At 38.8% G+C, this 144,179-nt stretch overlaps 2 protein-coding genes across 4 annotated transcripts; both read left to right on the forward strand.

Moving 5' to 3' along the window:
- The first annotated feature begins 33,302 nt into the window (after positions 1-33,302).
- Positions 33,303-55,980, forward strand: zgc:85858 (uncharacterized protein LOC405879 homolog). The gene is made up of 3 exons (XM_028798296.2): positions 33,303-33,577; positions 40,925-41,000; positions 51,812-55,980. The coding sequence occupies exons 1-3, from the start codon at positions 33,494-33,496 to the stop codon at positions 51,850-51,852; spliced, it is 201 nt and encodes a 66-aa protein (XP_028654129.1). The 5' UTR covers positions 33,303-33,493; the 3' UTR covers positions 51,853-55,980.
- An 11,630-nt stretch (positions 55,981-67,610) lies between these two features.
- On the forward strand, positions 67,611-116,464 carry srrt (serrate RNA effector molecule homolog (Arabidopsis)). 3 transcript variants are annotated; one of them, XM_051925296.1, is made up of 20 exons: positions 67,611-67,739; positions 68,780-68,907; positions 71,286-71,414; positions 71,546-71,692; positions 72,458-72,646; positions 77,483-77,652; positions 78,967-79,151; positions 80,685-80,777; positions 82,320-82,474; positions 83,826-83,988; positions 84,957-85,018; positions 86,363-86,441; positions 92,290-92,484; positions 92,987-93,154; positions 98,782-98,935; positions 106,722-106,915; positions 107,974-108,130; positions 108,747-108,836; positions 112,970-113,066; positions 116,247-116,464. In XM_051925296.1, the coding sequence occupies exons 2-20, from the start codon at positions 68,789-68,791 to the stop codon at positions 116,320-116,322; spliced, it is 2,622 nt and encodes an 873-aa protein (XP_051781256.1). In that variant the 5' UTR covers positions 67,611-67,739; positions 68,780-68,788; the 3' UTR covers positions 116,323-116,464. The 3 variants fall into 3 exon arrangements, with proteins under 3 accessions (XP_051781256.1, XP_028654130.1, XP_028654131.1); XM_028798297.2 differs by having other exon boundaries at positions 82,320-82,470; positions 83,819-83,988; XM_028798298.2 differs by lacking the exon at positions 116,247-116,464 and adding an exon at positions 113,362-113,980 and having other exon boundaries at positions 82,320-82,470; positions 83,819-83,988.
- The last annotated feature ends 27,715 nt before the right edge of the window (positions 116,465-144,179 follow it).

A 144,179-nucleotide genomic window follows, 5' to 3' on the forward strand; every position in this document is an offset into this window, starting at 1 on the left:
ATAAGACTGAACATCAATATTGGATAATCATGATCTTCGGGCCCTTGAGCGGCACTGCATTAAAACAGGTCTGATTCGGTCATGAAAATCACTGCATGGGCTCAGGATCACTTCCAGAAATCATTGACTGTGAACACCATTTTTCCATGCCATCCACAAATGCAGGTTAAAGATCTATCATGCAAAGAAGACGCCATATGTAAACATGATCCAGGAATGCCACCGTCTTCTCTTGGCCAAAGCTCATTTAAAATGGACTGAGGCAAAGTGGAAAACTGTTCTTTGGTTAGAGAGAGAGGTTAGGAGCATGCTCTGATTACAGCATGTTGCCATACCCACCACACGACAAACCACCCAGATTTTGATCTGAGTGCAGCAATGGGTGACACCTGAGCACCACACTGAACTATATGAGGATTTTTACAGTGGCTGGAGTGCCAATCCTATCACCAACCCCAGGTTTTTTCCTGCAGGTTGGAGGGCCTACATGCAGGGCTGGATGCAGATTAACATCATACCAAAGTTGGAGCAATTGCAGGTTAAGGGCCTTGCTCAAGGGCCCAATGGAATGGAGTAACTTCAGGTGTTTATGGGATTTGAACCAGCAACCTTCCCATTGCCAGTGTAGATCCCTAGCCTCAGAGCCAGTTCTGTGGTTAAACAATTCGAAATTTGAAATTTATTTTGGAAAACATGGACGTCACGTCCTCAGGACAAAATAGAAGAGGGACCATCCAGCTTGTTATCAGCGCTCAGTTCAAAAGCCTGCATCTCTGATGGTATTGGGGTGCATTAGTGAATATGGAAAGGGCAGCCTATGGAAAGGCACCATCTGAAAGATATATAGAGGTTTTAGAGCAACATATGCTCCATTCCAGGCAATGTCTTTTTCAGATAAGGCCTTGTATATTTCAATAAGACTAAACCGCATACTGCATCTATTAGAACAGCATGGCTTTATGGTAGAAGAGTCTTGGTGCTGAACTGGCCTGCCTGCAGTCAGGACCTTTCACCAACTGAAAACATTTGGTGTATCATGAAATGAAAAATTCGACAAAGAAGACCCAAAGAAGACTGCTGAGCTGCTAGAATCCTATATCAGACAAGAAGGCGACATCATTCCTCTCCCAAATGTCCATCAATTGGTCTCCTCCGTTCCTAGATGTTTACGGTTTTCAAAACCCACTTGATGGCATACCACATATAGAATTACCCTCGGGCCTGAGTTGCCTCGAAAGCTTGCATATTGTAATCTTTTAAATTAGCCAATGAAAGGTGTCATTTTGCTTGACTTCTCACTACATCCATAATGGCTAACACAGTACAACACCATAGTACCTCAGTATGGAAGAAAATAACATAACGTAAAACAATTTTCTTACATTTTTTGCCTTTTGTTGATCATTTTCTTTGTTTTTCATATTGTTTTGTGTTATAAACTAGAGTTTCTCCACAGCAAAATAAGGGGAGGCCTCCAAAAACAGCTAGGGAGCAGTCCAGAATTTTACCTTGACTTCAGCTAGATTCCTAAGGCTCCCTCCTGGCTTCAGCTGAAGCAGGCCCAAAAATGTGTAGCTAGCAAAACAGCTCTATATGCCACAAAAAATAAAGTGAAACCCCCGACAAGAAGGTGGCTCACCATCAACCTTTATCTTGTGCAAAAAGCTACAGAAACAGAACAAAGCAAATACTTGTCTAAAAGGCAAGGTCCCAAAACACCATCCAGTAATCAGAATCCTTGAAATAAAGTGAAAAATAATTTGAAAATTAAAAAATACAACAATAAACAGCAATACTTACAGAACAGAAAACTCCTTAAAACAATGAAGTGAGTGATTCTCACTCCTAGGCCGTCTCTGCTCACTTATATAGCCAGAGTGGTGATGTCAGGGTGGGCCTGCCTCTTATGGTTCCACCCACAAAGGACATAGAACATAAAAACATTTGAATGGTGTGGAATATGGCTGGCCGTTCATCCTGGCCAATACCCCCAAGCCGCCAGGTGGAGCTCTCCCTGAAGCATGGAGGTGCCCCAAAGGCTAGCAGGGAATCCTGGACAATGGAGCTTTTATCCACAGCCCTGCTGGATACCATGGGGGCCGCTAGAGGACGCTGCAGGGAGGCCCAAGGATTATTACGTGCCCTAAGCCCCGGAAGTACGTCTTAGTCACAGCGACAGGAGGAATGATGTCCTTCCGGGATGAAGAAGAGAACTTTTTATCTGACTCAGAAGTGATGGAAACATAGGTATGGGACATATAAAAGGACCATGGGAAATCCCAGACGATGAGCTGAGTTGGGAGGCAAGGTGGCTAAGTGTCTGGGAGTGGAGGATTGTTATTGATTATTGATTTGTGTGTTATTTATGAGTATAGTGGAGTGGAAAGTGCTAGGTGCACATTATTATTATAAAATAAATAATAATTGGACTTTTATCTGGTGTCTGGAACAAGGGTTCAAGGGAGCGATAGTGCCTCTATCTGTTACAATGGACAGTACACAATTATAAATATAACAGAAAATATGTCAATGTAAAACACTTTATAACTCAAAAAGATCAATAAAACACATAAACATAAGTAATACCATAACATTTTGTCTGGCTAGTGATATTCCATTGGGTTCTTGAAAACAACATGGATGCTATTTTATGACATTATAGGAGGTGTGGCTATTTAATGTGGGTGTGGTCACATACATTGCATTTGAAGTCATGGTGGCCTAATCTCAGGGCCTGTGAAGATTTTTAACCCCATGTGTCATTCCCCTTGCTCAGTCTCTTCATCACTATAACAATTCTGGCTATTTGGATCTAAATATATTTTTCAACCAGAATCAAGGAACTGGCTGCCACATTTGGAGCTGTGATGAATGAGCCAGCACTCAGCCTCCATCTCCTCTATTCCCTTCCTGATATCTAGTTTTGACTTTTTGCCTAGGTTTGGCCGAGTTCACGCCACTGTTCCTACTTTTTCTTGTACCCCTTCCTATATGTAACTGTAACTACACAACACCTGTATGAGAGGGCAGGAGAATATGAAAGTGGGGCTCAGATGGTGGCATCACACGAGGGATGCATTACCTGTGCTGCAACCTCTATTTAGAGCCCCATAGTGTCTATTATTTTGTGATTTTTTAAGATAGAATTTTTGTGTAGCACTAGGTTCTTGTTTTAACGTCCAATTTATGATCCTCTTCCTGTTTTTAGATTTTGTTGCCTGATAGTGTATTGCCTTCAGCCTTGTTTCTTTTACTTAACAGACATGTTAATTAAAACTATTTAGATAATAAATGACAATGTTTTTGCCCAGCCAGTTTTCATGTAAGCTCCTCCTGATGTGAAGTGAAGCCACAGTGTGAACCATTGGCTGTGCCTAATGGGGTGGCACACAGCACTGCAGTCAGCTTTTCCAGTGGGCTGGGGGCCCAGTATTTCTAGCCTCAGCGGTAATAATGAGCAAGACAAGTCAGTCTGGTTTTGCATACAGTTCATTTTTATATGCAATTTTTCAATCACAAAACTCTGAAAAGAGTTGTTTGGGGTCTTCTAAAGTGTTTTTGGGAATGAAAACAAGGACAATTGCTCCCTAAAGCCTTGTTCACACTTCAGCAATTTTTTCAGCAGCTGCATAACGCAGGTAATCTGGAGCACAGAATTAGTATTACATATCATTTTTGAGCTCTTGTTCCCATCACAGTAGAGGATTGCAGTACATTATTTAAAGGTATGACATGCTGCTCATTTTCTGTACTAAGATCCACCAAAGGGCACCATCATGCACATTACTGGTTTTTCTTCACAGCAAAAGACACTACACAGGAGCCGACCCCTTGACATTACCTAGCCACTACCATTACCTGATTCTTGAGTTTTGCAGATGAAGCTGAATATGTTCTTGCTCCAAGGTAGGAATCGAGTGCTGTCTCTGTTGGTGATGCATCTTTAGGATTGTCACTCAAACTGGATAAGTAGGCATTGCACTAACAGAATAGCCACGAAGCGCACATTCCACAGCTCAACAAAATGTCTTGACATGACAGGGAGTAAGTCTGATGATTTCTTTTTAATTTCAGAACTTTATTTAAACACTAAATGATTGACAGAAGCATGCAGAATTAATGGAGGAAAACACTTCCAAACAGGAACTACAATGGAGACAGAAAGTATTCAGATGTCTTCACTTTCTGCACATATTAAATTGATAAATTATCCATTTTTGACCATTAATGTGCAGTCAATGACACATAATGACAAAGAGGTAATATATTTGCAGAAAGGTTCACAAATTTATTAAAAATCAAAAACTAAAATATTAAATTCATATTAGCATTCAGACCCTTAATTAAGTACTTTGTAGAAGACCCTTCGGCAGCAATTACAGTTTCAAGTTTTCTAGGGTAAATTTCAACAAGCTTTGCTTTCCTGTATTTGGCCAGAACATTAGAACAATCTAGACGAGAACAGGCCATTCAGCCCAACAAAGCTCGCCAGTACCATCCACTAGTTTATCCTGTTCTTCCTAGTAGATCCTCTTAGCTCTGTTAGATTGGACAGGAAGCCTCTGTAAACTGACATCTTTAGGTCTCTGCACTGATGATCTGTGAGATTTAAGTCTGGGCATTGGCTGAGCCACTCAAGGACCATCAGAAATTTGTCATAAAGCTTTGTCTTGGCTATATGCTTTGGATCATTGACATGATGAAGGGTGAACTGTTGCCCCTGTGTTAGGTTGTGTGCACTCTGGTGAAGACTTTCTTCAAAGACGTCTCTGTATTTGGCTGCATTCATCCTTCCTTCAATCCCCTACTGCTGAGATGCACCTTCATGGCATGATGCTACCAGCACCATGCTTCACCATAGGTGTATTTGGCTGCATTCATCCTTCCCTCAATCCCCTGCTGCTGAGATGCACCTTCATGGCATGATGCTACCAGCACCATGCTTCACCATAGGTGTATTTGGCTGCATTCATTCTTCCCTCAATCCCCTGCTGCTGAGATGCACCTTCATGGCATGATGCTACCAGCACCATGCTTCACCATAGGTTACACTGCAGGTGACGACCAGTGCCTGGTCTTTGGCATACATAGTGTTTGTACTTCTGACCAATGAGTTCAATTTTTGTCTCATTAGACAAGGGAATCTTTTACTTCATGCTCTCACAGTCCTTTAAATGCCCTTTGGAAAACTGCAAACAGGAGTTAGCTACTGTACTGTCAACGCTTGATTGATGGAGTGCTGCTGAGGCAGTGGTTCTTGCAACAGATTCTCCAACCTCAGCAGAGGACTCCTGAAGCCATGTTAGAATGACCATTGGGTTCTTGGTCACCTCCCTGACCAATGCCCTTCTAGTCTGGTTACTCAGTTTGGACGGACAGCCAACTATAGGAAAAGAGTTTTTGGGTGGGACTTTTTTGTTCACGCTGTACAGGACAGCTTTCTTTGGGGGTCTTTAGATAAGTAGTTAAACACACCATACCAGTAGATTGTTTGTTTTCTGAAGTATTGCTGTCTTTTTTGGGAATTCTCTTCCCCATGGTCAGAATTGTAACACTCATGTTTTAGCTGGCACTGTGTACAGTTGGTCTGGATTGGTCTTTCACAAGAGCTTTCTTTAAATGCAGGTTTGCACTAAACAGACAGCCAGAAATCCTGCCGACTACACCACTTGTGACTTGTAGAAAGTGCCACAGATCCCCAAACCCAACCACACAGTCACAAGTCCTGGATTCAAAAGCAGGTTTTTTTTAAATTTTATTGATTTTATTAAAATCAAATAAAATTCCATACAAGCAACTCAAATTTTGCAGAAGTAAGAATCAAAAGCAAGGTTTATTACAATAATAATACCTTACACAGACATCTTTCTCCACAATCAGATAAAGCAACATGGTTCTTTTCTCTCCTTCATTTTTTCTGTCTTTGTCTTCCTTCAGTCCTCCTAGGAGAGCTTTGTTCATCTTCCACACCCGACTCTGACTCCTTTTATCTAAGATCCAGGAGTACATCTGGTGCTAGGACATGGTCCTTTGGAAAAACTTCCAGGTTGTGCAGAAGTCTCATAAAGTAGGGATTGCAAATTCATGCATCCCCCTGGCAGCTCCAACAGAAATCCAAGAGGTCTACACGCCAGGACTCCAGTTCCCAGTATGCTCTGAGGGTATTGGGGCAGACAGCATTCAAAAGTCATAATCTCCCCCAGTTCTTCCATTTTACTGGGCTCTCATACAGGTAAAGGTTTCTGTTCCATCCCGGCCAAGATGCCACATACAAAACCATATATGAAAAATATTTACTGCCATTTAAATTATTAGAGAATTGCATTTACTCATTTGCCAGACCATGCATGAGCCACTATTCCCCCACCACCGGATTGCAAAATGGCAGCCTCCCTGGGTTGTAGCAGTGCCTCAGATTCCCACAGGGCATCATGGGACTTGGACTTTGTTGTCTCTGTCCTTTTGGGTTCTGTGGGTGCTGCCAGTGGGTGCTGCAGGGATTGCAGAGCCCTACTTCATTAGGCTTCTGCCTCACCTGGACCACGCTAATGGGCCACCGGAAGAGCTCCCAAGTGCGGCATAAAAGAAGCCTGCTGACTTCATTACAGGAGCCAGAGTCAAGCGGGAGAAGATGAAGCTTGCTGGCAGGAATGAAGGTAGAGAGGAAGACAGAGAGAAAAAGAAGAAGAAAAGGCATTGCTGTGTGTGCTTATCAGAAATGTGTTTTTGCTATGGGAAATGATTGGGAAGAGTTTCCCATTAAATAAAACCTTTGTGTGTTGCTGAAGTTGTGTCTGTGTCTGGGGGAGCTGGTGTGCCCCCTTCAGGCCACAATATGCACATCCTGATAGTATTATCCATAGCTAATTTAATGCATATGCCATAATAAAAGTATTTGTCCAACACTGGAGGACTAACAGGACACCAGAATATCAAGGAGTGCATAAAATAACCTCACACTAGTTCCACTCCATCTGAACTAGTGTGGTGCTGAGGTGTCACCCATGGCTGCGCGCGGGTCCTAATCTGGATCCTGAGTTGGTTTGTCGTGTGGTGGGTGCGGCAATGCGCTGTATCAGTGCATGCTCCTAACCTCCTCCTCCTCCTCCTTCAAACACTGGATGCACGCCTTTTTGTAATTTTTCATAGGCACAAGGTTGTTGATATCAATGAAGATTGTGTAGGAAAATAAAATATGTAGCAAATATAGCACATCTGGTTAGCCTATAATGAAATTCAAACAATTTTAGAATAATTGGAATAAAAAGACAAAATTGCAAAACAATCAAGGCCACCACTGTATATTACAAGGGCCAACAGTATGGCCAACAGGTGGAACATGACAGGCTACAAAGGCGGTAAATATGGGTCAGAAGATGAAAAGTGAGTAGTGATGAGTAGAAACAACAAGTTTTGTTTTTTCTGCAGTTTTGGAAAACTAACACTAAAATTAATATCACAGACAATTGCAATAATGAAACATGAAATTCAGTCTCGAGTTTTTAGGAGTTTTAAAGGTTTTCTTTGGGGTGAAACAAGGAATTCTACTTCCTAAAGCCTGGTCCCAACCTTTATGTGTGTTTTGTTCTTTAGCTGCATATGATATTTAATCCAAACCACACCAGTTTTGTTTCTTCCTGCTGTTCATGTCACTTCTGAGAAATGCCGTACATTTTTATTAAAATGTAACATGGTGCATATTTTCTACGTGTGGACACATAAAATGCACCTTTGTGCACATTACTGTGTCTGGGAAAATTGTATCTGCCAAACCCCATGCCCACCAATGCCGTTACCTAGCAACCACCTTATTCTAGTTGTTGAGATGCACACTTTTTCTTTTTTTTCCACTAGGGATCCTTATTGAAATACTAAATGGCAGACGGAAAAAATCTCTCCCAGACAGTCACTAAACGCCTTTCTTCATGTGCAAGTGGCATGAATTTCATTGTAAGTGAAATGCAATTATTTTTTTGGAAAGAGAAGCATTCGGTTTTGCTGCAAATTCAGTCTCGGATGGATTGCTTTGCTCATCACTAGATTTGGGTGATAAACATGTTAAAGTCAAAACTTGTAAATTAATCCTAACAATATTAGAATGTTAACCAAAATTGTAGTCAATAACACAGTTGCTAGTTTATTTGATTTAAAGCAATAACCATAACTACACTAAATATTAAGAGAGAATCCAAAAACTCGGGCAAAGAGCATTTCATACTGCCAAGTTTTAGTGCCACTCGATTGTACTTCTGGAAGCTGTCACCTTAAATGTGTCCTTAATTATGGTGTAACAACAAAACACCAAACAAATAACACTTAATTGTATAATTATCGTAACAATAATTAACAGCAAAAGTAATCAAATATTTAGAATTGTCAAGTTTGAAAACGTAAAAATTTTTCTATATTTGAATGTACACACGAAAAATTTCTGAAACCAGGAAATTAACAAAAATCACAACCCCTGTAAAGAAGGACTCTTTCTTTCTTTCTTTCTTTCTTTCTTTCTTTCTTTCTTTCTTTCTTTCTTTCTTTCTTTCTTTCGACATTTTCACATCAACAACATGCCTCGCAGGCCCAAGGAGTATTTACAAATTCACTGAATTGTGCTTGCTGCATCAGTTAAGCATAATGCATTTTCAAAAACGCTTCTCGAGAGTTCCCGAGCAGTCAGCAAAGCGTAGATAATTGTGGAATTAGTTTTTTACCTAATTATATTTTTTAAATTAACAATATGAGCAAATTCAATTTTGTGCAGACTGTAATAATACAAATAATAATAAAGCTAATAAAAGTATGAAATGAAAACGCTGGAGATTTGTCTCCAGCTTGCCGGTGACGTGTCGTATGCAGCATCCTGTTGGCTCGTCTTGTGGCCGCTCTTATCTCAGCTATAATTTAATTAGCAGCAGGCAGCTTGGCACAATGGGCCGCCAATGAGCATTAGTTGTCAGGAAGTTAATGTAGAGTGAGAGCCATCTCTCTCTCTCTCTCTCTTTCCTTTTTTTTTATAATGAAGAAAGGGAAAGAGATGCTGGCAGAGCACAGCAGGCTTCATCCATGCATGTCATTGTCTCTGGGCCGAGAGAAAGGTGCCGCTGTCTGACAAAGAAGGGAAGGGAAAATGTCAAAAGGGTCACTTGGTAAAAACTGAATAAAGAAATAAATAAGACAGAATTTGTCACTGGACTTGAGTCCCACCGCTGGGGTGAGAGGGGGTGGTTTTGGCACATTTGTGGTGGGTTGTGCTTCTACTTTTTATTTGCAGATAATAAACTTTAAATAATACGGTATAAGCAGTACCGGACTGAGGTCAAATTTAGTTTTTTGCAAAGGGGCAGAACAAAATGGGCTTCAGTGCTGGAATTAAATAAATCACACACCACCGAAAATGATGGCACGCACAGTGAAAGGTACTATATGTATCACCCAGGTTAATCTCAGAGGGTCAGGAGATGGTAGCCCTCGGTTTTCATTAATTTCTTCCTATCTAATCTGTGCAATGATGAAGACACCATACTACAGTGCCCTCTAGTGGCCTCTGGGCGTATTACTTCTCTACATACAGTATACTGTAGATTATGTTTTAAAGTGCAAGGTATCCATGCACAAAATTCTACCAGGACTAGATCAATACAGCTACCAGCAATGGTTCTCCATTATGTTGGATATATTATATTAGATTGTATTTTTTCCATGTACAGTATATAAATGAAAGGTTAGAAAAGAGAGCAGTTTGCTGCACCTCTTCCAAATAAGTCACAAGTTTCCCTGAAAGACTACTCAAGGCATCAAGATTTTATCAGATCCTTTAGGCAGGCAAGGAGCATTGCTCTGTTGAAATGGAGACTGTGGTTAATAATAGTATAATGAATCGGTAAAGAGATTATATTTTGATGAGAACAGACTAAGAAAGGTGACATAAATACTGTATACAAAAGCATTCCAATTGAAAACCAGGAAATCAGAATGGCCTTTCACCAAAGCTCAAAACTAAACCCAAACTTGAAATCAAAATATGCAGTTAGATGTCTTTGCCAAAGAGAACTCAACAAGATTGGTCTTTGAAAGGTAATTGAATCCGCAATCTTGGATAGGAAAGAGATGTCAGCCTCAACCTCACACAATAGACATCACACACCACTCACCTCCATTAAATCATGTTGGGTACACACACCTAAAAGCCGTGAGATGGCAGTGTTACCAATAGAATCAATGAGGTACTTAGAAACAATAAAATATGAGAGTTAAGTGAATAAGTATCTGCATTTTTATGATAATTTTGTTTGGGTTAGTTGTACAGTGTTCCCAGGGAAAATGTAGAAACATGCTGTGTCTGTGCTCACAAAGAAGAGAAAAGAGTAGTGATCTGTTTTTTAAGGACAGAAGTTTTACTAGGGGCCAAAATCCGAGGTGGTTTGTCAGAATCATGGCACAGACTGTTTTCATTGGTAGCAAATGTGGACATGGCTCATTCTGTCTCTTTGTGCCTAACACTTGACTGATCATTTTTGACCTTCTCAAATCATTTGTAAAGACTCTGCAGTGGTAAAGGTCTTCAATCGATTTCAGCCCCTAGCACGCCATCAACCCATAAAAAGCTGATCACTGCCCGCTGCTCTTCTTTGGTGCAGAGTCAGGTGGCCATGTTTACTCCAAGAAAACAACAATAGAAAATCACTGTTGTAGGATGACACATCATCTCCATATGCGTGCGGTGGAAGCTGTAAAGCCAACCCACAGAGCACAGAGAATTATTGACTTACCCTTGCAATTTTAATAAGGTTAAATAAATTTCTGAATCAAAAGCTGTAGACGTACTGTAATTAGATTCAGCAAAAACCCTAAATGGGGTGGATGATGAACAAGAAAAAAAAATGGTGTATAAAAGAAAAGATAGATAAAAAATAAAGTGTAACCATAATTGTGTGGAGTATTGATTTTTGGGTTTTCTGTGTGTGTACATGGAGTGTGTAGTGTGCAGTATGATTACTCCATATACAGAGATCAAATAACATAGAGCACGTTGCCAGTCTTTAGTAACGTGATAAATAAAAATATATTAAAATACATAACTCCATTTTATTTAACATACACTCTATTTAAATAAATAGGAAACAAAAATAACACATTGTATAATGTGTATAACAATACAAGAATAATCTGTTTATTAGCTATTAGCAAAACAAATGGACTTAATGGACTGAATGGTCTCCTCTTGTTTGTCAAATTTCTTATCTATCTATCTATCTATCTATCTATCTATCTATCTATCTATCTATCTATCTATCTATCTATCTATCTATCTATCTATCTATCTATCTATCTATCTATCTATCTATCTATCTATCTATCTATCTATCTATCTATCTATTCTCAGATGTTCAAGAAACCAGAAGTTCAAGAAACCAGAAAATATAAAGATCCATAAATGAAGCTATATAGAAACTAAAGTCATAGCACTGAACATGAAATAATGGATATATAAATGAGACAAGCTTCTGAGTCAGTACAAGCAGACAATAAACAGTCAGGCTTGCAATGGTTGCTTTTGAGCAGACACTCAGTCTTACTTATTAATGTAAAATAAGGGGTAGGTCATACAACAGGAGTGACAACACCATGTGAAATTGTCCAGAGTGCAAGGACTAGAGCCTGTCTCTGCCTTTTAGGGCACAGCTCTTGAGTCAACTCAGACTCTTTCATTTGGCTGACCTATTTCCCCACTAATAGGACTCACACATTTCCCCTGGTGGTTTCTTATGTTAAAACATATTTACCATTGTCATTTTTTTCATAGCCAAAGTATTGTAATGGTGGTGACAAGCTGCATGTACCTGGGAATGAGTCACCATCAGTATAAGCTGCCATTCCATCATGCACGTGAAAAGCTTCAGAGCCAGCTGCAGGGGAGACTATAAAAAATGGCAGGCCTGCTGAAGTCACAAGAATTCCAACTATTGTGGCAACAGCAAGCAGTCCTTCCAAAGACAGTGAGCTACTTTAAAAAGTGACATAACAGTATATTTATTAATTTTGGCAGGCAGAAATTGATGATCCATCTGGAAGATCAGTTCTATGGTACACCAGCCTCACATCCATTGGTGCAAAGGAAGTTGTTCTTTAAAATAAACAAATCTCGCAATGCATTTAGAAATACAGAAAATAAATAATCCACCCATTTTTCTAACATATTTATCCAGTCTAGGATAGCACAGAGATAGTGTGTATCCTGCCATCGTTGGGTACAAGGAAAGAACCAACTCTGAATGGGGAACCAGTTCATCTCAAGGAACACTCACACTGCCAATTAACTGAGCATGTCATGTCATTGGCATGTGGGAGAAAAACTCATGTGAACAAGGATAGAACATGCAAACTTCACCAGGGCAAGCCAAGATCAGGGGCCTCTTTTATAAAATTGTGTGGATTCAATTATGCACATGCCAGGAAAATACAAATACATTATAGCACCACTCCTCTGCATTCTGGGGGTCGAGGAAAGGTGTAAGGTGCCAGCATCGGTAGCCGCTAATATCTGGCACATGTAATGACACAATTGCTGATACAATTAATAGTAATAGCATATTAATGTTTAGGTTTGCAATTTCCATTTATTTCTTCTAAGGGTGCTGTCATTTTGGGTCGCAGTTACTAGGACACTTGTTCTGGGTTGCTAGGCCATGTCTCTCGGAATGTGACATCACTTGTGCAGCACTATTTAAGCTGCCATCACACCAGGTTCTTTTTCCATGACTGCAGATACTTCTCTAACCCTTTACTGTTCTTGTGCTTTCTAAAGAAATCCCGATTTACGAATATCATAACCTCTTTTTTCACTTTGACTGTAGTTTAGCGATTTGGCACAGATGCATATTAGAACTGATTTCCCAGTTTTGACCTTGCTTCTCCCTTTAACTTGTTACCTCACAAGCTCTTGACTCACAGAAACTTGTCTTTGGATTCTGTTTGGCTTTGGGTCTTCCTGACCTGCTCCTGTCACAGTTTCCTTCAGGTTTCAAGTTCCTTATGATGGTGTAGGGCACTGCAGTCACTGATATCTTGGCATTATTTGGAATTCCTCCAAAGGAAAGGCCTTCTCCTTTAAGAGTTATAATAATATGTCTGTTTTCCTTTGTTAATTGCCTTTTTTGCTTTGCACCCTCCTCCATCATAACCTATAGTCTATGGGGGAGGAGCAAAAGCTTTAGATTCATCAAAAATTTTGATTTCTTGTTTTCAACGGATCTCATCATTTTAGAGCCCCCTGATACCAAAAACATCCATACCATGATGAAGAGTATGTGTCTGTGTGTGCGTGTGTGTGTGTGTGTATGTATGTTTCTGTGTGTCATAGTTTCTTGAGGATGGTCTAGAGTTGGATGAAAAAATACCTAACTTGAAACTTAAGCCTGTTATTAGATGACTATATGCTGATTAGTTTTTGAGCCAAGTCATGAAGGAGAAAGAGGCACTCTAGAGGAACCCTCAAATACTGTAACCTCAATTACTGTAATTATTAATTCATCTCGTCAATTGCTATTGTAATGATCCATTTTATGATCAGAAAGATCAGTATCAGAGTGGTAAATAATTACTGAAATGTTCTAGAATCGTTCGGATAATTAGGTTCCTAGGGTTCAAAGCCTACTGACCCTCACGTCCAAATTTTTTCATCATTACAATATCCACATACAGTGCAATATTGTCCAGATAATGCTTCAGATGGTGTAGCAGCACATACAATACCACTTTAATACAGATAGAGGGTTTGTAAGCAACACACAAAAGTTGGGACACCTGTAGGAACAGTTTGTGATGATTTTCAATGCTTAATTAACTTCCATTCCTGCAGAAAGCTTTAAGTTGAGGTTGAGTTTGAGCTGAGAATTTACTGTCCTAAAGTAAAGTACTGCACAGTAAATAGTCACACTAGTCAACAAAAATCTTACTCTGCATGTTCTTCTGGCCATCAGTATACAACAATTAAACACAAACCAATACAATTAATGTGTTAATAGGCATTAGACAACAGATAAGAAAAACACATTTCCACAATACATACAGCAGTGTAATGTAAACATATACTTGTATACTGCTAATAATTTAATAGGTAAACATATATCTCAGATAGTGAAACTGACAGATATACTCCTAAAAGGCAAGTTAATACAAATATTATAACTCCAAAGATGAATAGAGCAGGTAAGTTACTGGCAACACCTATGTGCCAATAAAGTCAGATATTGAGAGATGAACAGGTAATGAATGGGGATCATTTACAAGTCCATTGCCTGTGGGTAAAAATTAATAGCACTATTGTGGGTGTTGTTATTTATATTTCTGTGATCCTTTCTGAAGACTGGAATTGTAAATGTCTTCTACAAATGGTAGAGCTGCTCCTGAAATTATTTTGGACAGTCCTGACCATTGGGATCTTGAGTTGGTTTGTCATGTGGTGGGTGTGGCAATGTGCTGCATCAGCTCGTGCGCCTAACCTCCTCCTCCTCTTCCTGACCAACCAGACTGTGATGACATTGGTAAAAATGCTCTCAGTTGTACCACAATAAAAGCTACCAAGAATTCTGGCTGGCATTTCAAATTTTTTTAGCCTTCTCAGGAAATACAAATGCTGTTGAGATTTTTTTATCTATTAAATAGTTGTGGGATCAGGTAAGATGGTATCACTGCATTGAATGCAGGGCTATAATCAATAAATGGATTCTAACATAACTATCCTATTTCTCAAGGTGTGACAGAACTACATGCATGGCAATACTGACAGCATCCTCTGTGGACCTATTTGCTGAGTAGGGGGTTTAGAATGACCGGTATGATTCTCTGGATGTAAGTCTTGACCACTTCATCACAATAGGAGTCAGTGCAATAGTCATTGAGACAAGTCATCGTGATCTTCTTTGTAACAGGCACAACAGTCATTGTTATGAAGCAAGTAATAACTGAGACTTGTACAAGGGAAAGAAAAATATGTCTACAAACACATCTAGCAACGCTGATGGACAAGTTCTGATTGCATGCCCAGGGATATTATCACAATCCAAAACTTTCCATGGGTTTGTTCTACTCAGAGCTTTGCCTATATCCACCTCTAGGACTATGACTGGTGGGTTCTGCATGTCTCTGACCACCAGTCAACCTTTGCATGGCCTGTTGTTAAGGGTCTCAAGGCAGGCATAAAGGTCATTCAGTTTATCAGACATTGTGACATAGCTGTTGAATTCTCACATTTTTGCTCAAGGTGTGTAATATGTCCCTACCACATACTGTATACCAAGTGTCATCATTGGTGTAATAACACTCCATATTCAGCTTGCATTGTCTTTTAACCACTTTGATTACACTATGTACTGTATGTAGGTCATATCTGGGCTTTTTATGTATGTGTATGTGAATTTCCCCTTGAGGTTTAATAAAGTAAGTATCTATCTATCTATCTATCTATCTATCTATCTATCTATCTATCTATCTATCTATCTATCTATCTATCTATCTATCTATCTATCTATCTATCTATCTATCTATCTATCTATCTATCTATCTATCTATCTATCTATCTATCTATCTATCTATCATCTTTTTGTAGTCAACAGTGTTGCTTCAGATGAATGCAGTTTAGATCGAAAGTTGATCCACAACTTCTAATGCGTTTGGAAGGCACAGTGTTCTCAGTCCAAGTATTAATGTAGCTTGTTACCACTTTAGCATGTTCCTCTGTCCCAACACTGCAGTTAACAACCTATTACCTGTTCCCTTAAAATCGTCTTTTTATATAACTCTGAGAATTACATTATTTATCAATATTTGGTAACAATTTCATGTTATTCACTGGAATACTGCTTACATTTCAACGAGAACTAGTGTTTGTTTATATACTGTCTATATATATATTGTGAGGACCAGCCTCGATGGGGACAGACACCAAGATAGCTTATGTCTAAAATACACACGTTTATTTTCTCTGACAACTACAGTGCACCAATCACTCACAGTCCCTTTTTCTTATTCTTTTCTTGCCGCCTCCACTCCTCTCTCATAAGCTTCGTCTTGCTCCCTCCCAACTCCGGCTCCTCAACTGGAGTGAGGCGGCCCCTTTTATGCAGTAACCGGATGTGCTCCAGGTGCTTCTTGACGATCTTCCTGCAGCACTTCCGGGTGTGGCGGAAGTGCTGCCTAAACACCCGGAAGCACACTGGGTGTATTTGCCTCCTCGCCTTACAGCACTCTCTATTGTGGCAGAAGTGCTGCAGTCCACGTCTCCGGGAACGTCTGGGAATATCTTGGTAGTGGCCACGTGCCCCAACCGGGTGGAGCTTTCCAGCTCCAAACATGTGGCCCACTTGTGAACCAGGGCGGTTGCCCTCTCATGTCCTGGGGGAAGTATGGGTCCTCTCCCGGTCCTTCCACCTTCCAGGCATCCTGGCTGCGCAGATGCCCCAGCCATCTGTCACAATATCCATTCATCCATTATCCAACCTGCTATATCCTAACTACAGGGTCACGGGGGTCTGCTGGAGCCAATCCCAGCCAACATAGGGCGCAAGGCAGGAAACAAACCCCGGGCAGGGCGCCAGCCCACCATAGTGTCACTTTATATATATACATATATGTACAGTATATATATGGAAGTGAAGGTCTGTGATACGGTATGCATATTTGTAGTTGGAAATCCACAAAGGGAAAAAATGAATCACATACCTTAAAATTAGTTAATTAGTTAATTATAATAATTAATAACTAACATTAATTCGCACCCTGCAGTGGGTTGGCGCCTTGCCCGGGGTATGTTTGCTGCCTTGCGCCCTGTGTTGGCTGGGACTGGCTCCAGCAGACCCCTGTGACCCTGTAGTTAGGATATAGCGGGTTGGATAATGGATGGAGGAAAAATAATTTGTTTTTTATTTCTAAGCTTCTGACTCCTATCGGGAATCATCATCAGAGGAAAATAATTAAATGTACAGGAATCCAGTGCAATATATAGCAAATAAAGAGGGCAGGGTAGGCGGATGGGAGGGGGCATTGATAGGGTGGGGTTTGGAGAGTGTTGGTCATAAAATCTTATTTATTATGTGCATGTTCTCAAGCTGGGTTGGTGTCCAAATGTCTGTTAATGGCGTTTTCATTGGATAGCCATGTTTCAGCCAGTTCTCTGGAACTTTTAGTATTAGCCTGGAATTTTACTTGCACTGAGTCCCATTTAAATGTGTATCCAGATGAACTTTTATGTGTTTAAATCAAAGACCGTGGGTCCTTTCTTCTGGCTTCATTGCGATGTTCCTGTATACATGTGGCGAGCCGGGCATGAATCACATGGTGTAATGTAAACTGCGTTGTGTCTTTGCTGCCAATTGCTTTTAGCATTAAAAAGGATTGTGTGCAGAGTGTTTGTAGGCTTTGCGCTATTCTGATGCCAGCTCTGGATAGGATATGTGCTGTACCTTCTGTTACCCTGTGATGATAAGAAAGTGTGTGTCATGGTGGGATGGGGGGGGTCAGGTTAGAGTTGATTGTTTGCTGCGGTCTCTGGCAACTGTGGTAGAAATTTAACATCTTATTAAAGAAAGAAACATGCTAAACAGGACAAATCAGTAATCAGGCAGGAGAAAAGCTGCTCATTGTATCTTTTAATTACTTCTCAGCAAAATGCCTTGGAGGGAGCATTCTTCAAAAGCAGTTACAGTATGGTCAGAATGATCAGAGAAACAAATAATAGAGGTTCATTTTATAAACTGTTGAATTTACATACAGTGTCAACTGTGAATTTACATACAGTGTCAATCAATGCATACATTTTACTCTGGTTGGTTCATTGGTTCTCACCCAAATGATTTATATAAAATAAAAGTCTTGTTATATTATATTCTGGTTCTTCTTATACCTTTGAGTTGTGCCACCACCCTTGAAATTCCTGTGCATATAACAATTGTCCATTCTCGTTTATAGGACATCTGCTGATTTCTTAGCCATCCTTCAGTACATTTTGTACATTACATCAACCTTTCGTCTGGTACATTATTACTTGACCATCTCACTATTTTTCCTAAACCAGTTCTTATTTTTCAGTGTACATTCTGTTGTTCACTTGACCTTTATCTGGTGTGCCTGAACAGGTTTCTGATATTTATTAACCCTTTATGCTATTTATTTCCAAATAATCCAAATCATATTATATAATATCATCTACTGTTGAATTCTTCTCTGTACTTGTAATATTTATGTCACACTTTTATATTGTATTGAGGATTACTTGTGCATTGTCTGTGTATTGTATTGTATTGACCCCCTTCTTTTTGACACCCACTGCACACCCAACCTACCTGGAAAGGGGTCTCTCTTTGAACTGCCTTTCCCAAGGTTTCTTCCATTTTTTCCCTACAAGGGTATTTTTGTTTTTTTTCTTGTCTTCTTAGAGAGTCAAGACTGGGGGGGCTGTCAAGAGGGAGGGCCTGTTAAAGCCCATTGCGGCATTTCTTCTGTGATTTTGGTTCTATACAAATATAAATTGTATTGTATTGTATTGTTTATGATGAATGCTATGTTACCCTAAAATTATTCTGCCACACATCTCTTATTTAAGCATTGTCTGAGGAATGTCTTTGGGTATACTGTACTGTATATACATGGAAGGTGGGGGGAATATAGATATGGAAATCCAGTATATATAGACTATATACTATGATATCCATCACACATTCCGTCTTTCCTATATATCAGCGTGGCATATGGCGGATGTTATGAGGTATAAAATAATTTCACACAGAAGAAGAATGTAATCTGCATGTGAAATTGCATGAGAGACTGGCATTTCATTATATACAGAAGTTTAGCTTTTTGTGCATGTGATGCTCGTTGTCTTCCCAATTCAATTTAATTCAATTCAGTATATTTTTTGTATAGCACTCTTCATTGAATGCAAACTCAATGTAACAAATTCACAGGTAAATGCAATTACAAAGTTTCCTGATTACTAATTGCATAATGAGTACACATAAAGACATAGATTTGTTTGAACAGACAGGAAAACAAAATGGTTTAAAACTTATTAACATAAATAGAGCCTGGAAATTTAATTGTTGAACTATTACATTATTGTAATTATTGTATGTAGAGGAAAATATAAAACTCCATTAAGCAACACCCTTGAAGGTAATAAACCTCTGAGGGGTTTATATGGTCAGTTATAACAGACCAAGTCAGAAGAAGTGACAATTATGGAAACCTACTGTAAGCCAACTGGCATTAGTGGGTAGTGGCTTTTAAAATCTCCATAGAAAGGTAATACTTGGTGTAAATAAAGGAGACAACAAATCATATAGAGTTGGGGCACCTAGGTGAAGCCCATGTAATTGGGAGGTGTTGGGTTTTGAGAAATGGACACAATAATAGTGGAGATGTCTTCTTCAGATGAGAGTCTTGATCTGACTGACTTCCTGATGGTGGAGTTGATTTTCAGTAGGAGAATATGAAAGAGGTGAGTTCAGGAGGTCAGGAGATGGAAGTGATGTCATAGGTGGAATGCCCGTCAATCATCTGTCCTGCAGAGATACAGCATTAAGCGACAGTTCCACTTCCCTGGATTGGAGTGTAATGACTAGTACAGCGTTTCTCAACCTTTAAGTATTTACGACCCGAGTTTTCATAACAGTTTTAAACGCGCCCCCCTAACGTTTTTTTGAAAGGAACTCTCTAATACCAATTTGTTCTTTTTTAATTAATAATATATCATAGATGCATATTTTATTATACCTACTTAACTTTTATCGACATTTATTTAATTCTTTTTTAATTAATAATATATCATAGATGCATATTTTATTATACCTACTTAACTTTTATCGACATTTATTTAACTCTATATTTATTTTTCTATTATCAGAATGTAGTTTAAGTTAATTTGTTTTGGTTTCAATAGATGTATTTTTCATATTTTCGATTCTTGTTTTCTTTTTTTTCACATCTGTGCGCCCCCCTTTTTGTTACTTTGCGCATCCCTAGGGGGGCCTGCCCCACAGTTTGAGAACCACTGGACTAGTAGATGAGCCCTGTGGTTGTCTCTAATAAGCATGTGTGTCACATTGGATATGACTGAATCATGATGACCTCAGGGTAATGCCATTGCTTGAAGGACAATGCATTAAGAAGACCTAAGTGACATACTTGTCAGTTGTACAATTAAACAAGTGAGTTTTAGTGCTATGGTCTGTTGTGGGTCCTACTTTAGAATTCTGTGGCATTGTCATCTTTTTTCAGTCTAGTACTGGCTAAGTGTGCAAGTCTGAAATCAATGATGCTGTTGGGCACGAAAACACTGTCCCTCACACCTGTCACTCAGCTGTCCTGTACATGCGCAAACACTGTTCTTCTCTGGGCTTTACCCCAGCCTTGCTACTGATTCTTCACAGCTGTCCTTGTAGCATCAAAACACGTTGGAGAACATTTGTAGAGCAGGACACCAACTGAGAGCTACAAACAGGTCTCCCACAGCAACATTGTCAAAAGTGCTTCATACTTTGTAGAGGCACCACAAGTTTAAATAATAAAAAAAAGTACAAACAATAATAATAATGTGATTAAGCATGGTGCCAGTGTGTGTGACTAATAAGGATTTAAGCTCCTGTTTGTGGCTGCTTATATGGCTCACTGTCTGACAAAGATCCAAAAGAATATGGATCAGCTAGTAAGACCGCAAAGGGATGAGAATAACAAGCAAAGTAAAGGAGCAGGCAAGAGGCCTTATCTTACTATTTTGGAGGAGTACAACGGGGAATGGCAGGGTACTGATTATATTATACCTTTCGGAATCAAAAAAAACATTCAGCACCTCTGGACTGAACTTCTCCAGGTGGTGGTAAGGCTGTTCTCCTGGCATTGCAAGCAATCTTTGCTTCAATTTGGGAGACTGGCATCATCCCAACTGACTGGAAAACGGGACTTGTTGTCCCTATCTGGAAAGGGAAGGGTGATCGGCTGGATTGCATCAACTACAGGGGGATAATGCTGCTCTCGGTCCCGAGTAAGGTCCTTGCTACGGTCGTCCTCAATAGGATCTGTGATCACTTGCTCACCTACCAGCGACCAGAACAGTCTGGTTTTACACCTAAGATGTCTACCATCGACTGCATCCTGGCACTGAGGGTTCTCATGGAGCGCAAACGCAAATATTGGCAGAGTTTCTTTGCAGCATTTGGTGATTTTCGTAAGCGTTCTACTCAGTTGATTGAGCTGCCCTGTGGGACATCCTGAGGGTTCACGGGATCCCCTCGAGGGTTCTGGATATCATGGCCGGCCTGTACACTGGTACTGTGAGTGCTGTGCAGAGTGGAGGCAGAACCTCTGTGTTTTTTCCAGTTGACTCTGGGGTTTGTCAGGGGTGTGTTCTTGCTCCTACTCTGTTCAATGCTTGTATGGACTGGGTGTTGGGCCAGGTCTTGGGGTCCAGCGGCTGTGGGGCATCTGTTGGTGAAGAAAGATTCACGGATCTTGACTTTGCTGACGATGCTGTTATCTTCGCGGAGTCAATGGAGGCTCTGATTGGGGCGCTCGAGAGACTGAGCGAGGAATCAGAGTGTCTGGGCTTGTGAGTGTCCTGGATAAAAACCAAGATCCAGGCCTTTAATGACCTCTTGGGCACAGCCATCAGCAGTGTGTCTGTCTGCGGAGAGAGTGTTGACTTTGTCGAGAGGTTTACTTACCTTGGCAGTGACATTCATGTCTCTGGTGACTCTTCCTATGAGGTCAGTAGACAGATTGGGAGAGCATGGGCGGGTCATGAGGTCGCTGGAAAGGGGTGTGTGGCGCTCCAGATATCTGTGCAAAAGGATGAAGGTCCATGCCTTTAGAGTCCTGGTGCTTCCTGTCTTGTTATATGGTTGCGAGGCATGGACGCTATCCAGTGACCTGAGACGAAGACTGGATTCCTTTGGTACTGTGTCTCTCCGGAAAATCCTTGGGTACTGTTGGTTTAACTTTGTGTCGAATGAGCGGTTGCTCATGGAGTCCCGAATGAGGCACATTACCTGCATTGTGTGGGAGCATCAGTTACGGCACTACGGCCTTGTGGCGCATTTCCCCGAGAGTAATCCGGTTTGTAAGATCCTCATTACGATCAGTACGGCAACACACTGTACCAGTGCATGCTCCCTGACTTGACCTCTGGACTGACCCAGAAAAGCAGCTCCTGTGTGGCTCTTGGGACTGTCACAGTATCAAGTCATGGTTCACACAATCTATGTTTTTCCCTTTTTGAGATACAGCAAAATTTTAATAAAGGTGGCCTGACTTATTTAAATTACACCTCATTGTTTTAGGCATTATGTATGAATCCAGCAGTCATGTAAGATGGAGTCTTATTGTGGGAAACATTGTGTTGGCTGACACTGACGAGACTCTTTAACAAAGTAGTGGGATAGATTAAAAAACAAAAAAAAACTACTTTGTGAAGGTGTCTGGCTGTAAGTTTTGCTAATGAAGATAACAAGCTAACCTTTCAAAATTATCAAAAAGCTGACTGTGAAAGTAAAGCACAAATACAGACCAGTAGATTACTGCAGCTTTGCCTAGCATGTCTGCAGTAACCCGATGCTAAAATTAGTGCAGTTAAAGCAAACTACTGTTCTTTTACAATTGAATGTCAGTTTTTGCATTTGAATAAGACCATTTCTAAATAAATTTGAATTATATTCAAATAGTGATGTTAGATCTGACAGTCCTACCACACGCTATGTTCTACTGTAAAAAAGGGACACAGGCCTCATGATTAACAAAAAGCCAGACCCGTCCTCTATACAGATCTGGGCCAAATAAAAATGCTTCACCCCAGGTAGCCCTACCCCTAAACTCAAAAGGCAGTCTTCATAGTTCCAAAAATGGGGCTCAGGGTTTTAAATATTAAACAAATTGAAAAATCTGCACAAAAATAGAGAGGAAAACCATAAAAACCTGTGGACAGATGGTAGTGGATTTTGCAAAAAGGATGGACATGGATGTGGTGAATATGTATTTTAAGAAGAGGGAGAAACACAGGGTGACAAACAAGAGTGGAGGAAGATGCACACGGGTGGATTTTATCCTATGCAGGAGGGTCAGTCAGAAGGAGATTGTAGACTGCAAAGTGGTTTCAGGGGAAAGCATGGTTAGGCAGCATAGGATGGTAGTCTGTAGGGTGACATGGGAGATCAAGAAGAGGAGGAGAGTGAGGGCAGAGCCAAGGATCAAATGGTGGAAGCTGAAAAAATGAAGACTGTAAGGTGGAGTTCAGGGTATAGGTAAGACAGGCACTAGGTGGTAGTAGGTTGTTGCATGTGTAGATCGTGAGTTCTAGTGTGTTCTCACAGTTGAGGACTTGCATTCATATCCCTGGATGTGAGGCTGGAGTGCTGCTGGGTGCAGGCTGGGTGGTCCAGTTGTTCCTCTGTTGTGGCTTTGGTTAAAACATCTTGCCGTGTTGCCTCACTGTTTACTATGCAACTTTGAAGAATTTCTTTGGGATCTGTCTAGGTGGACTAAGCAGGTCTTAGGTCCACTTGTTTGGATAGATCAACCTGGTAGGAGCAAGGAGCTACCTGTTGGAGGCAATTCCCTCGTTTCTAAATGTTGGTTCTGTCATTCAGAAGAGGCTTAATCCATATATTTTGGCCAACATCAGTTCAGGAAGATTCTGGCCATTTTATCATAGGCAAGTTGCAATACAGCTTATTGTATTGTAACAGTTATTGTGCATGGTTTGAGCAGCATATCCTTCACCAGAAGGAGAGTTTTCAGCCTGCGTGCCATCAGCCATTAAGCAAGGCTGGTGCCCATGCCCACTGTTGCCGTGTTTCTCCAAAAAAAGATTGCTTTCCATGTGTTGTCTCCAGTACGGGCCACCTGACCACCAAGGCTTTTAAACGATTTTCACTGCAGACTCCCATCTTGGGGTTGAAGTTACATGTTCAAAACACCACTCTTCAGGAAACCTGGAAATGTGTCATAAGAAACAACACATGTGGACCAGTGTCTCTGCTGACCCAATCCTGTTGCCCACACTTGGCAAATTGAGATTTGCATCTTTTGATGGCGGTGTCTACTGACAGATCGGGAAATAGTTCAGTCTGAGAAATTATCCACAATCAACAGAAAGTCCTTGTAGTTGAGTATTTATTTATTTATTTATTAAGCACTTTTAAAACAACATCAAGGCTGACTAAAGTGCTGTACAATAAAAACCCAACATATCAGATGAATAATAACCAAAGGGACAATAACCAAATAACCACACCCCAGCGCTACCACTGCACCACCGTGCTGCCCGGGAGTAAAAGTGCATTTTTAAATAAGATTTAAAGGCAGCAAGTGAAGGAGACTGCCTAACGTGCAATGGCAAATCGTTCCAGAGTTTTGGAGATGTAACTGAAAAAGCCTGATCACCTCGGAGTTTGCATCGTTCATACTTTGAGTTTGCAACGGACGTGTGGGGAAAGGGTGTGACATCATTGGCTCTTTCTGCCATTTGTGAGCATGCTCATTGCACACGGTGAACTGCCCTATGTAGACTTTAATCTCCACCTGCATATTTGGTGAAAACAGTGTCTAGCGAGCCTGTCTGAAACATGATCTGCCACCAATGTGGCTCAAATGAATGCATAATATCATCTCAGGCTGACAGCTGCTTGGGAATAATTGACGTTCAGGCCTGAAAGTGCTCATCCCTCTCATTGAACTCCATTCCTGGTGCATGATGTTCAGGTAGCCAGCCTGGTTTATGTTCTACAAGGGGGCTCTGCCCCCTGCTCGCTTCGCTCGCCTACCCCCGGCGTTGGGTATCCCGAAATACATTAGTCAAGCTCGTTCGTTTTGGAGCCGTGCACGCTTTGCCCGTGGCATTTCAGACGCGCGTTGTAGGCACATGCGTTCATTGATTTTATCCAGGCGGGCTCGTGTTTGTATATCCGTCAGTCAAGCTCGTTCGTTTTGAACCCGTGCCTGCTTTGCTTCCGCGTTCGTTTTGAACCCGTGCCTGCTTTGCTTCCGCAGTCTCAGACGTGCGTTGTAAGCGCCTGCGTACATTGATCTTATCCAGGTGGGCTTGTGTTTGTATCGTTGAGCTGTATTGTATTTGAATTTGGTGTAAAGCGTTCAGCGGTTTGTACAATCCCAAGCAGCACATTATTCCTAACTTCACTCCGCAGTAGTGCCACTCACAATATGGCGGTCACGTCTGCGCCTTCACTCCGCAGTAGTGCCACTCACAATATGGCGGTGACGCTTGCGCCTTCCGTATTATGTCGGGTTTCACTATGCTGTGTAGGCGCCTTTGCCTTTCGTACTTTCCCGCGCCTTCCGTACTATCTTTGTGGACCTGTGGGGCCTCTGTAGCCTCTTCCGTTTGAATCTGGGCTGCAGCGCAGAATCCTCTTTTTTGTGTGGCCGTGTCGGTAGTCGTTAGCTATGGGCGCGTTGTTGCTTCATTTCTCATTCATGTCAGTTGAGCTCTTTCATTTTTGGGCCATGACTCCTTCATGCGTGGTGGATACGACTTCGCTTGCAGTGTATGAGACGTGCGCTGTACGCGCCTGCGCAGTACGTCTCATGGTCCCATCACCATGTACCTGCGTCCATGCCATCCAGTTTACCATTCTTGGTTAGTAATATAGATATGTTGAACTGCTCCTGGAACATGTTGAAGACTGAATGCTGAACATACGGTGTGTCCACTTAGTGTGAGTGTGTTGTAGCCCTGCTCAGTGTGTTGCTCTCATACATAATTGGGCCCGGCTTATAGATTATTTTCAAGAAGTAATATTGGAGTGAGATCAGTATACTTTCAAGCCATTTTGGGGTGCTAAACAAAGGTTTGTTAAAGATCACAGCTAATGGTTTGTGGGCAGTTTCAAAAGTTATCTCCCATTGGCTACACAAATACTGTAGATGTGACATCGATGACAAGCAAACACAATACTCCAACATTCTTTCTTGATCTGGGAAGAATTCTGCTCGGTTGATATGAGAGCTCTAGAACCAAATGTTATGGGCTTACTAATATCATATCTTAGTATTAGCGAGGCAGCAACCAGACATTTAATCTTTTTCACCACTGTCTGGTGCTTCAGTAGCTAGTGCCTTGAAGTCTCTTATTCTTGGAGCCTGCATAATGGCTGACACACCTCTGAGAGACAGGGCATGAATTTAGACAGGTATGTAACAAACCTGAGGAACCTTTATACACCCTTGGTATGTGTGAGAGTCGGCATGTCTTGCATTGCCCTTACCTTCTCCAGATCTGCCTTTAAGCACTCTGCTAAGAGCATGTACCCGTGAAAATTGACATCTGTTTACACTGCAGCTTGTTGATGCTAAGACTCTGCTTCACTTCTCTGCAGCAGTCTATGAGAGCAATTATATTAGCGTCATCATGTGACACCCCGTGTAGTGGGAATTAGGGACACCAGCCTACACTCTAGGTGTCTAGTATGTGAGACCGAACGTGACCAGGATGATAGTGTAAGACAGGGAGACACGGACACAAAAAGGGTTGGGTTTTTGAAAAATAAAGTGAGGTTTTATTTACAGGTGCACTTAACAAAAATAATGTCCTGCGGAATTTATATATTAATACACAGTCCAATACCGCAAAAGACACACAAAAACAGTAAGTAAATGAAGCTCAAAAATAGTGACTATATACAAAAAAAACAAAAAAACAGTGCACCAATAACCATAACCCAAATAAATACCTCCACAAAATTACAAGAACAAATATACAAGATATACAAGAACAAATATTTACAAAAACAAGGCACAAGCCATAATGCTTGGTAAATTCAAAAGCTGTTCTACCGAGTACCTTTCTCCAAGAAGAAACAACCCAAACTACATGGATAAAAACAATGAACAAAGGCGCCCTGTACAATACACTTGCTCTACTCCACTGTGCCAGGATGCTCCCACAACGCGCTTCACACACACCAGAAGCAAAGACATCACGGCTCCACAATGAAAGAGCTCAACTAACGGAAATACAAAACGAGCCCGTATGTATAAACACAATGAACGAGTGCGCCCACAACGCGCTTTTGACACAGAACAGGCAAAGGAGGCACGTATCCAAATGGAGGGAGCTCAACGATTACTAATACAAACACAAGCCCGTATGGCTATGACCTGTAAACGAGCCCGTATGGATACAAACAATGAACGAAGGTGCCCACACAAAGAAACCGCTTTAGTTTCAATAGGATTATTGAATTAAATGGAAACTTTACCATGCCTACGGCTACGACCTGTGAACTAAACCCGAGGTAAAGCGTGCACGCCAGGTTGTACAGCTGCCCGGACGTGACCGCCCACACCACCGCATATATGACGACACAGCCATAAAAAGACAACAACGAGACTGCATGAAGAGAAACAATAACAGAAGCGCGTTGAAATGAACTGTCCCAGGACGCACCCACCCTCCATGATATTTCATCACGCAGCGGCTTCCCACCGAGGCGCATGAGTACTGCGCCGTGGCGTATGCCCCAGAGTCAAACGCAGCGGCTTCCCAGAGTCAGTAGGTGGCGCCCAGAGGACACAACCTGTTCACTACACTTGCTCTAATCCACTGTGCCAGTAATATAGGTCACATAACGGTCACAGACTCAAACCCAGAGGCTTCCCAGACTCAGTGGCTGGCACACGAACCACACAACCTGTAAACTAAACTTGCTGTGCTCCACTCTGTCAGCAGTCGGTGTCAGCAAAGGCAACAGAATCACGTCTCCACAAAACGAAGCCGCTTTAGTACAGATATGCTTATTTAATTAAATGACATTTCCCCAGACGCACCCACCCTCCATGATATGTCATCCATCCAAATATCGGCCGGAACAGAAACTGATTGCCATTCTTGGATTTACGATTCTCTAGAGAATCACGGGCTTACTTGTACTATAATAGTTCAAGCAGCTGGTGCACGCGCACGCGCATAGCTGTGCCGGCTTTTGAGACGCAAACTGCGCTTCTGCCTTAAGTTAACATAAGCACTTTTAAATTTTCACGTTCTTCCCCTGAGCTACTGCCCAGACAACTACACACATGGGATCCCTTTTCTAAACCGCAGTAAACTAATACTACGACGCTTCACCTTTCTTTTACTCCTTTAGAGTTATGGGGTTGCGGGAGGCACACGCAGGAGTGGAGGACCGACAATGCCATCCCAGCCGGATAATGGCAAGGCTGTCTCTCCATTCTACACGAGACCTACTGCGACACTCTCCAAAAGGCGCTAATAAGGTCAGTGAAGATGTCTATCTGCATTCTATAAAAAGGAAAAAGGCAAGTTTCCTTTCTCTATACTTTAACTTTTTATTACAAACAAATGCCTCTCAACACTGCAGAGGACACTTGACAAATTTTATTTAATTACAGGTAATGCCAGTAAGGCACATTACCACACATCATCGCAGGTGGCCTCCTCCAGGGAATCTCCAGAACCTACTATTAATATACTGTCCACAATATCTACTCGAACCTGCGCAGTTCTGCCGCATATTGCTTTCTTTGATACATTCCTGGAGCTGCTGGAAAGCCAAAGGGTAGCTTGAGCAAATGCATTCACCCCAGGACATCTAGAAGGTTGTGAGATGGCTGCTTTTTTGTCTAATTTAATTTGCAGCAAATCATCCTGTGCATCCACCAATGAGAAAATACAGGCTTTAGGCAGTTTGTAAAGAACATTTTCGAGTGTCAGCTTTATGTATTGGGAAGTTTTCAATGCTTTATTCAATATCATTAGGTCAATATAAATTCTTATTTTCTCTGCTGTGTAGCAATGACCACATTACTTATCCAATCTGTGGGTTCAGCCACAGGGCCTAGGTGGCCATCTTGTTTCTGTTTGTCCAGCTGAGCTTTTAACAGTTGCTCTGAGGGCCACTGGGACATTGCGTGGTGAGCACTGCACTGGCGTGATCTTGGTTGAAGTGTGTTTCCTCTGGTAGAGACTCTATGGCACTGTTGAATATGTTGAGGTACTACTGATAAGTTGGTGTTTGGTCGGTTTCTCTGTGAAGTTACCTTCAATTTTATGGACTTCTTCTGGTATTGTAATGTCGATCAGGCCCAAATGTGACAGTGTGGGTCCGCTTCTACTTTGGGAGCCTTTTGAACCCACCACTGTCGATAGTCATGACTAGGATGAGCTTGGCAGATGACGACACTCACACAAAGCAAGGGGATGGTGTAAAGTACTCAGTGCTTTTATTAAAAACAGTTGAAAAATGTCCCAAAAATTGTGCAGTGCAAAATTCATAAATAAATAAATAGTCCAGTTAAAAGAAGGTGTCTATGTAGAAGTTAAAAGCAGTCAAACAATCCATTAAAATGAGGCTAAAACACAGGCTGGAAAGTGTCCTTAAAACCATGAGCCCTGGTGCATTCCTTAAAAACTGACATCTCCTTGACTTAACCCAATGCAGGCTCTTGCAACCAAGGAGGCGAATAATCTGGAGCTCGGTCACCCTTCTCTGCAGCTCCTAGGCTTGGACCCCATGTAGCCATCTTTGGCTCCGGGCAGGGCACTCCATCAAGACCCCAACTCATGCTACCAGGCCCGCGCCCCTGTGGTCCATGGCACCATCCACAGGACGCCTCTCTCAGTCTCTCTTTGGCGAGTCACTACAATTGAGCAGCGCCTCTGCCATTTCAGCTCCCAGGTCACTCAGCTGGAGTGGCCATCAGCCTCCGAGCGGCGCTCACACACACCCTCACACTTGCACCGGATCTCTCTCTCGCTCCTGCCTTTTCTCTCTCTCCATCTTTTAACCTCCTTTCATTTTCTCTCCATCTCTCTCTCTTTCTTCCCAATTGGCCTTCTTTTTTTCTTTTGATTCTTTCCCCCTTCTCATGTGCTGGTTCGTTCTTATAAGGCTCCATGGGCACAATGCCTCAATTGCGCACCGTAGGAAGCCAATGAAGCAGTTGAGAAAGACTGCACCTTTACTTGCAGGTAAGTCTCGCCTCAGTTACTCCACCAGCTCCTCACAGCTGTGTGAGCACGCACACCCATGAAGAATGAGCCGGCCAATTAATAATTTATTTATTAGAAATGGACACTTTTTCTGAACTGTGGACCCACTATACCACACCAAATGCTTGCATATTGAGCCCAAAAGAAGCAAGTTCAGGTTTGCCTCAACAATTTTGAATTCTAGCTTGTGACTGTTACCTTTTATCATGCATTGAGTTCAATAAAGCTCCAAAGTCTTCATCACATCCTCCAAATAGTTTGGGTTTCATTTGATTGGGTATCATTACATTACATTGGGTGCCAATTTGCTTTTTTCCTATAAGCTCATGACATTGCACAATGTCCAGCTGAAAACATTGTTGAGTGCAATTAAGCTGCAGGTTGACAAATCACTTTTTTCCTATGGGGCCCTGTCATACTGGCCTTGTATATATGTCCATCAGCATCATTTTCCTCCGGTTTAAACTTGGCCAGCTTGTCCGCTGTACTGTATGTAGCTGGAGCCGAAATTGCTTCAAAATACACGGTCACAAAGTGATTGAGAGAGCCATGAAGTTGGCAGGTCTTGGCAAAAGCTGGACACAGTGCTCGTTCCTGGCTGTATGTGCTGCCACAATACCTACACTTTTCTGTTCCCCTCACAATATCTGTCCAATTTAGTCTGCATTAGCATCTTCATCCACAGGTCTGTTTGTTTGTATGTCATTAACCAACGCTAAAGGAAGTTTCCGTTGTCTTAAAAGGCAACAGTATGTGCCTTCATCAGCAGTTCTTAGCACTGGCCTGTCTCTAATCAGTTTCAGAGGTGTGACCAGAACATCATGTGTGGGTGGGCATTTGGCTTGTCTGGGGGGGCAAAAAATATCCATCCATCCCCATTTTTGTAGGGGGGTTAAATAATAATAACAACATAGTTTTATGTAACATATAAAAGCAAAAATTGTGGCATAAATCATAACCCATTGTTCAATAAAATCAACAGAGGCAATGGAACTTGTATTATTATTTTTTGGAATGTAGAGAAAAGCCAAGCAAAATGACACCTTTTATTGGCTTGGCTTTATTTTTTGTGAACAAATATAAAACTACATCTACAAGGTAAATATCAATAAAGTCAAATGTATACAACATATGAGAGCAAGAACAGAAACGTGGCTTATTGTAGTCATGGGAGGCTATAAGACATCAGTTTCCAGTGTTTAACCTGGATATTATCTACAGGACCAGTCTGTGGTTACTCTTGGCAAATTCTGAAATAAATTCATTCATGTCTAGATTTTCTGTGATGGTTTTCTCATGTGCCAGAATGACTAAATTTCTCTTCCTTGAATGCAGCATTATTCGGCGGAGTGGAGTGAGAATGCAGTTCAAAGTAAAGAAAGAGCTTTTGCATGCAGCCGAAGACACACCAATGATGAGTGCTGTGATGCAGACATGGCTCTGACGTGCGGGATACTAGACATGTGTTCGTGGAAGCCGCCACCGTCATTTTCTAGAGCATTTTTCCAATTAGTGTAGCCGTGTTTGGTGAATATGTCCTCGCAGTCCGAATTGGAAACACTAAATTTGTGGCAGGCAAAGCAAAAGCTGCCATCACGGACAACAGAATATTCAAGCCATGGTCGAGACTGATACCAGCTTGCACTAAAACATCTGAGTGTCTTTCCAAATGTGCGCTTGGGATAATTAATTAAAATGGGCTATGGGCTATCCATATTTAAGTCAGGCAGACTGGACTGTATATTTTGTTGAAGGCAGAGGTTTGGAATACCCGACACGGGCACAGAGCTGGAGGATTGTGTAGGCTTATCTACATCTTTTGGAGTTTCAGTTCTCGACATGGTTGCGCTGTGCTCCGTGTTGGTAGCAGCGGTGCTGGGCTCAACAATGGAGCCAGCAGCTTGTGGAGGGACAGAGGTTGAAGATGTCTACTTTGTAATAAGCCACCTATGCATAGTCTTTGGTGTTACCAGCCAGAAAATAAAAGAAAAATGGAACGTATACGCGATTTTAATTTAAGAATGCGGTCAACAGGTTCAAAACATGCTGCAAAATGTGCGGTGAAGTGAACTGTGAGCAGCACGGTGCCTGTCTAGTGGAGGAGACACTGATGGATAGTATCCATTGGATACGTCCCAAATTCAAACGGGCAGATTGGAAAACAACTCAGTTTTGAAAATCAAATGTTATTCTTCTCCAGAGTTTTCACTGGACAGACAGAGCATTTCGCAGGGGGGGGCACGGCTTGTCTCTGGGGGGGGGGGGCAGTGCCCGCCCTAGGCCCCCCCGTGGTCATGCCTCTGACCAGTTTGTCTTTCAAGTGTCTATAATCACATGTAGCAGTTTTCTCCCTCTATTTAGTAACAAAAATGTCTATTGTCTCTTCTTCCTCCTGCTTGAGAGATTTTGCAGGTTTAAAATACCTATGGCGGAGGAACCCTTTCGTTGTTCCTCCGTCAAGTGCCAGTTATATTGGCAGACGTGGTGGCACTCGCTACCCAATACTTGTCTCAAGGTAGCTGCTTGCAGCTCTGTGGGTTTCTTCTGCAGTCCTGAGGCCTAAATGGAGTCTTGGAATTTCAGTTTAAAAATATCCAAGTTCATGGCCATCTTCATTTCGACTGGTGGTGGTATGGCGTTCGTGGGCATGGTTGCTTGGGTATAAGATTTCTCTAATGTTTTATTAGTTAGACGCATAGCTCAGTTTAGGAAAAATCATGGCTTATTCGGTTCAACACCACTTTTGAGCATGTGAAACTCACGGAGTCGGTTTCCACAAATCCACTTTAAGCTGATTTGAATTAACAAAACTATAAAAAGCGATATATAGTGCTTGCCATTAGGTGGCGGCATAATCCGTTAACCACTATTTGCGCTTGGACCGTTATATTTAAAGCCCGTTTTTTCACAAAGTTCAAAAGGCTGCTCACTAGCCACACATTCTGATAACTGCTTTAATGTTCTAGACATGTGTTTCATATATTGTTTGTGTTGTATTCACTGTTAGTATTGTACTACTATCATTAGTCTGTAGAAGGCATGCAAGTAGAAATTAAGATGTACTAACAATAAAGGACAATAAATATGAACCGTGTTTGACATATTAGTCTTTCCTTACTCTTACTGAACATGTATTATTAGCCATTCATTGCTAGGAAAGTGTTAAAAAACAACCTGTGTACAAATTCGCTGAAGACGCCCCGAGCCCGTAGGGATGGGTGCTGTTGTCCTTTGTCACGTGACAAGGGTGTGTATCTCAATGTTTCCGCTTAGCGAGCCGGACTGCTATTTATGATACACTTGTCGGCCAAATGTAGACAGGAAATGGTTTAAACTGTTTGCGTGGTACCTGTCTATTGGGTGTGTTAGGTTAAGCTGGGAAGAACACTTGTAAAACTGAAACGGAACAAACCAAACTGATATTTACAGAGTGTCTGACATATTTGGTTTAACTGAGCGTAGACATTCCCCAGTTCAAACGCAAGAATGTCGGCGGTCCAGAGGATGAAAGTTGCTAATGAAAAGCATAGCAAGGCCATCTCACAGCGAGGAAACATCCAGAAATCATCGGTAGGAAAACAAACTCCTCAGTACTGGGGAGGGAAAGACTTGTTCCGAGAATAATGGGGATTACCTGGCATAAACCGGTTTTAACTTATTTTTTGTCGACGCTGTTTCTAATTTGAAGCTTTCTTAGTTACTTACTGATCTTTTGTTAAAGACTTCGGGAGGATTTGTTTAAAGGCAGATTTAATTGGTGGTGTAAATTTTCGTTTACAACGTTGGCATGTTGTAAAGTGGTATTGAAAGTAAAAAAAACACATTATTAAGTATGTTAAAATAAACGTTTATGCTATTTTCACTTGCAGGGTAAACATCTGAGCATTATGACAGGTCACATTAATAGAGGAAATGTACAATTAATGGGAATAGTACATCTTGTGCTGCTCAGGTCTTACATTTTTTCTTATCGAGTTGCTCATTACATTAGGAAGTGCCTAATTAGAATCAAAAATGTTAGCCATGAATACACAATGGGAGGTCTGAAAATTGAAAGGTGATTCAGGAGTCATAGTGGACTCGTAACTATCAACATTCATACAGTGCTCAGAAGCCATTAAGAAGGTTAGCGGAATACCAGAGTTGGGTTATACAGAACGATATGTAAAATACAAGTCAAAGAAGGTTATGGTCAAGCTTTATAACATCCTGGTTGGATCTCATCTCGGGTACTGTGCAGTTTTGGTCACCAGGCTACAAAAATAAAAAACAACAACAAAGGGAAAACTTAACTTCTTGCTTCTTATGGTCAGACGTTAGTTAGTCGTACAGGTGCATCTCAGTAAGTTAGAATATCATCAAAAAGTTAAATTTATTTCAGTAGTTAATAAAGTGAAACAAATCATTACAGAGTGATATATTTGAAGTGTTTATTTCTTTTCATTTTGCTCATGGCTTACAGGTAAAGAAAACTCAAAATTCAGTATCTCAGAAAATTAGAATATTACATAAGACCAATAAAAAATATGTAATACAGAAATGTTGGCCTACTGAAAAGTATGCCCATGTACACACTCAATACTTGGTCGGTGCTCCTTTTGCCTGAATTACTGCATCATGAGATTGGTCGATAATTGTTAAGGATGTTAGGGTCTAAACCAGGTTTTTTCAGAATTGGAGTAATTGAGGCTGTTTTTAGTGAGAGGGGGACTGTACCTGTAGTAAGGGAAGAGTTAACTATAGTAGTTATCATGGGGAATATATGTGAGAGACAGGACTTAACAAAGCTTGTAGGTATTTGATCTAATTGGCAAGTGGAAGAATTAGATTTTGTTATAAGTTCAGAGATACCATTTTCAGCTGGTAAACTGAAATCTGAGTTTAGGGTCATTGGAAAGGGAATATGGGTGATAGTGGAGAGTATGTCATTTTCTGCAAAAATAGAGGAAGCAAGTTGCTGGTGGATTTTTTTTCAATTTGAGTCGAATTCCAAAAAAGTACAGCAGTATTTAATAGAGAGGTTATGGTAAGTGACATTTTCTGGTGGTGTAATTAGCTTAGTTATTGTAGAAAACAGGGTTGTGGAATCAGCAGATAAATTCTTCGACTCCGACTCCATAGTTTCCGGTACTTCTGACTCCCAACTCCCCGACTTCGACTCCTCAGTATTTAATATGCTAATGTATTTTCCATGTTGATAAAGGAAGGCAACATACATGTCATTTAACCACAGAACTACTGGCTAGGAAGCAGACTCTTCCGTATTGGACAGTTAAACAAAAAAATGAAAACTAAGGTTTGTTTTATTGTTTTTGTCAAGTGGCTATAAAGTAGTATCATGCATAAAAATCAGGTACAGGAACTTTACCAATTCAAAAAATATAAACCACATTCTTCGGTAGTTTTAAAACAAAAACAAAGCTTAACTACATGAGAAAAAAGTTAAACTTGATATACAGTTGTAGAGTAGAATAGCTATTAAATGCAATCCAAAATTAACTCAATGCAATGTTCTAAGGAACAGAATTGCTTCTGCCAGATCCTCTTTCATAGAAGCTCTTAAATCTGACTTGATTATTTTTAGAGCTGAAAATAGTCTTTCAACACTGACTTGGGTATGGTGGCATTACTGTTACAGTTCTAGCCATATCACTAATAATCTCTGGGTCATATCACTAATAATCTCTGGATCAACAAGGATGGCATCTTTTAGTGTCGGTTTCGATGAGTGATCATACTTAATTCTTTAAAAAACTCCTGCTGGAATCTCTTTATTTGGACATTTACTGGTCATTTATCTTTCATGCATAGGCAGTGTCGCTTTGCTTTTGAAACTTCCATTTTGACCAAGTAGGAATCAAAGTCTTAATTCTTCAATTGAAGAGGATGATCTTGAGTTACCAGTGCTTATAGCTTCATCCAGTGGTGGCGTTTCAGGTATTAGTAATCCCTCCATGTGAACTGCTACATCATAGAGTACCTTTTTTCCATTAGCAATCTGGTCACTGCTCAACAAAATTTGGCTCATTGGATCAACATAAATAGCAGCTAACAAGATTTGATTATCCAGGAAGAGACTCTCTCTTTTCTTCATTAAAGATACAATGCCATCAGCTACTAACCCTCCACTTTTGTTCAGGCAATATATCAAGCTCTTTCATTCCAAGAAAAAAATACCAGGTGTTAAATCTTCATATTGCAACCTCTTGGTGACAGTACAGGGGTAAGAAAGTAGACTTTCCAGTTCTTTTACTTGTGCCCACTGGCTTTCAGTTAATAAAACATTTTCATTGTCTAGTTCTTCCAGAAAGTTTTTTAGTTCAAGCAAATGCTTTACCATCAAATAAGTGCTTCCCCAGCGTGTTGTTTGATCCAAAATGGCTCCTTTTCCTGCACGTCTTTTCAAAATGGCATCTGTTTTAGGGGCCCTGGCTGCAACAGTTACTTGCCTCAATTTGCCAATTAGAGTAGCTGCATGACAAACTTTCAATCCATCTCTTATTGCAAGATGCAGAGTATGAATAGCACAATGAATATGTTGAATAGTAGTAAGCTTAGATGCTTCTTCGGCAATGTTGTCCAAAATTTCACAATTTTCTTCGGTTTCACTTTCTCCAATACTTGCAGAACTGTCTTCTAATATCACTTGTCACTTTCTTCATCTACTTTATTCATTTTCTCAATTGTGCTTAACATATTAGAAGCATTATCTGTCACAATACATAGAATCTGCTCTTTTTTAATTTCAAAATCTTCTAGAACAGGTAGTGTGGAAAGTTATGCTAAAGTTCAGCCCTGGGTGGAAGCATATGTGGAGAGTGCAGAAAGAACTCCTGAACACACATCACACCATAGCACACACCTACATCATTACACTTGTTTACACTCAAATGAACTTATTAAACATGTTATATCTGAAATAAAATGAAAACACTTTTTGTAATGTTCCATAATCCAGATTATAATATGTGAATGTCAGGTTGTGTAATAGCTCAGCTGAACTTCACACTAGTAGTAACACAACGATGCACTGGGCTTTATTTGTGAAATGGGACATTTGAACTTGCTGTATTTTTTTTCCATTACAATTTAAATTTATTAGGAGTCGGTATCGGTACATTTTTGCCGACGCCCAAAATTGTGTCTAACTCCGACTCCACACCCCTGGTAGACAAAAAGAGCTCTAGTTTTTTTCCCCTCTTGTATTGATAATGTTAGAATAGTATGCAGTTTTGGCAGCAGAGAGAGCATTTTTATACTTTAATATATGATTTGAGTACATTTCCTTGTGTACAACAAGACCTGTCCTTTTAGCTAGGTGCTCCAACTGTCGGTCCCTAGCTTTGAGCTGACGGAGTTCAGATGTAAACCAGAGAGCAGTGCGAATAAATGAAACAGTCCGTGTTTTTAAGGGAGCTAGTGTATCGAAGGCAGAAGACAGAGCAGCATTGTAATAGTCTACTAATTCTGATGGTGTGGTAGCTGAAGGAGAAACAGGCTGGAATTGCAATAAATTTTTAAGGCACTCTGGGTTTACATGCTTGATATTATGAAATGAAATTACATGCTGAACCTTTACTGAGGTAAGCTAACATCAAATGTAATCATTTTATGATCCGAGATGGGTAATTAAGTAGGAATAAGATTGTAAGGTATGATACCAGAGCAGCAAACTAAGTCTAAAATATGACCCTTGTTATGAGTCAAAGTTGACACATTGAGTTAAATTAAAACCGTCAAGGATTTCATTAAAATCATTCTCAGTGCATCATTTGGCATGTCAAAGTGTATGTTAAAATCACCCATGATGATGATATTAGTAGACATTGCACACAGAGTTGTTAAAGTAAAAAGTTCTGCAATAAAAACACTTGATAGTTTAGGAGGTCTGTATAAAACAGCAATATAATAGGTGAAGGGCCGCAGAGTTTGCCACGTAACAGTTCAAGCGATGAATATGTTGGAAGAGGAATCGGTGATAATTTTAGGTCTTTGCGGTGAATTATTGCGAGACCTTCTCCCATCCCCAAAGAATGTGGTTTAGAGATGCAGACAAATCCCGGAGGGAGCGCTTAATTTAGATGAAAATGATCACCCAGTTGCTGCCAAGTCTCCGTAAGACATAAACAGTCCATTTTAGTGTCTATAATAAAGTCACCTATCAGCAGAGCTTTGTGATTTTACCAGAGGAATCAGCATTGTATGATCAACACGTCGCTCTAAAATACGTGGACAAGTGCGTCCTTCAGACCAAAGTGAAGGAATAGACCCGCTGCTACTCCTGATGAGACAAAAATGATGACGAGAGCCCCGGTGAACGTACTTTGGTCGTTGGAGAATGCCGTGGTTCAGCAGGCAATTCGTAGTTTGTTCAAAGTCTATACAATTCATCTGGTGAGTATTTTAGGTTTGTAGATGTGACTGCATTAGATAGCAAAGTAGACATAGTAATCCATGACAACCAATTGAGGTTTATCATAGTAGATTTCCAGAAATCACTCAAGCAAATTTTAGATTGGTAGCAAAGCAATGTACCCCTACTTGGCCCAATTAAAATAAGGTTTAAGGTTTCTTTATTTAGTCATGTTTACACAAGAAAACATGAAATTTGCCTTCTCATTAGCCGGTAGACTGTCACAACTGGGATTTCCATAAGTACTCCGCAATTGACAAGGGGCAGTTTCTAACACCCATTCATCAAAACTAGTTAATTGAGCAGAGAATTGGTGAGAAAGTTTCCACTTACCCACACAGTTTGCAGCCAGTGAAGAACAGTTCTACGAGGGCTCCTTTTAAGACTGAAAGAGGCAAGGGACGCAAATGCGTGTTATCAGTTTTTAATCCAATGCAAAGGCGAAAGAAGATCTGATATAAAAGGCAAAAAAATGAGTAAAAAAAAACTAGAAAAAGTAAACAGAGCACCGGCAAGCAACGGCAGACGGAAACGCCAGCGTTTACTCTTGCAAAACCTATAGCAGGTAAAAATCGAGAAAATTTTTAAACAAGTGTTTCTCTTTTTCAAAAATTCTATATCTGCCAGACACTGGCATGTCTCGACTCATGTCTGTTTAATATGTAAGCTGCATTATGGAATCATGGAGGTGCAATTAGTGTGTTTATGAAACAACCTGCTTCATTGCTTAAAAATTAATTAGTAAAATGTGATAAAGGTACTGAAGGTGCACACGTCCACATAATGTATTTATATGGTGTAGAAGCGACTTGGAATGTAGCCTTCTATTATGAGTGGTTTACCTGCTCTCCAGGTTATGTGAGGTATGTTATTAAATAAAACAACAAAGACTGTTGTACAGGAATCCTGAATTTTCAATTGAGAAGTTGTATTTCGTAAAGGCAGCCCCCTAATATGGGGCCTAATGCAAAAAGGAGAGATTTGGAAAATGTAAAGCTTTAGCAGTTCATGACAGATGAAAGTAAAGGTCTCCATGAATCATCACTTTTCAGTGTATTATGAATTAGCTAATGTTTCATGCATGCAGTGAAGCAAACACTGATCTCTCAGCAGCAAATGTTACAAACCTGGCAAGTTGACATTTTGACACAGTCAATTTCACATATACATCTTGAAAAGGTGTTAGTAAATGTTATTCTGAATAATTTTGGTTATTTACTGCTTCATGTACTACTGATTTTTGTTGTTGTTTTGATTGAAACAGCATTTATTTTTTAATACTGAATCAAAACTTTTGGAGAGTATGCATATATGTTAAAATAAATCAGGTAGTCCATAATGATAATCTTTCCAAACCCCATGCTGAATGCCCCCCACCCATTTGTAATTATGTGATTGGGAAGGATCTGCCCTTAGTCGAAAACTAAATTAAGACCGTATTTAATAGCGATTGCCTGTGTCCAGTCTTCCTATTTGACTAATTAAAGTTTATGCATTCAGAAATATTTCTTGCTTAATGTTATGTGGAACTGGGAGTTTTGTTTTCTTCAAAATGTCTCTTAACAGGTTAAGCTATGAGGCCTGCAAACTTTACATGTCATTTTCATTATAAAAACACTTTCAGGCTCTTTTATATACCTGTCTGCTTAACTGAGAGAGATAAAAACAAAACTTTTCGGTTGTTTTAGCCAAATCCAAGACGTGTACTGTAAATAAAATTCCTCACTGGGCTTAACAAGTACTACATAGCTCAAATATATTTATCTTAAACTTGATCTTCAAGAGAGTTGTCTCGAGGATCATTATACGAAGGACATTAAATATGGTGACTTTTAAGGGGGCATGAAAAAGTGCTTCCTCAAAAAATTATAACAACCCTAACCACCACAATCTTACTGCTGGAATACTAGTCATCTCACCAAAATCCACAAACAATACAGATATTTGAGTGATAGTAGAATGTTAGAGACTACAGAGTGTCAGCATTATGTAAAGCAAAAAATAAGATTTCACTTAAAATTTATACTGTAGTTATGTTAATTACTTACATTGTCTTATCTACATGCAAAATGTTGCCTCTGTCCGACACAATGTTTAGAGAACACATTTGTAATGTCAGAACTTCACACTACACCTGCAAATAAACTGATAAAAAATTGAATGATTTATGATAGGCTTTTGCTGGAATTTTGTTTGCTGTTTTTGTTTTAATTTTATGTGAAGCTCATAACAGCCTTATGGGAAAGTCACATGAAGAGTAACTAGACTGATTCTGAGACTACAGGGTTTGGAGCTATGAGGTGCATTGAAGGGACTGAATCTTTTGAGTTTAAGCAATTAAAATGAGTAGTTGACTTTAATCATAAAAAGATTTTATATGACAGTAGCCAGCTGTCTGAGCTTTTTGTTTTGGTAATGTTTCTAATTGTGCAGCCTTATAAACTATCAGTAATCATTTTAAGTTGTTGACTGTTTTTAACCATTGCAACATCTGCAATTTTCAGCGTGTGGACCAAGATGACAAGTCTCCTGTGGGACCCTGGCTATTGGCACTGTTTGTATTTGTAGTATGTGGATCGGGTAAGTACAGCTCACTTTTATTTCTGCAAATTGTATCATATGTTGATATTACCTGTTTTTAATACACATCTGTGTTCAGTCCCAGGGTGTAAACATAAACAAATGTCTACAGTAACAAGCCTAAGGCCAGACACTGCTATATCCTGTCATCCCTGTGCTCTGTAAGGTATCTAGCTTTCATTTCCAGCTGTTAGCCCACCTACGTGGTCATGTGACATTGTACCCACGAGTTTATTTGATCCCTTTTATAGCACTGTGGTGATTCTTCATTGATAGTTACAGTTGTGCTTGAAAGTTTGTGAACCTTTTAGAATTTTCTATATTTCTGCATAAATATGACCTAGAATATTATACTTGGTCATTTATTTATTGAGGAAAATGATTGAATACTACATATTTGTGAGTGGCAAAAGTATGTGAACCTCTAGCACATGTTTGTGGAAGTGTATCGTGGCACAAACAAAGGAGATTTCTGAGGACCTCAGAAAAAGAGTTGTTGATGCTCATCAGGCTGGAAAAGGTTACAAAACCATCTCTAAAGAGTTTGGACTCCACCAATCCACAGTCAGATTGTGTACAAATAGAGGAAATTCAAAACCATTGTTAACCTCCTCAGGAGTGATCGACCAACAAAGATCACTCCCAGAGCAAGGTGTGTAATAGTCGGCGAGGTCACAAAGGACCCCAGGGTAACTTCTAAGCAACTGAAGGCCTCTCTCACATTGGCTAATGTTCACGTTCACGAGTCCACCATCAGGAGAGCACTGAACAACAATGGTGTGCATGGCAGGGTTGCAAGGAGAAAGCCACTGCTCTCCAAAAAAAAACATTGCTGCTCGTCTGCAGTTTGCTAAAGATCACGTGGACATACCAGAAGGCTATTGGAAGAATGTTTTGTGGACGGATGAGACCAAAATAGAAGTTTTTGGTTTAAATAAAAAACGTTATGTTTGGAGAATGGAAAACACTGCATTCCAGCATAAGAACCTTATCCCATCTGTGAAACATGGTGATGGTATTATCATGGTTTGGGCCTATTTTGCAGCATCCGGGCCAGGACGGCTTTATTTCATTGATGGAACAATGAATTCTGAATTATATCAGAGAATTCTAAAGGAAAATGTCAGGACATCTGTCCATGAACTGAATCTCAAGAGAAGGTGGGTCATGCAGCAAGACAACGACACTAAGCACACAAGTCGTTCTACCAAAGAATGGTTAAAGAAGAATAAAGTTAATGTTTTGGAATGGCCAAGTCAAAGTCCTGACCTTAATCCAATCGAAATGTTGTGGAAGGACCTGAAGCGAGCAGTTAATGTGAGGAAACCCACCAACATTCCAGAGTTGAAGCTGTTCTGTACGGAGGAATGGGCTAAAATTCCTCCAAGCCGGTGTGCAGGACTGATCAACAGTTACCGGAAACGTTTAGTTGCAGTTATTGCTGCAAAGGGAGGTCACACCAGATACTGAAAGCAAAGGTTCACATATTTTTGCCGCTCACAAATATGTAATATTCAATCATTTTCCTTAATAAATAAATGATCAAGTATAATATTTTTGTCTCATTTGTTTAACTGGTTTCTCTTTATCTACTTTTAGGACTTGAGTAAAAATCTGATGATGTGTTCATATTTTTGTGAATTGCCCCTTGGGATTAATAAAGTATCATATCTATCCTTCCTGTCTATATCTATCTATCTATCTAGGTCATATTTATCCAGAAATATACAAAATTCTAAAGGGTTCACAAACTTTCAAGCACAACTGTAGTCTGAGTAGGTATGTGAACTTGTTCAGATCAAGCACAGCTAGTTGAGCAAAACAACACTCTTGGACACAAATTTAAAACCTTTGTGTTGATTACTTCCACATGTTAGTGTTTAGGGCCTATTAGGAGCCCCCCAGTTAAAGTAACCCCCAGTAATTTATTTAGCTCCTGTGCAACTGTTAAAATCCCGAAGCTATGAGGCAAAATTGCTTGCTACTATGCAAACTAGCTGTCTTTGTGTTGCCACTGTACCAAGTCTGGTAGGTTACTTGCTTTACTTAATTTTACTTACGTTTGCATCTCTTCCTAAATAAAGAGTAGACTTGTAGATATTTTAGCTGACTCATTTTGACAGCTAGTAAACCTCACAAAATGATTTTGCTATCTATTGAACTTTGTCACAGTCTGCTTCATCATGTTCTTCTGTAATGTAGAAACACTCTTTACATCTTTGTCAACTCCTTATTGGATTGCTAGATTACTATGCTACATTAATTTCTTTTCAAATTATCTCATCACACAGTCATCTGTTGTCAAATCCACTTAATTTAACTGTAAGCCTGTAGATGAGCTGGAGGCCACTGTCAACAGAATACAAGTCGAATATGTACTGAAAGTTCTCATACTGATTAAAGTTTAATGAACAATTCACAACTTAGCTTTTTGGATTGTATATTGTATTATATTTGCAAACCTCTTCTGTTGACATACAGAGATGACAACTACAATTTCATGGATTACTCGTTGCTTTGCTTGCCTCATACAGAGTTTCTAGACTGACTAGCATGTGATCTAACTGTACAGTCAAATCACAGCTTTGGAATCTAGAGGATGCTATGATTATAAATATCGGGTAAGGCTTTTTGCATAAGGGGGTGGTTTGTTTTATTTTTACAAAAAGCAAGCTTTTCTCTTCGGCATTAAACTATTCTTTTTAGTATACAGTATACCCCCATGAAGACGTGGTTCAGGGTTTCTGGCCTCAGTCATTCACAGATTTTTCCTTAGAACCTAACTAATAATTGTTAGCGGAAATCGCAAATATCCTACGCAATTTTTTATGGCTTTTTTCATGGCAATACTGCACTGTAGTGAGAACAGGAAGCAACCATACAGGAAAACGCAGCTTGGGATGGTGAAAGTAGCCAATCCGATAGCGTTGTACTCTACTAGAATTTGAAACTGCAACTCCCAGCTGTCCCTGCAGTGGCTCTGATTGATCTTCTGCTGAGGGTGTAGGGGCTGTTGGGGTCAAAGGATGTCAGTGCAGCTTTTAAAAACGGTGCCAGTGACCAAAAAAAAAATTTGTAATTTGTGTTTCAAGTTCCTGTCTCTCTGTCTGCCTTCTGTTGGGTTACCTGTACTTATTAGTTTTGTCCTGAATCGTTTCGTGGTTGGGGTCTGGATTGTCTGCTGTCTGCCTGTGTACATGAGGACTGTAAGTGGATTCATCGCCATCCTGTGAAGAAAGGAGCGCTCCTGAACCCGTCCACCCGTCTTCACCATTTCAGGAACTACCGGTAGGACTATCTTTACATTCCCATTCAACGTGCAGATATCTGGACATGTCTATTTTCATCATTACATTTCATCTGTTGCCGTTTTTCACGGACTTTACTGTGTGTGTTTTGTTGGTGCTTTGTTGTATTTAATGTATAATCGGCGTAAGGGGAACAGGGGTGGTATCGTGGTTTTCATTTGTTTGAATTACATTCTTTATTTGCTGTTTGATTACCAGTTTGCTTGTTTTTGTCTCTGTGAGTGTGTGTGGGTCGGGTCAAGGCTGGGTGCATCCCTGCAGTCTCCCCCGTAAAAATAAATAGTTAGGTCCATAAATATTTGGACAGAGACAACTTTTTTCTAATTTTGGTTCTGTACATTACCACAATGAATTTTAAATGAAACAACTTGGATGCAGTTGAAGTGCAGACTTTCAGCTTAAATTCAGTGGGGTGAACAAATCGATTGCATAAAAATGTGATGTGACAATGCGTGTTCTCTTCAGGCTCCCAACGTCCTTATGGGAACACCATCAGTAAGGTCACAGAGTTGAGCTGACAAATGGGGACAAATCTCACATGAAGCCAGGGGATATATTCAAAGGTGAAAAAGTGCTTTTATTAAAACAATCAAAACAAAGTGCAAAAGTGCAGTGTCCAAAGTTCCATAAATAAATCCATAAAACCAAGTGTCCAGTGGGGATAAAAAACATTCAATAAATACATCCTTTAAAATCCGAGGTAAAAATGCAGAAGTTAAAAAGCAGTCTCTCACTCCCTTTACTCTCTGGCCCACCTCCATCTTTCTCCCCGGCTCACCCATTGCTCACAGCCGGCAGAGACCAACAGCCATGAGCTCCTTCAGCTAACCTTCATCTTGGCCCCCTTCCGGATGTCACTGCCAGACTGCTGAGGTCAGCTCTCCTCCCTCGATCCTTCGTGCACCCGCAGTCGCTCCTCAGATCCCACGGGAGGACACCTCTCTGCTCACCCCACTCGCTAATTTTCAGTGGGGCGAACTAGCCCCTAGAGTGCCACCATCTAATGCTCCTTCGTGGGGCCCCAGCTCGTTCTGTCTCTTCATTATAGGTGGCCAGATCGTACCCACTAAGACTGCTCTTTCCAGTCCTTTAACTTCCTTTTTCTTCCTCCATCCCTACTGATTTCTCGAGTCATCTCTCTTTTCCTTCCATTTCTATCTTCGATATTTCCTCCCCTTCACTCTTGTATACATCTGTCTATATATACACACCTACGGGTGCCTCCGTGGGCGCAGCGCCTTAATTACATGCCGCAGGAAGCCAATGAGGCAAACAAGAACAACCGCACCCACACGTGCAGGTGCGACTCGCTCCGATCACCTCATTAACTCCCCGCGGTCGTGCAATCATGCCCACGGAGAACGGCACGGCTATACTGATTTAAAAACTGACCTTTTTTCGGAAGCCACGGACCCACTATACCACATGTGAGGCAACTAAAGCATTTTTTTAACATAATCCCTTCATTTCAGGGGCTCAAAGGTAATTGGACAAATTAAATAACTGGAAATAAAATGTTCATTTCTAATACTTGGTTGAAAACCCTTTGCTCTCAATGACAGCCTGAAGTTTTGAACTCATGGACATCACCAGATGCTGGGTTTCATCCTTTTTAATGCTCTGCCAGGCCTTTACTGCAGCGGCTTTCAGTTGCTGTTTGTTTGTGGGCCTTTCTGTCCAAAGTTTAGTCTTCAACAAGTGAAGTGCATACTCAATTGGGTTAATATCAGGTGACTGACTTGGCCATTAAAGAATTTTCCACTTCTTTGCTTTAATAAACTCCTGGGTTGCTTTGGCTGTATGTTTTAGGTCATTGTCCATCTGTATCACGAAATGCCGCCCAATCAATTTGATTGCATTTAGCTGGATTTGAGCAGACAGTATGTCTCTGAACACCTCAGAATTCATTCGGCTGCTTCTGTCCTGTGTCACATCATCAATAAACACTAGTGTCCCAGTGCCACTGGCAGCCATGCACGCCCAAGCCATCACACTGCCTCCACCGTGTTTTACAGATGATGTGGTATGCTTTGGATAATGAGCTGTTCCATGCCTTCTCCATACTTTTTCCTTGCCATCATTCTGGTAGAGGTTGATCTTGGTTTCATCTGTCCAAAGAATGTTTTTCCAGAACTGTGCTGGCTTTTTTAGATATTCTTTAGCAAAGTCCAATCTAGCCTTTCTATTCTTGAGGCTCATGAGTGGCTTGCACCTTGCAGTGCACCCTCTGTATTTACTTTCATGCAGTCTTCTTTTATGGTAGACTTGGATATCGATACGCCTACCCCCTGGAGAGTGTTGTTCACTTGGTTGGCTGTTTGTGAAGGGGTCTCTCTTCACCATGGAAATGATTCTGCGATCATCCACCACTGTTGTCTTCCGTGGATGTCCAGTTCTTTTTGCGTTGCTGAGTTCACCAGTCCTTGCTTTCTTTCTCAGGATGTACCAAACTGTATATTTTGTCACTCGTAATATTGTAGCAATTTCTCGGATGGGTTTTTTCTGTTTTCGCAGCTTAAGGATGTCTTCTTTCACCTGCATGGAGAGCTCCTTTCACGGCATGTTGTCTGTTCACAGCAAAATCTTCTACATGCAAGCACCACACCTCAAATCAACTCCAGGCCTTTTATCTGCTTAATTGATAATGACATAACGACAGACTTGCCCACACCTGCCCATGAAGTAGCCTTTGAGCCAATTGTCCAATTACTTTTGAGCCCCTGAAATGAATGGATTTTGTTAAAAAAAAATGCTTTAGTTGCCTCACATTTTTATGCAATCGTTTTGTTCACCCCTCTGAATTAAAGCTGAAAGTCTGTACTTCAACTGCATCCAAGTTGTTTCATTTAAAATTCATTGTGGTAATGTACAGAACCAAAATTAGAAATATAAGTTAGCTCAAATATCGATGGACCTAACTGTAAATCACCGTCTTCTCGACGGTGTGAATCTTAGTGGCACCGGACCGCTGCAGTGTTATTAATTTCTCCTAGCTGCTGAGTGACTGCTGCCCTGTCGCGCATCTCCAGCTGAGTGTTCTCGTGTTTTCTGTTTTGTATTTCTTAACCCTTAAACCGCCGCAACCAGCTATAGTCGTTTCCCAGTATCATTTTCCAGCATGCAGGAGCAGAGTATATTCGACGATGTACATTCATTGAACACCACAACCGGCTATAGTCAATTCCCAGTGCAATTTACCAGCATGCTGGATCTGATCAGTCAGTGCCGTACATTCGTTGAGCAGCCAGCTCATGACCACTGCTAGCCCCTGCAGCCTCACTGTCTCTGGGATTGAGCCGCTGCACTAGATGAGCCTGCAAGCATCAGCGTTTACCTCTTTGTGCTTGCGTGCAGCCAGTTATATAGCACTGTTGGCTCTGTGTTTTACTGAATTTCATCAGTGCCATCAGTTGCACCTTGTACATATTATTCCAGTAGTTTTTTTTTTAATAGTTTTTACAGATAATTAGCATTGTGTAAAATGATCAGTGTTGAAGTAATTGTGATGCGCTTTGCATGAAAAAGTGTTCCATTAAAATTTTACTTTTTCTTTGTGAATTGTGACGTTTACTTAAAAAGTGCAGCAAAAAGTATTTGGTGTCCAGGGAGGCATTAACCCCCAAGTATGTGGCAGTTTAAGGGTTAAAGCCCCAAGATGTCGTTGAAACGCCCTACACCTTCTAAGGCTTCTGGCAATGAAAACACGCTTGCATGAATTACATATAGTGGTAACTTCGGTATTTTACATTTTAGCACTGCGGGAGACATAGCAGTACATTATTGTACAGTATACGGTTTTACCTTTACATTCTTTTTTTTTTTTTTAGGTAATGTGTTAAGCTGACATTGAAATTAAAGTGTTTTGGGGGCATATTTAGGGTTTAAACTATAAAAAATAGGAATTTTTTTAACCACATCCATAATTTGCGGTTTTTCACAATTCGTGGGTGCTCTGCGAATTTCAGTGGTGTACTGTACTTGTGTTTTACTTCTAGTTTTTGACTTGATAATTTTTGACAAGTTAATATTTTTTAATATAGATTGAAAAGCGAAATTTATGTATCCTTTTTAATTTAGCTACTTTTTAAAGAGTTTAATAGCATTGATTTTGTGAAACTGTATGTGAAAGGAAAATCATGTGTTTACCTTGCCAATGTTTGCTGTTTTGTGATGTTATAAGCAGGTTTGACAATAGATTGATGGATTTTTATTCATAGCCAGCAGAGCGAGATTTGGCCACCCAAGGACAATGGAAACCTGATCCATGTTGTTGAAACATGCAGATAGGAATTTCATTGCACTTTGCACACATGGCAGTAACTAAGTGAAATAAACATAAGCCATGATGAAACAGAATGAAATGCAATTTTTTTTTTAGTGCTCCTTAGAAGTATGGTAGAAGGAAAAAAACTGAGAATAGTGTTAGTAAATGACTACCATTAAGAAAAAGTAAAACTTTTTTCATTTTCTGATGCAACAGTTATAATTTTGGGTTTTGAAATAATACAGTATTGTGATTTATAGCATTTTTAAATCAACATTGAATTAATCAAGTTTTGAATCATGTTTATAATATTGTTGAATACTGCCTCTGTTGCGCCCCCTCTCTCTCTTTTTTAAAAATGTAGAGACGGCAGCAATGTCTGTAATGGGAATATAAACAACCCCTATGGTCTCCTATAAGGCTTTCTAAGGTATATTAATTCAACAAATTATCCGGTTTATTAACATGGGATTAAACATCTATTCATGAAACCACATGGTTCCAACCCAGTAAAAGAGTTACCACTTTTGTGAAATCAATCATATGGAAAGAGAGCAGAGAAAATGATACAGGTAGTGTAGATGACAGATGGCACACTAGCATTTCAGTTAGCATTGACAACAGGGTCAACATTTAAAAAAGAAAGACAACTATTGTTTATGAGCATAACCCCTAAAATGTGAAGAATGTAGTAAAAGCACTTTTATATTTTTTTGGTAAAATCTTATAGCAGCATAACTAAGGCATATTGAGGACCAGAAAACTATGAAGACAAACCAGAGCTGCCATTATCCGACAGGAGTGAATCCTTTCTACACCTACTCTTCAGTTTATGTTCAAGAACCACTACTGTAGTTTGGCACATTTATGTGCATCTATATATATAAAATCCCTATGTGCGTCCAGGTGTCCGTGTGTGGGTGTCTTCTGATGAAGTGCGCGTGCGTGGGGCACAGTGCGATGCGCGATATTACTGTCAGAGAAAGTTAGAGGCGTTTTACGGAAATACAAACCAGTATTACTGCGAGAGGAAATTAAAGGTGCACAATACAGTGACGCATATTACAGCCACATACAAGCCAGTATTACTGTCAGAGGAGATTAAAGGCATATTACCGATGCGCACGCCTGTATTACCGCCAGTGAAAATTAAAGGTATATTACGGACGTACAAAACGGTATCCTTCAATAAGGGCACGCACTAAAAGGTAAGCCTCAAAAGGGCGACCTCAATTGGGCGCAGAGAATAAAGGCGCGCGTAAATAAAGATCTGCACCTTTGTTGCTCCTCACATATTCCAGAGCCATTTGAACTAAATTATCTATGAAACGCCTTTATTTGCCACACTCAATTGAGGTCGCCCTTTTGAAGCTCGCCTTTTTGTGTGCGCCCTTATTGAATAGAGCCGTACAAGACAGTATTACTGTCACAGAAAATTAAAGACACACTACACGGCGGTAGCCCACGAAGAACGGTCAGCTCAGCAAGTAAACATCAACAGAAGAAAGGCTGAAAGAAAGAAAAATACGACCAACAAAAAAAATGAGGTCAAAGTCCCTTGCCGTTTAATATAGACTGTTACTACTAATGTTTATGCACTACTATTCTAGCGCCCGTTATTGTAACGGGCTAAATTACTAGTATTAGCATAATAGTTTAGAGGTACAGTATATTCTGTGCATATTCATATGTGAAATAAGATCCATTTGATTTTGACTGACTGATTTCCTTTTACTTTTTGTAAACTAAAACAGATTTACTTTTTCGCGGCTAAAATTAATTTACTTTTTGTCAAGTAAAACTAGACTAAAACTAACAATAATTAAATTACTAAAATGTGGCTAAAACTAAAATGCAGTTTAATCAGAAGACTAAATCAAAATGTATTGTGAAAATGAACACTGATAATACTATTAAGCACATTTTAATAATGGGGAGTTCCGCTATACTAGTAAATAAATAATTCTTAACATTTCACATTTGTTTACTTGGTTGGGAAGTAATTCAACTAAGCTTAAGTCAAAAACAAACCTTTATAAGTAATAAGAATTAAATCAGTGGCTTGGCATCAACTTTTTACAGTAAAACTGTACATTTTCAATAACTTTAATTTGCCATTTGTTGATATGCTCATTTCCATATGTGTTGCAAAAATGATGAATGGTCTAAACCCTATTTTACCCACCTGACATGGTCCTCAGAGTAAAAAAGCCAGTTGTGGCAGTAGGATGGGTCACCATCATGGCTAGAGGTGAAATTAGAATGTCATCACAGGGAAACATTGAGAGCCTGGAAGTTAATTATTCCCAGACTGTACAATTGGTTGGGAGTCAGTGTATAGACTGTCCAAAAGAAAGGATAGACAACCTGGGGTTTGCCTCGTCTATTAAATTTTTATTGGGGCTCATAAGCAAATAGCCACAGGGCTTTTGAACACTATATATGACACCCCCACCTTAATTACTAACAAAGTCATAATTGATTTAAAAAAAGGCCAAAACTGAGAGGGAGAGATTTGGTATTGATGTCGGAAAACATTGTGTGGCATGTTTGGGTTAATAAATGAGAATGTTAGTATTTTGTGTATTCCCATTTTCATCCCTGCTAACTTTTATACCAGTACCTTTAATATATATGAATATTTTTACTTCCTTGTCATCATCTTGGCATCGGAGGTAGCTTGAGAGCACCTTCTGTAATCTAAAAGGGATCACACCCCCTTTTTTGCCCAGATCAATGGCTTCCATTTAACATGAATAATTAAGATATAATTGATTGATTTACTGTATGTAAATATTGTCTGCTGATTAATTACTACAACCCCTGATTGTACTCTTGTCAGTGTAGTTACATATACAGTATATTTGTTTGCGCTCTTCACATTTTATTCCCTTGTAATGTTTTTGTTTTATTGTTGTAAACTGTACCTTTGTTTATTGTGTTAATCATCTTGTGATATACTATAAATATATTTTACTGATGACTTTTTGATAAGGAAATTTCCATTTTATATGTTTTCAGTTTTAAGTACACTGGAAATGGTGATTATGAATTGCCAGAACTGTTGCTTTTAATTGTAATGAATATTTCAAACATTGAATGTTCTATTTTAGTAAAATCCTGTTCATAGTATAGATTACTTATAATAAAAGGATCATTAATAAAGTATCTTTTAGTGTTTCATTACCAATTGTCAGTAGAAAATATTCATGTTTATTTGTTTTTGTTTATTTATTTAGCTATCTTCCAGATCATTCAGAGCATTCGGCAGGGAATGTGATCAGCTTTGAAAATGAGCCCAATCCTCTCCGTAATGTGCCAAATGGAATCTGAGAAGGAAACATTCTGCGTTATGCACTACATCTTTACGTTTCTTGCTGTTTGTGCTCTTCTGTGAAACAGAATTAAGAACAAAACATAAAACAAATTTGTTAAGCTAGTTATAGCAACTTCATTTGAGACTGTGACTTTGAATTTTGAAGGTTTATTGGAGTTTTAATGTGCGTGTAATTCTGAGCTCATTTTGCATAGCATTCTAGTGTGTCTTAGTTTTATGGTTCTTTACTCAGGTACTGAAGAGAAGCTGAAGGTATAGATGGATTTCTTTGTGTTATTTTCCTGTTTGCTTTTGGTTATTACAATGTTGACAGCAGTCTTAAACAAAGTTTGCTTTTTACTCCTAGTTAGGTATGCATGATTCTCCCATTTCTTTCCAGTCTTCCAAAAGTATGTTGTGTGTTGCTTCCAGATTAACACTGGACATTAATTTTTAAGAAGTTTCTAACTGTGTGGAGTTTCATTTATAGATCTTATAGATAATTAGGCTTTATAAAATACTTGTCAGGAGAATATCCTAAATACATGGTAGTTGACGTTTTAAGCAGGTGATTTACCTCTGTGGTGTTTAGTTGTATAAATCTGTGATGCAGAAGAACATCTGGGTATCCTTATCTGACTAAACAGAATATATATGGGAAGCAAATCTCCAGGTTCATTGGATACTGCTGCCACCTGACGACTTTGCTGTTTCCTCAGAAATAACATGCCTAGTCTAAAATGGCTTCTCAGATCCTCACTAAAGTTATTAAAACTTAACTTTTTTCTAACCACTGGATATTTCTGCACACCAGGTGAGTTAGTATAATAAGAATCCCAAAATGAAGCCTAGTACTTTTCATAAAAAGGAAGCCTTTGGTGCTGCAGATTTTAAAAGTTAAAGGTTCATATCTGTGTTTTTTTGCTGTGGAAAGGGCTACAAATATTGTCATGAGTGTGAGACGACCTGGCTATATTCAAAGAAACACTGCCTTTTAGCAATAAATCTCATAAAGTGCAGGCGGTCATTTCTGATGCATAGTATTGTGTTAAATATTCAGTTTTGGAATACACTGCACTCTCAGTAAAATTTCTGCGAGTATTTGAAAAGATCAGACCATTCATTGATTCTTTCTGTCACAATAAGAGGTGCTATGAGACCTGGGTAAACTATGTTCTTCCACACTCCTTATTGGAATATCTAGAGTATGCAGATGAAACAAGTGTTTATTTTTCTTTTTGCAATCATAAGAAGAATAACATTTCCATGGACAAAATAATAAAAGGACATCTGGTAATGTTTTGTGCACATTTCTTCACTGTGGTAAAGTTTTAGTAAACAGTTCAGTTCTGCTATATTTAAAGAATGAATTTAGATTTTATTGTAAGGATACAAGTAGGACCACATATGCCAGTCTCGCATGAACTACACCAGCTAAAATGTAATGTACCTATGTGAGATGCAAGCTGTTCATAATCCCAACTGTTTACTTTTCATGTTGATTTCTGTCTACTAAGTAGTTTAAGCCATTCTCATGCTTTTACCTACTGCAAACAAAAATCTGAATGACTATGGTACATGGAACCTGTGATTTTTTTTTTTTTTTTTTTTGTATAATGACAGTCCTATTTGAAAAGTGCAACTGCTGCAGAAAGAGAAAGCCACAAACGTTAAGTTTAAGAACAGTTATCTTCATACTATATAACCATACAGGTAAGCAAAAAAAAAAAATCAAAATGTGAGCAAAAAATGAAATCTGACAAAATGTTGCTGATATTCATTTTAGTCAGAAATTCCTTGGTTGGTAGAAGGAATATTTGGTAAAGGTAAAGGGGTTCAGTTAGATTGGTTGTGTCGGTTACTTAATGCAGTGGTTCTCAATGTGTAGTCCACAAACGGTATATAATCATATTTGACCAAAATTATATTTCATTTGCACAAATGTGTGTCTCTTACTAACTTTCATGATTGTAAAATCTAAACGTCTGTTGCTCACTCGTATCAAACTACAGCATGAGCATAATATTGTCAACCCACTTTAGTAGTTAAGTCTTAAACATTGCAATTTTCTCATGTTTTTTTCCTGTGTTTTGTGTTTATAACATGATTCTGCTTATGTTGCTGAATATTTTACTTTTATATTCTTATTGTTGACTAAACCATTATTTTGCATGAAGTAACTGATTTTGTATTTGCAGAAAATGTTAATTTGTGGTGCCTTAACCTACATTAACTCGGATGCATCTCATTTATACACTCATCTCCATTTTTGACATATTACGTGTTGACAGTTCTATCTTGCTTCAAAGCATTTTGGACTTGGTGATACCACTTTAAAAATGTTTACTCCCATTCCCAAAAACTTATTTTTTAAGGCTGGGTTTTCTATTCTACTAAAAAATAACTTGGTGGGACCAGTGAAACATGGAGGCTACTATAACACTGAAGCTGTCCAGATTTGGTCCTTTGACCACCACCTTGATATATATCATCAGAAATAATTATATTCTTCTCAATTTTTAATTAGTGGAAGGATTTTTGAAATAGGCATTTTTATGTGAAATTATTAATGTATGGTGTGTGCATATATTTAATAGACAAATGTGTTAATGTAATGTGGAATTTATGCTAATAACAGTGAAACATCAGGTGGTCCACGGTATCGTTAACATTGGCAAAGTACTCAGTCCTAAACACTTATAAAAACGAACTTGATGACTGACAGAAGAGAAGCTTGTCTGTCTTATTTCTTATGTTTTGTGATACTAGAAAAAGTAAAATAGAGCTGAGATTGTGGCTGAATTCGCCAGATTTGTTAACCTTCGTACTGCTGAAAAAAAGTGTGAACAAAACTGCTAAATAGTTAATTTTATGTGCTGAGTGATTCCCATCCGTCATGTAAGTTGGTCTTGTGACAAGATCAGTAACCATAGTCAACAAGTCCTTATGTCAAGAGGTCATGTAATGTAACATTGGCTAAATATGGACATTCATTAAATTAGTCAAGAATTTTTTTAAACATAAAACATTCCTTAAATGTGTGTCCCATAACTACTACAAAATAAATAAAGGCTAGTTTAATCTATTGAAATTGCATCAGCCCAAACCTCTTACCAGTATGCTTTGTATGAGGAGATTACAAAGGAGTTAAGTCTATTGTTAGGAGTCCTTTTTTATGTAATAGGACTATACTTGTGATATCTTAGAAGTCATCACATGGAACCTTGCTTGATTTATTTTTAGACAAAAAGCAAATGCACAAATTCAGCTTGTGCTTTGAGAATATATAGTATAACTTAAAAGGTTGTATGTACCATTTTAGTGGGTAATGGGCAAAGAATGGCTTAAGCAAACTAGAGATTTTTTTTTTAAGATGTTTTATTTGTGATTGACATGGCATTGTATTTTTCTGTTGTTGGTGAAATGTTTAATTCTATTTTTTTCCAGACAGTCAACAGAAATAAAAAGATAACCTAAAAGAAAGTTGATTATCATTATCTGGAATGTTATGTGGTCAACTATATCTGTGTTACTTTATTATTTTACCCGGATTATTATTCATCTCAGAACATCAGGCATTCCCTGTGACATATGTCATTCTAAAAAAGCATTAATAATTTCCCCACAAAAATCCAAAATAAGTAAATAAAGCTTCTACCACAATTATAGAAAATTGTCTAGTATTACTGAGAGAGCATGGTTAAAACACTTGTTGGACATTAAGTGGCTTATTTTGTTTGATAAAGGTTCTGTTGTGGGTTTTATAGTGTATAGCCACTGAGCTGTTTAGGTTTTTACTATAAGGAATATTTTATTTGTTGAGATAGTAGTAGTTTAGGTGCTTGTCTGAATTTTTCCATTCATACTCCTGGTTGCTCAGAAGGCCTTTATCCACCTTAAAGAAGTGGCTGGTGATTGTCCAAATTATAAAATGTACATCTTTATTCAGCTACTTACAAAGATATAATTCTGCAGTTTCTGCTGTGCTGTTTTTAGAACTATAATAAACTGATATGTACTGTGAACAAGACACTCATTTTTGTCACACAGAGTTCTGCTGTTTTATACAAATAAACGTATTTTCTCAACAAAGATGAGAGGGTGTTTCATTTTCATTTACCTCTTGCTTTACTTCGATTGGAGCCTGCTTTTATCCTCCTCCTTCATAGATAAACATTTGATGCATGGTGTTGCACAATTCTTAATGAGGACCTAATTTAATTGGTCATGTTAAAGAGTGACACACAATAGTAGGGCTTTTTAAAAATGTTTAACAGCCTTCACTTTAAATACATCCACGATAAACCCAATGTTTATGGTCAATCTTCTTGTATAGACTAGTTATATCAGTTATATCTGCTTTTGCTTGTTTAAGTATGATATCCCCTCCACAGACATATCCAGAGTTAATTGTGTTGCACCCGATACTGCCTGATACTTTTGAAGACAGTATGAATTGAGAGCTGCCTTTTTTGCTCCACACTAGTAGATTCTTTGGATGGTGTTGAGTGTAACTTTGTACTTTTGCAATGTCAGTTCCATGCACTTTTATTTGGTGGACCTCAAGCAAATAAAACTGCTTTACAAAATAAAGCAAGGTTAATGGTAATTATCATTCCATAACAAACAGTTTAACAACACTCTTGAGATATTGTTTGAATTAGTATAAAAAAACTGTTAAAGATGTTATTTTGGATAAGGCTAATAAAACAAGGATAAACAAAGCGAAAGATGGGACTGTTAAGTAATCCAAGAGCTGACTAACATGGCTCTTGGTTGGGGTCATTTCAGCTCAATTACTAGGATGAGAGCATTGCAGTTAAATATGGGAATCAAAGACCAATGAAGAAGCATTGAATCGGTAATTTCAAATACAGGGCTATTCAAAATGAAAGAGCAGATTTCAAAAATTTATTTCAAACAAACTGTACAAGACAGAAACACATTCCACACATCACTTGATAGAAGAAAGTTCAAAGTTTAAAAGCCTGCCTAAAAGTACCAGTGCATGCTACAGACTTCATTTTCACGCAAGATGGTGCCCCGCCTTATTTCCACTTGGAGGTCCGATGTTACCTGAACAACACCATTCCAGGATGATGAATTGGAAGAGGTGGACAACAAGATCTTGCTCATCGTCTATGGTCTCCCAGGTCTCCAGACCTTACCCCCTGCTATTTTTATCTATGGGGGTACATTAAAGAGTGTTTGTTCTACCTATGCCTGCTAATCTTCAAGATTTGCAACATGGAATTGAAGCTGCGAGTTCACTTTTTGAATAGTCCTGTATTTATGCAAGTCAGAGATTGGGAGCATGGCATTGCTGCACCCACCACCCGGAAGACTCTTCTAATTTAACAACTGTAGACATGACATGCACTGCTTAGTATTGAAACATTTATACTAGTCTCTATACAAGAGATTTAATGTCTCAAAGTCCTCTTGATTAACACTAGATATGAATAAGCATTGTAGCTGAGACCACCCCACCCCATAATGTAATGTGCAGGTCCAGTGTTGCATAGGCCCATATATTGTGATGTAGTCTCTTGCCAGATCTCCATCTGACACATGCACAACATCTCTCATTTCCAGGTACAATAGACTATAACGTTCTCCACTCCAATCTGGCTGGCTGAAGTACCACTGCAGGTGTTTGTGGCATTGACAATAAATTAATAGAAATCTTACTTCAAGAAGATGATCGCATGTGGTCCAAATGTGATGATAGCTCTGTTATGTGGTGGTGTGGCCATTCAGTGTGCCACAGCCTCCCTTCTGGTGTGCCAGTCTTAAAATCTCTCTACACATCCAGCTGTGGGTACTTACCTTTTCCCATTGTTGCCAGGGCCAATGCATTTTGAACACCACCTCTCCAATTTGATAGAAGGGACAACTTTCTTTGCAGAAACCCACTATATGACCCTAAACAGTTTAATTGCATGGTAACATTTTATCATAGCACTGGAGTGTGATGATATACTGTTTGTTGTTCAGATATGCAAGTAAGAATTGCTGCTCTTTGTACATATGACAGTATCTTTACCAGTACTAATACTGCTGCCAGTCATGAAGATTTCACAAAGTATCGTATAGCTTGCTGTTTCTTTAATACTGTTAGCATTACTCATTGATGGCAGTGGTGTCATCGTCACTGTACTGTGCTCCAATAATCTTAGGACTTCAATTACAACATTTTCCACCCTCTATCTTTACCAGATTGAATTAAACTGTCTAAACTGGATTCCTTTTGGGTGTTCTTTTGCCACTTTTCACTTGTGTGTTTTATGTAGTATAGTATTTGTCATCTGGTACCTTTTGACTTGTAGTGCCTTCCATATCTATCTATACTGCTCAAAAATTAAAGGAACACTTTTTAATCAGAGTATAGCATCAAGTCAATGAGGGATATTGATGTGGTCAGTTAAGTAGCAGAGGGGGTTGTTAATCAATTTCAGCTGCTTTGGTTTTAAAGAAATTAACAACAGGTGCACTAGATGGGCAACAATGAGACAACCCCCAAAACAGGAATGGTTTAACAGGTGGAGGCCACTGACATTTTTCTCTCCTCAACTTCTCTGACTGTTTTTTCATTAGTTTTGCATTGGGTTACAGTCAGTATCTCAACTGGTATCATGAGGCGATACCTGGACCCTACAGAGGTTGCACAGGTAGTCCATCTTCTCCAGGATGGCACATCAATATGTGCCATTGCCAGAAGGTTTGCTGTGTCTCCCAGCATAGTCTCAAGGTCATGGAGGAGATTCCAGGAGACAGGCGGTTACTCTAGGAGAGCTGGACAGGGCCATAGAAGGTCCTTAACCCATCAGCAGGACTGGTATCTGCTCCTTTGGGCAAGGAAGAACAGGATGGGCACTGCTAGAGCCCTAAAAAATTACCTCCAGCAGGCCACTGGTGTGAATGTCTCTGACCAAACAATCAGAAACAGACTTCATGAGGGTGGCCTGAGGGCCCGACGTCCTCTAGTGGGCCCTGTGCTCACTCCTTGGCACCGTGGAGCTCGATTGGCATTTGCAATAGAATACCAGAATTGGCAGGTCCACCACTGGCGCCCTGTGCTTTGCACAGATGAGAGCAGGTTCACCCAGAGCACACATGACAGATGTGAAAGGGTCTGGAGAAGCCATAGAGAATGTTATGCTGCCTGTAACATCATTCAGCATGATTGATTTGGTGGTGGGTCAGTGATGGTCTGGGGAGGCATATCCACGGAGGGGCGCACAGATCTCTACAGGCTAGAAAAAGCCACCTTGACTGCCATTAGGTATAGGGATGAAATCCTTGGACCCATTGTCAGAGCCTATGCTGGTGCAGTGGGTCCTGGGTTCCTCCTGGTGCACGACAATGCCCGGCTTCATGTGACGAGAGTATGTAGGCAGTTCCTGGAGGATGAAGGAATTGACTGGACCCCACGCTCACCTGACCTAAATCCAATAGAACACCTCTGGGACATTATGTTTCAGTCCATCCGACGACACCAGGTTGCACCTCAGACTGTCCAGGAGCTCAGTAATGCCCTGGTCCAGATCTGGGAGGAGATCCCCCAGGACACCATCCATCGTCTCATTTGGAGCATGCCTCGACGTAGTCAGGTATGCATACAAGCACGTGGGGGCCATACAAACTGCCAAGTACAATTTGGAGTTGCTGCAATGAAATTTCAGCAAAATGGACTAGCCTGCCGCATCATTTTTTCACTTTGATTTTCGTGGTGTCTGAATTCAGCCCTCTGTAGGTTGGTAATTTTCATTTCCATCAAAAGATGTTGCATCCTTTTGTTCCTAACACATTACCATATTAGTATTGATATCCAGCAGGATTTTTTTCCCCATTGAGATCTGATGTTATCTCATTACTAACCATCCAAGGAATGGAATATGATTCTCTTTTTATAGGTATTGATAGCATTCATACTTACTAGTCCCTGATAAGGCAAAAGAATCCTGAAGAATATTCAAAATCTCAGTGAAGACCAAAAGTTAGTGAATTTAAAAGAAGTTCCTTTGGTGGGAAGCAGTAGTCTAGTTTATCCTATTGTTACCGATTTCTAGACAAATACATTTTTCCTGAAACAAAGCTATGAATGCAAAAATGAAAATTTTCATACCTAAATATGAAGAATAAACACCTAAAAACACATACTACTGCACATTTTACTTTCCCAAAATTTTGCATAAAGTCCCAAGTGATAGCCACAATTGTCTTTTGAATTGCTGCTTCCATATGACTCCCATGTTAGTGAATGAGATCCCGTTAAAGGGGTTGACAGCCCTGTCTAGAGCGGTCTTTTTAATTTCCAGATTTTATGCCTGCTTCAGAAATCTCAGACATCCTGAGTTTATTATGACTGCATCACTCACATTGCCATTATAACTTAAAGGGTGTGAATACCTGAAGAAGCCAGCTATGAAGCAGCATTTGATAGAGAGAGCGCTGATAGCACTTACAAAACACTTTGGACGCATATCCTGGCTGCTACAGTCCATCAGCTCGTATGTGTGGCTGTGAGTGAGCCTCGGATTTAGACCCTGGGTTTGAGTTGGCTCACAGACAGCAGGGAGAATAGTGAGACATATGGGTTGCCAGTAACTCCGGGGTGAGCGTAGTGAGCTGGAGCCAGTCTGTGTGTGTAAGCAGACAAAGCAGCTGGTAATGTGTGTTGCCAATGAAGACTTGTGCAGTATGGCGAAAGCACCACTTGAAGATGCCATAGGTCCTTTTTAGCACCAGTCACTAGCAATAAGTGTAAAGAGGGATAATTCCACTTCTCTGTTTCCTGCTGGGTTGTTACAATAAATTAAAATGTGCAGTTTTATGCAGAAATGTAATGTGTCTTTTTTTTAAAACCATAAAACCAGATCATATTTCAATTATAGACCATCCATTTGCATTTTCCATATGATTAACCTCTGGTTATTTCAAAAACTATGACTCAATCAGTTTCGGAGCATGCTGTCTCCTGCATTAAACATTGCACTAAAAGCCATAAAAAGTGAAGAGGACAACTTATAATTCATTACATTTATATAGCGCTTTTCTCAGTACTCAAAGCGCTATCCACACAGGGAGGAACCGGGAAGCGAACCCACAATCTTCCACAGTCTCCTTACTGCAAAGCAACTTGAACCATCCATTGTGGGTAGCCTAACAATAACATTCCTGATTAAAAGGCAGATCACATTTTAGGCAATAAAGTGCCATATAATTACCACTAATAATCTAGTAAATACATCTTTTTCCCAACTAGATGCTGATATGAAGTTATTTGTTTCAAGTTAGTACATAGCCAATACCCCAGACTTGGGGCTCATTCACACATTTTTAGTGCTAGTTCAAAATGCTCCTAAGCCACTAGAAAAGTTAGTTGCCATTATTAACAGAAAGCATACCTAAGCCTTTTAGCAGCAAAATGTTTAGAAAACTCCTGCATGCAGCAGTTTTTGAGCATTTTCAGCCAAATGCTTGTTCCATTGAAATTAATGGTAACACTTGTAAAACACTGGTGATTTGCAGTGCTATTGCAAGAATCCTCCACCTCTTCTTGGATCAGTCAATCGTGAAATACCTCAGCAAAACTACAAACAAAAAAAACAAAAACTAGCTAGAGCTAAGATAGCTATTGACGTAAAGGTGAAGTACGCCCATAGTTTGCAATCAAGTGATAAGAAATTAACAAAAGTTATAATTGTCCCTTTAGTGTTAATCAAGTTGAAGTTTAGTTAGTATGGCAAAGTGATTGCTCTGAGCTGTCATTCCTGCCTCACAATGGCAAATATATGGGATTTGCTTGGTCTCCCTGTGAGTTTCTGGATTGATCGGTATTAGTGAGTGTGTGTTGTGATGTGAGATTTTACATATAACTTGATAAATATTTTGTATGTCTTTATTTGTAATTTAGGCAAAGCAATGCAATTTAGTGTTTATCCCCCCCCCCCCCCCCCCCCCCCTTTTTTACGACTGAGCCTCTTTGAATTTTATGAAAGAGTTGGGAGAGGATGTGCCTTAAACCAGTTTGGGGAGTGTTTCTTTGCTAAAGTCTTTCATCCCCCGCAACAAACCTAGGTTACCTTAACATATGGTTTGGGGGTAGGTGTTAAGATGTTCTATTTTCCCCCATTGGTCTGAAGCATGGCTGTTTGGAATTGGCTTGGATCAGAAGCTTTTAAGTACCATGATGTCCTATTGGCTCTAGGGGTTGGACAGAACATTTATAAATGTACGTGCTTAACCTCACAATCTCTCTCTCTTACCAACCAACATATGATGAAGAAGTATCTCTCTCCTGCTAACCTGTGATGATGTACAAGTATCTCTCTCTTACTAACCAACATCTGAAAGAAGCATCTCTCTTGCTAACGTGTGATGATGTAGAAGTATCTCTCTCTTACCAACCAACATATGACGAAGAAGTATGTCTCTCTTGCTAACCTGTGATGATGAAGACAACACAATGAAGAGCACAGTTTAGCAGCCATTTTGAACAGACATGTGGCTGAAAGCTGAGCACCAATGATGCCTTAACTAGAGACATTTAAGTAATTACAAGTCTGTGTGACGCCTGAACTACATATCACCATTTAATCAGGTTGTATGGTTGCCAATATTCAAATGTACTTTGCATTTTGTTATTATTTATGAATATTATCAGTAATACATTATTTTATGTGTAACTTAACTTCTGCTTGTCTTTTTACTACCTCTAATTGCCCGAGGTTGTAGATATAGAAGGGAAGTTGGGGATACGTTATATACAATAATACCTTATAAACAGTGGTAAGTCTGTGAGATTAGGCATTCTAAGGCTACATATTAATAATACAATAGGGGAAAGTAGAGCAATATATATTACTCTACCAAGACAAAACAGTGTGTTTAGCTGCAGATGGAATACTGTAGATGTGTCATTGTTATGTCTCAATTAAGAAGATATGTTTAGTCCTTCCTGTGCTGTGAAGTAACATTCATCACTAATCTGAGCCCATGGGTACAAACAGTTGCCACTGCACCACCAGATCACGGTTTAAAAATATCTTTATCAAATAACTAAACTGAATGAAAACTAAACTGGTGCTTTAATTTATAGGTTTCTGTTTCTAGATTGTACCTGGCACACTCTTTTCTGCTTGGCTGTATGATTCAACCCTGATAAGGCTAGGTGAACCGTCCACCACATTTGCTTCTTGCCTTACACCCAGTGCTGCTGTGATAATCACTGGCTACATGTGATCCTAAACTGGGCAGATTAAATTAATCCTTCAGCAAATGCAGGATTAAATGTATTGTGACCACAAGGGGGTGTTGCAGCACTCCAAACCCAAGAAACAAGTCCCATATAACAACAAGGTTTATTTGTATAAAAATACCTTACAAAAAGTCTTTGAAATCAAAAATAGCTTCTATTTCTATCATCTCCTCCACACCTCCAAGGCAAGCTTTGTCCATCCTCCACACCCAACTCCAACTTACTGGGATGAGGTCGAGTGGCTTCCTTTATGTTGGAGCCAGGAGTACTTTTGGGTCAAATGTTAGTCTTACAAAGTAGGGATGATGGATCCCTGACGCATCGCCTGGCAGCATCCACAGAACCCGACAAAGCTGCCCTATGGGAGTACAATAGCCAGTGTGCCTTACAGGTGTCCGCCCAGCAGCCTCACCCAGGGAGGCTGGTGATGCCGCCACCTAGTGTGTTGGGGAAGCATGTAGTTCAGCCATGTTGTCTACCCCTGTCCTTCCACAATACTGGCCTCCCATCTGGGTCAGGGATCACCCTTCATCCCAGTTGGGGTCCCTGTTCATTCCTTGGAATTTTTCAGGATCCTGCCTGAGATCCCACAACACTGGGACTATTCTTGTTCAGTATTGTGATCACCAGGATTGAAAGCACTAAAGTCATGGAAGACATTCTTGAGGACACAACAACCACGTCTCAACCGCAGAACACCTCACCGCTAACAAAATGGAAATGAAGCCAGTTACATTTTTCCTGCAAAACGTTTCTTGGACAACCCTCAAAAACGATGGAAAACACTTGAAAACCACCCAAGCATCTCCTGAAAAATGCTAAAAAAAAGCCATTTTAAAATATTGAAAAAACGCCAAACAAACGCTAACTTACAACACTCAAGTGTGAATGGGTCATTAACTGTGGTGTGATGTAAATTTGTGAACATGTTTTAGATATAAAACAGTACTTGCTACTAAGAACAGAAGACATTGTAAAAGCTACATCTTCTTCTTTCGGCTGCTCCCGTTAGGGGTTGCCACAGTGGATCATCTTCTTCCATATCTTTCTGTCCTCTGCATCTTGCTCTGTTACACCCATCACCTGCATGTCCTCTCTCACCACATCCATAAACCTTCGCTTAGGCCTTCCTCTTTTCCTATTCCCTGGCAGCTCTATCCTTAGCATCCTTCTCCCAATTTACCCAGCATCTCTCCTCTGCACATGTCCAAACCAACGCAATCTCGCCTCTCTGACTTTGTCTCCCAACTGTCCAACTTGAGCTGTCCCTCTAATGTACTCATTTCTAATCCTACCCATCCTCGTCACACCCAGTGCAAATCTTAGCATCTTTAACTCTGCCACCTCCAGCTCTGTCTCCTGCTTTCTGGTCAGTGCCACCGTCTCCAACCCATATAACATAGCTGGTCTCACTACCATCCTGTAGACCTTCCCTTTCACTCTTGCTGATACCCGTCTGTCACAAATCACTCCTAACCCTCTTCTCCACACATTCCACCCTGCCTGCACTCTCTTTTTCACCTCTCTTCCACAATCCCCATTACTCTGTACTGTTGATCCCAAGTATTTAAACTCATCCACCTTCGCCAACTCTACTCCCTGCATTCTCACCATTCCACTGACCTCCCTCTCAGTTACACACATGTATTCTGTCTTGTTCCTACTGACCTTCATTCCTCTCCTCTCTAGAGCATATCTCCGTCTCTCCAGGGTCTCCTCAACCTGCTCCCTACTATCGCTACAGATCACAATGTCATCAGCAAACATCATAGTCCATGGCGACTCCTGTCTAATCTCGTCTGTCAACCTGTCCATCACAATTGCAAATAAGAAAGGGCTCAGAGCAGATCCCTGATGTAATCCCACCTCCAACTTCAATGCATCCGTCACTCCTACTGCAGACCTCACCACTGTCTCACTTCCCTCGTACATATCCTGTACAACTCTTACATACTTCTCTGCCACTCCTGACTTCCTCATACAATACCACAGCTCCTCTCAAGGCACCCTGTCATATGCTTTCTCCAGGTCCACAAAGACGCAATGCAACTCCTTCTGGCCTTCTCTAAACTTCTCCATCAACATCCTCAGAGCAAACATTGCATATGTGGTGCTCTTTCTTGGCATGAAACCATACTGCTGCTCACTAATCATCACCTCACTTCCACTACTCTTTCCCATAACTTCATGCTGTGGCTCATCAATTTAATTCCCCTGTAGTTACTGCAGTCCTGCACATCCCCCTTATTCTTAAATATCGGCACCAGTACACTTCTTCTCCACTCCTCAGGCATCCTCTCACTTTCCAAGATTCCATTAAACAATCTGGTTAAAAACTCCACTGCCATCTCTCCTAAACACCTACATGCTTCCATAAGTATTTCATCTGGACCAACAGCCTTTCCATTTTTCATCCTCTTCATAGCTGTCCTTAATTCCTCCATGCAAATCCGTTGCACTTCCTGATTCAATATCTCCACATCATCCAACCTCTTCTCTCTCTCGTTCTCTTCATTCATCAGCCTCTCAAAGTACTCTTTCCATCTGCTCAACACACTCTCCTTGCTTGTGAGTACATTTCCATCTTTTTCCTTTATCACCCTAACCTGCTGCACATCTTTCCCAGCTCGGTCTCTCTGTCTAGCCAATCGGTACATGTCCTTTTCTCCCTCCTTAGTGTCCAACCTCTCATACAACTCATCATAAGCCTTTCTTTAGCCTTCGCTACCTCTCTCTTCACCTTGCGCCTTATCTCCTTGTACTCTTGTCTACTTTCTACATCTCTCTGACTATCCCACTTCTTCTTTGCCATCCTCTTCCTCTGTATACTCTCCTATATTTGCTCATTCCACCACCAGGTTTCCTTTTCCTCCTTCCTCTTTCCAGATGTCACGCCAAGCACCCTTCTTGCTGTCACCCTTATTACATCTGCTGTAGTTTCCCAGCTGTCTGGTAATTCTTCACTGTCACCCAGTGCCTGTCTCACCTCCTCCCTAAACTCAACCTTGCAGTCTTCCTTTTCCAACTTCCACCATTTGATCCTTGGCTCTGCTCTCACTCTCTTCCTCTTCTTGATCTCCAACATCATCCTACAGACCACCATCCTATGCTGCTCAACTACACTTTCCCGTGCCACCACTTTGTAGTCTTCAATCTCCTTCAGATCAACTCTTCTGCATAGGATGTAATCTACTATGTGCATCTTCCTCCACTCTTGTATGTAAACCTATGTTCCTCCCTCTTCTTAAAATACATATTCACCACAGCCATGTCCATCCTTTTGGCAAAATCCACTATCCTTTGACCTTCTTCATTCCACTCCTTGACACCATACCTACCCATCACCTCCTCGTCTCCACTGTTCCCTTCACCAACATGCCCACTGAAATCCGCTCAAGTCACCACTTTCTGTCCCTTGGGTACATTGTTCATCACTTCATCCAACTTAATCCAAAAATCTTCTTTCTCACCCATTGCACACCCAACTTGCGGTGCATATGCACTAACATCATTCATCATCACACCTCCAATTTCCAGCTTCATAATCATTGCTCTGCCTGACACTCTTTTCACCTCCAAAACACTCTTGACATACTGTTCCTTCAGAATAACTCCAATTTGAATCCACCTGGCCTTACTCCCATTCCATTTAGTCTCTTGCACGCACAATATATCAACCTTCTTTCTCTCCATCATATCTGCTAACTCTCTCCCCTTACCAGTCATACTGCCAATATTCAAAGATCCTACCCTCAGTTCCACTCTCTTTACTTTCCTCCTCTCCTCCTGCCTCCGGACACGTCTCCCACCTATTCTTCTCCTTCGGACAACAGTAGCCTAATTTCCGCCAGCACCCTGTTGGCTAACAGTAGGCCTACGGGTGGCGGTCGTTGTTAACCCGGGGCTCGACCGATCCGTTATGGAAATTTGTATTGTCCGCATATTGATTTGGCAAAATTTTACACTGGATGCCCTTCCTGACGTAACCCTCCCCATTTATCCGGGCTTGGGACCTGCACGAATAAACACACTGATTTGTGCATCCCCTGTGGCTGGATTATTGTAAAAACTACATAATAATCTCAAATCCGTTTCATTCATAACGGACCAGAGTCAATCCTGTAAGCTTCGCGCACAAGATCATCGCATGGCCTCCTCACTTTCACTAAGTACAGTACTTTGCCACGTATTTCTCTTTGGACGTAATGCTCAAGACGGTTTTTGCTTGCCACAATTTTGATCGTCCTCGGTTGTATAACAGATGCGTTAGCCCTTCAAAAACGTAAGGACTCCTGACGCATAAAAAAACTCTCCAACGCTCAAGTACCCTTTATATTCGATTTACATTCACGAATCAGTGTAATTAAAGAAATATCAATAAAGCTGTCTCTATTTGAATCACTCATGTTTCCGGCTTGGTTTTACACATGCGCAGTGTCACTTTGGCGCATGACGCGCTTTCTTGATTACGTAAAATACATTGCGGCTACATCCGGGATTTTCGGCCTCAGAAACCTGGCGGCGTTTTCGCGCTCCGAAGAATAAACAAAGCATAATTATAACAACGTGACTGTTTTTAACCGAGTTGGTAAGACTTATGTGAATAGCAAGTCTTTTGGAATCAGAGGGTGTCGTGATGTTCGTTTCCGATTTAATGGTGTAGGAATATGTTAGGTTTTGATAAATGAATGGAAATCGTGAATAGGGAGGTCGAGGTGAACAGTACGGGAAGTGAAAACGGGCGTTAGGCCATTGAGGATATTTCCAGAATACTACGATGCATGTAATTGGGTGGGCATTTTTGGAAAATGTAAAAAGTAAATTTTAAGCCAGCCAACGAATGTGGCGAGTAGAAGAATAGAAACCTGGGTGGTGTGGTCGAGAAGCAGGCCCCATAGGAGCTGCTCGTAGACGGGGAAAACTGCTCGCTGGACTCTCAAAAGGACAGTGTTTCGTACCGAAATGGAATATTGTATTTCAAACGTATAAATATTTAAGAAGTAGAATAATTTAGTCCAATGTACCGTTCATCCCGGTTTTTAAGTAATCGTTAGGATGCTTGCACGTTGTATCGTCACCTAGTTGTGTAAGTCTCTCATTACGTTTTATACATTTGAGTTGTTTTATATAACTTTTATATAACTTAACTTTATAAGTTATTTGAACGCAGTTCCTTGGTTAGTTTGTTCCCAAGTCACAACGGCTAAAAATTGAATTTCATTAAATTTTCCGTCTGTTTCTTAAATTTTAAGCTTTTGGGGTTTCGTAACGATGTACTTACAGTATTATAGATTTTATTGCATTAGTTTTAATTTATTTACTCCTTCGGCGATTTGAGCAAATGCAGTCATTTGTGTTACATAATATTTTGGGATTGTTGTGTGTGTCACTGAATGTGCACATGTAACTGTATCGCTTTATACAGGGTATTTCTTTTAACAAATTGTATAATATTCTCAAGTCACCATTCTTCTTAAAAGTATCATCCTAGAAGAAAGTTTTTTTTTTTTTTACTGAGAGACCAAGTCAAATTGGAATTAGTTGATGATGATAAGATAATAGTAAAATTTAATAGGATGTATTTATTGTTTTTTTTTTTTTTGTTTTTTTTTTTTTTTTTTTATACAGTTGATTAAAATGGCTGACAGTGATGATGAATATGATCGCAGGCGTAGGGACAAATTTCGGCGTGAGAGAAGTGACTATGATAGGTCCAGGGAACGTGAGGACCGCCGCAGGGATGACTGGAATGACAGGTGAGGATGGTGAAATAGTGTACTAAGATTGTCTGTCTGAAATACTTAGTGTAATTGTAATATTATGTTCACCTTTGAATGCTGTATTTTGTATACAGAATCTTCTTTGCCTATGTCATAGAACATTTTTTTAACTCTGGTCAGCACTGTTTTATGTAATGTTTTCGTTTTGTATTAATAGTGATTTATCTATCTGCCTTTCTACAGAAAATTTAAAGGAAATGTAAATATATATTTTAATAATGTAATTTTTACCCTTGGTTGGAGAGAAAAAAAAGATTCTGTTCTTTAACATTTGGTTAAGGGGTAAATGAATATGGCTTGCAGTAAGTTCCTTAGAGGTGTAACCAAAACTGCAATATACTGTATAAGGTTTGGCTATTAACGAAACTGGGCTTCAAATACAATAGCAGTTTTATTTCATGGGAGAAACTTGTTAGACATCAGAGGGATTCCAGCTACTAAAGATGTCCTGATATATACATATAAAAGTTAATAATAGTGTATAAAATTGTCCATTCTTTTACAAAACATAGAGGTCAAATAAATAAGACAAGTTTCTTAGTTCATTTCAGAATGTAGACAGAATTTTATCATCTTCTTTCAGCTGCTCCCGTTAGGGGTCGCCACAGTGCATCATCTTTTTCCATCTCTTTTTGTCTTCTCCATCTTGCTCTGTTACTCCCACCCACCTGCATGTCCTCTGTCACCACATCTATAAACCTTCTCTTAGGCCTTCCTCTTTCCTTGCAGCTCTATCTTTAACATTATTTTCCCAATATACCCAGCATCTCTCCACTGCACATGTCAAAACCAATGCAGTCTTGCTTCTCTGACTTTTTCTCCCAACAGTCCAACTTGAGCTGACACTCTAATGTACTCATTTCTAATCCAGACAGAATTTTATTTATACCCAGGGGAAAATGTAGCTTTTTACAGAAGATAGGTAAATATTATTGTTACTATAACAAACCGTAAATCCATCTCAAATATATACTGTGACTAAAAAGAATAAAACCTTCTGACTTGTTAGTTACAGTGAAGCATTTAGAGGTACTGTATATTGCTGTTGATATAAAGGAGCCCCAGTAGCCGAATAATTCATTGACTGAAGATACTTTGTGCTATTGTGCCATAGAAATGTGCAGGATTATTCTTAATGGCTGCTGGTTTTGTCTTCATTCGTTCCTCCTCTGCTACCTCCAATGGGTTGAGAGTGCATCCCATAACTAAGCCTGTTCTTTTAATTCATGATTTGGTGGGCCTCCCATGAAGTGATGTTTACAGCCAGACACACCACAGCATAGAGTGTCAGCTGTTGCAGTTCACATGCTTGACTTTTCCTTTTAGCCTTTGTGTTTTGGGAACTGTACAGTAGGCTCTTCAAGCGCATATGTCTGCTTTCATAAAATGTAGAGCGGTAATGTTCGTATACACATTATTTATATAGATGGAATGCGGTTATTTCATTTTGAATGTACTATTATCAATTAATATTTGGGTTTTTTAAAATTGATACTGTCTGGTGTTTTATTGTTGTTCTGCACTTTTTTTCATATACAGTAAGCCCCTAGCAGTTTCCAAGTTTACATTCTTTCACCACACAGCTTATACACAGGATAGATGAGTATTCATGATATTCAGATTGATTTAGTAATTAGGAATGTTGCTTGTGTATGTTACCTCAAGGTTGTAGTGCAGAATGTACACTGAAGATCTAGTCAAACCGTAGTCAGTTTTAACCTGTCTTACAAAAATTTTCATTTATATAAAAAAAAGGATATTGCAACTTTACAGTAAATGTTTGTGGGATAGCAGTTTTTACAATTACAGTACCTGTTTAAGAAGCTAGTAGCTTATGGGGGAAACTAGACTTCCAAGGAACAGTGATGGGAAAAGTCATGAGATGCTGACGGTTTGTATGCTTCCCCTGTTGACATATTCTTGGTAAACTTTGTGCACATTTGCAGAAGTAAAATAAGTCTTGATGATTTCTGACACACTAACCACCAAAGGCAAATTTCTAGTGTGCTGTACGAGTATATGACAAAAAGCACAATTTCAAATTACATAATGGAAAGAGTTACCCAGTCACATCTTTAAAACTATAATCCTGCCTTCATTTAAAAAAACTATTTGATGGGATTCTGAATCATCTTGTCTCTTTAATCAATGGCATGAAATAGTGATCTGACATTGCTTACAAGGATTATTACTGTTTGTTTTTTTTTGTTTGTTTTTTTCTTTTCAATGTGATACTGAGTACAAAAAAAAATGGGCCGATCACAGCTTTTTCTTTATTATCCTTCATCACACCAAATTGTTAAATTTTTAGAGTTTTTGTTCTTGATGCATTTATTTTGTTTCAATATTTCAAGAGAGTGGGATCGTAGTCGTGAGAGACGCAGCAGAGGAGAATACCGGGATTATGACCGTGGACGCCGTGAAAGGTTTTCACCTCCTCGCCATGAGCTGAGTCCTCCCCAGAAGCGTTTAAGGAGAGACTGGTGAGTACGATTGTTTTCTTTCTATTAACTCTTAACTTGAATGTCTTGAAAGTAATGTTATTTCATCTAGTGTTTCCATAGTTAAAGGTAAATTTTCTGTTTTTTATTTATTCTCTGTAACATTAAATAAGGGATGACCATGGTGGTGACCCCTACCATGGCGGATATGACATGCCTTATGGGGGAGCTGGAGGTCCTAGTTATGGCCCACCCCAACCTTGGGGACATCCTGATATGCACCTAATGCAGCAGCCACACAGCATACCCATCCAAGCCAGGTAAGGTCTTACATGCTTTAATGTTCTTTTAATTAGAATATAACCAAAGTGTAGTTGCAAGCAACAAGGTCATAAGTAATTACTTTTGAACTTAATTGGAAAATAAAGAAACATCTCTAGAATTCCTTGATGGGTGATGTGAAAATTATCTCAATCATTACCATACAATGTGGTCTATCAAAGACATAACTTCAGGGTATATTTTTCTCCTTCTCTTTTTTTTCACCCTGTCACTCATCTGCTCATTGATGTAATATAGCTCATGCAGATTAGGTTCAGTAATGAGGCCGTGCATTTCCTCATCTTCATACCTGGACATATCAGTTTATAATAAGGACTTGTTTAAGCCTTTTAAAAATTTAATGTTCATCCGGAGGAGTGTGTGTGTGAATCTCTGAATTACTGCAGCTTATAGCATTAACGTGTATAAAGTAGCTATTAATAACCATGCCTTGGGAATGAAAGTTTTCTGCATTAGCTGGATGCCATCAGAAGTGGTGGAATCTCATAGGGGTTTTTTGCCGAAACTGTTGGTTCCCATATCTGTGCAATTATAGGGTATGAATCCCCACTATTCAGGAACACAAATTTTCTGGGAGATGAAAAACCAAAACAACTTCTTTTCTTATGTATAGTATTTTGTAAACTTTTTATTCTGAGTTATAATTCACATTTATGATCCTTTGTTTGATAATCTTCCTTGATTCTAAGTCTTACTTTATTTAGGAGTTTAATGTTTCTAAGAAATAATATTTCCATCCCTAGACTTGGAAGTTTGCATGACTTGGACCTTGGCCCACCTCCACCTGTTATGAAGTCTTTTAAAGAGTTTCTACTCTCACTTGAGGACTCTGTTGATGAGACTGAAGCTGTGAAGCGTTACAATGAGTATAAACTGGAATTTCGACGGCAGCAAATGCAGGATTTCTTTTTGGCCCATAAAGATGAAGAGTGGTATGTTAAGTATTTAACTTTATTCTGTCATTAAAAGAATTGTGTTATATTAATTTACTATTTGAAGTAAGAATGGGTTTGCAAGAGTTTATCTGACTAGAGCACATGAAATTGGCATAGAATAAAATTGTTTAAAGAATAATCTTATTATAAACAGGAGATTAAAAAGGTTTTCTTACCAATATTGTTTAATTTTGCCCCAGCTATAAGTAGGTAACAGTTCATTTTATTTTAATTCCACATAATGTTTCTGCTAAAAACAGCATTATGTAGGGAATTTGTATGCTGCAATTATCTTTTTTTAATCAGAAGTTTTTTGTTTTTTCTGTGTATTAGAATCCTCCTTGAAACTTTTAAACACAGGCTTTTTTTAACTATATCCTAATATAACAGTCCACTTTCAAAGTCTCTGGTGTCATTGAAGCTATCCATTCCCCATTGTCCGACAGACTTATCACATTGCAAATCTTAATGTATTTTGAGTGTTTTTATCTGAGGAGTCAGCATTTCACAATAGGGCAATAACACAAGTTTCATCATTGGGGAGAGGAGTGTGGTCTTGTTTTTTGTAATATTTTTAGGCAGGCCTAATATTTTTGAGCCTTATTTAAACTTTATGGTTACACCTTAGAATTCATTCATTGAAAGAGTTTAAAAGCCCTTTTAGATGCAGCGTAACTTCCAAAAATTAAATATGCCCATGGATGTTTTGAAACAGCAGTTTTTCAATTTTCAAACATGCTTAACAGGGGAGGGGGGTTGGGGGGTAGGAACTCTCTCCTAATAAAGTTAAATAATCTATGTCAACATGCTAATTACTAAAGTTCACAAAGTTTTTAAGACACCAAAATAGAAATTCATCAGTTCTGAATTTTTTGGAAGTTAGGTCAGTGTGAAGTTTGGAAAGGTAACAATTTGAAAAATCATGCGTTTCATTAATTTTGTTTTGGCCAACAGTGCATTTGCTGTTATACTGTAGTACTTTAGTGCTTGCATTGTCAATGAAATTTGATCTTGTGTTAACTTTTTAAAATCATAAATAATAGGACAGTGCAGTATCATACCGCTTTTACATTAATTAATAGCCTTGCAGCTAATAGAAATAGCTTTTTTTTGTTTTGTTCTTTCTAGGTTTATCCAGTTTTTATTCTAATGTGTGTAAGTGTTCAGTGAAATTCTTACTGCATGTGCTAGTCAGAATTTATCGTTTCGCCAATGTACGGTACCTTGATTAAAAGTGTATCTACCTTACCTGGAAACTTCTGTTTCCCTTACATGTTATATCGGGCACACAAGTTAATTCTGTGTAGTACTTTTCATGGCATAATATGAATAATGTAGTACCCTAACATTTCTGTACTAAAAAAAAAAATCCAATCGCAATAAGTGGTTATCTTGTGTAATACTTTTTTATTATAAAATCTATCCAGAAGGACACACAGAGTTCTGTAAGTGCAGCTGTCAATAAGAGTTCTTATAGCTTGATGGTGCTGTTTCACAAGTAAGTTCAAAAATGTCTTAGCAAAGGTTACCTCACATCTTTCCACTTATTATTGTGGCATAGTGCATCTCTACTCTGCACCCTCATTTTTTTAAAACTTTGTCTTTCTCCCTTTTCTAGATTTTAATTTTTTAGTTACTCTGTTATCTTTCTCAGAAAATCCAGAATGTGAGATGTCTGATTTTTTTTTTTCCTTTAAAGAAAACCAAAAAACAATGGTTATTTTGCCTTCTGAAATTTCTGACATTTACCACTTGCATTCTGTTTATTACCAAATATTCAAGACACTGTGTTTCATATTTTGGCTGTTCTTTTGCTTCAGCCCCATGTTGTAGTTTTGTTTTTTTCCCACTAAGCAAATTGTAATATTGGAACCTATTTATTTTTGACATACCCCTCCCTTCCTATTAAAGATTGCCATTAAAGGTTATAGGATCAGCTTATGATATGAATGGTGTAGGATTCAAAACATCATTAATAATGCAAACGTTCTACAGTTGTGGTGCGATCAGCCCATTCATTCCTTGATTAATAAGGCTCTTTACAAGTGGATTTTTTTTTCTTTTTTAATGTTTTTATTAGAAGTGCCAGAATGAAAGAAAAATTCAGTTTCTGAATAATAATTACTATATGTTCAAAGCATTACTGCAGGCAGTATGGCATAGTGGTTATGGTTTTGGACTTCAAAGTTTGAGGTGGTGGATTCAGGTCCCGCTTACTGGCACTGACAATGAGCGAGTCACTTCACCTGCCTGTGCTCCAAAAGGAAAAACACTAGAAATGTAATACATTGTATATCAAATGTTGTAAGTTGCCTTGGATAAAGATATTGGCCAAAAAATAATAATAAACCTCTTTTCTCTATTTTTGCCTAATCTTTGCTGAGGCAGTCCATTTATTTTCAATAAACACCTGTAATTGTAAAAAGGGAATCAGAATTCTGGAGCAAAGCCGAATCAGTATCACTTAAGATTAAGAGAAATGGTGCACAAAATTTTAAAAAGAAGCACTTTTGTAGGGTAGGAACTTTAGATAGAAATATGCTTCAGTTCATATAGTTCCTGAATTATCGACACACACATAGACATAAAGCCACATTGGTGTCACTTTTTGAAATAAGTCCTGTCTTAGGCTTTAGGTTTCCTGCTTATGTGCGTGGTGATGATTAAGGATATAGCTGTATAAAAATATCTTAATTAAATTTTACCAATTTAAATTAAATTATCTCACACAAATAACTTGTTTATTATTTTTTAACTTATTTTTTTAATGCTTGTTTTTTCACATTTGGTATTGTTCAACACTGGTTGTAATTGCCTTCTATTGTGTGATTTAACTTCTTTCTCGCCATTCTGCATTAAGACATGAGAGTAAATATTTTTGTCATTCAATGCTACAGAGTATGTGGGGTAACATATTAAAAAAAAAAAAAAAGTTATAAAGTGCTCCTGCTTTTGTAAATTAAGATGTTGTATAAGTTAGTAGCCAGAAAATAAGGCTCTTTCAGTTCGTCTTCCTGCTTTATTTTATATATTTGAAACTATTTTGTGAATTATAGTGCCTTCTGTGGTAATGCTATGGTTAATACATTTCAAGTCTGTCTTCACAGAAATGCATTTTTCCCTGTACATCATGAGCATTTCTTCAAAAAATAATTCCCAAGTCAATTTTTGTACTTCACAAATAGTATGCATTGTGTGCTTCTAAGAATGAAATGTGAAAAGGATATATTACAATATATACAATATGATAAATTGAAGCAAAGCTGCAAAATACTTTTCAAACAATAATCTTTTTTTTTAAATATATATATCTTTTAATAGTACACCTCGGTCAGATAACTCCCCATTTTAATTTTTGTTCGGACTGAAATATGTAAGAATTTATAACAATGAAAGTCTGTCATTTAAGGTGTACACATTAAAAATTTCAGTGGTTGTGACCTTTTGTAAGTAATCAGTATTCCACTAAGCATTTCAGTCAGGAATTTGAGAACTGAAGAAAGTTATTGCATTCTCTTTGGGGAAATACCCAGAGGCTGAACACTGTTGTAATAGAATGTTGTGGTTGCTATTTTTAGTATATGTTCTCTTAAGCTTTTAGTTATTTGTTATAGGAAATAGTGCGAATTCTGTGATTGGATGAGTGATATGGCGTGATAATTTTATTGTATTCTTTATTTTGTTGAGAATTGTATGTGTTGATGTTTTATTTATTTTTTATTTAACAACCCCCTTCTTTCCTCCTCAAAACAAAGGTTTCAGAAGAGCAAAAATGGAAATATCAGCCACGTTGGACACTTTTTGAAATTTTTTTTTTTGTTCTACACCTCTGCCGTTCATAGACAGTGAGGGCTCGCACTGCGCACAATGCAGTGATTAGCGGTACAGTCATAGGGTCCGCAGCTAGACAGGGCCACGCCGATAATGCGAATCAAACAAAACTTAAGACACATCACAAATTTGGGTGAAGTTTGGAAAACTTCTTGAGGAAACCATGCTGAAGAGCCCAAAAGTGTGAACGTGAAAAAAAAAAAATGTGTCTGGTAAAATCCTAGAAAGAAGCAAAGGTAAATTGGTCCTAAAATGGTGATTTATTTATTGTATTGTATTAAAAAAAAAAAAAAAAAATCAATTAAACTCTTTTAGCTATTGGGATTTTTTTTTAATTTAGCAAGGGCTTCCCAGTTAAATATACTCTAGATACTGTGTCATGTTTTATAGAGAATTTTAAACTAGTAGTTTATTTTTCATGTTACTGAAGATGGTGTTTTTTTTTTTTTGTTTTTTTTTTAAACGATAAAAACCTCTTAATTTTTCAGCTGGTTAAAGAATCTGTAAGCTCACAACTGAGCTTTAGATAACTCTTGCCATATAGTGCCAAGGAAAATGTTCTTAAGCAAATATCATCCTTGAATATTTTTTCACTGCTACCAGTGTACTATTTGTACACAATGGTAATATGTCAGATAAATAGTGATGAATGCTTTTGTATTTTGACTACAGTTTATAGATTTTATTGTTATAAACATGCAAAGTGTTATTTTAACAGTAGATTAGTTTGGACAGAATTGCTGGTAAGAAGTACTGAATGGAAGGGATGAAGTAAGGGTTCAGTATCTCCTGCCTGTTGTTAATTTAACTGGGAAGCCCGGTTTGTTTCATGGTAATTAATTTTAACTAATGCATGACTTTGATTACTTAATAGACAGTTTATTGTATGTAATTCTGTTTGAAAGAGACTCTAATCAAGCTTTTTTACTTGCTGGCTGGGATAACATCCTTGGCCCAACTCCCTCTCCCTACATCCCCTTCTTTTTTATTTTTGAACTAAAGGTTTCGTTCCAAGTATCATCCAGATGAAGTGGGCAAGAGGAAGACAGAGTCCCACAGTGCACTGCGGAACAGACTAAGCGTCTATCTTTATCTGATGGAGAATAGTTGGTTTGAAAATATTTCCTTGGACATTGACAAAGCAACTGGCATTTTAAAAGTTTTGGATGCAGGTAAGTATATGCATATGTGGTAGTGAAATGTAAAGTGCCTGCTTTGTCAGATGGTTTTTAGTATATTTAATATGGTACTATGTTAAATATTCTGGATCTTTTAATAAAAAGATTGACAACTTTTCTTAAATCCACACTATTTGAATTATACCGTGTTTTCTGCCTGAAGTTCTTTTGTGTAGCTGAAAAGCATACCATACTAAATTATCCTCCAAGTATTTTTTTTACTTGTCTATGAATTCATATATACACACTGTTTTAGTGATGTGCTATGTCAACTAGGGAATCCATTCCCGGACGGTATATCCATTCCCGGGAATTCCGCATTTCATTCCCGGGAGTCCCGGGCTCCCAGGCACGGGCATCTCCCATGTGAACGGTTTTAGAACTACCGACACTTATATTGCAGTAGTTTTATTAAAAATGTTGACACAAATGAAAGACTAACCTTATCTACAAGCAGTTCATGCTGTCATATAAGTACATGTATCTTTAGTTGCGGTAATAAGAGCATAGAAAGCACAACGTCCTCAGAGTTGGCGCAGTGGTAGTGCTGCTGCTTTGCAGTTTGAAGACTCTGGAAGATTGTGGGTTCGCTTCCCGGTTCCTCCCTGTGTGGATAGCGCTTTAAGTACTGAGAAAAGCGCTATATGAATGTTAATAATAAATAATAATAAATTACGTGTCCAGCGTGCGGTCGTCCAGGCAAGAACACACCTTTGTGCAGAATTACACCAGCCACTGAGAAAGCACGCTCTGCCTCCACTGAAGTAGGCAGCACAATCATCAGATACTGATACACTTGTTCTAAACAACGTCCACGCTTACCGTTGCTCTGAAACACCGCCATTTCAGCTTTTACTGATGCATCCAGTTTGTTCTGTGATGGCAAGTTTCTTTACACAGATAATGCGGATGCAACAGACTGACACATTGCAATTTCAAGCTGCTGTTTAAAGCTGTTGTCTGATGAAGTGCAAGCTGCAGCAATGGTGTCACCTTAATTATTTTCAACTATAACTGTTATTTCTCGATTTTTTTTAAATTTTTTTTTTATACACAATATATATGCGAGCTTGGCCGTTTGTTTTCCCAGGAATTACAGGCAGTTTCATTCCCGGGAATGGATTCCCTAATGTCAACCTGCATATGCAAAAGAAAAAATATTTCCACATTGACTGATTAGAATTGCAACATTTTTGCTGTATAGCTTTCATTAGGGGTGTTTTTTCAGACTTTGACAGTTTGGGAAGAGTTATTTTTGCTATTAAATCAATACTCGGGCATTTCTGTCTTCCAATTTCTTCTTGAAAGCTGTGATAAAGATGGAAGGTGGGACAGACCATGATCTGCGCATCCTAGAGCAGCAAACTGAAGAAGAGGAAGACAAACAGGAGAAGGCGGGCTCAGCTGCAACAGACTCTCAGAAGAAAGAGGAACAGAAAGGGGTTGAAGGTGACCGAAAGCCTGTTGAGAAGGAGGATAAGAAAGAGGAAAAGGTGATAACTGCTATAGGCATGAGAATTTTTTTTTTTGCTGTATTGAAAATTGACAGTCCAATATGAAATATGGCCTTGTATCATGTGTTGTGTGACATTACCACATGACTGAAATGTAACACAAAGACAAATGAAAATGTTTTTCGATCAAAGCAAAGAATTCTAAAAATCCGATTAAAAATAAAGTAAAACTAAGGTATACTGTGACAAACTGACTACACTTTGGCAAAACTGTTATTCACTACATAATGATGCAAAGGTGAAAGTTATGTCCAGTTTGTGTGTCAACCACAATTTGAGTGTTTTGCGTGCACATGTAATTTAGTGAGTTTTTCATTCTTGGGCGAATATAGTGAAATTACTACCTTATTTCATAACTGCATCCACAATTGTTTTCAAATCAAAGTCAGTTGAGAGTAGCAGTGTACAAATGTATGATCATATTAAAACAGGTCTCATATGCTTAAACGCTACTGGGAGCAGGAAGCTGTACTTGATTTAGCTCTCATGTAAGAACGATTGCTCAAAACATATATCTTTTTACAGAAACGGATTCTGAAATGGGTATAAATTATAGCACGGAAGGATTTTAGAACAGTGTATCTTCCATTACCATCATCAGCGGTATTCTAGCATGGTTGAGAGAGAAAGCAGCCAAACATCCAATACCTGCTTCACTGGTTATATCCCACATCTCACTCTGCTACAACTTAACCCAGTGATATTATCCAACTGTAGGCAATGTTGTCACAGTGGAGAGGTTTCAGCTTCATACAATGTTCCTAGAAGGGAATATATATACAGGGTTCTTATGAGTCCTGAAAAAACAGGAAAGTCGTGAAAAATTAACAATCCAAAATTCAGTACGCTACTGAAAAGTCCTCATAATTCTAAATAACATTTTAAGCCATGGAAGTCCATATTATGTGGTAAATCATCTGCTTTTTGCCAAGGAAGTGCCCACATTTAATGACCTTGTGCACTAATATCACATTACATTTTGCTCTGTGTGCACGTGTTCATGTATTCAAACTGGTATAGGTATGTAGTAGCCGATACTACTCAGAGGTTGAGTTGAGTTAGCATTAAGTGATTAACAGTTAGCAAAGTGAATGAGGTGTTTTTTTTTTATTAGATATGTCACTAATAAACACCATGCCATGAAAGTGTGTTTAACTTGAAATGGCTGGAAAATGCTAATTACAAAGTTTGACTTCAGCAGGACAAATCTAACAAGCGTATGGTTGAAACAATTACAAAGAACTACAACTTCAGATATGAAGCAGTCAAAACAGTGAGATGGTGGTCCCTTAAATTCTTCCAGGGTTGGAAAAGAAGCAGCCCAGGATACTCACAAAATTATACTAGTGTAGTGAACTTTTAAAATTGGCAAGTAAGTTTAGATGAAGACCCCCTGTGACCTAGGCACCACCTCTTATCGTTAGAATATTATTAACGATTACTGTTGAGTAGACTATTCTTTCTGCTTCATTGAAAGGGAGTTCTATCAGCTTGTTTTTTGTAATAATGCAGGGGGAAAGTGGTGGAGAAGAGACAGAAGAAAAACCTAAAAAAACAGACAGTGAAGAGAAAGCCTCGCCAAAAGAGGAAACGGAAACTAAAAAGGTAACTAAGCAGTATTTTCTATTAAAATTTTAGCATTAGTGTTCTGAATTGTCATGACATTCACTATTTTGCAAGTCTTTCCATTGATGTTAGAATTACTGTATTTTTCGCTCCATAAGACGCATTTTATTTTCCCCAAAAGAAGGGTGGAAATGTCTGTGCATCTTATGGACCAAATATTGCATCACAGACCGTGATGTGTATTACCTGACAAAAGTTGACATTCAGGGGTAGAGGGCGACAATCAGCTGTTAATGGTGACAAAACTCACCATTACGTTACAGGCATTCTCTCTCTGTTTGGAGGAATGCTAGACTCGTTGACTCGGCATCTAATCCTTGCGTGTGCGTGAGTTACGAAATGTAAACAAAGGCAAGATAGCACTGACATCTCACCAGGGAGTGAAGTGAGTTCAGAAAACATACTCGGCAGACAGACAATGTTTTGTGCGTTATCGCTGAGTCCGATCCTGATTTTTCAGAATCTGATTTTGCTGAGAGTGATCAGGAAATCGAGCAAGAGAGTGAGGAACTGGCATCAGCTGATCTGACACCAGCCGATGCCGCCCCAGCTGATTGGCTGCCAGCTGAGTGCATTCGCGCAGCCGATGCACTTACGGCAAGGTTCGTGTGGGAAGAATACCCAGACATTGATCTGTGGGAGCCAAACTGGCTACCAGACTTCACAAGACAGCATGGCTTGCTGTTGGACACGACAGATTGCCTGCTGCTGGATTACTTCAGGCTGCTTTCTCCTGATGCTGCTTTTCAGCTACTGTCAGACGAGACAAACAGGTATGCAGAGCAATTTTTTGAATTGCGGGCTGCGCTTGCACCGCATTCTCATTTTTCAAAGTGGAAACCCACAACAAAAGACGAGATGAAGGGCTTTGTGGCATTACAAATAGAGATGGGACTAGACTGGCGATATAACTTCAGGGAGCATTGGTCCAAATGTGCTTTGTCCCGTGGTGACTTTGGACAGGTTATGCCGCGTGATAGGTACGTGCTCCTGCAAAGTAATCGTGGGCATCTGAACTTCATAAATTTTGACACTAGCAATGAGGAGTCATTGGGGTTTCCAGAAAACTAGAAGAGTGCTTGAACCTTAGTCTCTCCTCATTTGTTAATGACAGTGATGATGGTTCTTAATACCGCTGTTGACTTTACATGTTTGAAATATTATTGATCTATTTTATTTAATATATTAGTACACCATTTGGTTCAGAATATTTTTTCTCTTGTTTTCTTCCTCTAAACTTAGGTGCATCTTATGGTCGGGTGCGTCTTATGGAGCGAAAAATACAGTAATAAACTTGCCAATTGCTGCAGGAACATCATAAATGCTATTTAATTTGTAATATGCAGTATTCTTTATTTACTCAAGTTACTGTTTGAAATTACTGTAATATACATTTTCTCAACTGAATTACTATTTTTTATAAGTTAATAATTTTTTAGTCCTATAATTTTATCATCACTGTCCCTTGGGTTCTTGCTTTTGAAACATTATTTTTCATAGTATGTCTTTTGACTGGATTAGGTTAGCAAGAAGAGGAAGAGAAAGCATAGTGGTGATGATAGCTACGACGAAGATGATGGCAGTGCCTCAGAGTCAGAGTCTGAATCTGAAAGTGAGAAGCCAGCAGAGGAGGAAAAGGAAGAGGAGGAGGAAGAAGAGGAAGAAGAAGGAGGTTAGTTTCATTTTCACTACATTGATTTTTACATTTGTCTGTGTTGGGTTATATAGGTGGCAATCTACCAACAATTGTTTTATGATTGGTTTCTGAGCAGTCTAGTATCTAAAAGTATGTTGGGAGCGTTCAAACAGAAATTGTAAAATTTAGCTTTTTAAAAAGCAAAAAAATCGAAGCCTTTGCTATTAAAACCAGTTATGTTAATATTGGATACAGTGTTAAATGCTTATCTACTATGTACTACTTTGTATATCTGGTCATCGTTTTTGCTTTAATGCCATATATGATTTTGGTGATCTCTTTAATTTATTTCAAGCACATGCCTCGAAGCTGGCTTTCTTATTTGGCAGATTTAAAGGAAAAGAGGACACCAATTGCCTACAACATTTAAAACCAACCTTATGACACCTTTGGGATTTATTCATGAGAACATTAAATGAAAACTTGGATGTAGTTTCCACCAGATGCATCTTTTTAAGAATGCTTCCTTTTATTGATTCTAGAGTTGTCCCTCAGTCCATGCAAATTGTTAGTTTTAATTGTGCTTACTTTGGTTGGTAGTGATTAATGCATTAAAAAATGTCTCTGACAGTTCAGTGTTTCATTCTCCCTTCACACACAAACACTATCTTGAAAATTCAAGGACTGTGTAAACAAAGCCATAGTAGAATGTCCTGGTAACCTACAGAATGGTTTGTTTTAGGTCTGCTTATAAGTAAATTAAGCAGTAAACTTTGAGCCAAGTACACAAAACAACATTGTTCCCCAGCACCTGAGAACATTTGTTGTGGTGGGTCTCAAACTTTATTTTTCATTGCTAAACATTTTTTTTTCATAGTTGCCAGAAATTGTGATTTAATTTGATTACTAAAAACACCTGTCCCAGGGAAACGGGAGAGTGTGTTAGATTGTTTTTTTTTTATAGGTAGCATATTTAGAAGTTAGATCAAAGAAAGTATAAATCTGTTTTCAGAAGTCATTTGTAGTCCTACACTTAGAACGTCCTTCAGATAGCCTCTTTATGGCAGGTAAAGCATTTAATTTTTGTTAACATTAATGTAACTAGTGCTTCATTTTCTCTTGTCATTGATTGAATTGTCATGAATTTTACCTTTTGATTGCTGTGTTGTGTGCATAAAGCAATTAGCACTGCCACCTCATAGCTTCCTTCTTTATGTCAAAAATGCCCGTGTTAGGTTAATTGTTCAGGTATAAATGTGTGTGTTTATTATCTACTTACAGTACATTCCATTATTTTAAATTGTTGCAGTAATTTACAAATGGTATAAATTTTGTGTTCATGGGTATTGCAAAACTTAACAGTTGCGTATTATTTCTATTTTAGAAACAAGTGCACCTACAGCTGCTGAATCAAAAGAGAGAAAAGAGGAGGAGAAGCCAAAAGAGAAAGTGAAAGACAAAGAATCAGAGCCACTGCCGCGTCCTCTACATAAGACTTGTTCAATATTCATCAGAAGCATTGCACCCACCATCTCCAAGGCAGAGTTTGTCTCAGTTAGTATATATCTTTTTTTTCTCTCTCCCCTTAATGAATTTCCCCATATTGCACATTACCCTTGGTGCTGTAACAATAATTAAAAGTATATTATGGCTAAAAGAAATGTCATATTTAAAAATATAAATAGAGAAACATAATGCAATATAAATATAAACGCATATACAAAGTCGAGTAACATTCTAAAATAGCAACCATTTTCATGTGTGACTTGAGAATAGTAGAATTGTGAAAACTGCATAAATTAATAGCCAAAATTAAGAGGACAGCAGATGTGTTGTGTTTAGGAAACTGGATAGGTGTTAGAATGTACAGTACATTATATGGGTTTTCAGAGACTGAAGGAATTTGAATTTTTTGTTCTGATGGCGGAATAGAGGTGGCAGTTTTGAGACTTGAAAACGTCATGTAAAATGGGTGGAATTATGGTATAGCTTTAAGAGTTGCTTGTTAAGTTAATGCCCCAAAGGTCAGTAACAAAATGATGAGTAGAAAGATAAATTTTGTGAAAAGGCATCTGTTAGAGTCCATCAATAAAACTTTTGTCTGCTTTCAATAATCTATAGTTTATTAAGTCCTTTGAATTTTAAATTTAAAATATGTCATTAGTGTCTTCTAAACTGCGTTGCATTTACACACACTACAGTTAATTTACTGACTAGAGAACATTAAAATTTTGATAAATTCATCGTTAAACTAAAACTTTTTCACTTATTTAGATTGTTGCTAATGTGTTGACTTGAGGAAAAGGAAGTGGGAGAAGTTCTCTGCCAAAATAAAATCTAGACTTAATCTAGTTGTATGCGCAACAGAAGTTGCAAGTTCAAGAACAATTTTTCTTGTCCATAAGGATGAGTGATGGGCAGAAAAGAAAGTGGGCCGTTGCCAGATAATAATAGTTGTTGCAACATTTTCAAAAATGTTGCTTCTCATCTTTTTTTTTTTTTTTTTTCCCCCCTCTCCCTAGCTCTGCCGTCGCTTTCCTGGATTCATGAGAGTTGCTCTTTCAGATCCTCAACCAGAGCGAAGGTAAGTTTTCATGTATTGAGAACAGAAGACATTTGTATCAGCTGCACATAAATGTGTTGCCAAATATGTAACCTGTAATTTTGTATTTTTTAATGAAACAGGAAATTTAATTTTCGTAGTGAGCTTAAACTACTGATTATAATTCTTTTTTTTACATCTTCCAATTTCTTTTAAGTTGCTTACAGTGGCATGCAAACAAATCCTGTAAAGTTTTTTTTTTTTTTTTTTTTTCTCCCATATCTTAACAAAAGTATATTGTTTTAAGAACACTAGAGGATAATTTTAAAAATGATGTAGAAAGCAATTCACCATGTGCTTATTGCATCAAATTCTTACAATCATAATTGGTTGCTCTCAAACATGTGCATATCTTAAGATCATTATTAGAGTGTACCTTTGACCTCTTTATTTAAATACAATTAATAATTCTTTCATTGTTGACATTTGTATGTTGCTTTTCTCTCTGCTAGAAGTGTTTCACAATATTGAGTTAGGAGCCATTTCAGCCACCACTAATGTGCAAGCTTCTGATTACGATAAACTGTTATGTTTGTGAAAATATGAATTGTGAAATTCTACAGGGTGTTGTAAACCTTCAACAAGAGGTGAAAAATACAGCATAAAGCTGATCACAAAGAGCTACAGGAGAGGTGTATTTCAGTACACAACATATCCAAATCAACAAATCTGCCTTATGACACCAGTAGAAGCACACTGAAGGCCACCTCGTATCCACCTTCTCATGGCATGTCTAAATTATTAACTAAAGGAAATTAATATTACTGTCTAATTGGAAATACAAACATGACATACAAGAATAGCCTCACCGTTTTTTTTTTGTTTTTTTTAATTTAGACTGTTTGCTGTTATCGTATTTAGTGAAGTAATAATCAAAATGACCGATATAGTACTTCAGAAACGTGTTGAACAAAGTAGCTGTATCTTCTGTTACAACGAACATTAAAATATACATATTAATATTAAGCTTCTGTTACATTATGCTACTGAGCTCCTGAACTGATCATGGCAATTTTACATCATTGCTGCCACTGAGGGTAACACCATTCATTGAGGAGAACCTTCGTCCCCACTAAAGACTTGCTTTACTGAGTTTTGAGTAATTGCAAAGGCCACTTTTTTTCATTTATTAAATTTGATCACTTTTATCTAAGTATTTTTGAAATGAATATTAAAATGCATACATGATCACACAACTTTTCATGGGGTGTACTAACAAATACTGTAGCAAAGAGGGAGTTGACTGAAAAAGAATTGATTCTTGCATTTTGTTTTTATAGCATATAATTGTTGGCCATAATTTTACTTCTGCACTGTCAATGCTAGGTTTTTCCGAAGAGCTTGGGTAACATTCAAGCGCAATGTTAGCATCAAAGAAATCTGCTGGAATCTACAGAATATACGAGTAAGTTTTTTATTTTTGGGAGTTTTTCTTTCTTTCAATACCTTTTCAACACTGGTCATTAACTGAATTCATAAACAGAAATTAAAGTATCAGCAAATTACTTAAAAATTTGTTTTTAAACAATGCTTTTTATACATCTTTGCCATCTGAGCCAATAATTGTGGAGGAAATTGTGTGTGTATATATAGATGTATGTGTATGTGTGTATGTACAGTGCATCCGGAAAATATTCACAGCGCATCACTTTTTCCACATTTTATGTTACAGCCTTATTCCAAAATGGATTAAATTCATTTTTTCCTCAGAATTCTACACACAACACCCCATAATGACAACATGAAAAAAGTTTACTTGAGGTTTTTGCAAATTTATTAAAAATAAAAAAACTGAGAAATCACATGTACATAAGTATTCACAGCCTTTGCCATGAAGCTCAAAATTGAGCTCAGGTGCATCCTGTTTCCCCTGATCATCCTTGAGATGTTTCTGCAGCTTAATTGGAGTCCACCTGTGGTGTATTCAGTTGATTGGACATGATTTGGAAAGGCACACACCTGTCTATATAAGGTCCCACAGTTGACAGTTCATGTCAGAGCAAAAACCAAGCATGAAGTCAAAGGAATTGTCTGTAGACCTCCGAGACAGGATTGCCTCGAGGCACAAATCTGGGGAAGATTACAGAAAAATTTCTGCTGCTTTGAAGGTCCCAATGAGCACAGTGGCCTCCATCATCCGTAAGTGGAAGAAGTTCGAAACCACCAGGACTCTTCCTAGAGCTGGCCGGCCATCTAAACTGAGCGATCGGGGGAGAAGGGCCTTAGTCAGGGAGGTGACCAAGAACCCAGTGGTCACTGTCAGAGCTCCAGAGGTAATCTGTGGAGAGAGGAAAACCTTCCAGAAGGACAGCCATCTCTGCAGCAATCCACCAATCAGGCATGTATGATAGAGTGGCCAGACGGAAGCCACCCCTTAGTAAAAGGCACATGGCAGCCCGCCTGGAGTTTGCCAAAAGGCACCTGAAGGAGACTCAGACCATGAGAAAGAAAATTCTCTGGTCTGATGAGACAACGATTGAACTCTTTGGTGTAAATGCCAGGCGTCACGTTTGGAGGAAACCAGGCCAATACCATCCCTACAGTGAAGCATGGTGGTGGCAGCATCATGCTGTGGGGATGTTTTTCAGCAGCAGGGACGGGGAGATTAGTCAGGATAAAGGGAAAGATTACTGCAGCAATGTACAGAGACGTCCTGGATGAAAACCTGCTCCAGAGCGCTCCTGACCTCAGACTGGGGCGACGGTTCATCTTTCAGTTGGACAACGACCCTAAGCACACAGCCAAGATATCAAAGGAGTGGCTTCAGGACAACTCTGTGAATGTCCTTGAGTGCCCCAGCCAGAGCCCAGACTTGAATCCGATTGAACATCTCTGGAGAGATCTTAAAATAGCTGTGCACCGACGCTTCCCATCCAACCTGATGGAGTTTGAGAGGTGGTGCAAAGAGGAATGGGTGAAACTGGCCAAGGATAGGTGTGCCAAGCTTGTGGCATCATATTCAACAAGACTTGAGGCTGTAATTGCTGCCAAAGTTGCATCGACAAAGTATTGAGCAAAGGCTGTGAATACTTATGTACATGTGATTTCTCAGTTTTTTTATTTTTAATAAACTTGCAAAAACCTCAAGTAAACTTTTTTCACGTTGTCATTATGGGATGTTGTGTGTAGAATTCTGAGGGAAAAAAAAGAATCCATTTTGGAATAAGGCTGTAACATAACAAAATGTGGAAAAAGTGATGCGCTGTGAATACTTTCCGGATGCTGTGTATGTATGTGTATATATATATATATATATACTGTATATACACACACACAGGTTGGACAGAGACAACTTTTTTATAATTTTGGTTCTGTACATTATAACAATGAATTTTAAATGAAACAACTCAGATGCAGTTGAAGTGCAGACTTTCAGCTTTAATTCAGTTGGGTGAACAAAATGATTGCATAAAAATGTGAGGCAACTAAAGCATTTTTTGAACACAATCCCTTCATTTCAGGGGCTCAAAAGTAATTGGACAATTGACTCAAAGGCTATTTCATGGGCAGGTGTGGGCAAGTCCGTCGTTATGTCATTATCAATTAAGCAGATAAAAGGCCTGGAGTTGATTTGAGGTGTGGTGCTTGCATGTGGAAGATTTTGCTGTGAACAGATAACATGCGGTGAAAGGAGCTCTCCATGCAGGTGAAAGAAGCCATCCTTAAGCTGCGAAAACAGAAAAAACCCATCCGAGAAATTGCTACAATATTACGAGTGGCAAAATCTACAGTTTGGTACATCCTGAGAAAGAGAAAGCAAGCAGTGGTGAGCTCAGCAACGCAAAAAGACCTGGACATCCACGGGAGACAACAGTGGTGGATGATCGCAGAATCATTTTCATGGTGAAGAGAAACCCCTTCACAACAGCCAACCAAATGAACAACACTCTCCAGGGGGTAGGCGTATTGATATCCAAGTCTACCATAAAGAGAAGACTGCATGAAAATAAATACAGAGGGTGCACTGCAAGGAGCAAGCCACTCATAAGCCTCAAGAATAGAAAGGCTAGATTGGACTTTGCTAAAGAACATCTAAAAAGGCCAGCACAGTTCTGGAAAAACATTCTTTGGACAGATGAAACCAAGATCAAACTCTACCAGAATGAAGGCAAGAAAAAAGTATGGAGAAGGTGTGGAACAGCTCATTATCCAAAGCATACCACATCATCTGTAAAACATGGTGGAGGCAGTGTGATGGCTTGGGCGTGCACGGCTGCCAGTGGTACTGGGACACTAGTGTTTATTGATGATGTGACACAGGACAGAAGCAGCCAAATGAATTCTGAGATGTTCAGAGACGTACTGTCTGCTCAAATCCAGCTAAATGCAGTCAAATTGATTGGGCGGCGTTTCATGATACAGATGGACAATGACCCAAAACCTACAGCCAAATTAACCCAGGAGTTTATTAAAGCAAAGAAGTGGAAAATTCTTGAATGGCCAAGTCAGTCACTTGATCTTAACCCAATTGAGCATGCATTTCACTTGTTGAAGACTAAACTTGGGACAGAAAGGCCCACAAATAAACAGCAACTGAAAGCCGCTGCAGTAAAGGCCTGGCAGAGCATTAAAAAGGAGGGAACCCAGCATCTGGTGATGTCCATGAGTTCAAAACTGCAGGCTGTCATTGCCAGCAAAGGGTTTTCAACCAAGTATTAGAAATGAACATTTTATTTCCAGTTATTTAATTTGTCCAATTACTTTTGAGCCCCTGAAATGAAGGGATTGTGTTAAAAAAAAATGCTTTAGTTGCCTCACATGCAATTACATTTTATGTAATCGTATTGTTCACCCCACTGAATTAAAGCTGAAAGTCTGCACTTCAACTGCATTGGGGTTGTTTCATTTAAAATTCATTGTGGTAATGTACAGAACCAAAATTAGAAAAAAGTTGTCTGTCCAAATATATATAACTGTATATATGTATGTATGTGTATATGTATATATATGTGATTGTGTGGCCTACTGAACCAGACCATTTAAAGGCTCAGGACACCTTTTGCTGGTGTTTTAGGTTAATTAGCCGATTGAAGTGTAACACCATGGGTCTACAATATTGAACTTTTTCACCATATTGTAATTTTCTGAGATGGGTTTGGGGTTTTATTAGTTATAATCCATAATCAGCAAAATGAAAAGAAATAAACGCTTGAAATGTCACTCACTCTGTGTGTAATGAATCTATGTAATGAGTTTCACTTTTTGAATTGACTTACTGAAATAATTAAGTTTTCAATGATATTCTAATTTGAGATACACCTGTATATACATATGTGTATAATATAAGCGATCCTCCGATTAGGTTTTTTTAAGACTGATACCGACTTCATGTTACTTGATCAACCGATTTCAGGTAGTCCCCTTGTCCCTTTAAAAAACATTTTACACTAACCTCCTGGATAACCTGATGCAGAGAAGTTTTGTGTCCAATATTAGTGTTATAATTAGACTATAGACCACAGGTGTTAACTGTTCTTTTTATTAATAAAATTAAATTGTGTAGGCTTATTGTTCAGTGAACATAAAAATGCTAAAATAGATACAATTTCCTTACAACACATACTTTAATAAAAGCAAAAATACTTACCCACCAGTAATGGCGCTCGTGCAGTGAATACACTTGACTTGAGCATTCATAGTTTTCATACTTTCTCTGCATGTTTAGCATTCATTTGCTCAGAGGTTGATGCAGGAAGCAGCTCTTCTTTTCTCCACCCTAGCGGCCTGCTTCTTCTCTTCCTTCATCGGCATCTTTTTCGCATTAAAACTGATTAAGTCAGTGTCTGTGTTGTAATTACTCAGTACATTTTCTTTAGTATTTCACTTAAGCTGGCACTTAAGTCTTCATTCTGCCTCAGAAATGATTGAAGATATGACGAGGTAGGGGAAGTGACGGCAAAGGTGGTATGGATGAAAATGGCGCCCGTACACATATGCTGTATGGCCATCCTGCTGGCCGCTACCGAAAGTTGATTCTACAATAAAATAAAAATGAAAAGAGGAATAATCTTGGAGGTCAATCATCACTCCAGAAGTGAATTGTAGACGTCACGTCGTATATGTGTACCACATTTCAGGTCAATAGGCCAAACGGTTTGCGAGCTACAGGTGATTTAACATCCTGGACAGACAAACAGCCATGGTAGCGTGTTATATATAAATATAATATAGCATTAAAGATAAAGTAAATGATTCTCATAATTACAAGCTGTACTTACTTGAAATGAGGTTTAACAAGTAGTGTTCACCATTTCTCTAAAGAAAAAAAATACATAATCTCAAACAATCAATTAATTGGTATTGACAATTAAGTGCTGTTTAAGTATAAATATACATATACTTTCAGGTTTTAATCATTTTTAATCATTAATTGCACTACAACTTTTGGCTGTTAAAATACACATTTACTACATTTATACAGGTGTTTTTTCTTCAATGTATCAGGTAGACATTCATAATTTTTGATATGTAATTATAAATATGGATTACCATTTCAATTATGTAGTACTTGTTTCTTACCAAAACGTTTGACACGCAACAACCAATAAAGTACAAATCTTTAAAAAAGTCTGTTTACTAAACAGCAGTTTCAAATTTGTCTGTTTTTTCAATTAAAAATGTAAGCTGCCACTCTTGAAACAAGCTTGTTGTCCAAACTGAAATGGGGTACGTTTTTAATTTAAAGGGCAAAATAAGTTCAGAATTCGTGATTACTTCTTCAATTTCTTTTTCTCAGTTTATTTCACTTTATTTAATGTAAAGAGACTACTATTCCAGTTGCCTCTCTCTCTCATAAAACAAGCCTCCACTTGCTGCTGCTTACTTACATTGCAGGACGTTTGTTGCAAAAAAGACGCACGCTGGCCCAACTACCATAATACCTTGCAGAAACTATCAGTACAACTAAATTACCATAAAGCTTAGAAAATCATTGGCTGAAAATATTGTGTTTTGTAACTTCCTGATCACCAAGTTTTTTAGTAGACGATTTAGATCGGCAGTCAATTGATCTGAGCATCTATTTTGTGTGTGTAGATATTGTGTATGCATGTATGTATATATGTATTTCCTAATTCACATATTGTCTGCTAAATGTCAAATTTAACTGTAAAAAAGTGTCGTGTTATACCCCTCAAACTCCCACCACAGCACTGAATCAAGCACTATTTGAAATTACCTGATATGTCTAACACCAGCTCAGTTCATCTTGCTGTCAAAGTCTGACTTTAGTTTCACTTTTCATTTACTCTCAGTTAAGAGACTGCGAGCTAAGCCCAGTTGTGAACAGAGATCTGATCAGAAGAGTCCGTCATGTTAATGGGATCACCTTGCATAAGCAGATACTGCGCAATGATATAAAACTTTCAGCAAAACTGATCCATTCACTAGATGACCGTGAACAGCTGTGGAGGTCTGATGAAGAGAAGAGTAATGGGGGAGCAATAGAGGTCAGTCTGAGATCGCATAGTAGGAGTGAATGGGTAAGAGAAGCCAACTCTTACAAGGATTATATTCCAGTTTTGATAGATTAATTAAGGTGTCCTTAATAGCACAGTTTTTAATTAATGGAAAATTTGAACATCTGGTTTTTAATTAAAAATGATGCAACACCATCTTTTCTGTAATGCAGAGCAATTATATTTGTAACTTTTTGTTGCACATTAATATATCTATAGTTAATATTATGAATGTTATTTTTAATATGAGTAACATTATGTAGTCCAAATATGATCTTGAGAATTTGCTTTCTAATTACTGTTGGATGAGACTATTGAGATTTTTGGTTATAGAGTAATACATTTTAAAATATTTAAATTTCTACTGTATATTTTGAATAGGTAATTCATTTGAACTGTCATCTATCTGTTTTAGGGCAGCTGCCATACAGCTGGTTTTTGGTATAAGAATAATCCATAATGTCATTTTAACTTTTCCCCCCCCCCCCCCCAGCTTCCAGCACAGAACCCTATCCTAAAAAATATCACAGACTATTTGATAGAGGAAGTAAGTGCTGAAGAGGAAGAGTTACTGGGCAGTAGTGAGGATCAGCCTGAGGATGGTGTGAAAGAGGGAAACCCTACTGAAGTGACTGTTGAGCGAGATGAAAAACTCATCAAGGTCTGTTTTTTGAGGCATCTATATATTTTGGCTTTCATCAGGTTATTCAAAGTCGTGGTATCTTTTGGATTAAACCCTATGATATTTAAAACAATAAAATAAAATAGAGCCAAACTTAATGTACCTAATTAGCTGAAATTACACCATCAAACTTGCTATGTAAGTAAGGAATAAAGCTTTATTTCTGTTAATTTTGTCTTGATATTAATAGTATGACAACAGTTCTATAAAATTGACAGCACAGGAAACTATATATGTAATCTATAATATCACCACAACATTTTATACCAACCCTAAATCGCAGCACATTTAGATTTATTTTGGGGTGGGGGGATGGATGGATGGCTGGTGTCTAAAACTTTGGAGTCAAATCATAGTGGTCCAGAAACCAGATAGTGTATATTATGAATAAACTTCATCTCCCTTTTGGGTTTCAAGCCTCACAGTGTTGAATTACAAATTTAAAATACCCTAAATAAACACTATAAAAAGAATAACAAAATATCCCCAGCTTTGTTTGATTTTTGCATTCTGAAAAGACAACAGGACCAGAGGCCCATTGGAGTTTTGAAGCAGTTTTGCCAAGAAGAATGGGCTAAAGTTCCAGATTAAATGTCTGTAATGCCAGTAGATACCTAATTTGCTGCCAGAGGTAATCCTAGCATTGTATTATGATACCAAAATTTCAAACATTGATACGATGCTAAAAATATTGTTATTCAACACTATCTTCCATAACCCAGACAACATATACAGTAATTATATATAAAGATTAATTATAAACATTTAAGTAAATTGCAATAATTCTTTATGCATTAAAATCTTAACATTAATGGAAACAAGTAATAGAAATTTGTTAAGTGAAAATATTTCAACTTGTGCAATCTTTTGTAAAACAATTAAATGTAAAGAAGTTTAAATCTAAAAATATATATCCAAAATGTTTATTTTAAACATTAAAAGCAAATACTAAGGTAGCACAATGAAATGTTATAAATTTCATTCATTGAATAAGTATCGCAATCTTTTGTTAACAGTATACCTAAAATATTAAACATAAGTAAATATTTGAGTAGAAAGAAAAATTAATGTCTTTGGTGAACAGTTATTCAGAAAAGCAACACATTTCAAGGCATTATATAATGCAAACCATGCATATTACACATTTTTGTGTAAAGTACTATGACTTTTGTAACTCTCACATTTTTTGCAAGAAAGACTAATGTGTCATCATACTATACTATAAGGGTGCTGCATGCTTTTATTGGGCTACAAATGAGCCCTGACATACTAAACCAGGGGTGCGGAAATCCAACGCCCGACTCGTCCAAAACGGGTAAATTGACCGTCGGACAAGCGTATTTTTCTGGTTTCAGTTGTCCGCGGACAAGTGCAATTTTCTGGAGGAAAAAGAATTATAAGTGCTGTGCAGGGCATATTTTTACCACTACTTTCAAATTTTAAACATTTGGGTACGTACTTCATGCGGAAACAGTCTACTTAGGCATGATTTTCATGTCTCAAATTGGTCTTCAATATTGTTTACAAAATGACGGCTGATTTTTCAAAGGGGAAGCACTCTTACGGTCTTACATAAGTATTTTACCCTACTATTTACACGCTTGAAGATGCAGTCATTTTTCTTCATGCCGACATTACGATGTAATCTGATGATTTTTCATTATAATCGATAACTTTTATAAAAATGGGGTCATTTTACTTACAATGCAAATGTTTTCACCACATAACAAAGCTTGTTAGGCAGTTAATCATTCCTGAAATTTGTGATTTCGCGTAGGTTATGATATATTGAGGAGTTAAGAAATTTATTGCGTGACATCAATTTTGATGAGCTGTCTATAGATTGTTTTTGATTAGAGAATTTTTCATATAAAACAAGTTGGTTTTGCGCTGTCAGTTTATCATATATATAAAATGCCTGTACGTGCGTACGTACGTCTCCCTTTCGTTGCTATGTGATAACAATTTGTTTAAACCTTTCGTGGCTAGGTGATGATAACAATTTGTTTAAACATGGGACTGTTTTGCGTTGCCAGGTGATTAATATTTGTTTAGAAAATAATGTTAAAATTGTTGAGAACGTTTGGTTAATTTTGGTTAACATTGGACTACAGAATCGTATCGTATTCTAATGGCCCTCCGGAATACCTGTACACATGTCAAGAGTTTAGTGCCACACATTCCAGGTAAAGTACACCATTTCCTCACAATAGTGAACGAGTTATCCTAAACCTTAGACGATTATGCCTCGCAAAAGACCAGTAGATGAAGCGGTCTTTTCCAAACAGAAACGTCAACGAAACGAAAAAGACCGCACTCGACGACCAAATGCAACACAGGAGGAAGCATCCCGTCGGCGCGAAAGACAAAACCAACAAGAACGCAATCACAGAGCAAATGCAACAGAGGAGGCAGCATCCCGTCGACACGAAGCCATCAAGACCGCAACACAGGAGGAAGTATCCCATCGACGCGAAAGACAAAACCAACAAGACCGCAATCACAGAGCAAATGCAACACAGGAGGAAGCATCCCGTCGACGCAAAAGACGAAACCAACAAGACTGCAATCGTAGAGCAACACTCACGCAATTACCTACACCTCAGCATCTTCATGCAGCCACCGGAACATATGTTATTGAGGACATCGACCGACATTTTTGTGGAAATTTACAATTATGGTGCACATTCTGTGGTGTGAAACATTCCCTGCTGAACAACCAGCAGATAAACTTTTTAACATCTGTTGCCACAAAGGAAAAGTGAGTTTACCTCCGATATGGGTATCTGCTTTACTGAAGAGCCTCATGACGGGACAACACGAACACTCAAAAAAAACTTCATGGACAACATAAGGTCATTTACCAGCGCGTTAGCCTTTGCTTCAATGGATGCTAAAATTGCACCTCCTCCCGGATACGGGCCCTACTGCTTTCGTATTCATGGACAGATTTATCACAGATCTGGGGCTCTACATCCTGAAAATGATGATCATCGTCAATTCGCTCAACTTTATATCCTTGATCTTGATGAGGCATCTGCACAAAGAATGCAAATCAAAGAGAACTCTAAATGCAACCCCAACCTCATGACCCTGCTGAGTTCATTCATGAGCGACAATAATCCTTTTGCTGAAGCATGTAAAATGCTTTATGAGGTGGAGCAGCAATGTCTTGCGGAAGCAGCATCACAGAATCTGCAAGCACCAATAGTGTCATTGGCGATCATTCATGATAGAAACCAGGACCATATAATATAATAGAAGACAATAAAATATACATTCGCCTTCTTCAGCAGGCTTTTCAACTAGTTAAAAATAAAGAAGCAAACGTTCTAACAGTTTCCAAATGTTATGAAATATCTATAAAAATCTTCACTTAGATGCGATTTATTTTTTCCCAACAACATCGGTAATATTTACTTCTTTGGAAATGTACCATCTTGCAGAATTTCGAATACATCATTAGGAATTACCGTGCGTAGCCTCCTGTGTCAGATATGAGGGTGTTTGATTTCAGAATCTGGCCACACACTCTGTCTGAACTGAGCACTTAATGGAAACTATGAAATCAAGAATTTGTGTCAGCAGTATAGTGATTTGTTGACTGATGAGGAAGTTAAACATGCGCCATCTGAATGGCAAGCACTTAAAAGTGCAGATATCAATGCAACGGCAGTACCATCCACTTGCTGAATATACCTCAGTTCTGCAGAGGAAGGAAGACCCTCTGAAGAATCTTAGTGTGCTGATCTCACTGTTTCTTACAGTTTTTCCTTCCACAGCTTCTTGTGAGAGATTATTCTCCAATATGAATTTAGTAAAGAGTTCTCTAAGAACCCGCCTGCCTCAGGAAAACCTTTAAAACCAGATGCACATTGTTGTTGATGGCAGACCTTTAGAAGAGTTTGACCCACTACCAGCTGTGGAATTCTGGCTGTCATCTGGCAACAGGCACATCACTCATAAAAAAACCTGAAAAGTCATCAGCATCCACTTCTGCAAGACCATCAGTCCAGGAAACATGCAGTTCAGCTCAAGCAGAAATGAACCGCATTCAGCCCATGCTGTCTGAGATGGTAAAGATTCTTGGGGGAGAAGATGTTGCAAGACAAAAGCTGAAGAATATGGCAGAAAATGAATCCGGACAGTGTTCAGTTATGTAACTGTAATATGTGAAATAAAACTAGTGTAGGTATAATGAAGACATTGTTTATTAGTGAGTTAAAATGATAAGGGAATCTTTTATATAATGTTCTAGAGCAAGGTGGCAAAATACTACACCCTGAAATAACTTTTTTCAGTTTTAAAATGGAAGGCAGTTTTGGTATCAATAAAAGAGATCAGAAAAAATTATTTTTCACTTTTGTTATTTGTTTATGGGCAAGTGAATTTAACTGATGGACAATTGGATTTTCTAAGTTTACATTGTCTGTGGACAAGTGGAAAAAAATTTGATTTCCACAACCGTGCTAAACACATGCTCTGAAGCACATCTGGAAGTATGAGCACATGGAGAAGCAGCACCACTGTTCATGCAGTTGAATACTAAAAGTTATAGCCCCATACATCATATAGTAAATGTGACGAAATATAATTTTAAAATTGCATGTCATAAAACAAATGGAAGTAACATTACGGCAGCAAACTTCTCTTTGAGTGTTTTAAAATCAAGGAAGTAATGGAGCCCTATGTTGGCAAAAAAAGTGTTGCCACTGAATGAACAGCACAGAATGAAACTGATCCGCAGATGGTAATAATTGAAAATCCCTGTCTTGAAGTGTTAAACATTTAACTAGCTACAAAAAAAACCATTTTAACCTGTAGTATAAAAGTAAATGTCCCATTCCTACTTCAAATGCAAAATTTTAAAGGTTTATACTTAATATTTCATTGAGAAATGAAATACCTTTTCAATATGTTGTGTTGACTCACAGTTCTTCCATATAAGCTTGCATGCATCTTGCGTGTTTTTTTTGTTTTTGGCTACAAAGCAGAAGTATTTCCACCATTTGCCAGTTAAGCGTGCAGGTGGAGGCTCTGATGCTGCTAAAACTGGCATCTTATTAACACTTGAGTGAAATGAGACAGGGCTGTAACTTGAGCCATGGTCGTAAAAATGAACATTGAAGCAATTTTAAAATGTTAAAATTGGTACTTATTAATATTTTGATACTTTTGTCAGCACTAGACAGTCCTACTATTTGGTCTTTCTGCTATTTCCTGTGTTTTATCCTTTGAGACCTAAGCCCAAAAGTGGGGAACCTTGGCTTTTTATATTTAAATAGATATTTTCTACTTTCATCAAGAAATGTGTCATCTGATTCAGTGCAAGTGCAACTTTTCAACTATGTCAGTAGTACTTTATAGTATGGAATAAAAATACATGCAAATAGAAAAATCATTTTTTACATTGTGTTTTCATTGTTCTCCTCTTCAGCATAATCTTTAAAGAAATGCATGTTGTGAACGCATTTTTGATTTGAAAATTACTGCCTAGTATTTTATAATTCACATTCACAAATGAATGTATATGCTCCTGTAGGATGCATGTATCAAAAAGTATAAGAACATGCAGTATAATGTAATAGAGCATCTTATCATTGCAGGTGCTGGACAGGCTTCTTCTATATCTGCGCATCGTCCACTCAATTGATTACTACAACACATGTGAATATACTGGTGAAGATGAAATGCCCAATCGCTGTGGTATTATTCACGTGAGAGGACCTGTCCCACCAAATAGAATCAGTCATGGAGAAGGTAGGCTGAGCACATGTTCTTCAGTAATAACATGAAGTAGAATGTTCTTGTGTTTCTAAGGGTGAATACCATGAGTGTTCAATTTATTAAATGTAGTATGCAGTACTTGGTTATGTTTTTCCATTTAATTGGAGTTCAGTGTGGGAAGCAATACTTTTCTGACCAGATAGATATAGAGAGATATTTATATAGATATGAGTATGACTCGTCAATGGGCACTTAATGAGGAAAGCACGCGGTAGTGAGTGGAAGATGTCATTTTACCACTGTAAACTAACATCCCGCTTTTTTTAGGGTCTTTTCACACTTAGTTTAGTAGACCAGAGAACGCTCCCAAGTCCGTCCTCTGCTCCACTTCCACCGCACTTGTTTTCTTTGACTTCATATAATTGTGACGTACTCGAGCAGGCACTCATCATGTACAATTGTTATCAACAGTGGAATAGGAATAATGAATAATTTGGAACAGTTTTTAGCTTTTTTGCTACTTGCATTAACTTGGTTTTATTATTGTACTTGGTGAGTATGAAAGAGACCTTAAAGACTGTAGATATATTATTTGAAATGGGTCATATTTCGAATTCAGGCAGTCTGCACGGTATGAACGAGAGCCATTTCCATGTCTGTCATTAAGTCAAATTTGTAGGTAAGTTAGAACAGATACACGTGGGTTTTTTTTTATGTAGCATCAGTCAAATGTTTATCATAATATATATTTTGCCTTTTTATGCATACAAACACACAACAGTGTTAATGGCAACATGATCTGTCTTAAAAAGGCATATTCCCCAAGCTGTTGAACTGCTGAAACACATTATATTACTTTGAGTGGGAAAGCATGTCGCGCTTTATTACTGCTGCTGTATTTTGCTTCCTTGAGGATGTTAGATTACATGGTGTTATCAGTCATCCCTGTGATTACTTAACTTCCCGGCATAGTTTAAAAATGCAATATTGTGAAATCTTGTAAGATGTTAACTTAAAAGGTAAGCACAATATATGATCCATTATTTCACTACACAGGTAGAGCTGATCACCTAGTGACTTCTGAAGCAAATATAGGCTTACAAATATTTTTACATTTCGTGTAAAACACATATGTGACATTATTATTCGGTTTCTCATGTTTTCCAAGAGAAAAGCCAAGCAAAATGACACCTTTTATTGGCTAACTAAAAAGATTACAATATGCAAGCTTTCGAGGCAACTCAGGCCCCTTCTTCAGGCAAGATGTAATCAACACGGTACAACACCCTAGTACTCATGTTTTCCAAATAACACAAAAACTAATAAAACTTAGGTTTATTTAATTTTAAAAATCAAAGATGCTGTAAAAGTGTTTAAGGCACTATTTCCCCTCAAAGTGCAATAACATATTTTAATTCTTCTAAAATAAAGAAATGAAACCGCAATGTAGCTATTACACATCCTTGTAACATTCCAAATAAGGTTATAACTTAGTTTAAAATAATATCATCAGAAAATATTATCAGTAGTTACCCACTATCACTAGTTTCTTTAAAAGACCATGTGGGTTTGCCCTCGGATATTCATGTGTTTTCCATTGATGCCAGCAGTAATTTTATCTGTCTACAGCAAATGCTGTTATACTTGCATACCACCATTTACTTCTTGTTCCTAGTGTTGCTTGGTCTTTGGATTGTAAACTTTCATTTGTCTGTCTCTCCATTTATGTTTGTCTCTTTTAGAGTATTAGAACAATCTAGAGGAGAACAGGCCATTTAGCCCAACAAAGCATCCTATCCACTTAATTCTTAAAAATAAAAAAATCAAATCTACTTCTAAAAGTCTTGTTGTGTACCACACTGCTTGGTAGCTTATTCCAAGTGTCTATGGTTCCATGTGTTTATATATAAAAAAAAAAAAAAAAAAAAAAAAAACTAATGCTTTTGCAAAACTTCCCCTTAACAGGTTTCAAACTGTGTCCTCATGTTCTTAATGAACACATTTTTAAATAAGTCTCAATCCACTGAGCTAATTCCCTTTATAATTTTAAACACTTCAACCATGTCACTTCTAAATCTTCTACTTAAACTGAAAAGATTATGTTTGACATAAGCAGCAACCCCACCTCATTTTCTATTCTGTCTGTCCTTCCAAAAAATGTGTATCCGTCTGCTATACTCATTCTCATCTTTGTTATTTAGCCAGGTTTCTGTTATTGCTGTATCATAATTATTCTCTGCTACATACAACTCCAGCTCACTTGCCTCATTTTTTATACTTCTAGCATTGAGGTAGGTTATTGTTGTTTAAAAGTAGGAGAAACAAATTGTTAGATTTTACATTACTACACATTTTTATTTCTACATTGTTTATTCCTCCATGTACAATTCTAACCCTGGCCTGTCCTAAACTCCCTGACCCCCATTTCCTGTTGTGGCAGAACAGGTCCCATCTGTTCCAGAAGGAGTCCCAATACCCCATAAATCTATACCTTTCTACCCAACACCAAGATTTGAGCCATTCCTTAGGCCTTCTGATCTCCCCAATCTTGCCAGGACTGCCGCATGGCACAGGCAGAACTTCAGAGAAGCCTACCTTGTCAGTTCTCCTCCTCAGCCTGACACCTAACTTTTTGAATTTGGATTGCAGAACTGCCAGATTATACTTATGTATGTCATTATTTCCTACATGGGCAATGACAACTGGATCCACCCCTGCCCTGGCCAAGTGCCTATCCACCCTTCCAGGGATGTCTCCCATCTGTGCACCCAGAAGGCAACACACTATGCGAGACTTCAGTCCCCATAATAGTCCCCAACTATCTTTCTTTCTGGGAGCTGGTTTTAAGGTGGCCGATTGGGACTCCTTTCCCAGTATACCACCTCAGAATAGTTAGATACAGCCTATAGCTCAGCAAGGACCTGAAAATGGTTCGACACTTCTAATTCTGGGGTTGATGACCCACAGACAGTGTGCACCCTTTACCTTGCACCTTATTACTATGATCTACCTGGCTGGACTGGAATCACCCTGTTTGTATTCTCCCAAATTAATGAAACTTTACACTGTCGCCCACTTAATTGCTCTACCTCCAGAGCGCTGTTCAACTGTTCAATCTAAAATAGTTAAATACACGTCTGCTGCTAGTTAATTTCTTACTGTCTGTCTTGCTCCTACAGCCCCTTGTGCCTGATTGGGCTTCTTAACACTGGCCATTTATCTACATACAGCTGATGCTTCCCATTTATTGTTTTGAAGTCACCCTCAGCCTCTTTTTTTTTTTTTTTTTTTTTTAAACTAAGGAATCACTATTTCTGTTAACTGTTTATCACCTTCATTCTGTTCCATCTCCTCATCAGTATATTATATCTCTTGATTTTTCTAAGTCATTAGAAATGTTAGTTTCACTATAAGAAAAATAGTATGAGAGCTTGAATCTCAGTCAAAGTAAAATAACTACAATGTTTACAAAGCGAGTTACAAGAAACCATGTCTCTAAGAAAGTGAAAGAAAATACAGAGTTTACTCAAGGAAACAGCCGGAGTTCTTTACAGGTGGTGATATACCGTAAAGCAGGGCTGCGGAGTCGGAGACAATTTTGGGTACCTGGAGTCAGGGTCGAAGTCGGCAAAATTGTACCGACTCCTAATAAATTAAAATTATGGAAAAAATACAGCAAGTTCAAATGTCCCATTTCACAAACAATAGTCATAATTAAGTACTTCTCTGATATAAAAATAAAGCCCTGTGCATAGTTGTGTTACTACTAGTGTGAAGTTCAGCTGAGCTATAGTACAACCTGACATTCACATATTGTAATCTGGATTATGGTACATTACAAAAAGTGTTTTCATTTTATTTCAGATACTAGCCGACGCCCGCCGTAGCATACGGGGGTGTAAGAATAGGAACGGAAAACGGTGAGAAAGGAATTCAGAAATCAAGAAGAAATAAATACTTCTTGAAAGACGCAGTGTGCATATAGAATTTCCGGCCAAGCAGGATTACATGTGAAAGTGATAATCAGGCTTTCCGAATTTACATACTATGGCCATGGCATCCTGATAGTTTTGTTGCATGTATCTTGGACTTCCTGGAAATGTGGACGGTAATATGATCATCTTGCTTACATGAACGTTGTTATTTTCAGTGTTTGCTTGCAGTGCATCTGATAGTTCGACGCGCAGATCTTGTTGATGTAATCTGAGATAGTTGAGACGCGCACCCACTGTTTTAACATACGCATCTACGACGTACTGTTGGAATAGTTTGCCGCTGGAGTGCAAAATACTAAATGTAATCCTCATTGCTAATCTGTACACATAAAATTGGCATTGAGTAAGCCTTATTCGCTTGACGGTTCTTTTATCGGGAACATGTTGTAAATCTTTGTGCCAGCCAATGCTCCGTAAGGTAATAAGAGTGGGTAAACCATAGGATCGCAATTCATATTGAGTGTGGAAATCTGTTTACAGGAGTTGCCTATGGGATAGATGCAAATGTCCCTTTCGGCAGGCGTTTCGCCATCTTCTCCGATGAAAATCGCTGCAACATCGGTGTGACATGTCGGGGCATTGTATCGTCATAATTCCTGCCTAGGGGTTTCCTTGAAAACCATTCGTACAGATGCTTTTGGATTGGACTGAGCAATTTCATGCATGTGTTTGTGTTTGTATGATTTAGCGAAGGGGTTGATGGTTCTGAGCATGGAATCTACCTGGAGAAGTACATTTTCGCTGCATGCAGAATTTGCTTTATTTTGTAAGCGTACTTCAGTAACTTGCGCTGTGTCAAAAACATACAACTGTCCATATCCTAGGGAGGTAGAAGTTTTAGCGTATAGTGGAGAGATTTGGTGATAAATTTACCCGTGTATTTTAAAACGGTATGGTCCGTGGCCAGGAGGTTGAGTTATCTGTGCACCCATGGAAGCAAACGCTAGAGAAGGGTTGTATTCTCAAATGTGTTCACGATAATTTTTAGCTTCTGATGTTTGCTGTGTAAGAAGTTGTTTTAAAGACACAGGCGGCTCCTGCAAGGGTGGTAAAGCTACTTTACTGTTGTGGCAGCACCTCGAGTACTTGTTGGATGTATTACACTCAGCAGACCAGTATAGTGCATGACATGGAAGACGACGAATAGGAATCGAGAAATGCCATGTCGGCTGTGTGTGGGCGTGACCGGTTTTGAAGTGGAAGCAGGACGAGCCAGAAGAGAAATTTATGTAAGAGATAATGTGTTTAACAAGTTAATTTCAATGTAAACAAGTGTGATGATGTAGGTGTGTGCTATGGCCTGATATGTGTTCAGGTGTTCTTTCTGCACTCTCCACATATGCTCCCACCCAGGGCTGAACTTTAGCATAACTTTGCACACCACCTGTTCTAGAAGATTTTGAAATTAAAAAGGAACAGATTCTATGCATTGTGACAGACAATGGTTCTAAGCACAATTGAGAAAATGAATAAAGTAGATAAAGAAAGTGACAGATATTAGGGGAAGACAGTTCAGCAAGTATTGGAGAAAGTGAAACCGAAGAGAATAGTGAAATTTTGGATAACATTGCTGAAGAAGCATTTAAGCTTACTACTATTCAACATATGCATTGTGTTGTTCATACTCTGCAACTTGCAATAAGGGATGGATTAAAAGATAGTCATGCAGCTACTCTAATTGGCAAATTGAGGCAAGTAACTGTTGCAGCCAGGGGCCCTAAAACAGATGCCATTTTGAAAAGACGTGCAGGAAAAGGAAAAAAGAAAAAGGAACCATTTTGGATCAAACAACATGCTGGGGAAGCACTTATTTGATGGTAAAGCATTTGCTTGAACTAAAAGAATTAACTGAAAGCCAGTGGGCACAAGTAAAAGAACTGGAAAGTCTACTTTCTAACCCCTGTGCTGTCACCAAGAGGTTGCAATATGAAGATTTAACACCCGGTAAATTTTTCTTGGAATGGAAGAGCTTGATATATTGCCTGAACAAAAGTGGAGAGTTAATAGCTGATGGCATCATATCTTTAATGAAGAAAAGAGTCTTTTACTGGATAATCAAGTCTTGTTAGCTGCTATTTATGTTGATCCAATGAGCCGAATTTTGTTGAGCAGTGACCAGATTTCTAATTGGAAAAAAGGCAGTCTATGAAGTACCAGTTCACATGAAGGGATTACTACTACCTGAAACGCCACCACTGGATGAAGCTATAAGCACTGGTAACTCGGGATCATCCTCTTCAAATGAAGAATTAGACTTTGATTCCTACTTGGATAAAATGGAAGTTTCAAAAGCAAAGCGACACTGCCTATGCGTGAAAGATAAATGACCAGTAAATGTCCAAATAAAGAGATTCCAGCGTTTTTTAAAGAATTAAAAGAAGTTGAAAAGTATGATCACTCATCGAAACTGACACTAAAAGATGCCATCCTTGTTGATCCAGAGATAATTAGTGATATTGCTAGAACTGTAACAGCAATGCCACCCACCCAAGTCAGTGTTGAAAGACTATTTTCAGCTCTAAAAATAATCAAGTCAGATTTAAGAGCTTCTATGAAAGAGGATCTGGCAGAAGCAATTCTGTTTCTTAGAACATTGCATTGAGTTAATTTTGGATTGCATTTAAAAGCTATTCTACTCTACAACTGTATTTCAAGTTTAATATATAAACTGTTTTTGTTCTTGTAGTTAAACTTTCTTTGTTTTAAAACTACCGAAGAATGTGGTTTATTTATTTTTTTTTAACTGGTAAAGTTCCTGTTCCTGATTTTTATGCATGCTACTACTTTATAGCCGCTTGATAAAAACAATAAATAAACCCTTATGGTTTAATTTTTGTTTAACTGTCCAATACGGTAGAGTCAGCTTCCTAGCCAGTAGTTCTGTGGCTAAATGACGTGTATGTTGCCCTTCTTCAATCAACATGCAAAATACATTAGCATATTAAATACAAAGGAGTTGGGGAGTCAGTCAGAAGTACCGGAATCTAAGGAGTCGGAGTTGGAAGAATTTATCTACAGACTCCACAGTCCTGCTATAAAGTATACAATATTGTGAAAGCAATGTGTGTAGTTTCAAAAAAAAAAACATAAATTAGTACTTTGGAGCATTACTTTCACGTTTTTTTAAGAACTTTGTTTCACATTTACTGTAATTCCACTAAGATTGTTGTATGCATCTGTGGCAGTTGCAGAGTGTTTTTAATTCCACAATTATGGCAACATGTTTTTGGAATTCAATTAATGGATTTCATTATTATTGTTTAAAGGATAACTAACTTCACAAAGAAAAAACATTTAAAACTTTGTTGCATGAGCGTTATCAAATTTGGGTTGCTTCTGAGTCTCTACTGTAGATCTTAGAATTTAATAGGGATGGATTTCAGAGTAAAGTATTTAGTCCAGCATTCATTTGTCCACCAGCTAGTTATAACTGGAACTAGGCAAATTCAGTTTAAACAGTATATTTTAAAAACTTTCAGCACTCTTTGGGTTTACTCTGGCAAATAAGGCCAGAGTAATCTTTGTACTTTGAATAATCTTTGTGACTTGTGTTAGAAAGGCAAATTTTTAAGTGGCAAGGGTGTGGTGTTTGTATTTATTTATCTTATTAATGTAGAAGGCATTCAAGCTCCAAGTGCACAGATATGCATTATATTATGTGCCAGATAACTTAACAAAAGTTTTATAGCATGCATGTTCTAAATGTAATAACTAATTTGAATGACTATACTGCCGTATTGTTCATATTTACAGAATTGGCAGGCTAATTAAATGTTTAATTTTAAAATGTCTGGTAAATGGTTTTCTTTTTGTATCTGTCACAGTTGCTGAATGGCAGAAGACATTTGAGGAGAAGCTGTCGACTTTGTTTAGTGTTAAGGAGACTCTCTCAGAAGAAGAGGCTATAAAAATGGGCAAAAAGGACCCAGAACAGGAAGTTGAGAAGTTTATTACAGCTAACACTCAGGAGCTAGGAAAAGACAAATGGCTCTGCCCCCTTAGTGGCAAGAAGTTCAAGGTAATTGTGATAGCTAATGATAGTATTGTAGTTTGTCACATCTTTTGGAAGTTGTGTTATTGGCAGTAACTCGTATAAGACACCAGAATGCTACCTGATTGGAAATGCAATAAGGTGTACTTTGTTTCACAAAGGGAGATAAAATACTTTTATTCACCTAATAGGGGTTAACGTGTTATCCTCTGTCCTGCTAGATAATGACAGGGGAAAAACATTTGGAGGACAAGGTAGATAAATTTGGAGATGACCAAAAAAAGTACCAAGCCAGAGATGTTGAGGATATCATAAATTATAAATGATTTCTGTTCAGATAAGTAAAGTTACTGGAGCTTCTTGGGGAATTAAGTTCATTGATGTATATTGTCAGATGTGTGTCCCCTTCATCTTACCTAGACATGTATATTTAGCAGATTTTTTTTTCTCATTATTGAAAATTGAACCAGCAAAAGCCTACTTTGCATTACTAGCTTTTATTAGTACATGAAGTGTTTAGTCAGAGAGAGCAAACATGACTGAGCTTAAAGCCTTGCCTTCCGAAGGGAAAATCATTCTTATATTTACATTCTGGTAAAGAAACAAATTTAAGTGTCCCATACGCATATATAGAATCAAAAAGCTCACTTATTGGATTGTGGGAATACACTAAATAAATAGCTAAATTAACGCCTGCTATTTCATTCAGATTCAAACATTCCATGGACTGCTTCTACACTAATAAAGACTCTCGCAGGAATTATAATGCTACAGTGCTTTGTCACAGCAAAATTAAAAATATCGTAAACAAAGCAGGGTTCCAGGCCATCTTTCACATACTTGCTGTCAATCATATACTATAATGAATCCAAAGACAATGTTACAATTTAATTGTTAAAATATTTATTGTTTGCGCATAGGCATGTTAAGCAACTTACCCTGAGTCATGTAGCAAGTCGGTGATTTGCTGAGACATTATGAATTATGGGCCAACTCTTTAACCACTAGAGCAAAGTGGCCACCGTTTTATTTTTCAGATAATATACCTAGTTCTTTCATGAGTTAACCAATATTCTGTGTTTCAGGGTCCAGAGTTTGTTCGTAAGCATATATTCAACAAGCATGCTGAAAAAATTGAGGAGGTGAAGAAAGAAGTGCTGTTTTTTAACAATTTCCTTATGGATGCCAAGCGTCCTGCTCTACCTGAAATCAAACCGCCACCTCCACCAGGACCTGGCCAGGGTGGGTGTAAAATATTGATGTAATCTAGCATAGTATTAGTAAAATTGCATTTATTTGGAAAGTCATTTCAATATACCATCTTTTACTCTCATTAGTAGTGATTTGCTTTTAAAATAGCTTCTTTGTTTCTAGCAGATATTGTGTTATCAACTACCACAACACATGGTAGTTGTTTTTGGATGAGAAGTACTATGTATAAACTAAAATAGCATGCTCAAAATTTTTGTTTGGTCACTTACTAAATCTAAACTGAATTAGTAGTAGTAATGTGGATGTTCCATGCAGAGGACTAACATCTAATCTATGTTGCATTATTCTTGATGCTGATGGAAAAGGCTTCACTTGCCAATTTAGTTTTCTACCCCTTTTTCCATTTCAAAGTGAAGGGCAATTTTAGGAAGAAAGTGCAAGACTTTTTTTCCCCACATAGCATCAAAACTATGGTTAATCTGTGTATTCATCACTTAAAATACCAAGGTTATGGCCTAGGTAATAAATGTCATAATGACTGTTTGATATTTTGTGTGGGTTTTTTTTTTTTTTAATAATTAATTGGTATTTTTATTTCCTCTTTAACCCTATTCTTTGGCTTTCCAAATCCGGTATGCAAAAGCAGTCCTTAGTCCAGGAATGCCGTACCCTCACCCAGCTCCACAGGGTCTAATGGGATATGCTCAACCACGACCACCAGTCTTAGGATATGGAGGTATGAGGCTATTTTGTGAGAGGAATATTTTATGTCAAATTTGCTACTGATGATTACTGTCTTTCAACTCCTGTTTGTCAAATTTTTTTAATACAAGTAAATTTTGATAGATCGCCTTAAATGAAAATTCAAATAAGAATAAATAAAAATGTAAGATAAAAAAAACTTACATAAGCTATATGTTAATAATTACTGAATTATAAAATTCTATGTTCAGTTAAGATGTTGCCCAGTGCAGTGTTTTATGCAATTGTCTTTGTCATTATAACTTCCAGTATAGTGAAAGTATTTTTGTTAGTCTGAGTGGAGCAAAAATAACAATGCAGTGACAGTATATTGTACAATGACTCCAACAGAAAAACCGGTGACAAGTCAATTACTTGAGCTGCACAAAAGTTGGTGATAATAGGCACCGTCGGTAGCTTTAATATAGTAGTGCAGATCATTTGACAAAAGCAAGTATTTGCCTAATAGTGTCAGTCACACTTAAGACTGAAAAAAGTATGAGAGGTAAACTTATGAACCATGGAGTATGGGACCTGTGATTTGGCTGGTATGGTAATTGGGTACACTGTATGCAGTTTATGTAGTAAAAATATAGACAAAATTAATAAATAGATCATTTTACAAAATTTTGAATTTTCAGCAGAAATGTTTACATTTGCAATCTCAAACAGCATTAAACATTGTTCTCATATTCAGGCCTGGAGGAGTGCAGTAAGTACAGTCCTTTGGTTCCTTCTCATTTTAATTATAAGCCAGTTTTTGCTCAAGCAAAAAAAAATTTGTACTTCATTTTATAAACATCATTAAAATTCCTAACCCTTAATTGATTCTTTTAGTCTTAAACAGCTAATTTTCCTGTTTTTTTTTTTTTTTTTTGTTTTGTTTTTTTTCCCCCAAAACAGTGGCCAGGTGACAATGAGATATAATTGACAAAGGTTTCAACAGCTCACGGTCTAACTTAGGCCTTTTGTTTTCTTTGTGCATTATCTCTTGTAATATAAAACTGAAGTGAAGAAAGTCAGAGTCACAGACTGAGAATTAGTGTTTTGGGGCCAAAAATCATTTGAGTGATACTCTCAAAACATTCTAAATCAATAAGCGCCATTATCTGGAATGGATTGGATTCAAGTTAAGTAATTTTTTGGAGCAAAAGTAACATTTTGTTTCCAGCAAGACCCTCCAGGACAGAACTTGAGGACCATGGATTTAATAGGCAACAAGAGCCATATCTGTCCATTTAGTTGATAATTGTTTTGTGTTTTGATTTAATATTTAATAGTTATAGATTGTGCTAAAAAGCCAGAACATCTAAATTTTGCAGCAATCCTTTTGAAAGTATTTTAACATGTTTTGATTATTAATTAGTACTGAAGCAAGTGATTATACTAAGCAGTGCACATCTTACCATACTTTAAATGAACAGTATTACTATTTTAACAGAAATTCTTTTCTTAGTTCCAGACAGTGAACTGTTTTTGATGTAGTTTAGTTGGTGTTGGTTGTTGTCTTGCTTCCAGTGCTGCTGTGATTGGCAAACCGCACAATGGTGACTTTTGATTGTGGGTCCAACTCGTGCACACATCTTTTCTTTTGCCAACACTATAGCCAGTCAGACACACTGGAATTATTTTATTTTTTCCTGGTTACTGTGTTTAAATTTTGTTGTAGTTGTTACAGTCTAAAGCAAGTGAATGAATTAAGTGTGAGCTCATCATTTTTCCAGATATTGCAGTCAGCATGCCAATATTCATGTAAAGGAATAAGTGAAATTGTGTGTGTATTTGCTGTGTTGTCCAGGATGGCCAAGCTGCTTTGACTGAGAACAACAGTTAATCTCCTTGGAGTTTACCCCGAGCCTCTCTCAGGCTTGGAATTCTGTTTAAAAACAATTACCCCGGATGTGTCTCAGATTACTGAATAATGCTTAGGATTTCTATGCATTTTGCTACTGTATGGTAAGCTATCAATATTCTTATGTGGAGCCGAGCCTTCAACTAAAAGACACAATAGCTTGTAGATGAAAAGCTGAAAATCCAGTTTTAGAATAACTAAAAGTGAATCTTTAGTTGAATCAAGCAATAATGGTGACAATATGAATTGGGCATCAGATGTTGGCACAGATAGTGAAACTGATGCACATTGGATTGCATAACTAAAGCACTGTGATATGGCTGGTAACTTCTGTCCTATAAGGGTACAGTGTGGGGCGAATATTTATGTCACAAAATGACTGAGATCAAATGGAAGGACAAGAAAGGTGTTGGTGCCCTAATCAACTGTTCACAATATAGCAACTATCAGTGTTTAAGTCAGGGAAAATGTGGAAGTCATTAAGCCTTATGCTCTCGTAGCCTATGGTAACACAATAGATGATGTACATGGTGTGGATCAGGCACTGACACTCTGATTTCATGCACAAGCATTAAAACAAAATGTATAAGAAAAGTATGCAAGGAAACACACGTCTACCCATCCCGATTATAACATTAGGTTGTGTGTTGACAAAACTCAGCCAAAGGATGTGAACTAAATGCGCATCACTACGGCAGTTGATACTAGACATGCCTTTCTTACTGTATTCACTTTGACACTTTGGTGTTTAAGTGTTTCTATTATGTGTATTAATATTTTATTTTTCCTTGTTGAAAAAATTTACAATTTGGGCTTGGTTTCTGGGGGAAGACATAACGCTAAGAAGGCTACATGCTAAAATTTGTAGGTATAATTTTTTCATTTGTTGGCAGATATCAAATTTTGAACAGCAGGTAGACCTAGTATTCATTTTAATCAAAACTAGGGGGCTTTGGCCTCTGGCATGTGCTACGCGCTAGCCTCTTGTATGGGGATGCGGATGTACAGTTCAAACAGATTTTTATTTTCATGGGAGTTGTTACATATGCAAAATAGAACTATTTTACATTTCAGTGAGTAATTAACCATATTAAAAAGTAAAACGTCATAAATTGAAAGAAAATTGTTTCATGTTGCGTTATTCATTGCATAATATATGATTTTGTTCTGTTTGGCTTTGAAATTAACACACTTTACGTTTAAACTTTTTTTACTGTAAAACTTCAGTAAAAACAATTTTTTAAATTTTGGCAATATCGCATTGAATTTTGATTGTGTTTGGGCTTTCATCATGACAATGCAACATATATATATATGTCCGTGATTGAATATCGTTTCTTTCTTTCTGTTAAATAAAACGACTTTTTCGAATGTTTGGCTCTGAGATTTGTAAATTGTCTTTGCAAAAGCTATTCTAACGGGAAACTATTAACGTTTTAATATGAATGGCATATCAAGATCTCCTTTGCTGTCTGTTATCCCCTGAAGATGTACTACATTACCTTTCTTGGATACATCCTTCTTTCTACATTCATTCGTGCAGTGGAAGACCGGACGGTGTTAATGGTTGTAGATATTTATCAGGATATTGTAAATTGTTGTTTTCATCTTCCGCATGACCACCACCAACTGTTTCAGCATAGTCTATTGATATGCATTTAACCTATTTGCCGTGTAAGCGATAACCAGTTTACTGTGTAACCAATCGATATTTTTGGCATTAATTTGTTAGACTTCACTATTTCTTGATGCTAGGATTGCCCATGTACTCATTTTTTCCTGTTGATAAACCTTTATGATGAAATTCTTCAATAAGATTTGTACATAATTCTTTAATTAGGAAGTCTTCTTTAATTGGGAACTTAGTGAGGAAAATGTTAAAATTTATAAGAGCTGAGAGAGCAAGAACTATGTTTGTCAAAAGCATTCACACAAATGAGAGGTGAGATTACCGTGTGCATGGTTGAATATGGTTGAGAGGGGGGCATGACTTGAAAAAATCTCATGGCCAAAGTCTTGTCTTGCAGGACTTGGAAAAATCTTTTCAAAGTCTTGTCTTGTTGCAGGATTTTTTTATATAATAGAGATTGCATTTTTTATACATAATGGTCAGTGAGTTTTTAGTTATTTAAATGCATTTTTTATTTTTTGCATGTACTACAAGGAATTTTTTTCTCAATTTTTTATAAGCCTTGCTCATGCTTAGTTTTAGACACTACAAGTAAAAGACAATCTTATTGCCTTCAGGCTTTATAATGATGGTTTCTTTTTTCTAGGGGGGCCTCCATATCCTCCGAATCAATATGGTGGAGGTAGAGGAAATTACGATAATTTCAGAGGGCAGGGTGGTTACCCAGGAAAGCCAAGGAACAGGTATGTCCAAATTTAAGGGTGGAAAAAAAACTCAGTACTTTTTGTTAATGATTTTAAGAATTGCCTGTAGGCTCATCATTTCTATATATTGTATAACCACATTTATCTTCAAATGATGTGTCCTTATGTATTTTTTCAAAACTTTGTGAAAAATATTATGAACTCGGAAGTTTTTTCATGTTATAATTCTCAATGAATTCCACATATCTTAATATTTCACCTGATTTTTTTAAATGAAAAGATTGTTACATCCTGTAAAACTTGTTTTCTTAAAAAATCTTTTGCACTTCTGTAGTTTTCTGTCATAGAGACAACAATCAAATCTAGAGTCGAAGATGTCTCCGCTTACTACTAGATTACTCTGCCATCTTATCCAAATTTTCCAATGCTGAACTTTGTGGTTTCAGAGGACATTCAATGATATGTAATGATTTAGTATTAATATATTTCAGGTATTTTTAGTATGCACTTTAATTTGATAATTTCATCAGATGGAACCTGAGGCATTTTTCAGTTTAAAGTTTTTCTTCTAAGAATTGAGTTTGGGCAGGAGCTTTATGTGGTCCTACAGTTTTGTCATTGGAAGTAACATATTTGTATGTAAATGAAGGAAACACTGTCAAATCACACTTTCAAGTGTTTGCTTTGTTATTTATTCTACCTTTTCTCATTGTACAGCCTGGTATGTGCTTGTGTTTTTCATGTTTGTCAATAAAAATCAATTTATAGTTCAGCATGTGGACCAATAAAGCATCATGAATATAGATTGTTTAATTTTTAGGTGGAAGCAGAATATTCAGATATATTTCAACTTTTTTTCTAAAAGAATCTTAAGGACATTTATATTACAAGTGTTTACGCTGAAACAGTCCCAATTAGACTGAATGTGTAATAAAGACCTAAATTTTACTGTGTCCTTCCCTTTGTGCTACTTATTTTATTGTCTCTTTAAACTACCACAAGAATCAAATGCATGTCAATTGAAGTAATATTTAAGTTGCATTTATAGTGCAAATACTGATTGAATAATTTTAAAAATTGGATTTGTTTTTCATTTAATTGTTTTTTCACTATTATTGAGATCATCAGTAATGTAAAAATAATTGTGGAAGAAGCAATAAGCATTGGTTTGTCCCGATTTCCAAATATGATGCCTCATGAGAGGCTAGTGGCCAGAGTGCAAGAAATCTGAGTCACAACACAGTGTACTATACTGGCCTAGGCAAGGAGGGCAGTGGGTTCTGTTGCAAGGATTTTTTGCTGTGATGGATGCTAAATTTGGGATCTCCAAAGTGCAGAGACTAGAGCCCCCAGTTCACTTCATTGTACAATGCTTATTTCATCAAGATCCAAAATATTAGCAAACCATAGAATCATCAAATCACTGGGTAAGATATGTAGCAGTTGAAGTTTCAATTTAAAAATGTTTAAATTTTCAATGTAAAGAGGTGTGAAACTTGACCATATACCTTCCCCAAAGACTTTACAGTGGGTTAAGCATTGTCCACAGCTGACAAATATATCGAAGCTGTTATGATAGATGTAGGTTTGGTAAAGAATTTATTATTTAGAACACAAGGTAAAGTCTAAGTTGAAGGAGGTTATTGGTCAGTAGTTCATGTACTTGTGACTTCTAATGTTGAATTTTATAAGTTGTTTTCTTTTACTTAACACAGTTTTGGCATTCCAGCATTCAAAAAAAAGTCCAGAAAGGAGCTGCTAGACTCGGTCACTGTGGGGTTATGAGTAATGATGTATGAAAGTAGTATCATAGTAGTACTATATAGAAGTATAACAATAATTATGAAAATAGTATACAGTTATGAAGGGATGTCATAAGATTACCAGCTGATTTAAAAGTACGTCTACAGCAGGATCAAAGGGAAACAAATGGAGGCTAGTTAAGGGTAAATTCTGAGTTGCCATCAGAAAATATTTATTCATACAAAGCTATGGATAAACTCAAAATACCAAGCAGTGGATTATTTAGTAGAGCTTTTGGCGACTTTTAATTTTGAGTGGTATTTTGTAAAGTATACAGTAGGGATTGATTATTTGCATTTTGCCAATTTACTGTTCTCAAACCTTTTAATGATGATGTTAAATTGCCTGCTGCCTCAAAATTACATCCTATGTGAGATTCCACTGTTTTTATTAGCCCTATTCCAGTCATCTCTATAACACATCACTAAAATGTTTAATTCCATGTATAATACTGTTACTGTTTTTCATTTTTGTGGTTTTTAACAATATTCAAATGACGTTTCACCACCTACCAGAATTTAAGTTATGTAAATAGTGTAAAGCGTTTTGACTTTAGGCCAATGTTTCAGAGAACATATATCAAGGCAATATTGGAAAAATACCCTATAAAGGAGCTTCCACAGCTAATTCATTTGGAGCAGCTTTTCCGAACTCTGGAACAATTCCCAGCAACCTAATCCCCATTCCAAAGTGAACAATATTAAAATATCAGCAGGCCTAAAGATAGTAAACGTGGTTTAAGATAAACTAAATAGATGAGACTCTACAGTAGCCTGCTATGTGAAATATGCAATCAGTTTTCTTTATATGCAACTGCTTTACCACGAATGCATGATATATGCTGCATAATAAAACAACTTTGATATTTAATATGAATCCAGAGAAAACAAAAGTAATGGTTATACAAGATGCACTGAAGTTGCTAGTTTTATGTACTATGTAATTTTAGTTTCCTTTGCAAAGAAAAATTTGCTTGTATGCAACTTCAGTATGGCTGATAATGTAATTTTTATATCCTTTTTACAAGAATATTTGAGCACATCTTTGTAGAGTATTCAACATATGCTAAGGAAACCATTTTTCAATTGAATCTAGTGGACTGCACTAAATGAATCCGTTACTGTTTTCCTATATAGCATCATAGCTCAAAGGTCTAGCTGCCAAATATATAAAATCGTTAATTATGAGGAAATCATTATTTTTGTAAGTGATTTTATATGTAACCTGTCTTGATTTGGGTGTCGGGTACATTTTATTAATTTTATGAGAAATAATATAAAGATGTCCATTTCCAAATTACTGGTGATATGACTATCTTGTAAGGTAATTTTTTATGACGCTGCCTAACTGGAACGTCTAAAAAGTTTCAAGACAATTGCAGGCAACTTCTGAATCAGATGCCATTATCTCCTGCAGGATTATCCGAGGAGACCCCAGATCCATTATCGAGTACCGAGACCTGGATGCGCCAGAGGATGTCGACTTCTTTTGAAATCACGCTTGAATGGTTTACTGACACTCTTGTTCCTTTTGTTTTAATGTAAATTTTTTTTTATATGGTAAGTGCATCTATTAGTCTGCAGCTAAAATCTGTATACAGATTAACGTCCAATAAAAGTTGTGGTTTCATTATATACCTGATAAAGAAAATTGTTTCTTCTTTTTCACTCTGTCCGTGAACTAGTTTGAAGATGGTCCTCACTTTTCTTAAATGTCTGCTTTTGTTTTTTTATATATATATAACTGGATTTCCGGAAATATCTTAAATGCAGAGTCCCCTGAGTAATCCTGCACTTTCCCAGAATAGCATTGTAATAGAATTATCTCCTTAGCACTTGCTTATGGGAAAAATCTCCCTTGGGTCTTATGGCTGATGTTTTCTTTCTCGAACTTCAGAAGTAAATAAAGTAGTTCTTGACGTGAAGAGTTGTTTTTGGAGATGTGTGCTTTTAGAATGCGTTATGACCACAAACCCACACACACCCCCAACCTCCCTTTCTTTCAATGCTATACTCAAACTTTTGAAGAACAACCAGTAAAGCTCAAATTCAGCTAAACTATTTCCACTCTGTAATTCTGGGTAGAGACATTCTCTCATTCTTTTGTGACTTCCTCTTTTTAATAGACCTGCTAAGTACATATGCAAATTGTCAAGCCCATTTAGTCCAGTTTAGGGTGATGGGGGCCTGGAGCCTATCCTGGCATCTTGGTTTACAAGGTGGGATACAGTACTGCACAGTTCACTAGTCCGTTGTCTGTTATACAAATACCTGCAAACACATTCATATAAAATACCCTAAAATATATATTTGTGCGTCTGTGATTGTGTGGGCGTGTGAAAAATGTCTGGATGAAAACGAAGGGTTCTGTCATGTACAAAAGATCTAAGTAGGTCTCTGCTTGCACATTTTTAAAACCCAGCACATGGGTTACTGAAGAGGGAGAAAATACCCATGTCATGCTGACACAGCAAGCATAGTGACAAACACTATAGAGTAATAAGTACACTCTCAAGAAACAGGCATTTAATAGCGTTCAGTTATGGCCTGTCTTGTCTGGGGAATCCTTGGAAGTGGTTCTCTGGGGCCAGCTGCAATATCTTATCAAAAAGAAAGGTCAGAAGAGGAGTTCACGAGACAAACCAGCTGGGAAGTGGAACCAGTAATAGTACCAGCATGCCCTTTTAAAGACTGCAGTTGTCTTTAGAGCCTGGCTTGTGGGATTATGCACAGGTGATTCAATACGGCATTTTTACTTATTTTTGTAGAGGTTTCTGAAAAAGTTGCTCTATAGATTGCGCTCACAAATACTGTATAAACAAGCACTAAGAAGTGAATTTGTTTAGGTTAGTAGATAAGCTGCTGGTGAATGGTTATTTTTAATAAGCATCTGCCATATTTTAGTGACTTTTACATCTTGTCCTAAACATAATTTGTATATTTTGGATATGTCTGCAACATCTAATGCCATGCTTCCTTGTGAAAAAAAATAGTTTATAAAGTTAGTTTCTGAACTTTCATGTTTAACTCCTTTATTTGAAAATCATTTCAAGTGTCTAAATATTTTTGATTATACAGTGTCAACAAACATTGAAATAACTGGCAAAGTATTGTAAACATTGAAAGCTTTCGTTTTTAATAAGAAGGTAAGCAGTACATTTAATATTCAAGGGTTTTTAGGATGAATGATAATTATATAATCATATCAATTAGATAATCATCAGAGGTGACTGTGTGCAGAGGGTGCAGACATATAAATACCTGGGAGTGCAGCTGGATGATAAATTAGACTGGACTGCCAATACTGATGCTCTTTGTAAGAAAGGACAGAGCTGGTTATACTTCCTTAGAAGTCTGGCATCCTTCAACATCTGCAATAAGATGTTCTATCAGACGGTTGTAGTGAGCGCCCTCTTCTACGCGGTGGTGTGCTGGGGAGGCAGCATTACGAAGGACGCCTCACGCCTGGACAAACTGGTGAAGAAGGCAGGCTCTATTGTTGGCATGGAGCTTGACATCTGTGGCAGAGCGACGGGCACTAATTAGGCTCCTGTCAATCATGGAGAATCCACTGCACCCACTAAACAGTGTCGTCTCCAGACAGAAGAGCAGCTTCAGCGACAGACTGCTGTCAATGTCCTGCTCCACTGACAGACTGAGGAGATCGTTCCTCCCCCAAACTATACGACTCTTCAATTCCACCCGGGGGGGTAAACGTTAACATTATTTAATGTTATTTTCTGTTTTTACCTGCATTTTTATTACTCTTTAATATTGTTTTTTTGTATCAGTATGCTGCTGCTGGAGTATGTGAATTTCCCCCTGGGATTAATAATGTATCTATATTGGTTCCCATTACCTGTAACCCTCCATATGGGCTACTTTGCACTAATGACAGAATTGGGAAATGCTTTTCTGAGAAATATTTCACATCCTTCATGGGCTGGAACTGGTAAACATTTGTAATCTTTTGATAAACAATGCTATACAATTGGGTCCAGCTTGTATTCCCATTTTACAAACTAGATCATTCCTTGCAACATATAGCACATCTGATGCAGGAAGCATGAGGGCATCTTCAGTTTAAATAAGTATCTGCCACAGGGTTGTATTTTTGAGTGGCACGTTTAGTATCCTTCCAATGACCAGGGCAGGTGAGTAAATGTCTGTTTCTTGAAATGGAAGTGTGTTAGGGCAAGTTTTTTTTTTTTTTTTTTTTTTTCTTGTTTTAAGATATATGCAAAGTGTGATCTTTGTACGTAACTATTCCAGCCACCAGTACTTGCCACTGAACTGATTAGTTTGCTACTTAGGTGAAGCTTTCCGTATCCAAAAATTGCAGTGATTCACGTTCCTTTTTATATGGCTTAAAGTACTATCTGAATAACAATATAGGCCTTTAAAGGGCAACATTGTAGTTTACTGTCAACTTCAGTCAGAGATCCAAGTGGCTGTCCTCTCCTGGCCATGAAACGGTAACATTTATATAGCACATTTTCAAATTGAAGAACAATCATTTGTTACAGCTTATGGTATGAGAAAATTCAGACCAGAAAGTGAGAGGATTCTACAATGCATGAATGTGTCCATTAACAAGATACTTTTCTGGAGCTCTCTTTATCTTCATAGAATTGCAGGATGCTGTAACATACTTAGGTCATGGAACAGTGGCTTGTAGCTCCTTCGGCGTCCTGGAACAATGGAAGAATTAAAAAGTAGTGATTAGTGACCAGCCTGTGGCACAGCAACTAGAATTGCCTTTTCTCCCCCACTGAAGGAATGCCAGTGATGCTGGTAATTGCTTAGTTAAGAAATTCAGATTTAAAAAAGTGCATTTTAGATTTTTTTTTTTTTTTTTTTTTTAAATGTGTGGGGAACAGCCCAGACACAGACAGGTAGACATGATGGTTTCACCCAACACACGTTTATTATACATTATTTACAAGTTTGAAGTGCACATACCCAGTGCCGAAGCACCAATCACCCCTTTAAGTCCTGGCCACAACACAATGCCTTATTAGTCTCTGGACCGCCTCCACTCCTCTCTACCAAGCTTCGTCCTTCTTCCACCTGACTCTTGCCCCTGACTGGAGGGAGGCAGCCCCTTTTATTCACCCCGGAAGGGCTCCCGCTGCATCCTGGGGCTCGTAGCCACACCCCTGTGTGGCGGAAGCTCCAGCGGTGAAACTGGAAGTCCACCGGGTGTCTCCAAGTCTCTTCCCCCCCAGCACTTCCCGGTGTGGCGGAAGTACTGAGGTCCAACGCTCCCAAGGCATTGGGGTGCCCCCTGGCGGTGACCACGGGCCCCTACAGGGATGAGCTTCCAAGCTCTGTACCCGTGGTCCCCACAGCAACCAGGGAGGACGCCCCCTCGTGTTCCGGAGGATCCACAAGCCCTCCTCCCGCCGGGCACCACTAATGTTAAAACTGTATTGTAAATTCTAACTGAACTGTAAAGTGTCATGCTTCACTCATGTAAAACTGAGCAAGCTGATGTTAAAAATATCTAAGATTACAGCATATAGGAATCTTGGAAGACAAACATAACAACATATAAGAAGGTGCTAGTGTTCTCTAAAATTAAGTCTTCTAACCACAAACCCAAGGGACATGGGCAGTGTAGTGATGCTAAGACTGATTGGATATGTTCATATTTTCCTTTTAGTTAAAATTCTTGCTGCTGCATTTTGGGTTATTTACAGCAACAGTCAGGTCCATAAGTATTTGGACAGTGACAGTGTTCATAATTTTGGCTCTGTATGCCACCGCAATGGATTTGAAATAAAGCCATCATGTGACTGAAGCATTGACTTGCATCTTTTAATTGAAGAGAGATTCCCCAATATTGTAAGAGCCATTTAGGGATGTCGGCCAGTTTCCTACATAATCCACCCTCCCATTTCAAGGAGCTCAAAGGTATATACACATTTAACTGACAAGCTGCTCCATTGCCAGGTGGGAGCAGTTATTCATCTCATTAATTATTAAGCAGGTAAAAGGTCTGGAATTGATTCCAGTTGATACCAAGTGTGGAATTTGCATTTGGGAGCTGTACCTGTGAACTCTCAATATAAGGTTCAAAGAACGTTCCATGCAAGGAGAACAGTTCATCATTTGACTGAGACAACAAAACAAACCCTTTAGGGGGGTAGCAGAAATACAACGAGTGGTCAAATCAACCATCTTGTACATTCTTAAAAAGAAGGAATGCACTGGTTAGCTCAGCAACACTAGAGGGTCTGGAAAACCACAGAAGACAGCTGTGCCGGATGATTGCAGAATTCTGTCCTTGGTGAAGAAGAACCGCTTCACAACATTTAGTCCAATCAAGAACAATCTCCAAGAGGAGGTAGACTTATCATTGCCAAAGTTGACAATCAAGAGAAGACATAATGAAAGTAAAGACAGAGGGTTTGCCACAAGGTGCAAACCACTGGTAAACCTCAAGCATAGGAAGGACAGATTAGACTTTGCCAGAAAAGCCTGTCCAGTTCTAGAATATTTTCTTTGGACAAAAGAAACTAAAATTATTATATATTAAACTATTGTAAAGAGAAACAACATCTCATGATCCAGTTAATGCCACATCATCTGTGAAACATGGTGGAAGCTGTTTTATGGCATGATCATGCATGACTACCAATGGAAGTCTGTCAATGGTGCTCGTTGATGATATGACTGTTGGCAGAAGTAGCAGGATGAATTCTAAAGTGTACAGAGCTATACTATCTAATCAGATTCAGCCAAATAACTGCAAAAGTAATCTGATGCTTCACAGTAAGTACTGTTTAACATTTTAATTTGTGCTGGTCACTACAATAAATTAGTCTTGAATATGTTATTACCTTGCTTATGTTTTCTGTGAGAATCCTGAAATCTCGCCTAATGGAGAGACGGCTTTCCTGTCAAAGAAAATTATTGTTTTAGTCGTCTACACAGCCAATACTGTTCCTCTTGCAGGAAAATTTTAGCCAGTAGCTCAGGGAAAGTCTGTTGAAGGCTTCATCTGATATCATCATCAGTAGGGGGCTTCAGGTTTGTTGATCCTTGTTTCTGTAGTCACAACATGGGGCGCATTTTCAGTACCTCTTACTGGAAATGGCAAATTTGTTAATTCTGGCATACAGTCCCACTGTTCTAATGTTCTTGTGATTCTTGACTACTGTTGGGGTTTTCTTTGTAATGTCCAATATGAGAGCAGAGCAGGAAAAGTAGAACACAAAAGGCTTGTGGATGGATGATGAAAGGGTGAAGTTACAGGCAATGGAGTCTCTGACAAGAAATATATCTCGGCTGTGTTCTGCCAAGGAAAGGAAGATGACTGCTTTAATTTGGTTGCTACAGATCAGATATGGTTGGGGAGGTCAGATGTGGCCTGGCCTTAGCCTCTGTGTAATTTTGTTGGCTCCACAACTTGCTTTGTGTGGTCAGTGTTTCTCGCTCATTGCTGGAGGGAATTGATAAGAAAGTATGCAAAGGATCCTTTGCAAACTGCAGACATGGCTTCTGTTCTCATTATTCAGATCTGGTGAAGAACAAGCTGCTGATGTTCTGCTTAAAATATCAGAAATGTGAATGAAGGACCAGAAGATGAAATGCAAGTCCGTAAACATGCTTAGCTCTGAATCCAGGACTTCAAGCTAATCATTCCTCAAATCAAGTAAAACTGCTGAATCGTGAGCAGAACAATGTTGCCAGAAAAACAGAGTCCTAGAAGTCAATGGTTCTCTGTCAGACTATAATGGAGGAGGTGGACAGTAGTGTGACTGTTGTACTCTCACACTGCTGATCCTGACCTGGTTAGCATGGTGACAGGCTATCACAAAATGGCATCAGGCATAGATGCAAATTTTGTCAATTCAAAATGAAAGGAAAATTGAAAATTAGTTTCATATTTGGATTTAGCACGCCCACCCACACAATAAGCAATGGTTAAGTAATTTTTAAGAAAGCTGCCACCAACAAGGAGTGAAATTATTAAACAGAATATAATCACAACAACTGAATCTGCTTCTCCAAGATGCAATCACACAATCAGTTCAATCACACGCTAGAATTCAGGATGCTGCTGTGTGGTGCCAGTCTTAGGAAGTGTTGCACACTGTAGGGCAAAGTGATAGATAGATAGATAGATAGATAGATAGATAGATAGATAGATAGATAGATAGATAGATAGATAGATAGATAGATAGATACTTTATTAATCCCAATGTGAGCATTACCCGTAGTGTTAGGCTTTAGTGGCCTGTTAAATCTTCTATTTTAACAGGGATGCAGGCACCCAGCTGTACCTTCCAAACTTATATTCCAAACTAAATCACTGAGCTTCGGCCTGTGCCAGGATCTTCCTGGACTTCATCATAACAAAGGTGGAAATCAGAGGTGACTTGACATCTCTCCAGAGGCCCCACTGCAGACCTCTTGAACCAACAGGCACGAAATGAACTCAAGTAAGGACAAGGACCTGTAATTTAAGTGATGACAACTATTATGGACAGAAGAACTCGCCTAGTAGAAAACACTGATTTTGTAACTTGGGGGTAGTGGCTGCAAGTTTTTTGTTCCCACCCTTTTTCTTAATGAGAAGTCAATTATTGCTAATGAAGCACTTCTTGCTCAAGTGACATTTTGATGCTTCATTTTAGTGGTCTCGCTTGTTAAGGTTCCCCACCCTTAATTGCCTATTTCAGTCTTGAACAACTACATTTGCTTTTTAAATAGCTTCTTATTAACAACTAGTTATTTAGCCCGTTACAATAACGGGCGCTAGAACAGTAGTGCATAGACATTAGTAGGAACAGTCTATATTAAATGGCAAGGGACTTTGACCTCATTCTTTTTGTTGGTCGTATTTTTCTTTCTTTCGGCCTTTCTTTTGTTGATGTTTACTTGCTGAGCTGACCGTTCTTCGTCGGCTGCCGCCGTGTATTGTGTGTCTTTAATTTTCTGTGACAGTAATACCGTCTTGTACGGCTCTATTCAATAAGGGCGGGTAGATAATTTAGTTCAAATGGCTCTGGAATATGTGAAGAGCAACAGGTGCAGATCTTTATTTACGCGCGCCTTTATTCGCTGTGCCCAATTGAGGTCGTCCTTTTGAGGCTCGTCTTTTTGTGTGCGCCCTTATTGAAGGATACCGTCTTGTACGTCCGCCGGCTTGTATGTCCGTAATATACCTTTAATTTTCACTGGCGGTAATACAGGCGTGCGCGTCGGTAATATGCCTTTAATCTCCTCTGATAGTAATACTGGCTTGTATGTGGCTGTAATATGCGTCACTGTATTGTGTACCTTTAATTTACTCTCACAGTAATACTGGTTTGTATTTCCGTAAAACGCCTCTAACTTTCTCTGACAGTAATATCGCGCATCACACCGTGCCCCGCGCATGCGCACTTCACCAGAAGACACCCACACACGGACACCTGGACGCACACAGGGATTTTATATATATAGATAAGATGCAGATGACAGAGCCAGCAGTTCTCCATCTGACTTATTTCCATTGACACCTGTGTGGATTCAGTGAGAACTGCCGCCTAGTAAATAAAACACTTGAGAGAAAAATGTGACAGACAGAGTTATCTATTTTAGCCTTCAGATCATTTGAATGATATCATTGGAAAGGAGAAAAAAACTACTATACAAGAACCAAACATTGCAGACTAACAAGCCATAAAATTAAACAAGGTCTGATATTGGCAAGGATTGATTTCTAATTAAACAATTGGGTTAGAACGAAAACCTGCAGCCCTCCAGGACAGATGTTGCCCACCCCAGTAGCGTAGCGTGGGTGTCAGCCGGCCGGGGCGGAGGAAAATTCCGCCACCCCCTTATTTAGGTATGGTTCAAATTTTTACAAGATACTATTATTATTTATTGTGAAATTTTGCCGCCCCCTAAAAGTGCCGCCCGGGGCAGGCCGCCCCTGCCGCCCCCACTACGCTATGCCACTGGCCCACCCCTGTTGTAACTGGAAGTGATTTTAATCCAATCAAGAGAAGGTTCAACTCTCCTTTAAACCCCTAAGCATCCCATTTCTCAAAAGAGTAAAGAAAGAGAGGTGAGAATGATAAGTTAAAAGAAGTTCAGGGATTCTGTCATGGAGAGAAAATATGCAAAACGACCTTCTGAAACGTTAGATGTTATAAGCAAGTGGTGCTCAATCTGTGGGGCGGGCCCCCCTAGGGGGGTGCGAAGATGTGAAAAAAGACAAGAGTCAAAAATATGAAAAATATATCTATTGAAACCAAAACAAATTAACTTAAACTATATTCTAATACTAGAAAAATAAAAATAGAGTTAGGTAAATGTCGATAAAAGTTAAGTAGGTATAGTAAAATATGCATCTATGATATATCATTAATTTAAAAGGAACAAATTGGTCTTAGTGGGCTCCTTTCAAAAAAAACGTTAGGGGGACACGATTAAAACTGTTATGAAAACTTAAAGGTTGAGAAACGCTGTTTTAAGCCATTCTTCCTTGGAGAGATGAATCCTACAAACTCTTCTCATTGTGAACCCAAAGCTGTGTGCCAATAGTCTGAAGAGGCTGAGAACTGGGCCAGAATAAATAATGCCTTTTTCCTACGATGTGGTAAAATACACCAGGGGGGGGGGTATTTTCCGTACGTCGCTTAAATCATCCGAGATCAGATGCCTCATCTTGGATGAGTTAATGCCGGTGAAACTCATCCGGGATAAGTCGGTTTTTCAAATGCAGTGGTGTAGTAGATTAGTTTAGCTGGATCTAATAATCCGAGATGAATGCACGCGCCCGCGCTGATTGAAAAGCCCATATATATTGAGTCTAGAAAACATGATCAGCAAGTCTTTGATAGGCTGTAACAAAATGACGAAAGAGCGGGCGCATTTTTTTTTTCACACAAGCGGAGCAAGACCTTTTACTCGAAGTACATGAAGAATTTCAAGATTTAATATGCACAAGGGGTAACACTGCAAAAGCAGCCCAAACCAGAAAAGATGGCTGTCAAAAAGTGGCCGACAATTAAATGCGTAAGTAGTGTGCATTGTACTTACTGACTGCAGCGTTTCATTTCCTATGTGTCAGATTAATTATTTAATATGTCATAATTCCAGATCAAATACGAGCACAAGAAGAACACAGGAACAGGTTAAAATTAAGTACAAGAATATACTTCAAAATGGTAAATATTGGTATATATCTATATAAAGAATTGTTGACATAAAGAATCATATATAATATAAAATACATTAAATTTTAAAGCTAATAAGGCAGACAAGCAAAAAACAGGTGGAGGTCCACGCGGTCCAGACCTAACCCCTGCAGAAGAGTTGGCTCTCCAGCAAAATGCCTATCGCCCTGTTTCAGAGGGCATTCCAGGGGGAAGCTCCTCCTCAGAACCAGTGGCAGGATGCAGTGGTCACTTCATTTTGGGTAAAGGATGGTCATTACATACATTTGTCCTCCATGTGTTCCATAGGTATGTTCCATATATCTTTAATTTTTGGGTCATTTGCAGGGAATGTCATATCCCTAGAACCTGTGTCTGACCAACGAGATATTAACGAAGGTCAAATATTTGATGAAGACACTGTGTCTGATTATTTGGATCTGCGTACAGTCCAGTGCCCCAATCACATTTGGAAACCCTGAGTAATGAGACTGTTAGGCTGATTGTGAGATTCTTTATGGAATTGTGAGTGTTTTTGCCTGTGTATTACCTACCTGCAATGGCATGAAACGCCTCTTTTATTGTCTGCACACGCAGGTGTCCAGAAAACACTATGAAAACCCGACGGAAATATTTCAGAGTTAAACAGACTTTACGAATTGCCTGACAAACTGCACTTTTAGATAGATTTTCCGCATCGCCTACAGTATATAAAAAAAGTGCCGCTTGCAAAAAACCTCAAAGCAATGCATACTGTCTGTGTGGTTGTGAGAGCCCGACTTCGCCGAGTTTGACTTTGAATATAAGGTGCTAATAAATCTTTGAGGTACAATATTCCCCCTCAGCTAAAGTGGTATCTTTCGAAAAGAATTTCCTCCGGGAGCAATAAAGGATCTTGCCGATCGCGCAAACCCCTCTCTATATGAAATTCTCTTCTTATAATTTGCACACCGATATCAATTGGTCTCTCCTTCATGAACGGCGAAGCCATGACTGGATGAATTCCACGCACGGACACTGATTACGTGTGTGAGCTAATTCTTGTTTACATAGAACAAATAGGATGTGCTGCTACGACAACACATCCAGCAAGAGATTCAATAAACCGACAGATCCAGGATCAGACCAAATCGTCAACAATTACATCCGGTGTTCTGACGATTTGTCCTACTTTGTCGAAGTATCCTACCGTAGTTTATTTCGACAGATGTATCTATCGATTGGTGCTACCTTATCAAAACATCCTACCTTTATAATGCATATGGGTAGATCATCTCGATGGGGTAAATAACACTAACTAAACATCCTACCTTTATTATACACATGGGTAGATCATCTCGATGGGGTAAATAACACTAACTAAACATCCTACCTTTATTATACACATGGGTAGATCATCTCGATGGGGTAAATAACACTAACTAAACATCCTACCTTTATTATACACATGGGTAGATCATCTCGATGGGGTAAATAACACTAACTAAACATCCTACCTTCATAATGCATATGGGTACATCAGTAACACATTTCCAAGGACTGAAATATACTGCAAAGCTGACACATTATATACAATATAGTATAGCAAAATAAACAACAACTGTATTACATACAACATTATAAAGTATGTGTAATATTTTCTATTGAACATATTAAGTGAAACTTTTAAGGTCCATAAAGCACCTTATTTGAGGGCATTTCAAAAAAAACAATAGCACATCATAGGAAGAATAGAAAGGCTTTAATTTACATACATTTGTGAACAATAAATAAAACTCCAACAACAAAGAACAATACTTATTTATCTATACATTTTTTACAAACATATGCTATTTCAATTTTTCCATTGTATTTTGCACATTCAAAATGTGCCCAGCGACTGCACATATCACACTGCACCTGAAAAATAAAACATAACGATTAGTCTGAACATGGAAACAGTAATAATAATGACTGATTCAATTAACTATTTCTTCCGATGCGGCCAAGCAAGTGTAGAAGCAGTTAATATGTTACTTGTTAAGTTATATTACTAGACCCCAAGAACAAAATTATGAAGAGTGAAAATGAGCATAGTAGGATATTATATTATTGTGGATGGTACATGTTGAAATATTGTTACCATTTCAATTGTGCTTTTGTTGGGATCATCTTCCAGCTTGGAACAAACCAAGCAATAATCTTCTGCATTGCCTATAATTACGGTTGTTCTCATCAGTATACAAGCTTTAACATCAGTCATTTGATTAATTTTCAGTATTTTGAAAAAGCAATAGTAGTGTTAGGTGTAACATACTGCTGTTATTCAAAATAAGAAAATAATCTTCACTCAATATTTAGTTTCCTTTCAATTATTTTATTTCTAGTATGCTATTTGCGGCTTCTGACAAAATAATTAATTATTCATAATACATAATAATATTAATTTACACACAGAGCTGTAAGTAAACACTCACCGGCAAGTCAACTGGAACCTCTGAGGGGAGCACTGCTTCTCTCCCATACAGTAGAAATGGGGAGTGCTTTGTTGTAGTGTGAATTTTGGACCTCAATGAAAAAAGTGTGGCGTTAACAGTTTATTTATTACACACTATGTCAACAAAAGCAACAGATTACTTGGCATGAATGGTATATACACCGTATATGTTACACCCATTCATTTATTGTAAGTCGTAGCATTAAACTTATAACGTTATAACATGTCATCAGTTAAAAATACCTATGCAGTAAACTGTAATAAATGCATTAATGTACTAAGGCTAAGAAAAGCATACATATTACTGAAATACAGTAACACTTACCTCAAACTTCAACACTAGGTAGGACAGATCGACAAGCAGTTGGTAAGCTTCGAGAAAAGTTGCGTAATTTTGGTCTACGCATGCGTAGTATCGGTAAGTAGATCATTTCGATGGGTAGAATGTTTCATTAGAAAAGCTCTTTGCGTGCCTCAAAATTAAAGATGAGAACTTCTGTCTCACACTAATGGATGTGTCATGTGGCTGTGCTACTAGCAAATGAAGATCTACATGATCACGATTGCACAAGTATGCATATTTATAAGGTTGATTAGCATGGTCCATATATGGTTGTATCAGGGTGGAACTGGGCGGGGTTTGAGGCTTGTTTACGACTCACATTTACTGTGATTGTGATTTATAAAGAATGAATTGTGTAGAAATGTGCTGACACCAGGTTTTATAAATCTGTTTTATTTTTTTTGCCCTTCGCATTTTCCTGTTTAATGGCGTACTCGTATTTTCACATTCAGAAAGTTTTACAAACGAGACTTTCTACTGTGGCCACAGATTTTCATTCTAACCCTTTTCTTACTAACCCATTTTTATGCTAATTAACTTATTTTGCCTTCATTTTTTTATTTGACTTGAGTTGCTATTTAAGACTCAGACCCCCCTCAGCCAAACAGTGAGATATAAAATGAGCTAACGCTCACCAGTATCCTTCATACAATATTTGAAAATAAACAAAGATTAAGGTCTGAGTAGTGCTGATCTGCTCAGGTTCACAAAATGCTTTAAAGGTGTTCTTAGAAAGGAGTAAGTCAACAGTTTTGGAAATGTCTATGCAATGAGAGCACCAACAAGCCATGGAATTAAATACTGGGTTTAATTAACAAAAAGATTGGTTTCCATTTAAGAAACTGGTTGGAGTGAAGTTGGAGTTTGAGGACCCAGCTTAGCTGATTATCTGTCAGCTCACTTCACATCTCATTTCTGTTTGGGTGCTGTTTAAAGGGACAGCAAGCAATTCATAGGGCTGAGTCTAAAGAATAAACTAGTTAAAATGAAAGGAAAAGAAGAGAATTGGCAGCAAAAACTGCTCCCTAATTGAGAAAACGGTTGGAAGGAAAAACTGCAGCCATGTAGTAACACTCCAGAACTGGAGTCCAAGGCCCCTGGCCTACATCCTCTCATCGTGTTAGTCCAGGGTCTCTAGTTCCCACTCTTATGTTTTATAAATGTTACGTTATGTTATAAACTTTTATGTTAAGGTTCAGACATAAAGTGTGACATGTGAAGGACTAAAACATCCTGCCCAAGTTGGCTGCTTGCTGGCCTGTGTCTGGCCCTGGGCTCCTGTGACTACACATTGGAAAAAGTCAGCTTGCAAAGTGCAGGTGCATCTCACTAAATTAGAATATCATCAAAAAGTTAGTTAATTTCAATAATTCAATTCACAAAGTGAAACTCATACAGGTGCTGGTCATAAAATTAGAATATCATGACAAAGTTGATTTATTTCAGTAATTCCATTCAAAAAGTGAAACTTGTATATTAGATTCATTCATTACACACAGACTGATGTATTTCAAATGTTTATTTCTTTTAATGTTGATGATTATGACTGACAACTAATAAAAGTCCCAAATTCAGTATCTCGGAAAATTAGAATATCAATTAAGACCAATTAAAAAAAGGATTTTTAGAAATGTTGGCCAACTGAAAGGTATGAACATGAAAAGTATGAGCATGTACAGCACTCAATATTTAGTTGGGGCTCCTTTGGCTTGGATTACTGCAGCAATGCGGCGTGGCATGGAGTCGATCAGTCTGTGGCACTGCTCAGGTGTTATGAGAGCCCATGTTGCTCTGATAGTGGCCTTCAGCTCTTCTGAATTGTTGGGTCTGGCGTATTGCATCTTCCTCTTCACAATACCCCATAGATTTTCTATGGGGTTAAGGTCAGGCGAGTTTGCTGGCCAATCAAGAACAGGGATACCATGGTCCTTAAACCAGGTACTGGTAGCTTTGGCACTGTGTGCAGGTGCCAGGTCCTGTTGGAAAATGAAATCTGCATCTCCATAAAGTTCGTCAGCAGCAGGAAGCATGAAGTGCTCTAAAACTTCCTGGTAGACGGCTGCGTTGACCTTGGACCTCAGAAAACACAATGGACCAACACCAGCAGATGACATGGCACCCCAAACCATCATTGACTGTGGAAACTTTATACTGGACCTCAAGCAACGTGGATTCTGTGCCTCTCCTCTCTTCCTCCAGACTCTGGGACCTTGATTTCCAAAGGAAATGCAAAATTTATTTTCATCAGAGAACATAACTTTGGACCACTCAGCAGCAGTCCAGTCTTTTTTGTCTTTAGCCCAGGCGAGATGCTTCTGACGCGGTCTCTTGTTCAAGAGTGGCTTGACACAAGGAATGTGACAGCTGAAACCCATGTCTTGCATACGTTTGTGCGTGGTGGTTCTTGAAGCACTGACTCCAGCTGCAGTCCACTCTTTGTGAATCTTCCCCACATTTTTGAATGGGTTTTGTTTCACAATCCTCTCCAGGGTGCGGTTATCCCTATTGCTTGTACACTTTTTTCTACCACATCTTGTCCTTCCCTTCGCCTCTCTATTAATGTGCTTGGACACAGAGCTCTGTGAACAGCCAGCCCCTTTAGCAATGACCTTTTGTGTCTTGCCCTCCTTGTGCAAGGTGTCAATGGTTGTCTTTTGGACAACTGTCAAGTCAGCAGTCTTCCCTATGATTGTGTAGCCTACAGAACTCGACTGAGAGACCATTTAAAGGCTTTTGCAGGTGTTTTGAGTTAATTAGCTGATTAGAGTGTGGCACCAGGTGTCTTCAATATTGAACCTTTTCACAATATTCTAATTTTCCGAGATACTGAATTTGGGACTTTCATTAGTTGTCAGTTATAATCATCAACATTAAAAGAAATAAACATTTGAAATACATCAGTCTGTGTGTAATGAATGAATCTAATATACAAGTTTCACTTTTTGAATGGAATTACTGAAATAAATCAACTTTGTCATGATATTCTAATTTTATGACCCGCACCTGTATATTATACAGATTCATTACACACAGTTTGATATTTCAAGTGTTTATTTCTTTTCATTTTGTTGATTACGGCCTACCGGTAATGAAAACTCACAGACAGCTTAAACAACTCGGCCCATCTACATAAAAACGACAATCCTTTAAAAAGTGAAGTGGTCTGATGGGCATTTCTGAATTAGAATAATTAGGTTTAATTGTGGACTGAGGCTGACCTTTTGTGAAAGTGGCTGCACTGAAAATCATGAAATTGTTTTTCTCTATAATCGGGACAGGGAAATGCTCGTATGGAGCTCAGTTATATTTTGTGTGTAGTTTGGCTCTTTTTAAATGTTAACCGTGATTGTACTGTGGTGGTGGTGTAAGCTACGGTTTATAAACGATCTGCTGGACTGCTTGCCACTGGGTGCATTTCTTTAACTTGTTGCTGGTAGGAAACCAACTTGAAGAACAACAACAATATTTATTTCTATAGCACATTTTTTGTACAAAATGTAGCTCAAAGTGCTTTACTAAAGAGGAAGTTAATATAGAACATAAACAAACAACATTAGGCAAAATATTATAAAGCATGTAACAAAGAGAAAATTACAGCAGAATGGCCAGGAGGACGGAAAAAAACAAACAAAAAAAAAATTCCAGTTAGGCAAAAGAAAAAAAAAGAAAAAATCGAAGGCCAAAAGTCCACGCAGCCCCCACTGAGCAGATCATCATTTTGTTGTTAGTTGGGAAACTTGCGTCATTCCAAACATGGACATTTATATTAAGCTGAATAAAGTGTTCATGTATTGAGAAACAAACAGAGGTGGCGATGCATCTTCTTCCCCACTCGATACAAGGCTGAATACCTGCACAGTTAACGAGATGCTCTAAAGCAGGGGTGTCGAACTCCAGTCCTGGAGGGCCGCAATGACTGCAGGTTTTCATTCTAACCATCTTCTTAATTAGTGACCTGTTTTTGCTGCTAATTAACTTCTTTTGCCTTAGATTTAATTAACACGTCCCCTTAGTTCTTTCTATTTCCTTAATTAGCCGCCAAACAATAATGAGATATAAAATGAGAACAGATGACCAGCTAAGCACATTATCTGAACATAAAGAAAGGTGAGGGTCTCGGTAAGGTTGATTTCTCAGGTCAATAATCAGAAACAGAAAATCAACACTTTGAGAAATGTCTGCTGTAGCAGAATGAGAGTAGCAGCAGGCTATGGAATCAAGTAACAGGTTTAATTAACAGCAAGAATGGGCTTCTCATTAAGAAACTGGTTGGAGTTTGATGTTCCAGTTTAGCTGGTCATCTGTTGGCTTGTTTCACATCTCATTTCTGTTTGGCTGCCATTTAATGAAGAAACGAATCAATTCAGAGGACGTAATCCTTAAAAACAGGGCTATTAATAGGAAGGGAAAAGGAGTTAATTAGCAGTGAAAACTGACCACTGATTGGGAAAAGGGTGAGAATGAAAACCTGTAGCCACTGTGGCCCTCCAGGCCTGGAGTTCGACACCTGTGCTTTAAAGGAATGTAAGAACGTTAATGTCCATAGTATGGATGACTATTCATGCCAAAATTACGTGCACTCCAACGTGTTAACTACGCTGAAATGCAATCCAGTAACCCAAACTTGAACTGATTCCACAAACTCGCGGGACTCGGTGCTCTGCACAACGCCCATGGTTTGTAGCATCACATCACACCGGACCTGTGAACATTCAAATTACAGACATGGAAGTAATCAGGCGGGCGGCACGGTGGCGCAGTTGTATCACTGCTGCTTCACAGTTAGGAGACCCGGGTTTGCTTCTCAGGTCCTCCCTGTGTGGAGTTTGCATGTTCTCCCCGTGTCTGTGTGGGGTTCCTCCAGGTGCTCCAGTTTCCTTCCACAGTCCAAAGACATGCAGGTTAGGTGCATTGGCGATCCTAAATTGTCCCTAATGTGTGCTTGGTGTGTGTGTCTGCCCTGCGGTGGGCTGACGCCCTTCCCGGGGTTTGTTTCCTGCCTTGCGCCCTGTGTTGGCTGGGATTGGCTCCAGCTGACCCCCGTGACCCTGTGTTAGGATATAACGGGCTGGATAATGTATGGATGCAAGTAATCTCTGATGGCAAATGTATTAGTTATTACATCTTTTCACATCTGTCATACTACACTTACTAAACAAGCAGGCCTTAGCCTAATGTTACTCGATTATGTTTACCTCTGTAAGTCGCTTTGGATATAAATAAATGTAAATGTAAGCTGCTTAATCCAGTGTAATGGGAAGCCATAAAGCCTGTCTCTGCGGCCTTGTGTACAAATCAGGAACCATAAACACTGGGCCATGTTTAAATGTGTCAGTTATGTGTTTGGGTACCTGGGATGTGAAAGCACAAAAAAAAAAGAGAAAAACACAATCCACACACCCCTCAGAAGAACGTAGAATCGACGACTGGACGGTGGACAGGCCAGGACTGGACTCCTAGAGTTGTGCGGCTGCCTCCTCAACTGCTGTGCCAGCTGTCATTATTAAAACTGCCAGAAAAGAGACGCTTTGTATGACCTCTCTAACAAAAGTGTCATTGTCTTCCATTGCTGTAATTTGAATGTGCAGCGGTCCAGTGTGATGCGATGGTAGCATATCGTGGGTGTTCCGCAGGAACATTTTTTGCCCATATTCAGAACTCGGCACGGTGGCGCAGTGGGTAGCGCTGCTGCCTCGCAGTTGGGAGACCTGGGGACCTGGGTTCGCTTCCCGGGTCCTCCCTGCGTGGAGTTTGTATGTTCTCCCCGTGTCTGCGTGGGTTTCCTCTGGGTACTCCGGTTTCCTCCCACAGTCCAAAGACAGGCAGGTTAGGTGGATTGGCGATTCTAAATTGGCCCTAGTGTGTGCTTGGTGTGTGGGTGTGTGTGTCCTGCGGTGGGTTGGCACCCTGGCCAGGATTGGTTCCTGCTTTGTGCCCTGTGTTGGCTGGGATTGGCTCCAGCAGACCCCCGTGACCCTGTGTTCGGATTCAGCGGTTTGGAAAATGGATGGATGGATATTCAGAACTGGAGAGTATTGGCATTTTCTCTGAAGACAAAACATTTGCTTGTGAATTATGCTTCTGCTCATTCCTTTTATCTAATTACAAGCCACTGCCTTTGGATTCTTAATTTTTAAGGCACGGTCCATTGAGTTAAATAGTATGAGCACTAAGGCACGTAGTTAATGTTTAACAAATGAGTCATCATTAAAGCAAAGAAAAAAATTCTATTTATAAAAACAAAATCCTGAAAGTGAATCATCTAAAAATCTAATAGTATACTGCAGGAAATTGAAAAAGAGGGTAAAGATGAGGTCATTAGTGTTTTATTAGAAGGCCTTTTTAAATATAGGGCCTGATAAAAGTAATCACCCTTTTGGACGTTTTCATATTTTATTGTTATACAACATTTAATCTCGGTGGATTTCATTTAGCTTTGTTGATGCTTTTCGACAGACGACTCTTTAATGTCAAACTGAAAACAGATCTCTTCAAAGTGTTCTAAAATTAAATACAAGTATAAAACAAAAAATAATTGGTCTCATAAGTATTCATCTCCTCTAATACCGCACAGCTAAATCCTCACTGGTGCAACCAATTGGGTTTAGAAGTCCCAGAATTAACGTGGAGGTCACCTCTCTGGTGTTTCAGCTGATTGCAGTCGCCTTCATGTGTAAAGTCCAACTTGTGGGGATAAGTATGGTGCTCTTTCCCACATAATGAAAACAAAAGAACACACCAAGTAGCTCCATGAAAAGGTGATGGAAAAGCACAAGTCGGGGTGGAGACAAGAAAACATCTGAGTCATTGAATATCTGTTAAAGTCCAGTTACATCGATCATGAAGAAATGGAAACAGCATAGCAGAGCTGGAAATCAGCCTAAAGCAGTCTGTCCACAAAAAGTGAGTGATCATGCAGTTCTTTTTCATAGGACTAGGTGTTTACATCCCTAATTGCATACAGTACATGAGCTTAGATTCTGTGGAACTGTCAAATGAGTGATGGCGCCTTTCTGGGTTATCAAGTGGGCGCCCCCCTTCCACAACATTTCACTGATAGGCCCACAATGTCTCCAGATGCCATCTACCCAGTTGAGGCCCAGCTGGAGTTCTTCCTCTTGAGCCTGTCCCCGCACTCCCACCTCCCGGAGTAGCCTTGATGTTGAGGTGGCAATAAACCCTCTGCAGCCTACCTCAACTGGTTGGTCCTTAGCTTACCAGCCTCGTTGTTGCACATTGGTTGCAAGATTGGCGTATCTCAGCTTCTTGCGCTCATAGGCCTCCTCCACTGCATCCTCCCATGGTTTTGATCGACATGGGCATGCTCAAAAAATACATGTGTAATGCCACAAAAAGTGCATGCTGACACTTCAGTTCGCAAGCAATGGTACAAGAATGCAGTCAGACTTCTTTTTTGGGCACTTACACCGTCCAGATCTAAACACTAACGTGGAGAGTCACTCGTGTACTGAAGTCTATAGCTGCAGGTGGAAGCTGCCGTCTCTGTACTTTGTATATAAGAGCCAGATCGAATGTTATTTACCTATTTATCCTGATTTATTTACTTATTTCCTACATCATAAAGTCACAAGTAGACTGCAGAGCTTCCCATGTACATATACAAAGTACAGCGACGGCAAAAGTGCGACGTGCATTCTTTCTCCGATGTAGAACCATTGTCATCATCTGAGTTCACCTCTGTTATAGTGCGTCTTTATGTGAAAACAGCAGTGTCAGATTGGGGGGGGGGGGGGGATAGGGGGGGGGGGGATCGTGAATGCGACTAAGAGAATAAAACTGAATAAAAAAAAAAAAACAAAGCTAACCTTTACAAGTATCATAAATTTATACTGGCTGTTACAGACTCGAATCAAATGTAGTAAGAATAAGAGCAGCTCACTTCTCAAAACGGAGTAGTCCGGGGTCGAACCCATGAAGTTTTGATTACCAGTTGTTACTGTTGTGCCACCAAAGCGGTCGTATCAAAACGGTGTCAATGTCGCACCCTAAGACTGGCTCTTTTTCTGCAGTTATATTCTTGAATAGAAGCGCACTTGTTCTGTTATATTTGTACCTTTTGTGAAAGTGTTTACTTGATATTTGGACTTCAGGCTTCACACATTATACACTTCATGTCTACATTTTGTCAATTTATTACTAAAACATGAAAAACGTTTGTTTTAACGATGTGTTTACATAGATTGTTGTAGACATGGAACACACATGAAATGCATGTGTTCCAAATAATGATATAGTATTTATAAAAGGTGTCATTTTGCTTAACTTCTCACTCTATACAACTCCAAGCAACGGACACGCAGGTAAACAGACTTGAGCTGAGAAAAATGTGCGGCGGTGGGGGAATGTGATAGTAGACTGCTTGCTGCTTATCAACACATTTACAGGACAAAAGACGCTGATGGAGAGGTGCGAAGCGATTTAAGGTGGGATGGATCTACAAGTTTTTTCGTAGGCTTTGGTAATTCTAGTGTTAAGTTCAATGATGTAAATGAGCTGGAGTGATTCCGACCATAGCACATGGTCCGGTCTGAGGTTAGTAGATGCAGTCTCAACTGGAAAGAATAGTTTTTGACCTAGATCCACCAACAACTTCCAATCTTGTGCACCACCCAGGTCCTGGAGTGACACATCTGTCTCGACCCTCTCCTTCCCGGACAAATGCTATTGCCAGCCGATGGAATAAAGGGGAAAGGTGGGTGTAAACACTCGTCCATTGTTTCTCCAGTACTCCTGCCAAGCACTGTAGCACCTAGTTGTGCCGCCAGGTGCAATGGCCTCCAGAGAGGCTGGTCTGGCAACCCACCAAGATGTGTTTTAATGTTGCTGGTAATGGGCAGAGCGAGCATGTGGGATCTTCTCCATACCACTGGCTTAGATTTTTTGGAGATGGCAGGACATTGTAGGCAGCCTTGATGGTGAAGCTTGGTCTAAATGCTTCCATCTCCCACCAATCTTTCCAAGAAAGCTAGTAAGGAAGGCCACCAAAAGACCTCTGAGAACTCTAAAGGAGTTACAAGCTATAGAGTCTCAGACTGGAGAGACTGTGCAGATGACAACTGTGCTCAAGTGCCACAAGCTTTATGGGAGTAGAAATGAGGAAAAAAACATGACATCTCGGCTAGAGTTGGCCAGAAGGCACATGGTAGACTCTGAAGTCGTCTGGAAGGAGGTTATGTGATCTCATCAGATAAAAAAAAAGTCATGTTTGAACACTGCATAGTATCAAAAACACACCATCCCCACCTTGAAGCATGGTGGTGGCAGCATCATGCTATGGGATGCTTCTCTAAAGCTGGCCCTGCAAGTCTTGTCAGGGGAAAATCCTGGAGGAAATCCTGATGAGGTTTGCAAGAAATCTACACTTTGGGAAAAGATATTTTTTCCAGCTAGGAGATAAGCACAAGCATAAAACCGATGCTACAATTCCAAGTCAGAGTCCAGACCTCAATCCAATTGATAATGTGTGGCTGGACTTGACACTCACGATCTCCATGACACCTGACTGAGCTTGACAACTACACAAAGAAGAATTGGGGAAAATGGCAAAGCTGATAGAGAAAGACCTGTCCACTCCGATGTGAGACTGTCCTGGCAGCCAAAGATGAATACACTAAATACAGACTTGAAGGGGATGAATACTTATGAGATCAGTTATATTAGATTTGTCATTCATTTAGGCCATTTTACAGAGTTCTGTTTTCACTTTGCCATAAAAGGATCTTTTTCTTTTTATCTGTGTTATAAAAAGCCAAATTAAATCCTCTGTGATTCAATTTTGTACAACAATAAGATGTGAAAGCTACTACTACTACTTTTTATAGGCACTACACCACAGTGTTGTATTTCCTCCATTTAATAATTAAAATGCATTTAGTTCACACGCATTTCAAAGTTTCTTGATTTTCTGTAGTTAAAAAGCCTCAGTGAGCAAAAGGATATCACTACTTTCAGTCCACCTAAATTGTATTTATTTATTTATATTATTTTGTGGACTGTCCCAGATCTCATTATAGTGGAAGACAATGGTCTCATGTTAATACTCCAAATCGTCAAGTAGATTCTTCTGAGACAGTTTCTTTAATTTAGAGAACTTTGCATGTAGTAGTTGACAATATGCTAAGATGTCCATCCATCCCTTTCTTTTTTTGTCCTGCTTATTCTACTTCAGGGCCTGGAGCCTACCTTAGCAGGAAGAGCGCAGTGTGGTGGGACACCAGGCCAGTACAAAGCTCATTCCTGCATGCACCTACATTTGATCAGTTTAGTGTTGGAGAAAACCAACGTAACTCCAGAAAAACGGCGGACTATACGGGAAATGATAAAACGAAAATCAGAACACAAGGCTTTGGAGGTGTGAGGCAGAAGTGTGAACCGCTGATCCAGCATGCTGTCCACATATTCTAATATGTTTTAACTGTGATTACTTTCCCACCCTTCGTTTCTCCACTATTTCAATGTAAAGAGGGAAAGTGTCAGTTTGTTGCTGGCATGACTTTCCATAGGGACAAATCCAGTTTGATAACACAAAGTTCTTTCAGCACCATCATTACTGAAGCCTGAACTCTGCAGCCGAACCATCAAGTGTTAATTTTGGCGTGTTTCAATATGAAAATGATGGTACATTACAAACAGATCCCACAAGTGCAATCCATAAGTACTGCTAATGTCTATTTCACGCATTGAGAAATGATGTGTTCTGAGAACCTCAAGCTAGAACTTCTCCAGGTTATTGGTTGGTTGGGAAGTGGGCATTAAATACAGTTTGTTGCTGCACCCACCACATGACAAACCACCATGAAGTAGGGACCATCAATCCCTGCAACGGAACCCAACAGGGCTGCCCCATGGGACTACAGTGCCAAACATGGCCTGTGGGTATGTGTAGAGGTACCATAACCTAGGAAAGCTGCCATTTACCTTTTATGAGGGAATAAACAACCCGAGTAAGTTGCCTCCACCTCCCCCTCAATTGTACTGACATCCTGGCCAGTTAAGGATCCTTGATCAAGTCCTTCTGGGATGCCAGCATATCTTCTTCTGTCTATCTCCTAGCTGCTTCAGGGACTACACCGCCTATCTGGTGGGCTGATCTCCTGGCTAGGTAAGGAATTTTGATACAGCCCAGCAGGAATGTCAACCCATGCCTGCCATCCATTACTCTGTCTCTCCGTCTCTCTCTCTCTCTCTCTCTCTCTCTCTCTCTACATATACACATATATATATATATATATATATATATATATATATATATATATATATATATATATATATATATATATATATATATTCACGGCATTCGAAGTCTGTGTCACAATCTGATTGTATGGGTGGTTACCTACCAGGTAACGCTTGTGGTTGGCCAGCAATCTGCTAACATCCGCCACTGTGCCCTCTTCAGTTGCAAGAAGCAGATCATGGAATGCTGCATAGTTTACTGACAAATAATGCAAAGAGTATGCGACACATGTTTTGCCCTCATTTGGGCTTATCGGGCGTACACACTCTACTGCTCCCCTCTCGGGGATCGAACCTCGGATGTCTGCGTCAGAGACAAAGCTCCTTTATGCTGCGCCATGGCGTGTAGTCTGAATCACAATCTGATTGTATGGGTAATTACCCCGATCTACATGCTGTCAAATGAATGAACCACACTCCGTGGCGCAACGTTAGGGGCTTCGCCTCTAGCACTGATGTCCGAGGCTCGATTCTTGAGAGGGGAGCAGTAGAGTGTGTACGCCTGATGAGCCCAGAATTAGGGCGAAACACGTGTCGCGTACTCTTTGCATTATTTGACAGTAAAACTATTTTCAACCATTCAATATATATGTATATATATATATATCCATCCATTTTCCAACCCGCTGAATCCGAACACAGGGTCACGGGGGTCTGCTGGAGCCAATCTCAGCCAACACAGGGCACAAGGCAGGGAACCAATCCTGGGCAGGGTGCCAACCCACCGCAGGACACACACAAACACACCCACACACCAAGCACACACTAGGGCCAATTTAGAATCGCCAATCCACCTAACCTGCATGTCTTTGGACTGTGGGAGGAAACCGGATATATATATAATACTAGGGGGCTCCGCCCCCTGCTCGCTTCGCTCGCCAACCCCTGGCGTTGGGGCATGACAAAGAGTGAGACGTATGAATTAGATATAGAATAGTGTGCAGGTTTGGATGATGCATATAGAAATAAAAAAATAAAGTGTTTGGCACAGAGTAATGTTTTATTGGAATATTTCTTTGTATACAACATTAGTAGTAAAGATGGTGTCCTGTCCTTGAATGAGTCTTCCTTGGCATGGAGCATTTATAACTTTAACTTTAACGTCAGATGAACGTCGAACACGTGAGAAGGCAACATAAAGTTGTCCATGTCCAAAAACAGGTTCGGAGAGGTAGATGCCAACTTTGTCTATGGTTTGTCCTTGTGATTTGTTGATGGTCATGGCAAATGCAGGTTTAATGGGGAACTGTCGGCGTTTCAATGTAAAAGGTAATTCTAGGTCAGAACTCGTAAGGTCAATTCTAGGAATGAGAACAGTATTGTTAGCATGTGATCCTGTAAGAACTGTCGCTTGAATAACATTGTGTGTCATGGTGTTGACGATTAACCGTGTGCCATTGCATAAACCCTGTTTAGTGTTAAGGTTTCTTAATAGTATGATTATTGTTCCGTTTTTAAGGCTAAGATTGTGTTGTGGTCAGGATATGAATGTAAAGGAGGCAGTCTAATCTGCCCCTTTTGCCAACAACGTGTAAATTCATTATTTGTATTGCCAGTTGTTTCTTCTGGGAAGTTAAGTGAATGACAATGATTGCAAATGACATTCATTAATCCCAATGAATTTTCCTCAATAGTGGACTCATTATTGAAGGCGTTATCAGCCAACTTGCGTAAGCGTTTAGCAGGTGTCTGGCGTTGATGTCCGCGACGGTCAGGTTTTGCTTGTGGCGTTTGACTGCCGCGTTGTTGCATGTCCATTATTTGTGACGCGCTATTTTGGAGTTGTAATTGATTCGCCTCTTCTTTGCGAAAAGTCCGTTTCAGTCTACGTCGTGCATTGTTTGTATCGAGCCTTGTCCGTTTTTGTATGTCGGTCAGTTGATCTTTCTGCTTTTGGAGCCTTGCTTGCTTGTTTTCTGGCAGTTCATATGCGCGTTGTAGACGTCTGCGTTCATTTATTCTGTGTCTTCGCTCCCGTTTTTGTATGTCTGAGACGCGAGGTCTTTCGGTTTGAACTCGTGCTTGTTTCGATGCAGCACTTTGAGACGCGCGCTGTATGCGTCTACGTTCATTGTGTCTGTCCATTGGGGCACATCTCTGTAACGGGGTTACTTGAGCTTTGCGTTTTTTGAGCCGAGACATTTTTTCTCTCGGAGTTTCAGAAGCGCGTTGTATGCGCCGCCGTGTATTTTGTTGTTTCATTCGGGTTCGTGTGTTTGGTCCCGTTATCCGAGCCGAATCGTTTTGTACCGGTGACCGTGTATTCATGACTTGTTTGTTCCTCAGCATGCGAAATATGGATAAGTAATAAGGAGGATCGCACTCACTGTTAATATGGAGCCTTTTCTGCAGTTGAACGGTTAATAGTGCTTTTTTGTAAGGAGATCCACCTATGCTGCCTAGTGTGAAGGTGTTGAGATGACGTATGTTTAATATGGACGGTTCCTTTAGAAATGGGGCTTTGGGTGTCACTTCTTATTGATGTGTGGGGGGGGGTGGGTGAGGATTGTTGGGGCGCGAGCGTCTTCTTTCTTTTTGTGTGCCAGGGGCTTGTTGAATCGTCCTCTTTGTGTGTGTCCCGTCCGGTGCCTATAGGTGGGGGGGGCCTTGCTGTTGTGCGCGAGCGGCTTCTTTTTTTTTGTGTGCTAGTTTCGTGTGCAATGGGTTTCGTGCGGCGCATGTGTTTGACTACTTTTTTCTATGCCTTTTCCTTTTTTCTGTGGTCGCGGCTCCTCATTTCTTTGACTCCTTTTTTCTGTGGTCTTGTCCGCCTCTCGCGGCCCCTCATCCGCCTCTCACGGCCCCTCATTTCTTGGGGCGCCTGTGCAGTACGTCTTTTTGCGGCTACGGCCCATGGCCGGATGTCCCTGCGTCCATCCGGTTTAGCATTCTCGGTTAGTAATATGGAATATGTGTGTGTGTATATATATATATATATATATATATATATATATATGTGTGTGTGTATATACTGTATGTATGTATATATATATACAGCATAAAGTTTCCACTTTGACATGATAAAATTGATGTTGACCTTATTCAAATTTCTTCACGTTATTTTATATCTGCTTTTCATGTTGGAGATTGTAGTGATGATGTGGTCAGCCACACAGAGCAGGCCCTGCTGCTCCTCTGCAGCTTATTCCAGCTCCTCCTGGGGGATTTCACATAAATGTGTGTTTGTGCCTGCACACAGATGGCCCTTTCTCCACATGCTCCTTTGTCCTCTAGACTAGCATTGGATGTATTCTGAGATCCCCACCCTGTCATAGAGACTCGGCCCAACAACTCTGCATAGGAACCTTATTTCGGGCACTGCAGCCGTGTTCTCCTTCTTTCAGTCACTTCTCAGAACTCATGACATGGTGTGATCATGGAGGTGTAGACCGAATAGAGAATAAAAAGAATTGTCCAAAGAATTGGCTTCCTCTCTACTGCTGTGGTCTGCAGTGCTTGTAAAACACCAGCCACTGAACCATCCCAACCTTTCTTTAGGCTATAAATTAATGTTCAGGGATACAGTCGGCCATCCCTGTTGTGAAATAATTTTACTTGACATTTTACTGCTCCTTCTGGTGTTGAGGTTATTTTTCTAAAAGTAAGCATGTGATATTTAAATTTGTTGACATATTTAGGATGTTTATCATTCCTATCTTGTCTTTACTTGTCTTTAGTCAGTTCAGATTCAGTTCATGCATGGTGAAGAAATGTTTAAAATAGAGAGAGGTTTGGAGCACACACTGACACAGCGCATTGCTGCACCCACCACACGACAAACCACCTCAGGATCCCAAAATAGGAACCAAGTGCAGCCGTACAATAGACGACACCTCAGCACCACACTAGTCTGAATGGACTGGAACAGTTAGTGAGGTGACTAAAAAACATTTAGCTGACTTGAGGCTGAAAACCATTAAGGAAATTAGAAAACACCGGTTAGCACCTGAACCCCACCACCTCCTACTCATTCACAAAGAGCTTTACAGAAACAACAACACTGCACGTCAGTTCTGTAAATCAAATGTATACGCCTGATTCAAATCAAGTGCTCTAAAAAAAGCAACCATTTGTCATCCCAAGTAAAACAGTTTTTTGCAGGCCGTTCTTGTCAGGTCT

Source organism: Erpetoichthys calabaricus, chromosome 3 (assembly GCF_900747795.2).
Source record: "Erpetoichthys calabaricus chromosome 3, fErpCal1.3, whole genome shotgun sequence".
NCBI classification, from domain to species: Eukaryota; Metazoa; Chordata; class Cladistia; order Polypteriformes; family Polypteridae; genus Erpetoichthys; species Erpetoichthys calabaricus.

Bases quoted from the DNA above. Each gene is read 5' to 3' on its own strand.
- zgc:85858 (XM_028798296.2), top strand. From the start codon at position 33,494: ATGTCGGCGGTCCAGAGGATGAAAGTTGCTAATGAAAAGCATAGCAAG. The intron at 33,578-40,924 runs GTAGGAAAACAA...TGCAATTTTCAG, and splicing joins GAAACATCCAGAAATCATCG to CGTGTGGACCAAGATGACAA. The intron at 41,001-51,811 runs GTAAGTACAGCT...TTATTTATTTAG, and splicing joins ATTTGTAGTATGTGGATCGG to CTATCTTCCAGATCATTCAG.
- srrt (XM_028798297.2), top strand. From the start codon at position 68,789: ATGGCTGACAGTGATGATGAATATGATCGCAGGCGTAGGGACAAATTT. The intron at 72,647-77,482 runs GTATGTTAAGTA...TTTGAACTAAAG, and splicing joins GCCCATAAAGATGAAGAGTG to GTTTCGTTCCAAGTATCATC. The intron at 92,485-92,986 runs GTCAGTCTGAGA...CCCCCCCCCCAG, and splicing joins GTAATGGGGGAGCAATAGAG to CTTCCAGCACAGAACCCTAT.